The sequence below is a fragment of the Mixophyes fleayi genome, chromosome 4, assembly GCF_038048845.1.
Source record: "Mixophyes fleayi isolate aMixFle1 chromosome 4, aMixFle1.hap1, whole genome shotgun sequence".
NCBI classification, from domain to species: Eukaryota; Metazoa; Chordata; class Amphibia; order Anura; family Limnodynastidae; genus Mixophyes; species Mixophyes fleayi.
In genome coordinates, this window is record NC_134405.1 from 90,719,773 (window position 1) to 90,863,951 (window position 144,179).

General features: G+C 40.5%; 1 protein-coding gene across 3 annotated transcripts; it reads right to left on the minus strand.

Moving 5' to 3' along the window:
* Positions 1 to 3,189: 3,189 nt before the first annotated feature.
* On the minus strand, positions 3,190 to 108,701 carry SV2B (synaptic vesicle glycoprotein 2B). 3 transcript variants are annotated; one of them, XM_075207722.1, is made up of 13 exons: positions 108,616 to 108,701; positions 44,915 to 45,641; positions 28,709 to 28,889; positions 28,252 to 28,403; positions 27,569 to 27,702; positions 26,107 to 26,196; positions 24,518 to 24,628; positions 23,428 to 23,516; positions 23,162 to 23,326; positions 20,176 to 20,309; positions 10,836 to 11,033; positions 7,905 to 8,064; positions 3,190 to 5,866 (listed from the first exon to the last, which is right to left on the minus strand). In XM_075207722.1, the coding sequence occupies exons 2-13, from the start codon at positions 45,456 to 45,458 to the stop codon at positions 5,683 to 5,685; spliced, it is 2,142 nt and encodes a 713-aa protein (XP_075063823.1). In that variant the 5' UTR covers positions 45,459 to 45,641; positions 108,616 to 108,701; the 3' UTR covers positions 3,190 to 5,682. The 3 variants fall into 3 exon arrangements, with proteins under 3 accessions (XP_075063823.1, XP_075063824.1, XP_075063822.1); XM_075207723.1 differs by lacking the exon at positions 108,616 to 108,701 and adding an exon at positions 73,463 to 73,714 and having other exon boundaries at positions 44,915 to 45,638; XM_075207721.1 differs by lacking the exon at positions 108,616 to 108,701 and adding an exon at positions 73,463 to 73,714.
* Between the last annotated feature and the right edge of the window lie 35,478 nt (positions 108,702 to 144,179).

Consider the following 144,179-nt stretch of genomic DNA (forward strand, 5'->3'; position numbering starts at 1 on the left):
CAATGCAAGGGGTGTAAATTAGTTTATTATTTTGCATATAAGTTAAATACTGGCTGTTTTTTCATGTAGCTTACTTACTCAAACCTTACTCTTGCCTAAGTTCCTTAATAAAACAGGCCCAGTGTGTCTTGTGAAGTCTGCCTGTTTTACCTGACTTACTGCTTTTTCTGATATATGCAGCGGCGCACGCAGGGGGGGTTACTGGGTCTCCAGAAACCCCCCCTCCGCTAACTAAGTGTCCACCATAGCGGCACTGTACTATACAGCAGCCGCGGTGCTGTCAAAGAAGCGTCCGCGGCGATGCTGTATTGTATACAGCACCGCCGCGGACGCTTCTTTGACAGCGCCGCAGCTGCTGTATAGGAAAGTGCCGCTATGGTGGGCACTTAGTTAGCGGGCGGGCGCTTGCGCAGCAGCTCTCTCGCGTGTTTTGTTTTGTTGTTTTTTTTAGGGGCAGGGGGGGAAATCCCCCCCCTCCTGACAATCCTGCGTGCGCCCCTGATATGTGAATACCTTCTTGTACGAAGAAGTTCAGATTAAGCATGGATAATCTACAGCAGTTCTGTAGGAAGGGCCCTGATTATAATACATACAGTATATTCAATATACTTCCTCTTTGTCCTTCACGATTTCTGATGGGTCCTTCTCAGTCATATAATCCTGTGCAATGGCCGATAAATGGCTCAGGCAAGCGAACTGATGTCTCTGAGTGATGTACCTTCCTCTAGTGTCATTATTTCTCTTCATCTGCCGTAAATGTATCAGTAAGCACTTTCGTCAGTGTTCCATCACTTACATGGGAGTCCTGCAGTGCTAGATCAGGCACATTTCCAACCTATCCTGTCAGCCACTTGATCCATGTAAAATTCATTGCAACACAATTTACAAACAGACCTCATCAATCAAACTTTAATACCTGTAAATGTCTGTGAGCAGGACACTGTTCGACATGGTGACACAAAGGACACTTATCCCGTTCCTTACTTTCACTTTGCTAATATGCAATTTAGTATGAAGGTGCAGAGTGAGGGATCACACTGATATTTTTTTTACCATCGTGTACTCTTGTTAAATCAGTATACATTGCTCAGCCACTGTTAAATTAAATAAAATGAACTTACATAGAAAAAAAGTCATATTGTAAAATGTAGTCACCATAGCACCATTCTAATAATACACTGTTTTTCATTACATATTATTTTTATGATCACTAAAAATCTCTTCTTTTTTTTTTGGAAGATAAAACAATGTATTTTAATGCTGTGTAGTAGTGTAATGTTTAAGCTTCCATATCGCCACAGTTGCCGATCAATGAAGCTATGTTTTTACTGACAATTTTATGAAAGAAATTGCTGATGGTTAGCACCGTTTAACGGCACAATATTATGCTCATTGTCTAAAGAACTAAAAATAGATCTAACAATTACAACAAAAAGGGACTCGGGGATTGTAAATAAGGGGGTCACAATTTTCCATAAAGATACTTCTAAATTTCCACTGTGTGTGCATATATGTGTGTGTGTGTGTGTGTGTGTGTGTGTATATATGTGTGTGTATATATTTATATATAGATATAGATATACACACACACATATATACACACACATATATATATACACACACAGCGGGAATTTAGAAGTGTCTTTATGGGAAACTTAAGTGAAGGGAACTTGATAATTTTACAATCATACATTTGGACACTGGATTTCCTTGCTCATTTCCATTAAAAAAAGGGTGCTTCCACTCCTTTGGACCACTAACTATTATTTTTATATATATATATATATATATATATATATATTTTCTCACCATACTTGCTCTTGATATCATTTACAAGATAATCTTGTAGGGTAGAGTGCCCCACGGGGTATTGTGGGGCATGTTTATGAAAGGGTGAGAATCCCTGTAGCTGTCAAGAACTTAGTGACAGCAAAACAAAATGTTAAAAAATACTGGTATCCTTTAAATAAAGCTTACGTTTTAATGCATTACTGTTTAAAATGTTATATGACTTTGCCTGTATTATAACCATAAACCAGGAAACAATAGTCTGGCTAAAAATTATCTATAATCTAAAACTGTACATCTATTGGTACTAATATGCGAAACATAAAATTGCTAAAACTTGATAAGGGCAAACTCGCACTGCTACTTGATGTCATGCACACAAGCACTTAGCATTTTCTACCACTGACACTGGGGTGTTGATGACTAACGGCAGCAAAATCTAGCTACTCCTGATTGGCCGAATTCGCCTTGACCACTCCAGCTGACTGTACATACTTTCATCATTAGCATCTTAGATATATGATATGAATTCTCAGCTGTCTATTATATGAAGTTACTGCTACTTATTGACATTTCCATTTGGACCTCTGCAGGAATGAAGCTTCCCATTTGAGTAGTAAAGGGGAATAAACCAGGTGTTTATATTTAACTTAGTTTAATTTGCATTTTTTTATTTTTTTTATTTCATTACATTTTATATTTAAATGCAACTTTTGCATTAACAGCTGTCAAGACACTAGTATCTCTTTTATATATTCCACTTCCTTACATTATTGTAATGTGAACAAATGGGACTTTAGCATTTATTACTAACACTATCAAGCCACATCTCCACACTATCTCCATGCTATAGTGTGGCGTAAGTATACACACTTGTACATCTGACGTACGTCTTGCGCAAATGCTACTGTTTTAGAGATGGACACATCTTGAACATGTGCCAAACTCAACATACACACATATATATACTTTCTTTAAAAGTATTTTTTGTAGAGTTCAGGCATGATTCTCTACAATACATAAAACCTTCAGTCCCAAGCCAGATACTATTCCTATATATTAAAGCATTCACAGCTATTCAAAGTCCACCTGGATTAACATTTTTATATTAATAGGCCTAATAATATTGAAGTTCCACTTGGGGTACTTTGACAATGCTTCTAGAAGCATGGATGAATTTAAATATATTTGATGGTATGAAATATTTTAGCTACACTAGAATTATATATTCACCTGACACCTTTATCCAGCCAAATATTTGGGGCTCCCATTTTATTTCAACCCAGCTGTCCTCAGTTCAAACCTTGGCCATTACTAGGATACAGATTTGCAAATCTTGTGACACCTTGCTCGGTTTGAATTCTACATTTTGAATGGCGCATTAGTGAATCTAGAAGGTACTTGACCATGCAAACAATTTTTTATACAGTAGAATAAGAGTACGTACAGGTTGTAGCATAATTCATATTTGTCATTAGACTCACATGTGTTTTATAAGACACAAATCATTTATACTACATACATTGAGAGTTTATACATATCATTCCTTAAATGCTATAACAATTGAAAGCTATCAACAACAGTGTGGAATCAGAATGAGAACACCCATGAGCCATTCAATCAAATATGGCTGTATAATGCTGGTAAGTTAATGATTGGAATCTCAGGTACATGATGTGTTCATTCTTCTACTAATAATATATTAAATATATATAATATTTGTTAGATTCTTTCATATTTTAATCAGCAGTACTAGAGATTAAAAACAACCCTTACACCCTTGTCTGAGGGTAATATCTTTACAAGTATTGATCTAGGTAATGGTACTTTGAGTTTTAGAGCATTAGTTCACTTTTGAGGTAGCAAATAAAACAGGATAAAAATAGAAAACGGCAAATGCTTTGATTACATATTGCCCATTGTATCTGAAATTAAACCTACATATATATATATATATATATATATATATATATATATATATATATATATATATATATAGGAAAAGGAATGTATATAAGTGTAGAAGTCTAAAAATTAAACCTAAGAAATTGAAAAATTGAATTCACCTCTTCAGGTCAAAAACATTTTGTGTACTGTGTAAAGTTAAAAAGTAGGAAAACAATTAGCTTCCAGCCTCTTAGTCAAAACAAAGACAAGTTATTTGGCAGTGTTGGCAAATAGAAATATTGTGCTTAATTGCTTGTGCAGATATAAGAAAACTGGTTATTCTGGTATTGCCATATTAAGAGTGCAGAACCTTCTAAAAATTAGGTGTGTTTCTTTAACATATACCAGTCTGGTTACCTCTAAGAATACATATGTAGTTGTTATTTCCTAAGGGTTTTGATTCAAGCTGCTATTAATGATTTACTGTTTACTAAATGTCAAGAAATTACCATGGAAACCACAGTCACATGACACGATGTAGTGAGCAGAGAGTCTTTGGAATGTTTATATCGTAAAATGCACAAACACCCCTGGCCTTCTTTCCTCTGCCATCCCGTGACCACCAAACAGCTTCTTGACTGACTGAGTGGCTCAGACTAAGAGATCGGGTTATATTGCCCTGGGAACAAAAAAGAGAAAAACCTCTTTCCTTTTTATTTGCAGTGGTAGCCCTATAAACCTTTCCCACAAAGTGATTTTGCTAAGGAACACAAAGTTACAAGAGAACCTTTTGGAAAAACGTGGGCTTCATTTTAAAAAGGTATAAAACTTGCTGTTAAAAAAAAGTATATGGGGGATTGCACCTTTTAAACTAATTAATTTGTCTGTAGCAAAGAAGCCTTGTCGGAATTTATGTGACCTTAGTCCATGTGAAAATGCATTTTGCTATTTTGTCTAATACTCTACATAGGTATTTAAGGCTATATCTACTTAATAATGGCCAAAAGTGTATGAGGACTATTTGCAAGCATTACCCAAAGGTGCAAATCTGCACCTGATCAGCAATTGGTTTTTATATGTCTACTGCAACTAATTTACTAACATTGCAGTCAGGTGCAACATTTACACTGAACAATAACGACCAATCAGTAATTAGCATTTATCTGTTTAATGCAAGTTAAAGAATTAAAGAAAGTGTCTGATTGGTTGTTGTGATTCACTGCAATTTATGCACCTAAATGATATGTTAGTAAATGAGCCCTAATGAAAGCACATATGTCTGGTTACTACAGTTTTAATGCATATTTGTACAGTCCAGTAATGTTAAGTGTTCCATTTTGGTTGTATGAAATTTCATAAGTTATGGTAATGAAATCTTTGTTAATATATTATATATAATATTTTGCAGATAGTTAATGATTCTTAGAATAGCTAGTAGTATAGTTTTAAACCATGTTACCCTTCATAGCATACATGCCAACTTTTGTAACCTCTCATCCGGGAGTGGGGGAGGAGGCATTGTGTTGCCATCGTATCACTGTGGTTCCGCCTTTGGTTTGTGACGTTCCTATTCCCGGTGTGGTATTGTGGGGGGCGGAGCCTGATGACGTGAATCATTTCACTTTAAGGGTGCCTAGTCGTACAGGAGTCCGGGAGAACTCCGTAAAATTCAGGAGCAATACGGAAATTCCAGAAGAGTAGGCAAGAATGCTTAATAGGTTAATCACATTCTTTAGATTACTTTCAACTGAGGACAATATAAATATAAACAAAAAACTAAAATGCAACACCTACATAATATCAGTAAAAGGAAAATGAATCGGCTAGTTTTTTTTTGACTTTCAGACTTGCTTGAGCTGTAAAGACTGAGATAAAGTGGGGACTTGTTTGCCCTGTGAATCATTCGGCACAGGTCAGAAGTCTTACAGGTTCTGCGCCAACAGAACATCTTCAAATGCTCCGGTTCATTCATTAATATGTCTTATCAGTTCATGCCTGTGCAGGGAATCACATAAGGACAAGTTCTCGTGTCTCAGGTAGCCGAAGAGATATAAGCCCTCCACATACCAGGGCAGTGGATGCAAGAAGAATAGGAACCACCTTTGTTATGCCAACAAAAGAAGCAAAAATGGAGTTTCCAAAAATAGCAGCTAACTTGCATAGACCATTCAAGATCCCAAATGCTGTTGCCCTGTTAAAGAGGAATGTGAAAGCATAATTGTACAGATCAGCAAAATATCAAAATAAACAGTCAATGTGGAAAAAGCATTCATTGATTTCACTGATGTAATTAAACATTTAAGGGTATATTTACTAAACTGCGGGTTTGAAAAACTGGAGATGTTGCCTATAGCAACCAATCAGATTCCAGCTGTCATTTTGTAGAGTGTACTAAATAAATGCTAACTAGAATCTGATTGGTTGCTATAGGCAACATCTCCATTTTTTCAAATCCGCAGTTTAGTAAATATATCCATTAATGTAATAAACATTGTACAAATTAAACTGTGAATCTATCCTTCTTTATAAAGTGTCAAAGTGAATTATCATTGGCATTTTATGTAGAGATTGGCGGGCTCAGTTCCCCGAGATCCGAATCCGCCCGAACTTCCCCTATCCGAGTACGGAGCCGAGCAGGTTCAGTACTCTCCCGCCCATTCGGATTCGAAATCGAGGCAAAATGTCATTGTGACGTCGTCGGATCTCAAAGCTCGGTTCTTGCGATATTTGAAATGCATAAATACCCGCCTCCACAGCAATCCATCGCCATTTGACAGAGGGAGAGAGCAGGGTTAGGTCACAGACTGTATTAGAGCAGGGACAGAGCAATTATTGTATACCTTATTCTTTCAATTATTATTGAAATTCTGCTAGCAATTCTTCTAGCAATTGTTAGAGCAGGAAGAGAGGAGGATAGAGGAGGCATTTGTTTCAATATTTTGCACTACAAGTGCTTTGGGGTGTCCCATATTCCCCAGTGTGAAACAATAATTTTTCTGGCTGCAAAAATTCTTATCTAGCAGCACTATCTATAGAATATTTAGCACTACAAGTGCTTTGGGGTGTCCCATATTCCCCAGTGTGAAACAATAATTTTTCTGGCTGCAAAAAGTCTTATCTAGCAGCACTATATATAGAATATTTAGCACTACAAGTGCTTTGGGCTCATTAAAATGGATTCAATGCAATCTACCCCCAAATAGGAAAGGGACTTGGGGCATTTCTATATCACGTACAGTCTTGAAAGGCTGCTGTTTTGTCAATTTCACGATAAGGGTAGGGTGTCATACACAGACAGACACCAAACTGCCTTTGTCCATTTCTATCTATATTCTACAGTCTATGCAGGCCGTCTTTTTTTCTATTTAACTTCAAGTGGTGGGGGGGGGCCTTATACAGACAGAAACCAAACTGCCTTTGTCCATTTCTATTTTTATTGTACAGTCTATACTGGCTGTTTTTTTTCTATTTTACTACAAGTGGAGGGGGGATGGGGGCTGATGCAGACAGAAACCAAACTTCCTTTGGCCATTTCTTTTTATATTTAACTATAAGTGTAGGGTGTAATATACACCCAAAGATGATGGCTGCATTGCCAATAGGCTAAGATGGAGAGGAAGACAATCAGGTTTGTGTGCAGAATTAAAGACGGCCTACCAGGGATTAAACAGTTTTTTTCCTAATTTATTAGCTTTAGAATTACATTACTTATCCAAGAAACAGGTGGAGCACTAAATTAGGTTAATTTAGGCCCCAAAAAAAAGATTTTTAAACAAAATTGCAAAACAAAACCAAAACCAAAACACGCAAGGGCGGTTTTGCCAAAACCAAAACCCGAAGGTAATTCAGATCCAAAACCAAAACCAAAACACAGGGGTCAGTGACCATCTCTAATTTTATGTGTTTTTCTAAGATGCTTTATTTTCATACATTTATATCATTGTTAAATAATAAATTATGGGGTTTAAAGTATACCCTTTAGTTGCATACAGTGAAGGCAGCTATATTTTGGTGTGAATCTATATTCATTTTTGCAGCGTCTAATTTTGCCAAAGAACAGAATCTAGCAACTAACAGGGATCCCGGGAGGCAGAAAGCAACAATAGGTACTGGATTCATTTGTGTGACTTGCTTTCCATAAGGCAGATAATAATATATCAACTATATAAATCAAACACATGGAATCAGCCTACATACTACAAGTGGGGTTGGGAGATGTAAAGTATTACCTTTTATTTGTAGGGTATAGTTCCACTGTTATAACATCCAGGGCATTCCAGGCAGCTATACTGGTGCCACAGAACAGGCACTGCCATCCAATCATTGCAGATTCACTATTGCCAAAAAAGAGGAAGAAGCAGCAAACTGCTGAGATCAGCATAGACCCAGCTGCAAAAGGACACAAAGATGGCAAGTTATGAAATAGTAAGTGCTTCCCCGAAAGCAAACATATTTAAGTTATTTTTACTTAAAGAGCAGGGGGTATATTTACTAAACTGCGGGTTTGAAAAAATGAAGATGTTGCCTATAGCAACCAATAAGATTCTAGCTGTCATTTTGTTGGATGTACTAAATAAATGATAACTAAAATCTGATTGGTTGCTACAGGCAACATCTCCACTTTTTCAAACCCGCAGTTTAGTAAATATACCCCCAGGTTTTTGTACTTTCTTCAATTTACTGTGGCATGTGCAACTACCCTGCTATATTTTACCCATGTTCTATTCAAAACAATAATACACCTAGGTGGAAATGTACTAAGTGGAGCTCTCTCGCTATCTATGACTGGCTGTAAGAGACTTATCCTGAATTTTCTGCCCAGCTATTAACTCATCCTCAAGATCAGTCTGTGTAGTTAATGTGGTTTTTTACATTTCTCCTCAAGTTTCCCATTTGATTACATTGGAAGAAGAAGCAAAGAAGATGTTAGGTAAGCATTTATTATATGTCCGGGAGACTCACGGATTCTGGGGGATACTCCCGGACTCCAAGCTCAGCAGGCCACCCTCCCTAATCCCCAGGGCCGTAACTAGGGCTGTGCGACAGGGGAGACCGCCCAGGGCGCAGCACTGAAGGGGGGCGCCATTTAGGAATATTTTAGGTTAATTTGGTTAAAATTGAGGGCTAGGGGGGCGGCATTTGTCTTTCTCGCCCAGGGCACTAGAATTCTAAGTTACGGCTCTGCTAATCCCACTTCACTTCTTTCTGAAGCGGGCAGACTGGTGCCTTGATGATGTAATTCAAAACCGTACCATTTTGTTCCTAGACCCGTCATGCAACAAATCATATCATTGCGCAGTAGATGGCAGAGTCGGTATGACGCAAACCATGTGTTATCATGCCACTCAAACTTGCAAACTGGACTTCTGCTGTTTTAAACATTTCCATTTAAAATCCTGCATGTTGATGTGTCTTTTAGTAAATCACTAGGTTTACAAACCGCACATCAAAGCACAGGAAAACCTATAGTTTGATTAAATCCCATGTTACTAATTCCTCCACCCATATGTGTCACGAGCAGTGGCGGTAAGCCACATCCTGGCGTGATCTAACAGCCGGGCGCATGCGCTAGTTTCAATGCACTGTTATCCTCCAACACCAGGGGGAGCTCTCCTATGATTTAAATTGGTTAATTTATATATTTATACATGTTCCTGGTTTATGTTATTATCTATGCCAGTTCTAAGCTAGTAATTAATTAGCAGCCTCCTGAGGCTGATTGTCAGCCCTGTCCTCCTCTTTTCTGATTGGCACATCAAAGTATTTAAGGCAGGGAGGTCATAGCCTCACTGCCGGTTATAGCGTCCAGTTTCCTCTTAGCTAACCTGCTCCTGTGCTGTGTTTGGTGAAAGCCTTTTGGATTGATTTCTTTGTATGACCTCTGCCTGTTTCCTGGATTTTGATACTTGCTTTTTGCCCTGATCTTCTGCCTGTACCTTGACGCTGAACCATTGCCTGTGATCCTGACCTCCTGCCTGTACCCAGAGGCTGAACCAGTGCTTGTGACCCTGACCCTGCTTGGTTCTGACTTCTCCATCCGTGCTCTGTCCAATCCGCAGGCCCCCTGTCCTACTCTGTGCATTACCTCCTGTACCTGTGCGCCGCCGTGCAGGCATAGACTTGTACTACACTGATCATAAGTCCTGGGGGCATCCGAGTACCTGTGAGCATAACCAGTCTCTACGTCAAAGGCGGCTGCTAAAGGTGAAGACCTCTACCCCTTGTTCTACAAGTTTATGCCACACTGTTGACCATAACAATATGTTTCTTGTTTTTAAGAAATAATTTTAAAATTGCTGCATGATAGTAGCTATTAGAATATTGGCAAAATCAAAAACTGGATGTGTCAGTTTTTTTGCTTTTATTTTATAATATACACAACAACATTTGTTTGGTCATTATATACAGAGCATTTCAACATATGCAACCATATCATGTCCCTGAGGAAAGTTATACTTTGTAACTCAAATGTGGGAATCTCTCAATAGTCACCTATTGCTAGAAACACAGTGTAAGAAAATCCTTGAGTGCCACCTCAAATGGACTTTTAAATAGCACTCCACTGTATGAGTGCTGAGGAAGGCAGCTTGGTAAAATAGAAGGTATGCATAATTTGGAGCGACTGGATCCAGAATTTATTTTATAGACACAAGCCAGTTTTAGTAAACAGAAAAAACAAAGAAACCTTCAAAATAAACACCTTGCCTGTCCGGCACTAAATAAACACACAGAAACACCCTCTCATGTGAAGCTAATTGGTCACCATTTATAGAGTCTTTCAGGAGGCATCCAACTTCCTTCCCATCTCTGAGAGAGCCTGAGACTGATCTGCCATCCTTTCGAACACACCTTTCAGGTGCAACCATTAATCGGTCTGCTGTCAGACTGGGAGATCCGAATTGGGCCTTGTAAATGTAGCCCACCCCTTTCTTTTCATGTACACCCCAGAACCCACATATATATATATATATATATATATATATATATATATATATATATATTTATATATATGCAACAGTTTCATTTTGCACTTTAAAAGCAATAATAAAGTATATTTTTATACGGAGTGCTGATTTCCAGTCTTGTTTGGACAGGAATTTAAGTTTTTGGAGGTGACGTGTGGCTCTTATTGACCTATATATATATGTCTGCATATTTACCGATCATCCTTATTCTTCCAATTTTGTCCATTAAGAGCGCTGAGATAATGTTTCCGGGTAATACAGATAGGCTTCCAAGAAAACTGACCAAGTAAATCAGAAAATCGTTATCTTCATCAAAGTCCATGTGACATCCCTCTTGGTTATGGAATGTGGTGTTTATTATTGTGGAGTCAATGAATCTGTGCTCGTAGATATCTGCATAATAATAATAATATAAAAATTGGTAAGATTGAAAAAAATCCTATAATATGACCGCTACTGTACACTATAACATTGTTAGAAGCTAGGACAAGAATAATCACACATTACATTCTTACAAGAAGAAGTCTACCAATGCAAATCCCCAGCTGATAATATGATAAATTTACATAGTTGTTTATTTTTCTGCTATATTTTTTTGAATAACAACATTTAAAATAATTTTTGAGTGGAGTCAGCAAAGAAACTAACACATTCACTACTTTATTGTTCCCCATAATAGATTGCAAGTTCATTTGAGCAATGCCATCTTTACCTTTTGTTTTATGTCATTGCTTGTTTGTAGAAGGGAGTACGATACAAGAGCTGTGACTACTATCTTTTCAAGCATAATTATTACATGTTAGATGACATTTCCAGCAGCCAAGAGGATAAGGTTACAAACATATTTAATACACACTGAGACAAGAAAGGATATGCGAACCCTTTGGAATTACTTGGATTTCTGCATAAATTGGTCATAAAATGTAATCTGACCTTTATTTTAGTCACAAAAAAAGACTTACGTATTCTGCTTAAACTAATAACACACAAACAAATATACTTTTTGATATCTTTATTGGGCACACTGTGTAAACACTCACAGTGCAGGGTGGAAAAAGTAGACAAACCCTTGGATTTAATAACTGGTTGACCTTCCTTTGGCAGCAATAACCTCAAACAAATGATTCATGTAGCTGTGGATCAGATCTGCACAATGGTCAGAAAGAAAGTTTGACCATTCCTCATTACAAAACTGTTTCAGTTCAGCAATATTCCTTGGGATGTCTGGTGTGGGCTGTTTTCTTAAGGTCATGCCATAGCGTCTCAATCTGATTGAGGTCAGGACTCTGATTGGGCCATTCCATAAGGCTTATTTCCTTCTGTTGAAACCATTGGGTTGTCAATTTACTTACTGTGTTTTGGGTCATTATCCTGTTGCATTGCCCAACTTCTGTTGAGCTTCATTTAGCGGACAGCTAGCCTTACATTCTCCTGCACAATGTCTTCAGAAACTTTGAAATTATATTTTCCGTCAATGAGAGCAAACGGTCCAGGCTATGAGGCAGCAAAGCAGCCCCAAACCATGATGCTCCTTACACCATACTTTACAGTTGGGACGAGGTTCTGGTATGTGCCTTTTTTTCACCACACATAGTGTTGTGTGTTCCTTCCAAACAACTTAACTTTCATTTCATCTGTCCAGAGTACATTTTGTCAGTAGCACTGTGGAATATCCAGATTCTCTTCAGCAAACTTCAGACATGCAGCAAATTTTTTGGGGCAGCAGTGACATTTTCCATGGTGTCCGCCCATGGACACTATTCTTGTTCAATGTTTTGCTTATTGTAGACATATGAACAGATATGTTTGCAAGTTGCAGAGATTTCTGTAAGTCTTTAGCTGTCACTCAAGGATTATTATCAACCTCTTTGAGCATTCTGCGCTTTGGTCTTACAGTCATCTTTGCAGTACGGCCACTTGTACAGAGAGTGGCAACAGTGCAGAACTTTCTCCATTTATAGACAATGTGTCATACTGTGGACTGATAAACACAAAAGCTTTTAGAGATAGTTTTGTAACCTTTCCCAGCTTTATGCAAGTCAGCAATTCTTAATCTTAATAATTGTTCTAGGTATGATTCACATTAGGCAACGCATCCTGTGAATAGCAAACTCCAGATTTGTGAGTGTTTTTTATAGGACAGGGCTACTCTTACCAACACTTCCAATCGTTTCATTGATTGGACTCCATGGGATATATTTACTAAACTGCGGGTTTGAAAAAGTGTAGATGTTGCCTATAGCAACCAATACGATTCTAGTTAGCATTTATTTAGTACATTCTACAGTACGATAGCTAGAATGTGATTGGTTGCTATAGGCAACATCTCCACTTTTCAAACTCGCAGTTTAGTTAATATACCACCCAAGTTAGTTTACTCCTAAAACAATTAGCTATTTTTTAGAAGTCATTAGCCTTGGGGTTTACATAATTTTTTCAACCTATACTTTGAATGTTAAAAAGATGTATTCAATATGGACAAGCAACATATTGTGAGTTAGATGAAGGTCAGATCACATTTTATGAAAAATGTATGCAGAAATTCAAGTAATTGCAAAGGGTTCAAATACTTGTTCTTGCCACTGTATTCATGTTTCCATCAGACGACTGTAGAAAATGTACTGTAATTTTGCATATCATGTTATAATTAAAGAATCCAATCCTGTCACATGACTATTTAACAATTGTAATATTATTATATATCATTCTGGAAAAAAGCATAGCATGTACAGTGGTAGATGGCTCTCCGCAAACCAACTAGAAACTGCGAGCCTAGAGCTTGCATGTTCTTATTGGTCAGCATGGTTACAGTCCCTCCTCTTGCTTTGCGATCAATGATTCGAGTCAGGGGTCCCCAACAATAATTCAGCTTGGGCTGTAATGACGAAAACAATCAGCGTAGTCCACAGTTTGCTTTTATTGCTACAGATGTTTCAAAGGAAGTTATTCACAACCTGTGAGTAGAGCGAACATATATAAAGTAACCAACAGATGAGGGAAATAGCTGAACCAATGACCCTGAAGTTTGTTTTTTTCTAAACCACAATTTAAAAATCATCTTTTGGTGCAGTTTGAAATCTGATAATTTATGAATGTAAAAACTGCACATCGAGCGGCAGATCGCAAACAGCAATGTAGGTTTCATGACCTATAAACCATAGATATGGTGCATTGCATTGAGCGCCGGTCTACAAAACCACACGGAATATCTCACAAAACTACATAATAGAAAATATTGTTTTGAAATTGCAGCTAGGATTCATAAACTGATAATAGTTTTGGGAAGCTTAACAAAATAGTACATTTAATTAATAGCTACCTGGTTTACAACTATGACATCTAGAAAATAGTAAATCTTCTCTACTGCTAATGATATAAAACAATATAAAAGACATATGTATATGCTAATAAATAATAAAGATGTTCACTGGCCCCCGTGTTTTGGTATAGGTTTTGGTTTTGGATCTGGATTAAGTTCGTGTTTTGGTTTTGGCAAAACAGCCCTTGCATGTTTTGGTTTTGTATCTGTATTTTGTAGAAAAATAGCTAAAATATGCTAAAATCACATAATTTTATTCTTTTTTTGTTCCTACATTATTATTATTATTAACCTCAATAACACAAATTTCCTGTCATTTCCAGTCATATTTGACCACCTCACAGGTCACACTACTATTTTCATAAACTTTCTGACAAAGACTGCAGCAACCTGGCTGGATGCTAAGTGACAGAGCAACTACACAAACACACAGCAGTTCATAGCACATCTAGGAAACATTTCCACACAGCAGTGGCAGAAGTGTTTGGTTTGGTTGGGCCACCACAAAACAAGCTACCAATAGCTTAGCTGCCTTAAGCTCAACAGCGCTGTCAATGACCTCTACATTATTATACCATTTCTGCTCGTGCTGCATCTTTAATCTCCTTCTCCTCTGTGGATACCTCCCTCTCATCCCTGAAGAACTGCCAAACTTATATAGACACAGGAATGGATATTACAACTGGAGTGGCAATAGATCTGCTTCAGACAGACTGTGACATGGAACATGTTGGCAGCATGGAATGTGTCATGTTGGAATACGCTGCATTGCACAAAGATTTAAACTGATATATAGATGCAGTTGAGAAGACCGTCCTTAAGTTATAACGTGACCCACCGGATGAGATCCCGGATTTAAGAGAGCCTGTACACAAGACATACACTGTGCTTCAGAAGAATAGTACAGAGGAGGCCCTGAGGCAGGACGATAAATATGTCCAGTTTAAAGAACAGCTAAGAGACCTGAGAAAACAAAATGGGTGTGTCATTGGCCCCTGTAGACTAAGCTTTGGAAGATGAAGACGAGGCGATCGCAGTCACCTAGAGCACTCCTATAACACAGTTGGGGATGGTGAACCCAGTGAAAAATAAAGTGTGTGGTCACACGTATGAGAGAGAAGCTATTGAAAGGCTGATTGAAAACAAACTTCAGAAGGGTAAATACGCCAGGTGTCCAAAAATTGGCTGTGATCACTCTGATGTGAGTATATCGGATCTTGTTCCAGACAATGTACTAAAAAGAGCCATTGACATTCACATCAAGAAGCAAGGTCATCATTGAGCTTTGAATCAGCCCCAATTCCCAAAAAATACAATATCGTTAGGTACCTTTAACCTAAAGTGCAGATTACAAACACTTTGTGCAATACTGATGAAACAGCAGAAAAGTGGAAGTTTCAGTAATACATATACACGTCTATTTAGACATCCATGCTTACATTACTTTTGCAAACAACGCTCTTTGTTAATAAAACTGTTGTCTTTATACCGTTCAAAAATTTATATAATAATCCTCCACCATTCTTTGAATGTTGATAGTTGATAGTAGGATCAGGTGGAGTTACAGCAGAAGTGTCACTAATTTTGGTCAATTCTTTTACAGTAGACCAGATGTCAAAATGTTGTGCTGAGTCATTTGCATCATCAATGGGTGTCTTTGAGTTTTGCAAAGCAGACAACAGCATATAGCACATGTAGGTAACATTGGCACACAGCGGTAGCTGAAAGGAAAAGTAGTGCAAGATGGAATTGCCCTTGGGTCCTCCCACACACCCTTATGTTGGATATTAAAAAGGAAATCACGCTTTAACAAATCAAGCACTTCAGCGACAAGGGGTGCCACTTCTGTGGCTAAAGTGCTTGGTTTGTTTGGGCCCCCACAAAACACGCTAACAATGGGCTTATGGCACCTAAGGTAACAATGCTGTTAATAAGCTCTAATGTGGCAAAATGTTGTTGTCATCATCCTCACCCTCATCAGTATGTACATCATCCTCACACATTATTAATTCATCACCGCTGGAATCCACCATTACAGAAGTCTCTGTATTTTGATGTAATTGGCGAGAAAGGCCTTCCTTGTGGAAACTGTAGTTCATTTTTATGAACATCATCTTTTCCACATTTTGAGGAAGTAGCCTCCTATGCCGATCGCTGACAAGGTTCTGTGAAAACTCTTTCCGAATACACACTGATGGGTGAGCAGCTTAGGTAGTGCAAAGCGAGTTGGTACATGGGTCTCAAAATTTCCTTTTTTTCCCCTCCCATTATGTAAAGGGACTGTCTGTGTCTATTTCTATGCTGTCATTAAATTAATCCTCCACCATCCTTTGGATGTTGATAGTAGGATCAGGTGGAGTTACAGCAGAGATGTCAAGTTTTTTGGTCAATTCTGTCAGACCAGACCAGATGTCAAAATGTTGTGCTGAGTCATCTGCATCATGCATCATCCCTGGGTCTCTTGGGAAAGCTATGTTTTTTCATAGCAGCAGTTGGCTGAGAAACTGACAGAGGAGACGCCGTCCTGTCACGTAACACTTGAGCTGTCATCTTGCTCACCAGGAGCTCCTTGCATCTCTTGAGATTTGGGTCAGTTGGAAACAAAGAGAAGACATAGCTCTTAAACTTAGGATCAAGCACAGTCGCCAAAATATAGTGATCCGATTTCAAGATTTTGATAACTCTTGGATCCTGGTGAAGCGAATAAAGTACTTGATCTACAAGTCCTACATACTTAGCGTAATTGCTTTGTTTCATCTCCTCCTTCAGTTTTCCAGCTACTGTTCACAACACTGGGACCTCTCCTGTTTCTGTGTGAGCTATAACTCAGTAGAATGTCACTGCCTCTTTCTGCTTTAGATATGACGCTGCCCAACTGCACTAGAAACTGCAAAGAATCGTTCTAACCCTTCTGTGTCTCTCTGTGAAATGGCGCCGGAGCTCCGTGGAGGGCGGTACTTATAGAATCCAAAACTTGCGAGATCCGACGATGCAACAATGACGTTTTGCCTTGTTTTCACTTCAAGGGTGTGCGAAAGTACCAAGCCGGCTCGACTCGGTACTCGGATCTGCAAAGTTCTAATAAATAATATTATGGGTTATCTGCCACTGGTCCCATCATTAATGTATCAACTTGAATATAAAGTACCTTTGGTCATCAAAAGGTTAATAGGCTAAAGCGGCGGTTCCCAAAGTATGCGCTGCGGCTCCCAGGGGTGCCGTGGCGCTGTCACAGGGATGCCGCAGCTGGGGGAAGAGAAAAAAAGCAAACCCACAAACTTACCAATCCGGCGGCGAGGAAGAAGAAAAAAAAACAGCAAAAAAAACTTGCCAATCCGGCGGCGCCCGGGACCCAGCACCCTCCTCCCTCCTCCCTTCTCACTGAATGTTGGGCGTGATGTCATCACGCCCGACATTCAGTGACAAGCAGCAAGAGAGAGGAGGATGCAGGGTCCCGGGTGCCGCCGGATTGGTAAGATTTTGAGCTGCTTTTTTTTTTTTTCTTTTTCCTGGCCGCCGGGAAGCAGAGGTAGCACAGAGTCAGCGGAGATGGAGGGGGCACAGTCAGCGGAGATGCAGAGGGGACACAGAGTCAGCGGAGATGCAGAGAGGGCACAGTCAGCGGAGATGCAGAGGGGGCACAGAGTGAGGGGAGATGCAGAGGGGTCACAGTCAGCAGAGATGGAGGGGGTACAGTCAGCAGAGATGGAGGGGGTACAGTCAGCAGAGATGGAGGGGGCACAGTCAGCAGAGATGGAGGGGGCACAGTTAGCGCAGATGCAGAGGGGGGCACAGAGGGAGGGGAGACGCAGAGGGGGCACACTGAGGGGAGATGCAGAGGGGGCACAGGGTAAGTGTCACTCACCGGACTGTGAGTGCTATTTCTCGTGTGTTTAGGAACCTTTCCGTCCACCATCCTGAGGGTCTGCGCATGGGCAGCCCTTTCAACCCTTCAGTACATGTTCCTTTTAGTTAATTGGCTGATCAGGCAACACTCTCTATTTAAAGCACCTGTGGTCAATACCTCGTTGCCTGATCTTGGAGTTTCATTCCCTATGAGCCTCTGAAGGTGTTCCTGTGTTTCCTCGTGTATTCAGCTCCTGCTGATTCCTGTTGTTTGTTTGTGGTTTCCAAACCACTTCAACTCTCGTGTTTCATCGTGACTGCACCAGCTGATTCCTATCCACTGCCTCCGTGCTTCTACAGTCTCCAAACCACTTCAACTCTCCCGTGTTTCATCGTGACTGCACCAGCTGATTCCTATCCGCTGCCTCTGTGCTTCTACAGTCTCCAAACCCCTTCAACTCTCCCGTGTTTCATCGTGACTGCACCAGCTGATTCCTATCCGTTGCCTCCGTGCTTCTACAGTCTCCAAACCACTTCAACTCTTCCATGTTTCATCGTGACTGCACCAGCTGATTCCTATCCGCTGCCTCCGTGCTTCTACAGTATACTGCTCACTTCAACTCTCCCGTGTTTCATCGTGACTGCACCAGCTGATTCCTATCCGCTGCCTCCGTGCTTCTACAGTATACTGCTCACCTCAACTCTCCCGTGTTTCATCGTGACTACACCAGCTGATTCCTATCCGCTGCCTCCGTGTATCTGCAGTGTCCTGCTCATCGCAACCCTCCAGTACTCATCGTGTCTGCAGCCAGCCGATCCGCTGTCTTCGGGCTTCTACAGCGTTCCTGCTTGTGTCAACTCGCCTGTCTGCATCGGATCAACGCTCCGCTGCTTTCATCTCAGCTAGACCGCCTCAACTCTCCCGTGTTCTCCAGGTGTTCAGTTCTATATACTACTGCTTCCTGAGTATTGTGTACATCCTTGCTGGTCTACCTACCGTGCGCTGCACCTACTTGGTTACCGCTTCCACCCTCCTGGGACTTCGCATCCTGCCGGCCTCCAGCCTTTCAGGTATCCCTGCACCTCTCTCTGACAGCCTGCTCTCCTGAACCACGGTGTGCATACTTCTCATTGACTGTGCTGGTGTATTGCATATCTAGCTGGACTGAGTTGTTCTCCTCCGGAGTTTTCTATCCACTGAGACTATTGCTATCATTTGACTGTGTTACCGTTTAGCCTGGATAGTTCTCGTGACTTTGTATATTTGTGCAGTGCTGCTCAGTTATTATTATTGTGTGCATATCATCGTGGGATCAAGTTCAGTGTGCCCGTGTATACTCTGCATTGCATTTATCTCCCCGTGCTCCTCCTCACTTATATATTTCAGTGGTACAACTTGCTAGAGGCAGACCACTGTTCCCTGTTTTCTGAGTCACCAGTTTCCAGTATCCTTTCACATAGCAGTGGTACAACTTGCTATCGCAGACCACTGACTCCCTAGATACCTTCACCTGGATTCCATTCCTTCACCCAGACAGCGGTACAACTTGCTATACGCAGACCGCTGACTCTCATCACCTCCTCGTTACTCCTGGACATTCCTCCTCACTATAGCAGTGGTACAACTTGCTATACGCAGACCACTGACTACCCTCACGTTTCCTTGTCCATCCAGTTCCTCGTGTACAGTTATCTACCTATTACCAGTGCTGCTAGTCATAGACTTTCCTCGAGCATTCTCTTATCATCTGCTGTCTCCTGTTCCGTGATCACCCCGCTAGCAGAGTACCATATTACCACCTATACTGCTCTGGTAAGTCTATCATCTGGTGATACCTGGGTAAAGACTCCTAGTGCCCGTGACAGTAAGTGGAGATGCAGAGGGGGCATAGATTGAGGGGAGATGCAGAAGGGGCACAATGTGAGGGGAGATGCAGAGGGGGCACAATGTGAGGGGAGATGCAGAAGGGGCACTATGTGAGGGGAGATGCAGAGGGGGCACAATGTGAGGGGAGATGCAGAGGGGGCACAATATGAGGGGAGATGCAGAGGGGGCACAATGTGAGCGGAGATGCAGAGGGGGCACAATGTGAGTTAGCTGTAAATTATTCTTTGACAGAAATATAATTGAAAAAAATATATAAAAATATTCTTTTCCCTTGGATTTATTTGTATTATTTTTGCATACAACTAAATAAGTATTTCTGTCCTGAACTAAATACGTATTATGTTTTTTTGCCCCAACTGCTTATAAAACGGGACTGCTCGGTTATTATTTTGGAGGGGTGCCTTGAAAAAATTATGGAGACTCTAAGGGTGGCGTGAACTACAAAAGTTTGGGAACCACTGGGCTAAAGTCTTGATTCTTACCTGTGTTATAGAAGTATGAGTCTTTTATGGTGCAGTTTTTAAAGACTGTGCCAGGTGAAGTAACGTCTTCAAAGAAGCATTCATCAAAGAGACAGTTCTCAAATGTGACATATTTAAGTTTCATCTTGTAGAACCTGAGAAAATAAATGTTTTGGTTATTAAAAACACAATAACACCAATAGCCATGAATCAGGGTCACTTGGTGGTGCTAGAGTGACCCTTTGCAAAACCCAAGCTCATAACTACAGCCATAGCAGTCAACACAACTGCTATGGGGCCCTGTCCCAGAGGAAGACATGTACCTTAAAGTCTTACCTCCCAAAATTCTAATTTTTGTTATTCAGCATGAGCCTACAAAAGGGACATTGTCATATCACGCTGGGGTGGAAGGGGGGTGAGCAGGACATACTGTGGCATGGCACATCCCCGGAAGCGTGTCTAGGGCATTTGCAGTGCTAGATCATCCCTAACTGAATGAATGAATGTATAAAATGACTGTAAATATAAATCAGACTAATACATAACTACCAACATTGTTGCAGTGAAATCCGGCTGTGTGTAAGCAAAAAGGAGCATGTTTAAGCCACATTGGGGGCATAATGACATCACATGATGACAGTAGGGAGGTACGGACTAATGTGCCAGTTCACTAATGCAATTAGTACTCTCTCTTATTGGATACCAACTGGGGATGAAGCAGACATTGTGGTGGGTATATGACTTTATGATTGTGTGTAGAGGTTCCAATCTTGGCGTGGGGCCCACACATTACTACTTACGCCACTGGCAGAACCCCACAAAGCTGGCACTCAATGCACAAAGAGTAAATAGTCCTGATACAATATACAATATACAACAAAGCTGTTCTCCTACATTTTCAAAACAGCAATGTGAAAACATCACACTAGTCTATTTTTACTTCATTTTTATTCTAATTCTAGCATCCTAAATACCTCCTACCTACAGTATGTGAACACGCCACTGTACCATTTATTAAATACCATGTGTTCTATGATAGATAAAATAGTCTGAAGGCATTTGACTGCACTATTGCTCAGTACACATATTTTCATGAAGTTGCATGTATGCCCTAGTACCACTAGATGTCAGTGTAGTCTAAGCAATAAGTGTGGTTAGGCACATGTGCAGTGTTGTGTTAATGTGAAGTTGCCAGGGGTGTGCTTATAATGATGCAATCTGAGGCAGCTGGTTTAGGCAAAAGCTTTCGGAAGGCAGCAAGGTATTGATTTTTTAAAATGCCATTTTTTTTCTTGATGCAGAAGTGTACACCTTGAACCTGCGTCACCTTTAGATAACATACATACATGGCATAAATTCTGCCACACATTTTGTAGTAATCTATAAACAGTTCCAATGCATAGAGCACATCAAGATATCCTCTTTTAAGGGCATATTTTAAAGGAGAAAAATATTTTTTGTGGCAGATAATTTACTGGCATTTACTGGCATAAGGAGTTACTTTGTACTTTATAAAAGTACACATATAATGGGGTACTTGGCAAAGTTTAGTAGATATTAGAGGTACACGATGAGAAAAAAAAAAAGCTGTGAAACCCTCCTCTAAATACACAATATAGTATGTCAGTAGCATTTTAAGCCATGCGATATGCTGCACTTATTCTATCAAGCAATTGCATTTACCATGCAACCAATGTATGGTCCCAGTGAGATAGGCATTTGTCACCCTCTCAGATATGAACCTGCATATTAGACAGATATGATGCAACATATTAGCATGGGCGCCAGATATAGCTATACATATTAGACACTAGATATGGGTATGCAGGGTAAGCACTAGATATGGCTTTGCCAAATAGACTTGGCACCATATCATCATCATCATCATCATTTATTTATTTAGTGCCAGCAGATTCCGTAGCACTTTACAAATGTGGACAAACATAGTAACAGACAATACTGGGTAATACAGACAGACAGAGAGGAAGGAGGGCCCTGCTCACAAGCTATATAGATACACATACTAGACTGGGCTTCAGATATGAGTCTGCAATTCTGCGTATTGGAATTGGCACCAGATATGACTCAACTTTGCATACTTGCCATAAGAGGAAGTTGGTGTATTTTACACCAGCTATGGCTCAGCACATTATAGTAGGTACCAGATATTGTTTAGCTTTGAACACTGGTCACCATATATAGTTTAATGTATTGTACCCAGCAGCAGATGTTTCTTTGCATATTTCTGCTTTTAACTTTTAGAGCTATAGTTTGGACAAATATGTCTAAACCTGCTGATATTATAAGTGCAAGTGCCTCCGGATCCTGCACCGCCAGCTACTGACCTAGAGTTGAACCAGGATTCTAATGTGCAGGAACATATAGCAAGGCAGGTTCTGTGAAGCACTGAAGGAAACTTCCAGGCCTTGCAGTGTGCCACATACTTTATAATCATCATCATCTATTCAGCGCTACTAATTCCGCAGCGCTGTACAGAGAACTCACTCACATCAGTCCCTGCCCCATTGGATCTTACAGTCTATATTCCCTAACACACACACAGGCAGAGACAGACTAGGGTCAATTTGATAGCAGCCAATTAACCTACCAGTATGTTTTTGGAGTGTGGGAGGAAAGCCACGCAAATACGGGGAGAACATACAAACTCAATACCATACAGATAAGGTCATGGTTGGGAATCGAACTCATGACCCCAGTGCTGTGAGTTAGTTGTATCTGCCCAAGGACTCTCTCTCTACAAATTGTATTCATATTATGGGAGCTCTAGTGACTTTGTACCGTCAACCAAAGCAACAAATCATATAAGCTTAACAGAGACTCTATGCCTGTCTTTATACAAAACAAAGCAGTAATTACCCCAGCATCAACTGAGGACTGCAGTTAAACAAGGTATTCTTTAAACGTAACTGTGGAATGGTGGTGTGGTAAAATGTGCCACTTGTATAGTCGTATTGTACACATAGCCCATACCTTCACTATAACTTACTTATCATTGTAATAGGTTCCATCTGTGTGTATTTGGTTTTCAAGGGTGAAATTGAAAACAAAATTCCTAACATGCTCATCCTCAAATACTTTCACTTTGGTTGCATAGTCTTCCTCTTGTAGATAGCGGATTGTGTCAGGGAACCAGACTGTTAGACCATAGAAGCTGCAGGAGATTGAAAGAAAGTAAGTAGACATATTGAGAAACACCGACGTTGAAAGTGCAAAAGGGTTCAGTGATATAGAGAAGTAGAATAATGCAGTTACCTTAATGACATTGTAAACCAGACCACAGCCAGAAGTACAGTGTTCTTTCTGAACTGGCCAGCAAAGCAATACAACATGCTTTCCCACACCTAGGGCGAAGTGACAGAGTTAGTACTTAACATAAACCAGACTTTCATTGTATGATCTACATCATACTTGCCATCCTCTTAAAACTTCATTAAGGGAGATCCGGGCAAGAGGGCATGGCTGTAGGGCGGGAGGGGCGTGGCGTGGCGAATTGTGGCATTTTTGCGGGGCCAAAATGACGCGATTCACCACTAATCGCCTCATTTTGACAGCAAGTTGCCATTTGCCGAATACTTGCCTGCTCTCCCGGGAGTCCGGGAGACCTACACGAATTTCGGGAGTCTCCCAGACGTTCCGGGAGAGTTAGCAAGTATGATCTACATAGTGGCACATTTTACACCAGGCCTTCTTCTTTTTTCCAATCTTATCTAGAAACCTCTTCCTTCTCCTGTTGCAAAGTCAGCATCCCAGCTAATAGAGTAGAAAGATGTTTTCCACAATTCCCACATGTACTGTACATAAGCAGTGAAGCCCCTGAGTGTTACTTTTCTAGTTAATCCACATATGTGTAGTTTATAAGTGGATTTATAAACTACACATACTTCACAATCACGTTATCTCAGTTTGGCTAAACCCCAGGATTTGCTGAACCTTAAGTGTACCTGCTATGCTGTTTTGAAAAATCTAACGTTAATAGTAAAGGCTGAAAAAAAGTCTAATTACAATGTATAGTTTGTGAGACAGATACCATTCTTAAGAAAATCAGCTATAAACCAGCGCACAGCACAGCTTCACCTACGATAGGGGTAAGAATCTTCTCAGGTGGCAAAAAATAAATTAGGTAGCCTAATTTATTTTATGCATTTATGAAAGGTTGCTTTTGGCATCTAACATTCTATGTACTTCTGTGACGAGCCTTAACATGTTATATTCTCAGACATTTGTACCACACCTATATGGAATTATGGTAGCTCTATATTACTAAGAGAATTGTTTGTGTGTCAGCTTCAGCAAAAGTGAAACAAAACCAAAAACATGAAGGTTTGTTGGCATAGTAACATACCTGTTTCACAACAGTCATGACCCGGACAAACCAGCGCTGAATCCAAGTCCCAGTTGAACTCTGAATTTCAATAAATTCATCTAGTTGTTTTGGTGTCTTAATATGGGAAACCTAATAAACCGAGAGAGAGAATTAGAAATACCAGTATTTATTATTCATCATGTCTAGAATCAGGACTTTTACGTTTGCTATCTTTCTGCATTACCATACATCCCTCCAGTACTGTTTTTTAGGGGGGGGTTAGCATAAACTTTTGTAACCCACAAAACTATATTTATTAAATTAAATTCTCTGAAAAAAATGATGGAAAATAAGCTGTTCATGCCAACATTAAGTGAGTGAGTATAACTACTGAGAGTGAGTGGTCTGTCTCTCCGGTGGTAGCATCATACACTGACTGTAAGATCTTCAGACTGGTAATGCTTCTTTGTGTGTTCCGGTGTGCCTACTTGTCCACCAATAGCCTGTCAAGGTGCACGGTCATTACACAGTCTTTGGAAATTCAATCTGTGCCTAGATTAGTAGGTTGGCAAATGCTCCAGAACAATGAACAGGAAAAGTAAAAACATCACAGCAAGGTCCAACCTACCTGTCCCCCCTTCACTCATCATGAGAGTGAGGTAACATGTTTCACTTTTGTATTGTTGAAGATTTGTATTACATTGGTTGAAGTGCACCTACAAATGTGCTTTTCCATAGAAGTGCAACTGGGAGGTGCAAAGTTATATTTTATATATGGCATATAAGTATAGGCACGAGACCAGATCTCCAGAACTCTGATATTTTTGCCAGGAGAAAAAGGCTCTGCACATTCTTGCCAAACAGGAACGCTCCAAAAAATGCACCCTCTCTACCCATTTGGCGTATGGTGTCAAAGGAGTAAAGCAATAGTGAAAAATCTAATTTCTGTACTTCACTGCAAAACTAGGCGCACTAATAAGTCTAAGCCTCACATAGCACAAGGTATGCCGCTGATCCGTTCAACTACTCCCATTGTCTGGTGCAGACAATCCCATCTTCCCAAATCTATAAGCTTTCCAGGTAAAAAATAGGTGCAGTTTGGCATAAGTAGGTGTGTTAAAGCCCCAATGTACAGTTGTAAGTTTGGTTTTACAACTTTGGTGGCTTGTGAATGACTCTTGCTGCCTTCTATAGTTCAATCGTCTGATTGGACTGATCTTTAACCAAAAAATAACTAATGCATACCTAAAGAATAATGTTAACTTGACATATCTTTCAGCATTCACAGACCGAATTAGGCCTTATATACTAGGAACTCAGACCATATAGTGCCTGCTCTGTGCACTCACACGTGGCATTGCTTTTGCCCAGTGCAGTAAAGACACTGCAGGCTTTTTAAGGCTCCAGTTGTATGTAAACAGTTATAATATTATTTCCCAGCTTTTTCTGTTACTATGTGAGCATTAGGAGTCATAATTCTGAGAAAATAAACACTCCAAGTCACCCGTCTCAAAAATCAGAGAAATCAGGACACATAGAAGTCTTATGGTCATCATACATGGAGCGCCAAACAAATGGAAATGTTTTACTAGTAATTATTGTTCATAAAGATATAAATGAATTCTTACTGTAAACACTTTTTCTGGCTCCCCCTTTGCTCTCATGTTAGTGTCATGAATCTTCTTTAGTATCATCCAAGCTTCATCATGTTTACCTATCTGTGGAAGAACCCAAATCAAATCCATACATTTATCAACTAATGGCAAGTTCCAATGCAATGTTGATGATATCAGCCAACGCATTCTACTTAATCAAGCCCCTACTACATTAAAGGTACTCTAGCTACCTTTTTATTTTACACAGGTCAATGTGTATGAAAATGTGGCTGTTTGTTTCTTGATTTATTTTTTTGTTCTATGTCTAGTAAGGGGATGGAATTTTTACCGTACTAGCAGGCAAGATAGTTGATACCGCTAGGGGTGCCCTGGACTGCTTGTATAGTGGGAGGAGCCATCAATCTGTTGTGGCCACACCTCCTTTGGTAGCTATTTGCTAGAAATTGCTGTATGGGGGCCCGAAATTGCACTTGTAGGACTTGGATACAACATTTGATTTGTGTTATCTTGCTGTCTGAATGATGTCTATTGTTTATACTAATAAGTAGTTTAATAAATGGGGTGGAATTCAATTAGCCCCAAAGTGTATCACGGACAGAAATCTCTGCTCATTTTTCCTTGCACCCTATAGAGGTGTGAGGAAAAATGAGCGGAGATTTGTACCGTCATGTGCACGACGCGATGTCCGCATGCCACATCTTCAGCAATTAAATTCCCCCCCAAGGAATAGTTTGGTACCTTCCATGTATAAAAATTGGCACCGCGGTTTTAAACATTGTAGTTTAAAATAATGCATTTTTATGTGTAATGGGGCCTTGCACGGTTTAAAAAACACACATAAAAGCACATGAAAATCTGCTGGCAAACCGCAGGTTTATTTTTGTTTTAATATTACAACTCACAAGTGCAAACATTATTAATGATGAGGTGTATGCTAGTGCTATTAATTAATTACTAATTGTTTTATTATTTAATTATTCCATACTTCTAAAAATAAGATTTATCATTTACTGACTTCATTTGGGGGATATTAAATAAGTAAGAAATAAAACTAGTCCTATAATTATATCAACATATCAGATTGAAAAGAGGCATTGTAAAAGTGTGTATGACAGTTTGTATTAACCATCCATTCAAATGTTGCAAATAGGGAACTATTTCTAAAATGAGTTTATTGCAGTAGTTTGAAAATATAAATTATTTAAAAAAATCATTTATAAATGAGCAAAAGGTCATTTTCACAATATTAGTTTTTGGAATTGTATCACCATAACATTTTATCGTATTTGTTTTAATAATGGGGATTTCAAAGACTTTTTTTACACTATTTTCTCTCTACTCCTCTTTTATAAAATAAACATTCCTTTTTCGGGGAGTCAACTGATATTTAGATGATTATGTGTACAAACCAAACAGGTGAGAAACAGAAGTGATATATAACAGGCAGAAAAGGAATGAGATCACATTACTGTACCTCTAATAAGAAGCGAGGACTTTCCGGCATAAACTTTAGCGCGATGATAGAGGCAATGCAAGGCAGGACACAGATCACCACGTATACTCTCCAGCTGTGGAAATGGTAGTGTGTCCCCATGCTGAATCCCCATCCTGTAGAACATGTTTATATAGCTTATAGTAAAGATATTCTTATGCAGTATACAGGTTACATGTGTTCCAAATGTTAACAAATGATACAAGCTGGATTATAGACATTTTTTTACTGAAGGATTAATTGATCTAATTAAAAAAAGAAACAGACATATTGTTATATAATATTCAATGTGCTGCATAAATGCATTTATGAAGATACAAAAGTACATAGAAAGTATGCTGACAACAATATAGAAAAAGGTGGCTATAGGTGAATTTAAGAATAATTCTCAAACTGTGGTCCTGTACTTTATATTATGTTACATTGTTATCTGAGTTTATTGGTTCTGCTTGTTGTTTCCAGGATTCTGAGGAGTATGATCTATTTTATGATTAATATGAGCAAGTATGTCAAGTAAGTAACTATGTAGAGAAGTCATATTTACTCCCAATGATAAGTGTATGAGCATTACAGACTATAAAGTTCTGTAATTAGCAAAACCTGAATTAAAGGTAAGTGGATATTTTACCAACATGGACTATATTGGTGTAGCGAAAACCTCTCACCATAATGAGGAATGATGCTCCAAGCCATGGCTGATGCATAGATCGCCCCGATCATCCAAAACATGCAAAGCCAGCTCAAGTGCTCCCCTCTCTTCTCCCGAGCGAGGAATTCAGAAAAATAGGCAAACACGATGGGGAGAGACCCACCAATACTAAAAAAAAAAAACACAGAGAAGGAAAGAAGACACCAGTATAATTACAAATCAGAATAATTCTATAACAGTATACATCATAGCTATATAACTAAAAAAATAGATGAAACTGTAAACTCTTTCTGGACTGGGACTAACACAGTGCAGTACCTTCCACCAGTCACTAGTGGAGCTGTATGGCATTGCTGTCAATGTAGATTTCAACTGCTACAATAAATTAAAGCTTTTTTTTCTATCATATTTTCTATCATATTTTCCTTTATATAGAATTGAAGCATAAAAGTGTCTCATAAAATAGTACTTACCCAAATCCAGAAATAAGGCGGCAGAAAAGGAAGAACCCGTACCCCTGGACAAAGGATGACAGGGATGAAAAGGCAGCGTTGATGACCAGTGAGATGACGAGACATTTCTTCCTTCCCAGTTTATCTGCCAGTCCTCCCCACACAAATGCGCCAAGCATCATCCCAAGGTACACTATTAGTCCTGTCAGGGAGATGAGTTGGAATTCACAATGAGAGGACAATAAAACTTATCAGAAGGGAAATTATCAGCAATAAGTTAATATTATACACCATATATTCATACAGTGCCCCCTATACACAGAGGTATGTCTTTTGCGTCCTGTAGTAGTATTTAGTCCATTAATTCACAGTACCAGAAGACTAGTTATCAAAGTTAGTGGTATTTGTAATAAGAGTTTTCACTGCATTTTAAGCCCTTTGCAGCTATTCACTGATTTAAAAAATATGTTACAGTGTACAAACTTCTACCAGGCTGATCATTACTTTTTGTTTTCCCCAAATTACTGCATTGAAGTTCATTAATCAGATATGCTGCTCTCATTTTGAATTACTTTTAAAGCACTAAAGTGTCTTTAACGCCACTTTATAAATCACTTTTCTAAAAGGAATTTTCTTTTTGTATTGGAAAACTATCAGGGTATAATGTAAAAATCAATTTAGAGGGTTCTTTCTTGTTTATTTAGATTTTACTTTATGTTTAGTTATTTATTTCTGCATTTTTGTTGCACTACATGAGCTAGCATGCACTAACACCCATGTGCATGTTGGCGTTTGTACTCCTACAATTGCCATCATGCAAGAACAATCATGGTCTGTGAGTGAATGTTGGCCAAAAGTGCTTGCACTCTATTTTTCCAATTTTACCCTGGTACAGGGCGTGCCGCTACTTCAACTTCAGTTGCTGTTTTCAAACCTTCCGCTACTTGGCTGACCTGGTAATTTATTTACTGACTTGAGTCCGGTTGCGGACGGTTTGAAAAAAGCAGTTTGAAATGAAAAAGCAGAGCAGGGCTAAAGTGGCGTTAGAATAATTAACAAGTACCAAAACAAAAAGTTAAACTTCACTCTGTAGGCTGACAATGCCCCCACTAGTGGCTTTCCTTGCCACTTGTGGCTGGCAATGCTTCTTTAGCAGCAGTATACACATTTGCATTGGCCCCTACCATGGCATTTCCCCCAAATGGGCCCTTCATGCCCCAGTCCTTCACTGCACTCATCTCCTAAAATTCTATGTTTAGCTGTGATCCAATAATCTGGTTGGTTACAGGTTGTTCTATTGATATCCAATAAAAACAGGGGACACACAAACCTGCAAAAAATGAAGACTGCCAACAAACAGGTGTAAAGTAAATATCTGATTGGTTGCTATGGGCAAAACCAACATTTTCATTTGCACCAGTTTTAATAAGTGTCTCTCCCTCTTTCATCCACTAAATTTGGGTCAAAGTTGGAATGGTTACATTAATTAAGCTTTTACAGATATATTAGAATACATAGTAATCGTGTTTACCAGCCATCAGTAAACTGACAGTAAAAATATTTCAGCAGCAGCAAAATAAATGTTAATAAAAAACTAATGACTGTGTGCTATTCTGTAAAGCAAGATATCTCCTTTTCACACCTTCATTTCATCTTTAAAAGATTATCATTGTTCTTTGTTGTTTCTGCTCCTCCTCAACGGCTTCATTCATGCTCTGCAAACCAATGTCCTTACTAATCTAGATACATCTGCAAAAATCGAGGCATGTAGCACCACCAAAGAGAATTTTGTGCAGCATCTTGCCCGTTTTGCATGTCATAAATGAAGTTTAGTATCAATCACTTCAATGTAGTGAGTGCAATAGAGAAGGATGGTGACTGGTGTTATTCTGCACTTCCTCCTGAAATATTGCATCTGGTGACCACATCTCTGAAGGAAATGGTGGTGGAGCCAGCAGTACAATTACCACTATGGGCGACATAAGCGGACGGAACACCTTTGTCACTACTGAAAAGCGAAAACAAAAGCAAAAAAACTGAAAACATTGTTCGGTGGGGCCATGATTATTTGATTTGTGTTATTCCCCATCCTGCACACTTCACTATGAAGGGTGTTCTATAGGTAAGCATGTCCTGCATGTATAATGAACTGATGTTTTTGTAGCACAAAACACTCATCCAAAGATTCATCTTAAGACGAGTTTGTGTGAAAAAAGGTAACACAACAGTTGCATCCAGTTATTTAAATTACTTATAATAAAATTCAGCTCAGTAATGCCTATTTAGTTTCTAATGTTACATATTATTTTGAACTGTGTCCACTCTTCACATACTATCCAACTGTGCTTGATCTACTGTACTGTTTGTATTTGTGAGGTCAGGAATTTTAAACTTGACATATATAGAGCACACATGCTATAGTTGTCATAATAATACCATAATTGTCCAGTCTACCTGGGTCTCTGGGAGATGCAATTCTCTTGTAACGGTGCTTAGCTGCCTGTGAGGTGGGTGATTACATGCCGGAATGACGCTGAGTGGGCAAGAGCAAAATGCTGAGATTAGTGTGATCATACTCCTTTCCCTCCCCACCTCAGTGAAGGCACTGTCCTGTTGTCACAGCAGTAAGTGCTTTGTCCGGTCTGCCAGGACAGATGGGAGGTGAGTCCCACTCAATGCCGCAGGGGTTTTGTTAAAGGCGGAAATGGTGTCCACTCCACCGTTGGAGGAACACACAATATACATACCTGGGAGTGGTTTATATATCCACACAGCTTCTTACCTGCCTAAATTCAGCCGCCATTTCTCTCTGCTTCAGCCAGCTGTTATTGCCTCCCTCTTCTCTCTACAATGGGTCATATGTACACTTCACTATCAATGCCATGAAAGGTGCTCACCAAGGCCCGATTACCCTCCTCCTCCTTTTTCTTCTTCCTTCTCCTTCCTTCTTCTACCACTTTTTCATCCCTCTTCTACATCCTCCATCTCTTTCACATTCTTCCTCCTCCTTTATCGTCCTCCTCCTTACTATTTTACCTTCATCATCATCTTCTCCTTCCTTCTATCCCTTCATATTCATTCTCCTTCCTACTCTATCCTTCTTATTCATCCTCCTCCACATTCCAAATCACAGTGCAGTGACTATATTTGCTGAACTCCTCCATTTGGTTCTCAGAACACACTACTCTGATGCTCAGCCTCACGTGACAGAGGTTGAACCGTGGCACTTGCAGTACAAGGAAGTACACCCGATCAGGCTGACCCTGATTCCCCTTTGGGCCTATTTGTGATGGACAACCTTTGGCTGCAGTTCCTTCTGCCCATTGTCTGGCCCTCCTGCGTCTTTATATATATATATATATATATGAAACATTTTTCCTTTTTATCCACCTAAACCAATATTACAAGATGTTGGGGCAGACCTCTCAAACCAGGACGGTCCCCCCTAAATCAATATTGTAACTAATTGCACAGTGTTTAGATGCATATTTTCAGATGTATGTTAATGACATTCCACTATTAAAATACATGTACTGGAAAGAAAGGTTTAATCCTGAAGTACATTGGGGCATTGGAAAGTTTTCCATATTGATGGAAATCCACATACATGGAGCACTATGACAATCTGGGTCTAATTAAAAATAGCCTTGCGATACAAGTGTTGTGGATATTGAGAATATAAACAATGGTTAATAATGAAATTGGACAGGTTACAAAGAAAGATGTTTCCTCTTTTTGGTAAAAGTTTACACTTTCTTACAAATAGTTCTGATAATTCCTGCTTTGATTGGTCCGGCAGATACATGTGATGTAAACATCGGAGGCATGCATGGAAATAATGGAAGAAATGCTGATTGATTTATGATTTATGAATGTCACGTGACTTAATCATGTGACCTGCGATGATTGGCAAAGTATATTATGTATGTTAATGTTTTGTAATAAACGGAACTTTGGAAAACAAAATTGGAGTATGTTGATACATCTGTATTGGAGACCTTTATAGGTACATACAAGTATTTATCAAGCGCTTAATTAGATTGCATGTAGATACCAATAAAATGTTGGCAATTTAATTAAGAGGATATTTGAGATGAATACTCTATATCATTATTTGAGGATACTTGTTTATCAGTTTGAAGACATTAATAATGTGCATTTGTTATTGGTGCAATATGTAAAAGAATATTAGTGATTGTCATGTGCAAGCTAATGTTTAGGCATAAATCTGCAAATATATGTTTGTGTATTACTTCCTAGAAATAGTGTGACCTGGTGCTCTTAGAAGCTGTTAGATCAATGGGTTTTGTGGATGTTAAACCACCCAGGGGGGCTGGTAGATAAGGATAGCACCTTATACCATTTATGGCAGGATGGCAAATGTGAATGCCTTTGAGGAGATCTCTTGCAAGACAATGAAATCTCACACATGTTTGGGAGGCCCCAGACAGGCCGACTGCAGAGACTGGGTTGTATGTTAATGACAGATTCAAGCTGAATAAGGGCACAGGAAAAGATCATATCATTTTCTCAGTTTAATGCCAAATAAAAAAAGATAAGAAAAAAAAGAGAAGGGGAGGGAAAGAAACAATTGCTGTATGTCTTATAATGTTTTAAGCATTGAGTTCAGTCTCTGGTGAATTAGTCTGTATTTCCTCTCTCAGGGATCACACACCCTAATTCACTTAAGTTTTTAAAAAATTAAAAATATATCCCACCACTGCCACCAATTTGTCACGAACAGCACTCACCTGAGTCTGCGTGACGCATATGTGACACAGGGTCAACCACAAAGACAACCACCTGGTCTGTCTAAAATGATTAAATCCTTCCCTATCTATGCCACACACTAGCTTTGCGATACTAATTACCACCACCAAGGTTGTTTCGGATAAGAGCTGACACTCTTATTTAGGAAGCCTTCGGTTCTCCCTAGCATTAATCCAACACAATTTACTTTAATCAGAGTTCACTTAAACCACAAGGTTTGCACAGTTTCAATTAGGTAGCGTCTGGACCAAACTGTCGCGTGAATTCATAAGAACACAGAGACTAGAACTTATTAAGTGTAATTTAATATGGAAAATACATCCACAATGCTTAAGATAAAAAGATAATAAAATGACATACAAATGGAGTGCAATTGTTTCTTATAAAATAAAAAGGATAAAACACAGAATTGATACCTCACTTAGAATCAAGTTTGTGGTGCCGGGAGGAGCAGGAAAGAATGGAACCTCTTCAATTAAACTCCCTCAGAAGAAGAACCCAGGGTTACATTTTCAATACAGTTTTAAAGTCAAGCTACAGGGCCCCCCAGCCCCCTTCCCTGTGAGGTCAGAACCAACAGGAGGGGAGAATGCAAATTAGGGTCTTATGACTTTGCTGTTTGAATACCTCTAAGTCAAGTTTTCTTTACACCGTCCTAACTTTTCAACAGTATGGTTTACGAACATGATTTTACCTTCACACAACAGGTCCTAAGTTTCCCTTCATCTGCATACCACACATGCCTCTGGTATGTATGATATTGGAGAAAATGATATGATCTTTTCCTGTGCCCTTATTCAGCTTGAATCTGTCATTAACATACAACCCAGTCTCTGCAGTCGGCCTGTCTGGGGCCTCCCAAACATGTGTGAGATTTCATTGTCTTGCAAGAGATCTCCTCAAAGGCATTCACATTTGCCATCCTGCCATAAATGGTATAAGGTGCTATCCTTATCTACCAGCCCCCCTGGGTGGTTTAACATCCACAAAACCCATTGATCTAACAGCTTCTAAGAGCACCAGGTCACACTATTTCTAGGAAGTAATACACAAACATATATTTGCAGATTTATGCCTAAACATTAGCTTGCACATGACAGTGATATTGTCACATGAGATTGTTAATTCAAGACTGTGTGTATTAGGTTCACACACGTGAGGTTTAAGTATTTAAAAGAGCTTGGAGACGTGATGTTCACCTCTGATGAAACCGCCCCCAAAGAGGTGGAGAAGCGCATCAGATGGTTCTAATTACCATGAGTAAGATTCTTGTCCATCACTTTTGGTTCAACATTCTAACAATTGTTTGGAAACAATGTTTTCTTGGAGTTCCAGTCTCTACTATATAGCAAGAATAACCATCTGGATCTTAAGGTATAGCTAATATGTATTAAGATGTAAGACTTTCCTGATGGCCTCCATTGTTGCCTAATAGACAAATGAATTGAGGTTCCCTTGTGAGTCCATGAAGGCTATAAAAGATTGAATTGAGAGACATCTGCATTTTTTGCTAATTACTGTGGAAGATTCAAAATTATATCAATTTATAATTTCTTATCTTCTCAAGAGGCATAATTGGGAACTTTATAACATCTATATCTGTATTTTACGGGTGGATCATTATTTTTTACAAGGACAAATACATGCAAAAAATTAGATTTTTTTTTTCAATATTATCACAAAATACATAATGTGGTTATTTGATATCTAGGCATTTACCAGCAAAGTCTATTATATTGAAATATATTTTTAATTTTCTAACAATGTTTTCATATGAAATATAGAGTTTTAATAAATATTAATTATATTGGTGACCAAAACCAGTGGCCATCTATGTTTTTTTGTTTGTTGTTTCAGTATATAACAGGGTACAGTACCTGTTTAAGATTGAGCAACTGTTTTTGGCCAAGCACCCTGATATAATCATTAGTGCCTAATTTGGTTTTTGTTTTCTAAATGACACAACAGGTTTACTTAAAGAAAATCTAGGAATTGATAGACATATCGTCAGAACCCTGGTTAGTCACAATGGATGTGGCTTCGTTATACACTATTGTAATACATGAAGCTGGTGTTGAAACAGTAAGAAAGATAATGACTGGACAACTAACCCTCCCACCAATTTTTTATTAAATCTCTTGAAAATATTATGGGGATATAATTATTTAAAATATCAATATACTTATTATACAACTAGCAGGTACTGCCATGGGGTCTAACCTAACAGCAGCATATGCCAACTTGTATATGTCAGAATTTCAAAAAATCATATTTACCCTAACTATAGTTCAAAAATGCTATATTACAAGAGATATAGATGATGCTTTGACTGGATATAAAAAAGGGAGTTTATTAGATGTATAATTGATATCAATATGGTAGATACACCAGTAACATTTGCATACCATGTCGACAAAGACAGAATAGATTTTTTGAACATCACAAATTTTTAAAAAATTACTGGCTTGGGCACAACTCTTTATCAAAAACCATCTGATCGAAACACAATTCTACATGCTACCAGCCATCACCTTAAAGCACTGAAGGAGAGTCTACCTATTTCACAGTTCATACGTATACTAAGATATAACACAGAGGTTAATATGCCAAAAGAACAACTTCAAGAAATTAGACTATGCTTTCTCAAAAGAGTATATAGTAAGGAAACAATAGAGAGGTGCCTCACCATAGCAAAAAAACAACACCATTTGGGAGAAAAAATACATAATAAAAATAAAGATCTCTTTAGATTGGATAGTCTTTTCAGCAGTCTTTAACACACAATCCTATAGGATTAAAAAGACCATGAAACAATATTGGTCAATTGTTTCCACAGATCTTTTATTGAAAGGAAAATGTAAATAAAAACATTAGTATCCTAACGCAAGGGCTCCAACCTCAAACAAGTATTGATGATATCAGAAATTCAATCTACTGTAAAGAAACTCCAAACTGTTTGAGAGTTGGAAAGCCAGGATGTCACAGATGTATAAGTTGCATGATGTGTAGAGATATGCATACTGGAACAACATTCCCACATCCACAAAGTGGAAGAAAAATTAGATGTAAATACAGATTAACTTGTACAATGGATCATTTAATCTACCTTTTAACATGTCCATGCAGTTTAACCTATGTGGGAATGACCACTAGCACATTCCATGAACGTATGGCCAATCACAGATCTTCAATGAGACAAGCACTGGCCACAGACCAAACAGACAAACTAGTCGCAAAACATTTCTTCCAAAAGGAACATCAACTACCAACATTGATATGTATGTTAATAGATTGGGTGCCACCACCATCCAGAAGAGCTGCTAGAGAACTAATAAAGAAAGAGGCTAGATGGATCCATCAATTATACACTATAATGCCAAAAGGGTTTAATAAAAATAACCCTATAAACATATTTTTGAGGAATTAAGAAGTTTAAATCCAGATATTCTATATTGTTTTCTAACAATAAAATCTTGGTTATATATGGTTATTAGATCTTTCTATATAGTCCTAATTCATAAAAAAAAATTCTGTTGGTTTTCATCAAACACATATTTTATATGTAATAATTCCCTTATGAAAGATTGAACTCTAATGTAAGAGTATTGATGATAGATATAGAATGGATACCAGAGAATGTGGTGTTATCTGCCGATAGTTATACTGCTTGGCGTTGTGTAATACAATATAGCAAATTTTGAACCATAGAACCATAGATATTAGAAACTATAATATTTGGGGCTTTTCAATGTTTAATAATAAAGTGTAGGAATTATAAAGGTACTATATTATATATTGGTGAAGAAATATGATTATGCTATATATATTGTCAAATGCCACAAATTTAACTATGGTCAGCTATTGGTGCTGGAAGTGCATTGTGATGCCCCCTACGGTGCGGTCCAGGATGGAACGCATAGCAATGATGTATATCTTGCTGAAAGAGGGCACTGCCATCAGGGAATACCATGAAGGGGTGTACCTGGTCTGCAACAATGATTAGGTAGGTGGTATGTGTCAATGTAACATCCACAAAATGCCAGGACACCAATGACCCTTTTGCAGTTTCCCAGCAGAACATTGCCCAGAGCATCACACTGCTTCTGCTGGCTTGCCCTCTTCGCATAGTGCATCCCGATTGTCCACATGATGTATTAGAAAACATGTTTCATCAGACCAGGTCACCTTCTTCCATTGCTCATTGGTCCAGTTCTGGTGCTCACATTGCCCATTGTAGGCACTGTTGGTGGCCGACAGGGGTCAGCGTCAGCACTCTGACCGGTCTGCAGCTATACAGCCTCATATGCAGCAAGCTGTGAAGCACTGTGTGTTCTGACACCTTTCTATCATAGCCAGCATTAACATTTCCAGCAATTTTTGATACAGTAGCTCTTCTGTAGTATTGGAACAGACAGGCTAGCCTTCGCTCCCCACGCGCATCAATGAGTCTTGGGCACCGATGACCCTGTCGCCGGTTCATGGTTCTCCTTTCTTGGACCACTTGTGGTAGATATTAACCACTGCATACTGGGAACACCCCACAAGACCTGAGGATTTCGAGATGCTCAGACCCAGTGGACTAGTCCTCACAATTTAACCCTTGTCAAAGTTGTTCACATCCTTACGCTTGTCCATTTTTCCTGCTTCTAACACATCATCTTAAAGAACTGACTTTTCACTTGCTGCCTATTATATTCCACCCCTTGGTGCCATTGTAATAAGATAATCACTGTTATTAATTTCCTTCGTCAGTGATTTTAATGTTGTGGCTGATCGGTGTATATATTTCTTGCATTGCAGTAACACCAATGACCCTTTTGCAGTTGGTAGTATGAACAAGACTTCACTCCCACTTGTGAAATACAGGCAGGTGATTTATTTTTCAATGTCTTGATGGAACACAGCCTACATTTTCCAAGGATCACTGAACCAGTGAAGAATTACAAATTTTAACCCTACATCTGCAATGCCAGTCCCTGCTCATTGACATAAACAGGGCCATCGAGCTGGCAGGTAACGTCTAACAGCAGGGCTGATGCTACCATTAGGTGAGCTAATGCGGTTGCCTATAACAAACAGTTTTTGGGCACTTACTGTGTGGCTCATGTTAAGTTAAGAGCAAATTGCATTCTGGGTGTATAATAAGCTTTTAATTTTCATCTGAGTATGATGATAAACTTCTGTCACTCCTTTAGGGGCATATTTATCAAAGTTTTTCCCCTGTTAAATCCCTGATAAAAACAGTTTTCAGGGATTAACCACTAAAAAGCCATGTATCATTGTAGCATCGCAGCACATATCTCAGATATCTGCTGCTTTGCATCTTTTATCGTTTTTCTGAGCACTCCCCATAACAGTGTATGTAATGCTATGTACCAATGACCGAAATTAAGTTTTAAATCATGTTAATGTACGACAGCTCAAGGTGGCGTACATTAACATATCTGAAAACCTTCACTAAAAACAGCTCTGCTCCAAAGAGCAGAACTGCACAGCACATGTGTGGAGTGATCATGTGATCCTGTCACATGACTCACCTTCTTTCAGTCCAGGATCTCTCTGCGCATGCCAGAGGTTTTCGGTCGGCGCATGCGCACTAACATAAAACCGAGGAGTACATCAACGCAGCTTTCTTCGGCTGAGAAGAGGCTGCGATAAGGAGGTGAGTCACTTCTCAGGGACAGCAGGTTATCGGCAATACTGTCCCATAAGCTTTTCTTGATAAATAGCTGGAAACTTTCAATCCTTATCAAGGAGATAAGGATTGAAAAGTTTCAATAAAAAAAATGATCCTTGATAAATAGGCCCCGTAATGCTTCTATCCCACACTGAGTGCTCTTCGCCCTTAGGATTTGAATTAAACAAGCCCCCTTTCCTCATTATCTGACAATGGAGAAGAGAGGGTGTATAATAATTTAAATTAACTTGAGTGCACCCTTCACTATTCCTACCTTCCATAGCGATGTTGTCAACTGCTACTCCTTGTGTCAGTGATAGTCTGGGAATGTGTCGCAGCACCACACTCCCACCCTGTTACTAACACAGACGAGCAGCAGCCCTAAAACTGATATCCTACTACTCTACCTGCTGCAGCATCTGAGGTTGGCCCTGATAAACACTCCTGTTTCCGTGGGATAGTCCCAGTTGATGGCTCAAGGTGACCTGGTATGCTGGTATGCCCAAAGTATATGGACTTGTCTCAGATGATTGTGGTTTGTACTGACCTGTCATAGTTAGGGCAGGTCAGAGCTGTGGTCTACTTTGTCCTAAATTTGTGAGTGTATATGTTTGTGTGTGTGTGTGCGTGTGTATGCCAGGGCCGGATTTACCGCTAGGCAACCTAGGCACCTGCCTAGGGCCTAGCGGCTCTCTGGGGGCCCAGATGGGGGGACAAGGGAGGAGATAAAAATAAAAAAAATCGGCCCGTCCCCCGATTCGCGGCACCTCCCCCCCCCCCCCCCGCGCGACTCACGGGGGGACAGGGGGAACAGGGTTGCTGGGCAGCGCAGCCTGGACTCATCGGAGGTGGCCGCAGTCAAGCGTTCACACACTACAGCTGTGTAGACGAATCACAGCAGCCACAGTAAGACTCTGACACGGCGATGGGACCAATCATTTGGAGCTTGCAGATTTGTAGCGGCCAATGAGATCAGTCTATATTGTGAACTCGATCTTATTGGCCGGTGCATATGTGCAGGAAATAATGATTGGCTTCCTGTCCTGGAGCTGCTGTGATTGGCCTGTGTCGCCCTTGTCACTTTCTTAGGGATCAAAGAAGAAAGGGGAGAATTAGCTGGGGGAAGAAGAGAAAGAGTACAATAGGGGGAAAAGAGGGAGAGCTGGGAGAGAATAAAGAGCTGGAGAAGGGGAACTACACAGAGAGAGAGAGAGAGAGAGAGAGAGAGATCTAAATGATGAATGTAAGAGCACAAGGGACAATGGATAGAGCTGGGGAGAAAAATGAGGACAGTAATTGGTGTTTGGTTGGGGGAGGGGGGCTGGAGTAGAGACCATTGATGGAGAAAAGTGTTTCCATTAGAGGTGACAGATCAGGTGTGCTGGTGGAGAGATTATGGTGGGAGCGGAGATGCAGACCAAGCGCAGCGCTGGAAGACGAGCAACCAACAGCCTTGAGGTTAGTATGTGTTTGAATGTGTAAAGCACCATAATGTAAATTGTTCTTTAAAAATAAAATATACTGTTAGTTTAAATTTTTTTATTACATCTTACGCTATGTGAATAAGCCCACTTTTTGACTCTACCGTACTTGTAATTTACAGTAAAATATTTTTACTTCAAAATAGTGTCCGTTTCTGGCCTATTGCGGCTTTGCCCCAGAATCCAGTATTTTGAAACCCTTCTCTAGGAATCTTTTGCTTGCCCATGCCAGCAGAATGCATTCAAAGACAGGCAGTCTGGCAGTAAATCAGAATATGACAGCTGTATTCTGATTTGCTGTTCCGTTGTCTCTCATTGCATTGCATGAGCTGTGGAGCTCTTAGTCTCGTGAGATGTGATAAAAATATAATGCTATGGATTGTTTCAGGGAGGTGGGGGGGCGGGCGTGAAGGGCTGGGGGGGGGGCGTAGGGAGGGCTGGGGGGGCCCCAAACCAATATCTTGCCTAGGGCACCATGAGGTGTAAATCCGGCTCTGGTGTATGCGTATGTCTGTTATGACACCACAGGAATACAGAGCAATCTCTGCCATTCGTTATAGTGTATGCAACACTCTGCATACCTCCACAGCCACTAATAACAAGGCCATTAAAATCATCCAAACAAGCTAGAGTTACATCATGAAGGGCACTCTGAGTGCAAACTGCAGGTGATGTATTGAAAACTGCTGACTGTGTATACAAGACACCAAGCAGCTATGCTCTGGAAGTCCGTTAAATTGTGGGCCAAGGCTAAATTTAGCAATCTCCATGAAAATGTTACCCTGTTAAGCAAACAAGCAGGCAGAGGTGGTCTGAAAGCGCATTAGAGAAAGTCTCTGGAGAGCTCTGACTCAGCCTGCACAGTGTCTGACTGTGGAACAATCTTAGCTCTGACACATTGTTAGCAGAATGCTGCCAGCGTGCAATTTACATTACAGCAATGCGTTATGACAGGGTCTACCTGACTGCACAGAATCTTTCACGATTGCCATCTGGAAAATGATATATTTTTCCCTACCAGACGGATTTTCTGAGGTGGAGTAGGATTAACTGATAGAAAATTAATTTATTCTTGCACTAAGAAATTGAAACTGCTCTACGAGCCACTGGATACATTGCTACTTTAGTCAACGGGGACGTTGGAGGTCATTTAGCAAATGCAGTGCACACGGACATTACAGTCTAACTGTGCTCACATGCACTTTGGTGCTTCATTACATTGCAATATGACACCAGCTCCAAGAAAGGGCTAATGGATGGGAGTTCCTGGGGGATCTGTTACCAGGAGAGGGCTGAAAAATTTTAGCCCGGGGAGCAAAACTAGACTCAAAAGCCTATTAGGAACATTTTAAAAGAAAAAAATGCAGGTAGTCCAGGGACCCAGCCCAAGGTAGCCCACTACTACTATGGTACCGGCGCCAGGGGCCAGATGCCCCCCCTCCTGCTCCCAAGCCCAGCCTGCCCCTGACTGTTACCATACAGCATTTGTGTCACCATTCACAAAAGAAGTGTTATGGCTCAGAAAAACAGTTTATGTTCCTTTACTGTACATGGATATAAACAGTGCATCCATTAAGGTTATAATGAGGTTGGTTAAGAAAGGAGCCAAATAATCCTCCACAATAAATTATGCAGTAAGAGCCTTCTTAGAACAGAACGCATTTACATTCACATAACCAGGGATGTTTATAGACCTACTGGATCGTGTACTAAATGGCTGCAGTCACACAAAGGGGCAGAGCAAGGGTGCACATTCTCAACATAGAAGTCAACTGACATTTCATTTTGCTAATCAAGATATTTAAAATGAGATAAAGCAGCGGAGAAGGCACGTTTCTAGGGGCGTTCCTTGCTGTGCCAAAATGTGCACAGTTTTCTTCCTTCTGAAAAAAGCTTTTGCACCAATTCTGAGCTGGAGGATATTGGGTCTCATTCTATATTTTTAATAAAACACATATTATGTATACATACACATAAATTATTTATACTGTATATACATACTATATAATTATTTTTTTTTAATTATTTATAGTGCATTAGTCTAAAGTCTCCAGTACTTTTCTCAAAGTCAGGTTTCTCTAACTCAGCACCAAGAGAATAGCAGAGGGAATATTTTATTTCTAAGTTCAAAGCAAGGCCAGAACTGACAGACTGAAGAATGTGTATCAGCTATAAAAGTATTATGCAATAGTGTATCATGCTGCTTCTTTTAGACCTGTAGTGAGGAAAAGAGATGTGGAAGGTTGTGGGAAAATTTAGAGCAAATTGAATTTTGCAGAGGTGTGTGTTTCCAGCGATACAGTCATGGTATACCCATTTTGTGTCACCATTCCCTAGAATGGAATTTTGACTGTATTTGTAAATTCTGCATTTCTCAAATGTACAGTCCAGAAATAGAGAAGAGATGATGACATTGTCGATTTATTCTACTCTGTGATGTGGTTGGAATACAATAAGGGAAAAGACCTGGCAAAAAAAAACCATTACAGGTGAATCCTATGGTGAACAAAATAAAAGGGGCAATTCCTTGTAGAACACAGAAGAAAAAATTCTTAACAAGAAATGTGCAAAATTCCGCAGTCAAATTACGTAGATATGTTGTGAAACAGTTTCGAAAATTTTGCTCAACTGATGTGAGGACACCAAGCATATTCCATAGCTGGATATGTTTTCCTGAGTCCAAACTTGTTTAGTCACTGGGAGTAGGATTAAAGAAGGCAGGTAGGAAAATGTTGATTTAATTTTGTGCTCTTCAATATAAAACAACATGTCACTGTTTGCAAAATGAGTCATTACAGTATAGCAGAAATGTTTACAAATCACAAATTCCAATAATGCCAACATTGTGATTAATCTGGTTATTTACGAACAAAATGCAAAATATGAAAAAAATGTCCTAGACATTTGATTCAATTGTCTAACTTGCACTAGATTGATCTAAATTTTTCTAAAGTGAAATGAGGTAATGCAGTGGCTAGTATTAAAAAACAATGCAAAGCGATATAAACCAAATTTATATAAAAGCTCATTGTAAATACAACAATTATAAACAAAGATGTAAAACACTCCATTAAGATATTCAGGGTGGAAACAATTATTGAATAGTTACTTTTTGGGGTGAGGGGGACCTAGAGGAGTCAGAAAGTTTCATATATGACTCTTTTTAACCTTAACAATAATGGTTGCCTTGTATGGATTTCTACACTGCAGTAGCAAATGTTGCATATCTTGCACTCATGAGCTCTAATAAGATCAAAACAGCTACTTATAGTTTTAAAATGTTCTCTTATCTTATCAGGTTGAGACACCACTCCTGATTAGCTGCCCGGCTATGAACTACCCTGGCTCGCCAAATTTTTATTCATGTCATGTCGGGTGCTCCCGGAAGCAGTGTGTCTGGTACATCTGTTTTCCCCCCATCCATTATGGTTATGTCGAACTAAGGCAGGATGAAGATTTCCAGTAAGTATATATTATGGGTGCACCTTTTCTTTTTTAATGGTACCAAACAGATTTTTTTGTTTATGGAAACATTATTATTTCACACATCATGGGGCCACTATTATTTTCATTAATATGAATGGGGGCACAACTATTTTATTAATGTTACCATAGTACCACGGGCCAAGAGTACCAGAAGATAACCAGAGCTACTCAGCATTTGGTTGGTCAGCTCTAGATCTAAGTCCGTTTTTTTCCTAAGCCTGTTTTTTTCACTGTATTTATTTATTTATAAGTTTCAACATGCAAGATAGCTCAACCAGCATGACATGCTATCTAGCGTGTCAGAACCATGTCTAAAATAACAACCATTTTTCTGGCTGGTTTTTGTGTTTTTCCATAAATCGCACAGTTCCAATACCTGCCAAAAATCGTAATAGTGGATTTAAATTGCGTGGACTATTTTATGTGCGGTGTGGCCTTAAGTAAAGTGACGGTTTCCAAACTGCACATAAAATAACCAAACACATGCAGTTTTGCAAAACTGCATTTTAGCAATATATATAAGCATATACCCTTATGCTTGAATTTGGAACCAATGAATATAGAACATATTTGTTATATGAAGTGCATTTCATTGTGACATGTGTTCTGAAATATAACACCTTAAAAGACATATTGAAAATGAGTGATGACATGCAAGTCAGTGGGGCGTGAGTTGGCGCCTCTTGAATAAGCTAAAATCAATGTGTATTTCAGAAGTCACAGCAAAGGAAATTATAACCTACTGGAAATAGATTGAAATACGGTGAGTCACCTGTATTGTTCCACTGAATGTATATCTGTAAGGATTCTTACCCAGCATTCCTTTGTTTGAGCGGGATAAACACATGTCTTTCTCAGCACTGGGGAGCACAAATCCTACAACAAATACTTCTACCCCATCAGCCATCAAGGCAAGCCCCAAAACGAAGAAAAGGGTCCACTGGAAACGCCCATGGCCACATTCCTGAATGATGTTCTCATATTGATAAGCCAGCTGCTCCTCATCCTCCATTCGTTCTGCCATAAGGTCAGCATGGTCTTTAAATTCATCTTTAATGGCTGTATCCTTATGCTGGACCCTTATATCATCAGGATGTGGTATACCCTGATATTCTCCTTCATATATCTCATCATCTTCATCATGACCCTCTGTGGCATCACTTTGAGCATCTTCATCCTGATTGGCATGATGTCCACTATTATAATAGTCATCATTGGTTGGATATTGACCGTATGTATTATCTTGGTATCTAGAGTAATCATCCATTGCTTGGTTGCTTGTCTGTCTCTTCACTTCCCTAGCTATATCGCGTGCTCCCTGGTAAAAGTTGGAGTTGTTTCTGTAGCCATCTTCCATTTTCTGTTGGATTGCTGTACTAAATATGCCAGTGTTTTTTTATTTAAAATGGAATAATTGCTCTAAATCCAATGTGTGTTTTGTAATGAGTTTGGTATAGCGATACAAAAATATCAAATTGTGTGTTGAACATCAATAGGCCATACTTCTCTTCTGATTCATTTTGTTTATGATGATCCTCTGCTGAGAATACACAGAAAAACATATTTAGATTAGTGGACAAAAGGCACAAAGCAACGTTAACATAAAAAGATACATATAATATTCACTCTAGAACTAAATCACATGCCATAATGATTTACCACAAATTAAGGCTTATTGATCAAGGCTCATTATTTTTCATATGCATATAAATTATAGATTTTAGATATAAGGAAATGTACAGTAATACTTGTACAGTAGTCTAAATTATATGTTTTACAATGTGATGAAAATATTAATAGCATTTTGAAATGAAGGTTAAAGTGCACTGAAAATGAAGACACCTGGGGCAGGATATATTAAAGTGCTTTTTTCTTCTTTTTTGAGGTTTCCAAACTGGCACACTTCGAATGCTGTTTTCAGATATAAACCACAGAATTTATCATCCTGCAGTTTGGAGGGTGACATCTCAAAATCATACTTGCCAACTCTCCCGGAATGTCCGGGAGACTCCCGAAATCAAGGTAAGTCTCCCAGACTCCCGGGAGAGCAGGCAAACAGGGCCATCTTTTCCATTGGGCACGATGGGCAGCTGCCCGGGGGCCCCACAGGCAAGGGGGCCCCATAGGCACGGCTCTTAATGAGAATAAATAATCCTGCAAAAGAAAAAAACCTGCAAAAAAAAGCAAGTACATCTATCTATCTCTATCTCTCTATATATCTATATCTGTAGCTGTATACATCTATATATCTAGGGGCCATGGTGCACTGCTTTTCCCGGGGGGCAATAATGTTGTTAAGATGGCCCTGCAGGCAAGTATCCCGCATACTGCAATTTACTCGCCAAAATGACGACTCGCTGTGAATCGCTCCATTTTGGGCCCGCCCCGAGACAAAATACCGTTTTTGTCACGGGGGTGGGACCAATATGATGTGATTGACCGTGCCCCGCCCCCTCCCTCCTCAAACCACGCCCCCTGCCCGGGATCTTCCGGAATTCAATATTCAAAGGTTGTCAAGTATGCTCAAAATCCGTCCAAAGGGTAGTGTGTTGCAAACCTATAAACAGCATGCAATGTAAGCTAAACCTCACAGTAATGTAAAATTGGTTAAGTTTCTTTAATATAACCTTACACCTGTATAGGAGATAGCAAACCCCCCATAATGACCGAAGCTGTGGGTTTCAGCTTTTTCTGCAGCACAGAGATAGATAGATAGATAGATAGATAGATAGATAGATAGATAGATAGATAGATAGATAGATAGATAAATTAATTTTATGTTTTCCCCTCCCTCACTAATTTGAGTATTTTTATTGTAATATATATGTTAGTAAACAGTGTTATATTATATTCCTCTTCTCCAAATCTCTCAAGTGCCTAAGCTTTTGTAGACAAATGAGAATTCTACTGGAGCTGGCTGGATAAACTGTAGCAGATGGCAGCACAGCAGTGGAGAAAAGCATTACAGACCTCCTCTACAAATTCCAGCATTCAGTCTCTGAATCAAAGTACCATAACTGATTTTGATGCATTATCTTACTTTGAGAGATATCCACACCACAAGTTTTCATTTTTTTTAGCATTTATATTGGATCAATATTGAACTGGATCACAATGGAAAATCTTTTACAGAACACCCCAATTCTATTGTGTGTATCCAGGTAGCTAAGCATGGGTTTGAATGGTCATTACGAAGTGAAACACTAATATAGGAAGCATGCACATGTGGCAGGGGACAGATTTCTTAGTATAGATACCAGACTTCCATCTAAGAATTTCTAATGGGCTGTGAGTAATTTGTTATTTAGCACTTCACCCTCATTGCTGGTATTGTCACTAATATGTATGGTTTGGATAACTGTGGATACATTGTGAATGTGCAATTATAGGAAAAGAGAAAAAGAAAAGGCTCAATGGATCTACATAATATTTTGACAAAATATGTAATATTTACCAGAGCACTCCAATAATATAACCGCAGCCCAAATTTCATCAACAGGACAACCATCTTCTTAAATAATAACAATAATACAAAGGATGAAATAATAGGGCTAGATATGAGTCATATAAATAACAAGTTAACCTGTGCATGATACTCATGCATTCTAGTCAAATCAAGCTACTTAAGGTGTTAAAAAGGTTCTTGTCATGCATTTGGGCCTAGCCCAGGCCTCCTCAGGGGAAGAGTGTTACTTCCCGACGCAAGCGCCCTTTTTTAACGTGGTTTTGTCCACATGTCACCACCTCATCATTTTTCTCCATCACCTCATCCTTCATCTTCATCGCCACATCCTTCATCAAGCTACTTAAGGTGTTAAAAACTCCCCACTGTCACCCCCGACAACCACCAAGCACTCCCAACTGTCACTTCTCCTTCAAGAAATATAAAGGTCAGTGTATAACTCTGCCCGGCAGGTGGCGCTGCAGCTTGTTTTTTTTTTCCCACACACGCCACTAGGCATTTATATAGTAGATAGACTCAAATAGACTTCATAGGTCCATAAATAAATATTTCCTTCTGACTCCTCTTCTCCTCTCTTTTTCACCTTTTCATCCTCATCAAGTTTGAATACCGATAGGGAGAGAAGAAAACGTAATGATAGTGAAGTACGTCTCAGAATGAAATATTTATTTATGGACCTTTGAAGTCTATTTGAGACTATTATATATATGACTCATATCTAGCACCTATTGTTTCATCCTTTGTATCATTGCTACAAAATATTTTATCTGTTGTCTTGCTTATATATTTTATACAATATATTTTTAAAGAACTATGAGTTCTGTTTAACAAGCAGTGAAGAACCAAAATGACGACGTAAATGCCGGCAAACATTTCTTTCCCCAGTTTTTCTTATTTAACAGTTTTCTCATAGATGGGCACAGTGTGATAAGGGGGCAGAGTGTGATGAAGGAGGGCAGTGTCTAAAGGGGGAGCAGTGTGAAAAGTGGGCCCAGTGTCATGATGGGACAGACATATCTGTTATTTGTTGCTTTTATTGTTGTGATTTTATAGCTATATAGTGTTTCCCTTAAAATAAAGAAAATAACAAACCTGACCGACAGATACTGTTGTAGGACACAGAGCCTACAGGAGTCAGATTGGAGAGCGGGAGGAGTTGGGATTAATCAATAAACCGTGTTTCCTTTCCATTAAAAGATAAATCTAGATCTGCCCCTGGGTAGACCGGACAGGTCCTCCTCTCCCTTCAATTTTACCATTAACTGTTTCTTTTCTAGGGGCTAATGACAGTCCCTGTTGCCTTTTCATTTATTACCCCCACTGGCCCACTTATTTCTGTCTAAAGTTCTGTCTATTTTTCTTAATTAATGCTCGGCCAGAATTTTTTTTTAGTGCGAAAACATTTCACCAATGATTGCCTGTGGACAACACAAGAGTTTTTTGGTTATGTAAAGTAGTGAAATAGTGAGTGTGACTTTGGGGTGTGAACTGGACAGCATAACATAGCACATCATACCTAACAATGTCTACCATTCTCTTACTAAATAATTGCAATTCTCCAACCCAACATTTACTCCAGGAATGAGTGAATTTTCAGGGGTATCCACTAATCACCAATCTTGAGGAGAGAACATGGTCCATGTGGCTAGTATGGGATTATGATGGGCATCAGACGGACAAACAGGGCACATGGTGCCCACATTACCAGTCAACCATACTAATTGTTATTAGTGCTCTCAGTCCATTTACCTTTCTTTTTTTCTGTGTAAAAGCTGTTAAGATATTTGATATGACAAATTTCCAGATTTGCTGATGGGATCATTACATTTTATGAGGAGGGACTTGTCTCAAGATAGGACAGGTTAGGCAAGTGTGAAAAGGTGAGTTTTGAGGGAGTGTTTGAAAGATTCGAGGTAAGGGGTGAGTCTGATTGGGTGATGCAGTGAGTTCCAAATGTGGGGGGCAATTCGGGAAAAGTCCTGAAGGCGAGAGTGTGAGATGGTGACAGGTGATGAGGAGAGGTGAAGATCATTGACAGAAAGAAGTGGGTGAGTAGAGGAATATTTCTTGACAAGGTTGGAGATGTAGAAGGGGAACGCGTTAAAGAGTGTATTCTGGAGGGAATGGGGAGCCAGTGGAGGACCTTGCGGAGTGACACAGTGAAATTAAAGGCAGAATTAATGATGACCCCCAGACAGTGTGCATTGGTAACAGTTGAGAGGACAACACCATCAACCTTAATGGATATAGGAGGACACTAGGCACTGGAAGATGATAAGCTCAGTTTTGGATATGTTGATTTTGAAGTAGCATCCAGCCATCCAGGTAGAGATGGCAGAGAGGCAGTCAAACACATGGGTGAATTGAGAGAGAACTGTGACATCTGCATACATGCAACCAGCTTACTGACAAATCTGGTTCATAGGAAAAATGCTTCCTCGTCTATGATGAAAATCATATCTTATTTTTTTATCAGTTCTGATGAGCTCCCAAAGCAATAATATAAATGGTTTGAGTAGTTGCTTTATAAAAGGCAATCTGCATTGTGTGCTTTGTAGTCCTTTAAAACTGTGCTGTGAGCTTTCTGAGAGCACTGAATATTTTAAGCAGGATTTTCTGTATTAATAGAAACACAACTGCATACTTAAACATCTCAAATGCAAGTCTTAAAATGGAAAGACAAAGATAGTATAGCGATGACATTATGCAAAGTAATCATCCATCATTCATTTTATATGATTGCAAATCATGCCTAAAGATAAATGGTTGAATTTTAGAAACAAAGAGAGACAAATAATTTAAAGTAGCAGTGTTCAAGCATTGATTTTACGTTACCTCTGATCAATACGACATACACATAGCAATTGTCTTGTATTGTCTATATGGTACTGTACTTAAAGTTTAATGATTTATATTTACTTGCACTAGTAATTGTATCACTAGTGTGTGGACAATGGTTCACCTTATTAAAAATAAACAAAATGATGGGTATTGAGGTAATAGTGGTCTGCATTTTAATATGTGCAGGTGATGTAGGATTAAGACCAAAAAGGACCTACACAAGGCAACAATTTTTGCCCCACCTCCTCAGATCTTCTAAGTGCTTCTTCATATGAATTTTTCTGCATTGCTCTTGCATATGACTCCATCGTCATCATCTATTTATTTATATAGCGCCACTACTTCCGCAGCACTGTACAGAGAACTCATTTACATCAGTTCCTGCCCCATTGGAACTTACAATCGAAATCCCCTAACATATAACAGCCAATTAACCTACCAGTATGTTTTGGGTTTTTTTGGAGTGTGGGAGGAAACCGGAGCACACATTTTAGACCACATTGCCAGCCATATTGCACAGACCACATTATCAGATACATTGCACATATAGCATTGCCAACCACATAGCACATAGATCCCAGATTGCACATTACTTTGCAAGGAACCCTAAACTGAATAAATAATCCAACTGCACAAAGAGTCACGCTGCAAGAACAGGCACCTTTCAATGAGATTCCCATAGCATAAAGACCCACATCATAGAGTCACTTGCAATAGGGCCAGATAGTTACGCAAGTTAAGTCTCATTGCACAGATGCTCCCATTGCTAGTCAACTGAAAAGAAGCTCTCCTGCTAACCACATTGCATAGGTTAACATATAGCACAGTCATCAACATTAATAGCCACATTGTAAAATGACCATTACACATGGACCCCACTAAGGTGACCTCACATGAACCCCATTGCTAGCTACATTGCATAGCCAAAACGTAAAGCAGTTTTGAGTCTGTATTCATAACCAATCCGCTCCCCAGACTGTGGCCGTAATTATTTCGAAAATAATGGACCAAATTATCCTGATCTGATATTAGTAAAGATATTATTAGTATACAAGTAATTAATCTTGTCTTCACTATTAATTTATTGTATTTCTGTTGAAGCAATAAATGTTTTCCTGTTCATTTCATAAAACAAAACACTTAAAGGTATACAAACAAAGAATAATAGCCTCATTGTAAAGACAGCTCTACTGCTTGCTGCACTGCACAAGAACCTCCAATGTTAGCCTCCCTGCAAAAAGTAAACTACTATTAACAAAAATTACCTGCTTTAAAGCTGGGACCAGGAATAGTGTCCAATTCTATGGCCCATATATACATTGTTTGTTCCCTATTCCCACTTTTACTGTGATCCATCTCCACTCCTCATTACTGTATAGCTTAATGACCCTAATCTCCACCTCATTGTATACATAATTTATATCAAACAAAAACATTTTATTCTACTAATCATATTTTTTTGTTAATATGACAAATGTAATACAACAAATGATAGGTTGCTACCTCTGCAATTCTGCAAAAGCAGTAAAATGCAGTGCCCTGCATCGTCTTTGACATTTTCCTCTTTCCTAAAGTTCTGCCTTCCTTGGCCCGGACCCATGTATTTTCTCCACATCCAGACCAGGGGGTATATTTACTAAACTGAAGGATTGAAAAAGTGGAGATGTTTACTATAGCAACCAGTCAGATATAGCTATCATTTTGTAAAATGTACTAAATAAATGACAGCTAGAATCTGATTAGTTGCTATAGGCAACATCTCCACTTTTTCAAACCTGCAGTTTACTAAATATACCCCCTGGAACTTGATGCAACATTGCCTAGGCACTATCTGCTTGGCCCTTTCCCAGCTTGACAGCAGATTAAGTCAGGAAATTGGCATAGATTTCCAGTGACGCAGTAGGTGACATACAGAGGTGAAGGCACGTGCACCTGTCACCTCCACATGTCACATAACCAATTTTAAGGGGGTGCCTAAGACTAGAGGAAGGCTGATTAAACAACTGCCTTAGGCACAAGAAACTTTGCTGTTCAGGTCCAGCCCTGAATAATCTCAGTTTTGACCCTGCTGCAGCATGAGGACTGTCTGCCGATCTCTGGCGCTGTCCTGAATTTGGGGATAAGTACAGTGCATAGCATTAATCATAATATTTAGGCATATGTCTGATGTCCTTTTTACTAGACCACTCATGAGATACATTGGTTTCAAAATAATTTTAAATAATTTACATTTGAAACTGTCACAATTTTGGAAAACTCTATCAGAAGTTATGATTTATTAATTACATGAAGGCAACAGCTTCAATAAAAGAATTTACTTGTAATATTATTTTACATCTAAAGGAAATATTACCAAAGGTTTTACACATGATTTATTCATATTCTTTCACACCTTTTCATTTACAGATCTTATTATCCTTACAGGTACCCTCTAGAAACACTCTAACAAGCAGTGTAGTATATAAAGAAGAAGTATATAGCATTCTGGGTGCTTCAGAGTTCTCATTACAGTGATCTATGGCTCCTAAGGCTAGGCACTAACTCACAGATTGCCCAGGCTGCATCTAAGTTGAAAGGAAACATAAATAAAAAAAATCCTATTGGATGCAATGATGAGAACAGGCAGCAGACTCAGACTTTATGCCCAGGTACTTAATGCCAGTTGGGAATTCTCTAAACAAATTTGAATTCTTGCATGATTACAACATACGTGCTTGGAATAAGATTACTCTTTTTCACCTATTTAAGCTGTTGATATTCAGCTCCAGAGAATATAAAACAGGAATGTAGTACATAGCAGAGTAGCGTTACAATGTGCTCATTATCACAGAATTTATCAACAACAGGAATAAAAGAGTACATCAGAACTTTATGGCCAGGGGAGATTGCCAACTGCACAAAACAGTCTCACGGTGAAACTGTACACTTTGGAGTGACACATTTTACATCTAGTTTGCGTGGAATATGATCCCATTCGTACTTTCAGATATAGCAGTTTTGCATGGTTAAATGATAATCTGTAAATATACCTTATCAATCAACTGACATTTAATTTATTTTTTAAGTTTGCATTACTTTATTTTTCTTACATTTTTTTTTTATTTAAAACAATAATTCTTATTAAATTAAATGATCCAATACAGTGGAATCTCTAACGCTAGCTTTACCTGGCATACCAAATAGTTGTACTTATTTGAGTATTGGTAGGCAAAGTAATGTGAGCCGTAATAAAAATTGTGCGCGTGTGCGCACATTTGTCAGGGTCAAACCACTTATTGTATTTATTCTCTGTCTCCTGCACATCTGTGTGTGACCATTTTTAATGTCAGTTGTTCTAATCATCAGAATGTTCACAGAACCACAGAGTATTTCAGGAGATAAGTGTGGTAGGCAGTGACCTATCCATTTATGTGACTGTATGAGCACAGGATGTGACAGAGGCCTTGCCAAGAAGTGGGTGGCAATAGCAGAACAAAGTCTTTTGATACCCAAGATTGCATTCCAACTGGCATTTGGATGCAAACATCTGCTCTTCTTCTGCACGAAGCAAGGTGAGAGTCTCGTCTCAGGTGGCAGAATTGTAGGAGCACAAATGTAGTACCCTGCAAATCACAGGTATATTACTGTATGCACTCATTCAGAAAACTACAGTTCCCCAGAGTGCCTCTGGAAAGTTAAATGCAAATTGCATCAGACATTTTTTTAAGAAGTAGGAAAAGACTTAGCTTGCCAGTGCCTATCAGATGTAAGCAGGACTCATATGAAGACAGATAAGTTTTTGATGTATTTCCTTTTGCTATGTTCAAGTTATTGAAACAAAAGAGACAACTGTGTGACTAAAACCTCTGACATATACTGTAATATTGCTATTGAGAGGTTATACTGTTGTCTGAAGTGAGAGGTTCTTCCAGCCAAATCTGCTGTATTTAAAGTTACTTGCTAGCTGACGCAGTATGCAAGGGACATAGAGAGAGAAATAATTTGTCACAAGAGTTTGTATATATTGCCTTAAAAGTTTGAATCTATTGTGAAACTGCCTAAAATGGTTGCTGCAGAGAGAATTGCAAGTTGTGTATCCTTACAGTTGCTGGAAGAGAGCTGCCTGTTCCATTAGTCGGATTGCTAGGTGGACACTAAGTCCTTTACACTGGAAATCATTTATTGTGCCGAATTACTGTTGTTTATGGAGCTCAGGAGTCACGCATGTATCAAGGTGACTACCGATTTCACCTTGTACAAATAAATAAGCTTCATGTGTCAGCTGAAACTTCGCTTTAACCTGTGGATTAATGTTTACCCCCGTGGGTTTTGAATATCATAAAGTGACCTTAGTCTACTGTCATTTCTTCTAAAGCATCTGACCTGATCCAGCTGGATTACTTCCGGTTGCATCTCTACTGATTTTTGTGTGAGAAATATGATCTGTATAATTGCACTAAATGTATTGTGATTGATTGGTCTATATTATCTGCTGTCGCAGCATTTAGTGAAATGGTCTAATTAACTCGTAGCAACCGTTTGTCTCCTAAAGTAATCCATTTCACTGAAGCATAGAGCCTAAACTTATAATGTGATATATTTATTCAGTGACCTATGTGTTGTGCTGATTTATGTTTGCATATTGTTGAATAAAAATTCCTAGGGACAGAATCAATTGACCACTTTACTCTCGAGAGTAACGCAACCTGTGCACTATTACCGCTAATACGGTCATTTTAACCAGGATTTCTGCTTCCAGCTCCCTGAGCAAGAATAAGCATTGAAAATACCACACTAACAGTAATAATGCACACTATTACTATACTAAGGTTAATAGTGCGCGGGCTGCGTTACTCTTTAGAGTAACATGGTCAATTGAATCTGCCACATAAAATGTTATTTATTGTATGACATGTTGAGTGACATTGCATGCTGATGGTATTGTGGCATTACTTCCCTACACTATGGCTACTTGTCTGCTGCTGTGGTAAAGCCTTATGCCACAAGCAAAGAAAATAAACCCACAAGTTTATCCAGTTTAAGCCCTGTGTTCCTTGTTTTATTCCAACACTACTGGGGAGACCTTCGCCTATTTACCATACCACTGGGCCTGTAGAATCCTTACTTACTCTACTTCTGGGGAGCCAACCATCTGCCCTGTTATACAAAGACAAGGAACTCACCTCCCCCTAGGCTGCAGAATCTCTCCCTTCCTTCTCCTGTGCCTCAGCTCTTGCACCTTATGGAGGAGAGAACATTTTGATAAACTAATCACCACGCATATCTTCCTACATTGACCAGCGTATTCTTTATACAGTGGCTAAAGGAGGTAGCACATGTATACTTTCTCCTCAGTGACAGCGAAGTGCAGGTTGAAGTCAGGGAGGTTCATGGTGTGTCAGAAGAGGGTAGCTCAGTTGACTGAGACATGTGGTGCCCCCATAATCCTCCTCTGAATGTTAAACATAGCCACAGAAGAATTCGTAATATTATTGTAAACCGGGTCACTTTTCTGTACACTCCTAACATAAAAACAAACAGACAGACACATTCAATACTACATCTGAACACAAGACATTTTACATTGTAAAGCGCAAACACCATTTGATCCCACAATCTTACACAGTTGATTTGATTAGGAACTTGAAAAACACTCTGGTCCTGATTTAGAGTTACATGCAAAATGCTCTGTGGTAGAAAATGTTCACGCTGCGCATGCGCACATCTTGCGTCCTTTAAAGTTGCACTTTTCATGCATTTGTGGCCTCTGGTACTCATAGAGGTGTATCACTGCAGATCACACTGTTCAAATGCAAGTGTAGTACAATAACAGCATGCATAGGCATCTTATTTTGAGATATTCGGGTCTTGAAATACATTAGCTATGAGAGGTAAGTTTTGCACTTACATAAACCCGGTGTAAGAAGTGATAATGATGATTAATGCAGCTTTGCTAAGGTCACATCTATACGTTATATTTAAGGTTGAATAAATGTAACTTAAGATGCATGCAATTCAAAATAGTCCATGAAGACATGAATCCATAAAAACGTACAAGAACAAAGGAAAAATGGACCTGTATATTTGAATTGAAAAGCGGGTCTACAATACCATGGAACATATTCTTTCAAGTAATGATTTTGTATGACTGTTCTTTAACAGTCCACACCCTGCGTTTCTGATACATTTGCCAGAAGTATTAATGATCTTATTGACGTCTACATTCGTGATGCATCCTTTGGTCAGAGAATATACCCAATGTAACGTATATCTACAATAATTTTTATGGGCTCGCTGGCAGCAATCTAGTAAAAAAAAAAAAATGTATACATAGTCTTTCTGCTTCTACCATCTCAATGCAAATGACTAGAAAGAAAATGTCAGTGTGGATGTAGCCAAAATATATCACATACAAATCTCATGAAAACAGATTTGTGAAGCAGCCCTTAGAATTTGCTACAGATATAGGGCCTGGGTCATTAAGGAGAGAAAAGCATAAAAAGGAGTAACATTTGCACCTGGGCAAAACCATGTTACATTGGAGGGGGAGGTAAATTTAAAATGTGGGGACAGATTTATAGTTGGGGTAAGACATGTCCTAGATCAACTTTAAATTTCAGTGTAATAATAAAGCTATTAAGTATTTGTGTGTTAGATGAAAAAACAGCCAATATTTAACTTATGTGCAAAATAATAAACTAATTTGCACCAATTTCAATGTAACATGGTTTCTCCCAGAAAACATTTACTCCTTTTTTGCCTTAATGACTCAGGCCCATACACTGTAAAATGATTTATAGTGTATTCTAGTACATATTTTACTTTCGGAATTCTGAGGTATTCAGCTACTTCTCCAATCAACTTGTACAATGTACAATTGTTGACCTAACATTGCTTTTCTCTATCCTATCATTAGAGATAAGAGAAACAAATCAACAAAGCCTGCTATTGGCTGTTTTAAAGCAACATACAAAACCAAGAATTTGGCTCTTTGAGGAATTTAATGGGCTTGACTCATTAAGGCACGCAAAACAAAAGTAAATTGCGTTTGTTCGAAACGCACATAAATCGGGCATAAACACGTACGACATACTTGCCTACTTTTCAAACTTCTCCTCCCCGAGATCTCGGAAGAGATGTCATGTGACAGAGGGTAGGAGGGGTCATGCTAGGAAATGACAAAATTCATGGCATTTCATAGCAGGGGGCGTGGCTTAATGAAGCAAAATGTCATCATTAAACCCCACCTCCATCGCATCCAGGATGTAGCCTACTCTTCTGGGAGGACTCCCCGAAATTCATGAGCCTCCCGAAAATTCCGAAAGAGTAGGCAAATATGACGTACATATTCAACTAGGAGTGGATCTGAAGATATATTGAATACAGGTCTAGGTGCGCTCTGCTCTATCAGACAATATACTACAGGGTCCATCCAATACATATAGTATGTGGAATATAAAGTCCCAAAATAATGCACAGAAAAGAAAATATTCAATTAATGTCACCATAAAATAAATACATTTATTAGGATGTTATGAAGTCTACATAAAATGCATTTTTACAGTTGCTCCTGATTGCAAACACATGTTCTAGCGTGCAAACGCTACCATCACCACTAGTAATCGGATCCGTAGCTGGTGCAAGTATTACGACAGAAAGACACGTACCTTTAAGATGCCCAAAGCTTGACTCAGACATTGCTGTGTGCGATCGAGATTGGCAGCCCTTACTGTACACTGACTACGTGCATACACCCAGTCCCTTCCCTGTTCTACCCCAAAAATCACGAATCAACGGTAATGTTGGTCATAGCCACTGAGCATTATTGTCCTGTATCATGGCATTTTTTGCAAGCTAATTATCAGCTGCGGCACATTGTTGTGTTAGTAAAGCAATGACACAAAGCATACATCACTGAAAGGTAATTAACCAGCTAGTTTTTTGGATTTAGTTTTTGTTAAAATGATGAACTATGATTTTATTTTTTTGCTCAGCTATTTTTGAAATGTATTAATGAACTGAAAGAAGAAACTCTGAGGATGCATTTCAAGGAATTACAGACATACGCAAGTATGGAAATAATCAATGTGAAACTACACCAGCTTGTTTGTGATAATTATGCTCAGTCTTCGAGAATGCTCTTAGCGAGCATTTCATTTTAATTAGTGCTACATCATGTTCCTAAAGACCAATCTTCCAGTCTGGAACTGGCATTGTCAGCTAATTAGAGCAGCTGTTCTTTGATCTCAATAATAATAATCTGCAAATATATATGGTTGAGACCATTTGATGAAAGCTAATTGAAGTGTACGACCTTAGATCCAGCAATGATCTGGTTAAGTACTGAGAATTCTGTAACAGTTGCCAGGTTGTTGGCAGCAGAAGCTAATTAGTCTGTTCTTGTACCCTTTCTGACGGAGCAAATGTGCCTCCTTCATAAATTTAATGGATTATTTACAAATGTTAACAAGTTTTAAAAAAAAATCTCATATGATTAAAATTTACCAGAGCAATACACTAAATTTTTTTAATACATTTTTTAAAAATGCAACATAATAAACATTCTCAATCTATTTGGAATACCAATAAAATATTTATTGATTCACAATTATGAGAAATAATATATCCTAGCTGACTCAATGAAAATCCCATATGAAAACAGCATAGTAATGAGTAACCTACCAGCAGTTTAAGATCTATTATACCGATGCCTGCGTTTTTCTTGCTTTCTGTTCCATACAGAACACGGCATGAAAATATTAATGACTGTTTAGTAAGCAGTTGCTCACTTGGTGTTCTGGATGGTGTAAGCAAACCTCTCTGAACATTGTGCAGGCTTCGGTCTTTCAATATTCATTTCTCTGGATCCACCTCTTCTCCGCTTCCCTTATCAGTTGAAGTACCACAAGGCTCAGTGTTAGGTTCTCTGCTGTTCTCTATCTACACCACTTCTCTTGGAAAACTAATAAGCTCCTTTGGATTTCACTATCATCTCTTTGTGGATGATACACAGATTTCTATATCTTCGCATTATCTCTCACCATCTGTGCTGGCCGCGCTACTGACTATCTTACTGCCATTTCATCTTGGATGTCCTCTCACCAACTTAACTCAATCTTTCAAACAATGAGTTAATAATATTCCGAACCACCAACAGAAGTTACCTACCTGACATTTCTATTTCTGTTGACAACATGACCATAAATCCCACCCACAAGCTTGCTGCCTAGGTGTGATCCTTCACTTCGAACTATCCTTTGTTCCCCACATCGACTACATCTAAATCATGTTACATATTCAACACCTCCGTTCTGCACAAGATCTGCACCTCTCCACCCCCCTCATTACCTGCTCCTATTTCCGGTTACAGGACTGTTTTTGGGCTGTCCCCACTTTGTGGAATTCCCTCCTTCGCACAATAAGACTTTCCTCTAGTCTTCACATCTTCAAGTGTTCTCTGAAAACCCACCTCTTCAGACAAGCTTATCAAATTACTCAACCACCTTCTTAACCTTCCTAGGGTACCCTATTTTCACTCTTTACACATTTCACACAAGACAACAGCTTCTCTGATCCCATGACCGGCAATGTTGTGTGACTGGATCATACAGCCCACTAGGCACTTTTTACCTTTGCAATCTGGCTGGACCAATATGCAATAGGTAGAACTTACCCTCATGCATTAAACTCCCATTGCCCCATATATTGTAAACTTGCAAGCAGGGCCCTCTGACCTCTTTGTTTGTCTGTATTACCCAGTATTGTTTTATTACTGTGTTTCTTCCCAATAGTAAATTAAAATGGAATTTGCTGGCGCTATATAAATAGATGATGATGATGATGATGATAACATTGATTTTGGGGCCTAGATGCCCTGCTGTTCAGATAAACAGTGTAGGAGAATATGGGTACACATGAAAAGCTGGAATATCAAGTATGCACAAAATTTCGGCATTCAGGACTGACAAATGGGTTAGTCTGAACAGTAAGTGTGTGCAGGCCCCAGAATCAATGATTACTGCACTGATTAAAACAACAAAATATATGTAAATTGCAAAAAAAAATATTGAGTAATATTCAGGTGAAGTATTCGAACTTCATACATAAGCTACTCTAAGACCTTGACCCAGAAACTCATATCCTTAGTGCTTCACCAGTGTACTTTTTCTTAGCCTACATCCCAGAGTGAATGGGGCCAGAGTCCCATCTACCACCACCATGATCATCACCACTACAGCAGAGGGGATAACAGAGGGGGCTGGTCCACACCCCCTTCTCAGCAACACTTTATGTAGCCAATTAGATTATCAGAAAGCTCAGAGCAGCATTAATATTCCAGGAGAGGAGTGAGATGATCATTTAGGAGGCAGTGTCCACTCATGTGATGTTTAATGAGGACTGTGCTACACTGTGCAGTGTCACTATACGAGGAGGGGAGGAGGTATTTAAGTAGCCAAACTGAGTGACAGTGGAAGGAGCAAGGTGCCCATGCAGAGCAAAGAGGTGTTCAACATAGCTCTACATGAAATTATGTTCATATATCCAACTTGATTAAACTACAGAAATGCCAACTCAGTTTGTTTCTCGTCTCTCCTTTATTAGATTTGATAATTATCTCTTTTGATAATAGGACAACTTTTCCTGTTTATGTTTAAAGAATGTGGTTTACAACATTTTATAGCTGTTTTGTTTTCTGTGAAAGTAATCTGACAATGACACTCTGGCATCACAAGTTATTAACACGGCCGCTGAGAAAAAAAACTTTGTGTTTTGCAATTAAGCAATTCAAATTCGCACCATATGCAACCAAGCACACAGATATCACACTCTGTGCTCTTTAATAAACCAATGTGACTCACCAAGATGTGCGTGCATGAGTCATATAGGAGCCGTTCCAGTGTGCAATACAAATAGTCCAACTCAAGCAAAGGATAATCAAGATCAGGTTTCTAATAAAGTGCAGGGTTTTGCAATAAAAGCCTCTGGCTTGTTCACATGTATTTGTTTGTTATGATATATAAAGCCACAGGCAAAGCACATTTAAACCTGACAAAAATATAGCAGTAATAGGGACCACTGATCGCTATGGCAATGCCTTGCAAGCAATATCTGAACATCTAAAATACAAGTTGATCCTATTCTATTGTTTTTGCACAAATGCAGGCACGAATTTGTAGAAAGGCCACATAGACTGCAATGTTTGTTGCGGAGACTAGTAATAAAGATTAATATTGTTGTCTTGTGACAAATCTTTCATTAGATTAGTTTAACTATGAATAGATTCTGATATTCAGTTTAATTGCAAAAAAGCATTTTGTGGTTGCCATTCAGAACAATAAACTCAAATCCATCTGTAGGACTAAGTGGCAGGAATGTAGTGATGGTACTGTGACTTGCTTGCACATCATTTATTATTATGTATATTGATAACTCATCATTTATTTATTACAAACATTTAAACATGGGCTGAAGAGGGCTAAATGATTGACACTTTTTTTATTTTACAGGCAGATGGCAGAGGTGGTTGAGACCATGAAGAACTACAGTCATGACAAGTGGCTGGAATAGAGCAAACCATAAATAGGTGCGTGTGTGTGAGGGGGGTGTCAGTTAGATTCCTCTTGCATAAGGCACCTTGTAATTTCGGTTTACTGGCCCTTTAATACTGGTGCAGTGTTATTATAGAATGAGGAAAAACGAGCGTAGCTACTGTAGCATTGATGTCTTAATAATCTAAAGCTTCTTTGCAAATGCAATTTGCAGCATTCTTTATTGCCCACCAGCCATATGTGATGACCTCAACATTTGCATCAGGCAACTTAATAAAAACTATTTTGCAATCACTGCTTTAATTTTGTAATGCGATAAAAAGATGCAATTTGTCTGTGTAACATTTTCATTTTTGTGAGGTATTTGTCATTTCTTCTTTGCAAAAAGGAGAAGAGATTCATAAATAAGTCACCTTGTTCTGCATATTGTGATGAATAAAGATTCAGCAGGGGAAAAAAAATATTCTTTAAATATTAATGAGGAGAGCACGGGGCTGGCGCCAGAAGCTTTGTATCGCCAAGCTGAATGCCTGTCCTATTTACAATGAACCTTCCCTCAAATTGATGAGTTGCTTTTTTTTTATTATTTTGATGAAACCCTGCAGTATACAATGTGAAAGAACTACATAGTGCTGGCATGTTGTACATATTTTAAATATCATCTAGTTTGTAACCAAGACTTTCTCTTTGGCTCTGAGCTACAAAAGCTTGTGAAGGGAACACCTTTCATCTCGACTGATCAGAGGATTGCTCACTGCAACTTTGCAATCACAGACCAAGGCTACGAGTCTATGCCACTAACACCAAAAAGTTAAACTTGAAGGAAAATTGTAATAATGCCAGTAGTAATTATATAATAACATGTTTGGCATTTTTCCGTCCTAAAGTACGAGAACAGTAGTTTTTTGTTAGATAAAATTGTTTTACAAGTATTTATTATAATGCACGAGTGATGTTAATAATCCCTGACATTGTCTGATGTCATCATTTTTTTATTTATAGGGACAAAATGTGTATAATGAGGACTAATGAACCCCTACTGTAAATTAGTATGGGTATTACAAGTCACCTTGGATTTCTGTTATGTGTAAAAAGACCCTTTCTTTTATATGTTCACAGAACTCTTTGACTTCTAAAATCATTAAATTTACCGTGGACACTCCAATGGCCTGGGAAAATGATAATATGCTTCTAATTTATTGTGTTCTAAATATTCCACTAAATTGAATTGCAGGAGAAACTTTATATTACTAGGCAGTTAGCCTAACAATACTGTGAAATCCATATGGGCAAAACGATTATTATTTTTTTAATTTAGTTTAAGTTGTGCTGAATTGATCAAAGCAGATAACTGAATGCAGTCCTGTCTGATTGCTATAAGTTACAGCACATTTCTCCATGTGTTCTGGTGCCTAAATATTGTCTGATGTTCCCTTGGACAATACAACTCTTGTTACTTCTAAATTAGAAATTGTGTCTCCCCAGGATGACATTTATTTTGTAAGTGGCTAAAAGAACACAGATACACAAAGTGTACACACACCAAGGGCTAGATTTACTAAGCTGCGGGTTTGTAAAAGTGGGGCTGTTGCCTATAGCAATCAATCAGATTCTAGCTGTCATTTTGTAGAAAGTACTAAATAAATGAAAGCTAGAATCTGATTGGTTGCTATAGGCAACATCCCCACTTTTTCAAACCCGCAGTTTAGTAATTCTAGCCCCAAGAGTAAGTGGCTTTGCTGCATCTGTTACTTTCCTTTGCTAAGTGGACGTACAAGTGGGCCTCACAGTGATGCAGTGGTTGACAACACTGGGGTCATGGGTTCGATTACAGCCAAGGCAGTATTTGTGTGGAGCTTGTATGCTCTTCCTGTGTTTGCTCCAGTTTCCACCCACACCAAAACAATATACAGGTAGTTTAATTGGCTCATGATGAATGGACTGATTTCATACTCACTGAAAGCACTATGTGATATGATGGAGGTATATAAAGAAAGGTTAATAACAAGTGCTCAAACCTCACAAATCCAGCTGACGTAAAGGTTAGATGACATAGTTTTTCCTTAGATTGCAAACTGCACCCAATCAGTCGTGCCGGTCCATTGTGCCACTTGATAGTACTAGTTACAGTGATGTTATACTAGTTTGTAAACTAAGAATGGTGGAATTATTAAAATGTTCAAGGTACATTGTATATCACCTCTGTATGCAAGAGAAACATTATCAACTGGAAAATAATTATCCAGGAGATAAATGAAGGAAAATAACATTACATCATACAGCTTGTTGTTCTTTCTATTTTAAACATAGTTAATAAGACTCTAAAGAGTCAATCCTCATTACTACAGATCAACCACCACCAACCAAAGTTAGAATTAGGTCCTCTACAATGGATTGTTATACTGTGTAATAGCAGAGGGTGCTCCTAGTGAGTGCCATCAATTTTCCAATAAAAAATAATAACACAATAGCCACAATCCCTTTAACTCTCTAACACTTTCCCCAGCCTTCCCATTGAACATCTCATTTACACTTGTCCTCTGCAGATAAAAAGTCCAATATGACAGAGCATCAATCCTTTCCATGTCAATCACCCCCTTTGATGAGGAAATATATGTTCTACAATGTGTTCTTCAGCCTACATTCATGGCTCTCTTAGAAATCTGCAATCGACTGCACAAAGCCATTGTATGCTTTACCTGCTGTGATGGGTCATGATCTGTACATAAAGAGGAATACAGTTTTTATTATCTCACATAGCCTGTCTGTGCAGCCAGTTGTCAGCAGAGATATGTGATTCTGCGATTGTAACCAGACTAGTAATGTGAACCTGCAGGAGTTTGAGTAATTGTGATTATTGAATCTGTGATGAAAATGTTGTCTTTATTGCCAAATTGGACAATCAGTGCAAAGACTGAACACCAAGGACAGGTTTACTAATGTAACTATTACAAGTGATGCAGCAGCTAGCTGTCATGTTGTAGACTTTGGTGTCTCATGTCTACCAACATGCAGATCCCTGGTAGCGGTACAAGGGGTGGGGTTATGTCACAATGGCTGCCTAGTGCTGTAAAGTGCTAGGCTGCCGATTAGCTATCTCGCTTCCCCCAACATTCCCACCAACAGGACAAAGATGTTCCCAGGCAGGACAGTGGGACAGAGCCATAAATTCGGGTCTGTACCGCTGAAATTGGGACAGTTGGGAGATATGGAGCCTGAGTCATTAAGGAGAGCAAAGCATTAAAAAGGAGTAACTTTGCACCTGGGCAAAACCATGTTGCATTGGAGGGGGAGGTAAATTTAAACTATGGGGACAGATTTATAATTGGGGCAGGGCATGTCCTAGATTAACTTTAAATGTCATTGTAAAAATAAAGCTATCAAGTATTTGTGTGTTAGATGAAAAAACATCCGATATTTAACTTATGTGCAAAAAAATAAACTAATTTGCACCCCTTGTATTGTAACATGGTTTGTCCCGGAGAAGATTTACTCCTTTTTTTGGCTTACGTTCCTTAATGACTCAGGCCCATGGTGTCTATGTATTAAGGCGAACATAAAGGATAGTACAGCACATTTTTGCTTTTTGCTCCATATTTTCTTGTGGATGACAGCTTGACATGACCTGAAATTTACATGAAATTAATAATTATGAGAATTCTTCTGTCTAGTGCTGGTGCTGCTTATAGATTTGAAAGGGTGCTATTTTCTTCATTTATTTATTTACAAGCAAAGCTTCTACCATTTATTTCAATAGCCAATTCATTTCAATGGGATTTCTACAGAACCTGGAAATCCCACTAAAATGGATGGCAAAAGCTCCTTGCAGTTTGAGCCTGGATACATTTGTGAACACATGTGAATGCATCCAGCACTTATCAATCATAAGTATGCCACATGTGAACTGCATATGAAATGCATAGCGTTTAGGTGTTTTCACAAGCAGTTTGCACTTGCATTTTTGACACTAATGCAACGCCAGTGCCTAACGCATAGTGCTAGCATACCTATGCAGTTTATAGCTGCCATTGTATCATACCGAGAATTATTATCCAGGACCCCAGTGCTTTCAGTACAAGGCTGTTGTTTCACAGAGGGAGGGGGCTTCCCAATTCCCTTAGATAATTCAGCCCTGTGCTGAAAAGGATGGGGCTGTGTCACAATATTAAAAGTGGATCCCACACTGCAGGCTTTCTGGTTAGTGTGACCTGTCAAAGGCATTGTTTTGCCTTTAAAGCCATTGTTGCTTTAAATTTCCACTGCAAACTCGCTGAATAGCGGCGGGTTGAAAAAATCGAAAGTTAATACATTTATTCCCTGGTATTGACCCCTGTCTGGCTGACTACTCATTTTTACTTTCAACCTTTACTGGCTGCCCTCTCTGAACTACTGACTCTGGCGTATATGACAATATTATTGTTACTACTCTTTTCTTTGGTTACTATATCTGTCTTGCTGTGTTCATGATTCACAATTCCATACTGCATAATCCTCTAACCTATCTACCTGTCCTCCTATGTTAGTTCCTGTCCTTGGATTCCATTCTTCCTTAGTAATTAAACAAGTGACCCCTGCTGATCAATTACACCACATATTAAGTTTGGGGTACAGTGTAGGGCATCTCACTATAAGAAGGACATAGGATAATTCAAGGGTTCAGGTGGACAACCTCATTAATAAAGGGATAGTTCTTTTTACTTTGAAAAAGCCTTAGAGCTGATTTAACTAATACATATAATAGATTTGTCTAATCAACATTTACCAAGGGTCAATACAGGTAAAAAAAGGTAATCAGCTGAGTATAGAAGACGTACATTTAACCAGCAGCATAAGAAAGGGTTCTTTACTGTAAGAGTGGTTATGCTATGAAATTCCTTTCACAACTAGATGATGGAAAATTCACTAACAGAATTTAACACATTTTTTTTTTTTCAATTCTTATAAGAAATATTATCAGCGGTTCTAATTAGTAGAATGCATAATGAGAGCGATTGCAATCTCATTGCTCTATTTAGGGTCAATAAAGAGACACATCTATGAAGCCATATTGACAACTGCAATACTGGGGGTTTTGTTTTGCTGTCTTCTGGATCAACACAAATAGAATTTAAAGGGATGAACATGGTTGAATTTCCAAAAAATAATAATTATGTGGGAATCCTCTGAATGCATGCTTACAGAGTAGACCATCCTGTATCCTTTTCTTTTTCTTACACTCTATCCTTTCCTGGTTTTCCTGATAGTTAAGACCATAAGATACAAGTATCTGGAACCTCCTGACCACTACAAAGTAAGATTTATCTTTATCTTGACTTCAACTATCTACTATCTTTTCATTTCTCTTTCTCATATACCATCATAACTATGGCCTGGCTTCCAACTGTGACAGTGAGTCCCAAACAATATGAATTTAATATAATAGCACTTAGCATTTGTAAAATATGGCAAAATAGTACAAAAATGGGCAACATGACTGATACAATGCTTTATGATAAGCTTTAGCAATTAAGGTGCAATCATTTTTTATTTAATAGTAATGATGTATTTCCTTTGAGCTGAAGATGATAAACTCATTTGTCTTGTAAGATCAGAGACATTTGAGTAATGGAATGCTACATGTGGTCCTAGCAAAGGAAACAAATGAGGTATTTTATCATTTTATTAGTAATAATGAGTCTAATATCAGGAAATTGGACTCATTTTTCCATTCCACTTATCCCTGTACAATTTAGCTTACAACTCTTCTCTTTGATAACTGTGTTCTCATCTATTCCACTGGATCAGTAGTCTGACATATAACAGAAAGTTTAGGTGATTTCACAAATGTTTCTCAGGCACTGTTGTCTGCAGTATTAGAGGCTCCATAAAAAGAAAACTATTATAGTTGAATGGGTGAGAAGAGACATAATAAATTTCAGCTGTCATTTGCACCAACATTATGACAAAATAATATTTGCCAAATGTGTCAATGGTGAGACATTTTGGGCCTGATTCATCAGGATGGAAATTGCACTCACGTATGGCAGTATTCAAGTACAAGCGGATTGTTTTGAATAAAGGTAAGTACGTATGCAGACAGGCAGAACAGACTGCAGGATATGCACAATTGATATGGGCAATGTAAAGTCCCATTAGAACGCACCTAAAAAATATTAAATACATTAACACCTGTTAATAAAATAATCATTAATGAAAATACACTATATGGTCAAAAGTATTTGGACGCTTGACCATTGCACCAACAGGGACTGTAATGACATGGTATTCAAATACATATACTTTAACTTTGGGTTGGTCCCCATTTTGCAGCGATAACAGCTTCCACTCTTCTTGGAAGTTCTTTCCATAAGGTGTTTCTGTGGGAATTTGTGCTCATTCATTCTGTAGAGTATTTATGAGGTCAGGCACTGATGTTGGATGAGAAGACCTGGCTCACAATCTCCCTTTCAGTTCATCCCAAAGGTGTTCTATGGGGTTAAGATCAGGACCCTGTGCGGGCCAGTCAGATACTTCCACACCAAACTCACCAAAACATGTCTTTGTAGTCCTTGCTTTGTACACTGGGGCACAATCATGTTGGAATAGAAAAGGGCCTTCCCCAAACTGTTGCCACCAACCTATCTACCTGTCCTTCTATGTTAGTTCCTGGCCTTGGATTCCGTTCTTCCACAGTTATTGATCAGTGACCCCCTGCTGATTGTTACCCACCTGATGCAAACATAATATTAATTGCACCACATATTACATTTAGGGTACAGTTTAGGGCATCCCACTTAAAAGAAGGACATAGGATAATTCAAGAGTTTAGAGATGGGCAACCTCATTAATAAAGGGATAGTTTTTTTTTTTACTTTGGAGATGCCTTAGAGCTGATCTAACTAACACATATAAATAGATCCAAGGAAAATATAAAGATTTGTCTAATTACCTTTTGTCCTCTGCATGGCCATTGGTTAAAGTTAATCAGCTGAGTATGGAAGAAGAACATTTTTGCAGCAATATATGAAAGGGTTCTTTACTGTAAGGATGGTTCACCACTTGATTGTTTCTGCAAATCCAACCTATTTGACTTCCTGAACTATGTCTGAAAGACCATCACTGTAAACCACTTTATCATGTTAATGTACACCATGTTAGAGTTTACCCAAAATAAATACAAGCACTCCCAAAACTTTTGACAAACTGAGTTTTAACATTGCACATAATGTATTGTATACCTGAAACACTAGGGAAAGGAGAGCAGGACTGCTTCATAATCACCAAAACAACTAGACATTAGTTTCTCCTTAACCTATCCAATCACCTGTCACAGTAGTAAAGCAAACAAACTTATTTTCTATCCCTGTCAGGAACCATTTCACTAAGCATTGCAATGCTTCAATGTACTATCTCAGTCTCCTATGCACTGGAACAAACCATATTTCTGCCTAGATTGTAACTGCATAGTCATGTCAGTGATTAATGGGCTGTAGAGTTGAGTGGTTTTCCTGATCACTCCTTAGAAAACAAGAAAACATTTTTCTTATTAAGAAAAAACACATTTTTCTGTAAAAGTATAAAGAGAAAGATAACTGATATCTGAAATAACTCTGTAGAGACCCCTGCTATGTGTATGCTCTACATATAGGACCTAATGGCCCCTGTTCTATCACAAGAGGAAAAAGAACCACTTTGGTTTATGAGTGATGAATAATTCAAGGTAAAAGAGCTGAACGATTATGTCAATCTTTAGGACAGAATTGATTGCTCTAGGGCAAATGCAAAGAACGATTATACATTTGTGAATAAAATGGTGTCTTTTATTTACAAGTGTTTTTTACTGTCAAGTGTTACTAAAGCATTTCCCACAAGCAGTGTAGCCATAGTGTTTCTTATGTCTACGGCCACTCCCCACGCTGCTTCAGAAACATGATTTCTTAGGGTTTGAATTGAGTAGCGAAAATCCCTTTTGAGCCCACTCTGTTTAAATCCAACAATGCACAGGGTTCTGGCAGTAGACTGAGAACTCAGAAAGAGCTTCATTTGCATTTGAGACACCTGCAAAATCATCTATTTATTATTGTTGATTTGTATAGCACTACCATATTACACAGCGCTGTACAAAAAATATTTAATCATTCACATCAGTCCCTTCTCCATTGAATCTTACAGTCTAAACTCTCTACCACACACTCATTAACCTGCCAGTATATTTTTAGACTGTGGAAGAAAACTGGAGCACCCAGAAAATATCCACATGGTGGAAAACAAACAAACTCCACACAATAAGTGCCCTGCTCAAAACCTAACTTACAAACTCAGCACTGTGAGTTTTCCAAAGTGTGAACGTTGTAATTCTGACTACCGACATTATTTTTTGACTCTGGCCATAAAATATGTCAATAGAATGTTATATTCTAGTTGTCACTGGTTGTCCAGCAGCTAAATGGCTCTTTTAGTGAGAGAACTGGGGGTAAATTTATCAAGCTGCCGGTTTGAAAAAGTGGAGATGTTGCCTATAGCAACCAATCAGATTCTAGCTGTCATTTTGTATAATGTACTAAATACATGATAACTAGAATCTGATTGGTTGCTATAGGCAACATCTCCACTTTTTCAAACCCGCAGCTTGATAAATTTGCCCCCAGTTCTCTCACTTCTAAAAGAGTCATTTAGTTGATGGACAACTAGTGCCAACTAGAATATAATATTCTACTATCATATGTTATAGCCAGAGTGATGAAGTCACATTCTGTGAAAAAGCCAGTGGTCCTCAACAACATCCATGACATAATTGTTAATTAAATCTGCCATGTGAAAATGCATTTATAACTTAATTTATAACTAAATTAAGAATTCATCTTGTAACTAATTATGAGTTGTTGTACTTGTAGCAATATGTCATAAGTTGTGCTTTATGTTGATATGTATCCAAGCCTGTCAATGTGCATGTGTTGATTTAAGATTGAAAGTGCATGTTTTTTACCCTTTGAAATGTTGGGATGTAAAGTATGTGGTCTTCCCGTGAAAACCATGGACAGGTGCCCTTAAGATTTGAATCCTGAAACTTTATTCCTACTCTTCAAAACAAACATGAAAATGACGATAATACCCAACTCTACAGTATAATAAAGATGGGGGTGTATGTACTTAAAGCAAATATGGAGGAAAGAGAGGTACATTTTCACTCTTTTTTCCTTATATCTCACCCTCTATTGACTGCTATGTGGGATGGGCAGAGCTAGGGCATGCTCGCATGGAAATTAGATGAGTTTAGTCATTACCATGCAAGGTGTACACTGCAGCCTACTGTGGGGCCTGCTCCTAGTTCTGTTTCCTGTCCTATTTCCCCCCATCACCCCCTCATCCAAAGTCTTGTCCACCCTCGCAATCGAGTAACCCCAACAACCTTCACCACGCGTCTCCTCTTCCCTCTCTCCCTCTAGCCTGGGCTCTGTATGTAACAAACTGGCCCCCATCCATGATGTCTTTATCTCCCGCTCCTTCAACCTGCTTGTTGTCATTGAAACCTAGCTATCCTCTGATAATATAACCGTTGCTGCTGCTCTCTCTTTCCGGGACTTGTCTTTTTTTCACACACACCCAGACCTGGGTACTGGCAAGGTGGCGACATTAGAATCCTTCTTTCCCTCTACTGTTCTTTCTGGAATATTTCCCTTAAACCCTTTATCTCTCTTTAAAAGGACAATGGTCAGCTCAGACGAGAGGCAAATAGGCTTTGAAGGCGGTGAGGTGGTAGTGCATTGGTTAGGAATAAGGGGTATGAACTCGGATGATATGCTGCCAATATGTAGAAGGCTTGCAGAGGTTTATCATATGACTGATGTGCTAGTAACATGTGTAGTGGGAAATTATGTGGGAGTAGTGATAATGAAGGTGTTAATGAAGGAGGATTTATTGTCATTACAGTCCCATTTTCCTAATGTTGCTTTTATGAAATAAGAAAGAACCATGCAGCTAATTCTCACAGAGGAAGAAGGGAGACCACATAGAGCTGACTGAATTTTCCTCCTCCTCTGATCTCACAGGTATTGCATGACCTCCCAGCACTGTATACAAAGGAGGTCACATGGTATGGAGAAGGTCACATGATACAGAAGTTGTCTGCTCTGGACAAAGAATAAGATCGAGTTCAGTATTATTCTCTGTTTTATGACCTACCGAACCTCACTTGTGGCCCCAGCTGAATCTTATTGGGGCATAAGGCAGAGAACAAATGCAGGGGCCAATGGGACATAAAGTAGAGGAAATAACTGATGGGGCATAAAGCAGGAAGGAACTGGGAGTTGCAAGTGAAAGCACAATGGGCCACTTGCAGCCCTCAGGTCTCCTGGTACCAATACCCTGTTGTAAGTTCTCAGGAGCACGACCCTCTCTCGGAAGCATGGTCCTCTTCTTTTCCTGTCTGTTTCAGCGGGTCTCACCTCATCCACTTGTGCTTCCTTGTATTCTGCGTCTTGCACGTTCTGTACTAAGCTTTCTGTCTTTTCTGTGCCTCGCCTATTACATATTTTGCATTATACTTAATAATTTGGTATTAGTGCATTTGTTCTACTTGAATGTTCTGCATTTTGCCTTTGGTTGTTTTGTATGTTGCTTGTTGGATCTCTATGTTTTATGTACTATGCTCTATTTCCCTCCAGTGTATGGCTATACAGTATTTGTAATAGATGTATAAATGTAGGATATGAATATTTTTATGGAAAGCAAAGCTGAACTTTTCCCTGAATTTACAGTGTTTATAGCAATATAACATCTACAGTGTAGTTAAGAACAGTTGGTGCATTGTGTGTATTGATTAATATAGTTATCTGGTACAGAATGAGGGGAGTATTAATCAACATCAGGGAGGAGTGAAAAAGATTACTGAATACAACTGACTATATAACCTTGTGCCTTTAATGTGTGATCAAAATGTTATTTCTGGAAGGTGTTAAACGAACAAAATTCTGTTTTTCTTTTTAAACTTAAATTAGCAGCATTTTTAATTAGTGTATTTCAACACCCAGTCTTCAGCTACTGACAAATGAATCCTGAATCTCTCTTTCTCCTAGAACCTAGTTCAACCATCCCACGCATTGAAACGGAAAAAACGTTATTAATATTTGATACTACTGACCTAATTTAAAAAAGAGAATATGCTAATATGATCACATTGTTAGCTACATTTGGTAGTTCTCTCTATATACTGGTGTCAACTTTAATTATAAATTGACTCTGCCCTGTTATGGTAAATGTTACATACATATCCTGCTGCTTTTCATCTAAATAAAACCCTAAGGTTAAAGAAATATTTAAAACATTACTCTCAGTACTACATACACCATACAAGATACTTCTTTCAAAACACTAGTCTCAGTAGCAGAGTATAGTATATTCTTCACTCATATAACTGTGATAAACAAATCACTCCAAACACACTTGGCATAAGGCTCTGTGCTTATCGAGGTAACCGGAGCATATGTTGTACCATTACCAGAGTGAAATGATACAGAGGGTATAATAAGATAGAGCTTTTGTGATTCTTACCAGATCAAAGGAATGATGAATTCCACAATTCTGCAAAATCCACCTTTTTATTCTGCAGGTGCCATTGAGAGAGGTCCTTCAGAGGCTGCTGTGCCCAGGGCAAATCACAAGCATACGATTAAGTATACAAGCTCTTGAGAACCAAGCCGATCATCCCAGTGTAATAGTATATCCAGGCATCACTGTGATACGAGGAATGGAAGAGTCCATCAGGCTGCATAACACACACACACACATAAAACAAGCACTGAGGCTCAGGGGAAGCAGGGACTGGAGGAGCAGATGGAGGGGAGGGGGAGGAGGATTGCTAACATGACAGATGTGATGACTTTTAAGTTAAAGAGAAAACTGATGATGCACAACATACAGAACAGAAAGCTAATGTAAAAATGAAGAATTGTGATAATTTGCACCACTTCAACTACACTGACTTTATGAAATGTTATTTATAGTCTGGCAATGGTATTGAGCACTTAAAGTCCTGTGATGGAGAAAAAGCTGGTCTTATGTTCAGCCAATTGCTGCACTGTAAAGTGGCTATACATGCATAGATGATGTTGGTCAACTGTGACCAAATTAGGCCGCCATTGTTGCATGTACATGTACTGCCAAATCGTACAAGCATCTGGTATGATCAAAATCCAATCCTGTTGGATTAGAAGTGAATGGCCACTGTGGAGATCCAGCAGGCCGATTGCTTTATGCAACAAGGCAGTTCCAGGTCATGCCTTGTCAGGGGCTGGCTGGGCTGGGGGGCAAAGGGGCATCTTCCCCCCCGGGTCGGTCCCATAGTGGGCTACCTTGGGCTGGGTCACTGGGCCACCTGCTTTTTTTTCCTTTAAATTAGGCTGCTGAGTCAAGTCTTGCCCCCCAGGGCTGAAATTTGCCAGCCCTCCCCTGTATCTTGTATTTGATCAATGAAACACAAGAGGTGTGGGTGACTTTGTCAAATATGGCACATATCTGGTCATTTAATGATCGACTCAAATGACCATGTATGGGCCGTGTTTAGACAGTTTTAGTAATGGCCCCAGGTAAATCATCCCATTATTCAGTGACTCTTTCTAGAATGTTCTTTTTTCAGCTAAGGACTTAACATTACTGGCTTATGCACCTGACAGGTGGTCTTTTATCGCAGCAATCATAATTGAAATCATCCATCTTACTAGTGTCTCAATTAGTGTAGCTAGCTTTGGTTGTAAAAAGAAATAATGATTACGTAAAATGAGTAAATTGACCTGTGACCACCTAATGCAATTTGTGAAGCCAGTAGAATTTTTGTTTTTATACAGGAAGAAGTATTAATAGGAGGAAGATCGATAAAAGCAGCATATAAAAGGCTTCTATAGTATCAAAGCATTATGTGTGCACATCATATAGTGTGGTCAACTTATTTTGTTTCTTCATTCAAATTTTCAATTATTATTATCAGTATTACTATGTCATTATTAAAGGAGTACTGTCAAGGGTAAGCAGTACATAGTGCACATTATAACAATAACAAAACTTGAACACACAAAAAGAATGAGAGCCTGGGGTATAACACAAGCTACTGACCCAGGCTCTATGCTTGCCTGCCTCTTCTCTCCCCCATTCCGCCTCTATAACCGCAAGATGTCACTAAATTTACATAAGGTCATATATACGGATGCATTGTTTGTGCCCATGAGCCAAACAAAAATGAGTATTTTACACAACAAAAATTTGATTTACATCCAATTCTACCCAATCCCCACAGGGAGCATTCTAGTGACCACTATGCAATACAAACAGCATTCTTGTGGCCGCTATACAATACAGAGAACATTGTAGTGACCTCTATGCAATAAAATGAGCCTTTTTATGACGCTTATACAACACAGAGAACATTTTGCAGGTCCAAACAGAAATGAGTATTTTACACAATAAAAATCTGATTTACATCCAATTCTAAAATGAGCCTCACAGGGAGCATTCTAGTGACTAGTATGCAATACAAACAGCATCCATGTGGCCGCAATACAATACAGAGAACATACTAGTAACCTCTATGCAATAGATTGAGCCTCTTTATGACCCTTATACAACACAGAGAGCATTCTGCAGGTGCATACAGGGGAAGGGAAGAGTCACTGACACAAGATGTAGGAAGGAAGAGTTGTTCCAGCTTAACAACTATAATGTATAATTAATGTATAATATAACTATAATGTATAATAATATTATACATTAATAAAGAAAATATTTTAACATTTATTTAATCCAAATCTAAAATACAAGAAATTCTGTTGAACTTTCAGATTTTAGAACCAATTTGGGAATCTGAACCAATTGGGCAAGAGTTCCTATGGATGCATCCATAGGGAGAGAGTAGGTAAAAGTGTTTGGGAGTGTTTATTTCAATAAAATTATTATATAAGTTTTTTTTATTATTACTTACTATTGTGGAACTACATGTTCCAGTGAGCCCTGGCTGCCATGTTATGCTGGTATTGTGGCAGCCATTGGCAGCAATGGACATGTTGATGCTTTTAGGTCAATACCCCCAACAGGGCGTAACATTTTGTGTGCCCAATTTGTCCTGATTACCTCCAGGACAATGTCGGAATACAGTAACTACAGGCAAAAAATGTCTCTTGTATGTACTACACCAATATTTCAATATTGTACATTTCCAGGGTCAAAAATAAAACTTTGAAACCTGTGACTGTCCCTGAAAATTAGTGATAGTTGCCAACTATATATATATATATATATATATATATATATATATATATATATATATTACAAAAGGAAGGCAATCAGACAAATTGAGTGGCAGGGAAGAGTAAAAGAGATTGGCACCCAAAGAACGCTAGATGTTAGACTGACCAGTTTCTCTGTTTTCTGAAGTTTGATGTTTACATGGCAGAAGACTGTTGGCATATAAGAGAGCCTATGCTCATTAAGGGGCTTATTTATGGAGCATATAGCACAAGTAAGAAAATATGTGCACAAAAAAAAGCATACTGGCATCCCATACATATTGTGATGTGAACAACTAAAAAAGAGTACTACTTACGGCAGGTGCACCATTGTGTATATGTACACTTGATGGAACCGCAAGAAAAATAGACGCACATCCAACTCTAAGGGCTAGATTTACTAAGCTGCAGGTTTGAAAAAGTGGGGATGTTGCCTATAGCAACCAATCAGATTCTAGCTGTCATTTTGTGGAAAGTACTAAATAAATGAAAGCTAGAATCTGATTGGTTGCTATAGGCAACATCCCCACCTTTTCAAACCCGCAGCTTAGTAAATCTAGCTCTAAATGTGTACCTATAGGAGAATTACTGAGTGCCCTATAATTATTTATAACTATGGATTTTTAACAAGACATCCTGGGGCAGCCTGAGGGAAGTACTGACAACCATAGAGTGAGTCCTAGGAAATATTAGAATTATATGTTGTAGAGCTAAGGGAATACACACACTCTGCTTTGTTCTGTAAAGTGTATCAACCTTGAAAAATAATATCACAACTGACAATGTTTCCTTCCTACATGCAACAATTGCTAGCACATATTCCATTATCTGATCACTTACACTTACTGAATAAATGGATTTTGTCAAACCCAGTGGTCATTTTACAGTAACAGGAAGCAGTTCTTCAGACTAGAGAAGTGTGGCCATCAGCCTGAACGCAGTTAAAATCACGTGGGTGAGTGATTAGGTGTTTAGCCTATGGGCTTGTATATATTTGAACCAATAGGTAGAGAGAGGGGGGTGGTTTTGTTTTATATAGGTGTTGGTTGTCATCCATTTTCCCCTCTCTGTTTCCGGATTCCTCCCTCCCTCCCGGCTGTTTTTTAAATGGTTTTGTTTCTTCGGTGGGAGAGCAGTGCAGTTGGTAAGTTTGCATATGGTGCTTCGTTTATATGTCATAGGTCACTATCCCCCCTTTCGTATGGTGTTGTCATCACGTGTGTTGGGTCCAGTGAATGGGACTCCGGGCCAGTATGTTGATTATCTCTGGCGGTTTATATAGGGGGGTGTAGTCTTGCCGTTGGACATATATTTCGCACCGGCCAATAGATAAGGTAAATCCTGGGTTGGTGGTTCAAGGGCCTTACCTTTCCACCGTTATTGGTTTTGTGTTTGCCTTCTGCCCTGCTCTCGTCCGCCTTCAGCCCCTTTAGTTTAATATATCCATTTAATAAATATTAATAAATATATTTTAATTCCAACGTTATTCTGGTGTCCGTGTCGTTATTGGTTATAGGTATTATGGTAAACACTATGAGCTTCCTCACTGTGCATTTTATGCATTTTACCTGCAGATATTTGTTTACATGAGAGAAGATCACTAAAACAAAATAAGGGATATGTATTTCTGCTAAAAATATGTTTTTATATACAGTGAAGTTGAAGACTTAATACATAAGTCGCTCTGAGCAAATGGTGACTAAAACTGAAGTATATTTTCTTAAAATGAATCACAGTGGTGGGCTATTAGAATAAGCTTAGTATTTATCACTGTTCCTTGGCTTGTTTCTTCAAACTGCTTGAAATGATTTATATTTCTGCACAATTTCCATGGTGTCATGTGACTACCATGGCAACCACAGACACGGGACACATGTTGTAGTGAGGCGAGGTGCTCTGTCCTCACCCTTCTTTTCCCCCCTCTAGCTTCACATAACATTCTTAAAGTTTGTGTCTTTTTGACTGGAAGCTATACTTGTCTGCTACACAGAGATATTGTAAAAGGAGATAATGATTTGTAGAAGGACAATAAAAATCACTGTCAGATGCATGCTTAAAACATATTTAACTTGATATTTATATACTTAAAGGAGAGAGAAAAAATTCTATGTGGGATTGCTGCTTTAAAGGAAGATTTTAGGCAGTAATGTTTCTCTTCCTCTTGCAATAACATCTATGAGGTCCATGTCTCAGGACCCTAACAATGTATGGGATACAGACACCACCTGCACTCCTGAATCTCCTTGAGATTATTTAATTCATGTAGGTCTGCAGTCAGATTGTTGAGGAAGCTAATTGGCTGAGCCATCCACACTTATCCAATCAGTTTCCCAAACATACCCTCAGCAGAGCAGGAAATGGCACTCTCCCTTCACCTCTTCTTTTTTCTATCCTTATATTTAATATTGGTCAGTTGAAAAACATACTTATATTTTTTTTCTAGTCTGTGGCCTCACAGCTGCCTTTAAATTTCTCATATGCTTTTATTAATATTATTTCTTGATTTGTTCAGATATATTGCACATTTTATTATCTGTCTGTTACGTAGTGAAATTTAATAAAAACAAGATTTATAAAAACAAAACGCATGTAAACAGCATAAGTAGGTATGCACACTTAGAGGGTAGTACTAACCTAATACACAGGTCTATGTCTGCAAACTTTTACTGTAAATTCTTTGCTTTTGATATTCAAATTAGAGGTAAGACTCTTATTGTTATTATTATTATTATTATTATTATTATTATCATCATTGTTTTTGCCTGTGGAATTTTTCTCTTGTTCATTCGGCAATGATATGCTCCCACCCTCACAAGCATCAGCCTATAAATGGATAGGAGCTGCACATATTAGTTTTATCAACAAGGTATGATGAAGACAATAGAACATTATTGCTTCCTTTTTACAGTGGTAATTTTACAAATAGAAGAAATAACCGAGGGCATTAACTGAGCCTCAAAAGCTTTTTCCTTTTTTCTCCCACTAATATTTGAACAGCTGGTTGATTTGAGTACTGTACATCTTCCTGCTATGGGAGGAGTAAAACAATGTAATCTGTAGGATAGATAATTCAGTGAAAGAGGATTAGTCCCTGGAACACAGTCATCGCCTAAATATAGACTACTTCTTATTTGTGTTTATCCAGATCTCTCTGATCATCACCCGTCAGGCAGGTTTCCTCGCTGCAGCTAGATAGATCAGACAGCCATTCACTAGGTGTTCCACATTATAGTGTTGTGGCAGGTACTAGATTAGACCTGGCTTAATGCAAGATAAAAGCACATGTGTCAAGAATTTCACTTGTACTTTGAGCACATACTAGATCTCTGAGCTCTTCATTTAAAACCAATTTTTATTAAACTGTTGATATGAAATATGAATACTATATTACCCTGACCAATTACTTTAAAACAAAAAATAGCTGAATCCATCCATAATCTTTAATTGTATTTGCCTAAAGCTGGGTACACACTACATGTTTTTCTTCCAATAATGGCCTTAACCAGCCGGCATATGACCACTTGTTCGAAAGTCGGGTCAGTGTGTGTAGTAACACAATGGTCAAAAGTCTTCCCAAATGGTCGATTGTCGCCTCACTTAGTTGGTCGTACTGTTCAATATTTTCGTTCCAATCACCTTTCCATCGTGTGGTGTGTATAAATTTCCGATCGATCCACGATAATCCTCCCATACTTTCTCGAGCTGGGGCTCCGTTGGGGACGTGTGTATGGAAATTTCAGATGCCTGTACCTGTTCCACGTGGTGCGGTGTCCGCACATCACTGACTTGTTAATTAGATGATTGTAACGGAATAGCAATAGCAGTAGTCTACTGCCTTGATGCATCTAGCATATGACAGCCAGTTTAATAAATTGTAGTATTATACCAAAACAACGTTTTTATGTGTATTTCGTATGTCTGCCTTCTTAATTAGGTCCCTGTACCACCTTGTTGGTCACGCAATACACATTTTTTTGTAAAGCAAAATATGTGTATGTCAGTGTGGCTAAATCTATTACAGTGTCCATGTACTGTACTAGATTACACACGTTTTTGTGTTTTGTATACAAGTGTATTGTACCTGTCTGGTTGCAGACCATTACACTTGTGTAAAGCACATGTGTCATGTAACCCTTTAAATCTATAAATGGCAACCTATTCATATTTATCCTTTATAAACTTACTCCTGTCTAAACCAATAAACGTATACACTTTATAAACTAATATTAACCAATATTAGCCTTTATTAACTAATAATTGTAACATACCCAGAATAAACCACACAGTGTTAATGCAACAGTTTTATTGCAGAATAATTTATAAAAATATTTAATGCAGAATAATAAAAGTTATAAAAATAGTACTACACTTTAAAGGTGCTAGTGGGTTGTTGCACACCGTTCCAAACAGCATAGACATTTCAACAAAATTCTTCTCAAGCTTCTTAATTTTTTTCTTGATGTCACTTATAATTGGTGTTATTCCTTTAAAATAATCGTTGAGCTTTACAATGTTTTTTTTTCTCCCTCAGAACTTTCATTGGATATGACGATGGTATCTAGGAAACAAGGAAATAAAAAATGCTTAGCATTTAAACTCTATATCTGTACTAAAGTTAACAAAAGGCTTTATATAACACCAGAAATAGTCCCATTTGCTCACCTTGCACAATGCTCGAGGGTTCATTCATGCACAGGAAATCCCTAAAGTCATCTGGGATGTTGGCCCGTATCTCCTGTAGTAGGGGCATATGAAAGAAGGTGTCTCTCCTCTTGAACCATGGCTGTAAAAGTCGCTACCGGGACAGTCGTTCTTCCACTTATCGTCTAAACGAGGCTAGTCTGTATGCAGGCTATAGACCGAGCGATCGGACCATTGATCGGATGTAAAATTGATCCGCATAAAAAGTTGGTGGAAAATTAGACAGTGTGTACCCAGCTTAAGAAAACATTTATCAGCGTTATTATTATTTTTATTTATAAGGTGGCACATGACTTCCGCAGTCTCATACATAGGGGTTAGAACATCAACAAAATTATAAAATTATATAAGTGCACACAGTTAAGAACAATGGGTACAGATAAATAGAATAATAAATGTATTGATGCAATTAACAGAACAAATTGTATGGCATACAAAACAATTCAGCATAAGACATAGATACAGACAAGAGACATAGGGTAGAGGACCCTGTTCATGAGAGTGTGAGAAGGTGTCCCCCAGAGCCCGCAAAGAGGGCGAAGAAAGGAAGAGAGAAGAAAAGCAGACTCACCTGCCCTGGGATCCAGTGATGGTAAGATCTCCTTTTCCTTCCAAAATGATTTCCCATGAGCCAATTGGCGGCCAGAGAGGTGAGTCAATCAAGGCTCGCCTCCAACTGTTTGAATTTTTGGTGCCCTGGCAAGCCAACTGGGACTTGCTGCATCACCGCGAAGCTCTGGCGAGATGACTAATATATATCCGTCATGGCCGGCGCCAAGCCCAGTTCATCGGTGGAGCCAAGGGAGAGAGGACGCTGCTGGAGATTCTGCATGCTGAGATGAAGACAACGATGGAGGAAGATCTGGATGGCGAGAGCAATGGTTCCAGTGGCAGCTGAAGGCAGCCAGGGAACCAGAAACAGAGACAGTGTGGACCTCCACAGAGATGGCCGGAACAAGGCAAGGCTTTTGTGGGCATACCTCTTCCAGGCTTGCATCTGCACTCTATTTTTCCCCACCTCCCTTTAGGCATAAGGCCCTGGGAAAAATCCGGCACTAGTCCTAAGCTGCAATAGTAGGCATAAAGCCCTGGAGAACCAGGATTGATTAAGGAACATTTAAATTCAGGCATAGTCTGTGGGATAATTAAATTCAAGCCATAGGCCTGTGACAACAGTAATAATATTCAGGATTAGCCTGTGGCCCCATTCAACTCAGGCACTAGGCCTCTGAGCTTGGAGGTACCCTTCCAATTATATTGTGTTAACTTATGTTGCATTTGTGTAAAAAGTAACCTGGCCTGCGTATTATTACCGGTATTAAAGTAATAGTGTGCATTATTACAGTTAATACGGTAATTTTAACACCGGCTTTTTGCTCACGGCTCCCTGAGCTGCAAGCAGAAATCTGTGTTAAAATTACCATACTAACGGTAATAGGTTTACCGTGATGTAATTCTGGGGCGGGGGCGGTCCAAATGCTTGATTCCAAAACAAAGCAAAGAAGGTGGTTCTGGGCACCATGAAGTATAACATAGATTATATATTGGCTACCAACACTAAATAAGACTTGAGTGTAAAAGTGCCCTCTATATACTGTCAATTATCCATGTACCAGTTTCACAATGTTGGTAACATTTTTGTGTTTTGTTATGAACTTTTTCACTATAGCTATAAAGTATTTCCATGACTACAGACATGACCCATTTTAAACAGCACTTAACATTCTGCTTCCTTTCATACTTGTTGTCTCAGTTTCGTGAACTTGTGTTCTTTTTACTTGTAATGTATATCATCCAGTTGATAATACCATGACGTATTAACATTGTTATTCATTTTTTTGCTCATTTATGGCTGAAAAGTAAAATTGAAAATGATCAGGGGCCTGATTCATTAAGGATCTTAAATGAAGAGGATCCTTATTTCAGTCTCCTGGACAAAACCATGTTACAATGGAAGGGATGCAAATGAGTGTTTTGTTTTGCACATAAGTTAAATACTGACTGTTTTTTCATGTAACACACAAATATCAGCTTTAAATGCCAGTGTACAAATAAGCTATCAAGTATTTGTGTGTTACATGAAAAAACAGTCACTATTTAACTTATGTGCAAAACAGAACACTCATTTGCACCCCTTCCATTGTAACATGGTTTTGTCCAGGAGACTGAAATAAGGATCCTCTTCATTTAAGATCCTTAATGAATCAGGCCTCAGGTCTCTACAGTTTGGGGTTTTATCTTTATTATTATTATTGTTGTTATTATTCATTTTTATTTATAGGGCACCACAAAGTGTCTGTACTGCCGTACAGAGACAAACAATAAGACAGTAAAAGGTAAAACAGCACGGTACAGTTAACAATAAGCACTATAACTCAGGAAGCTCAATGCACAGCTAAAGAGACAGGGTGTGGAATATTTAGCACAAGCTGGAAACCTGTGCCCAGAAGGGTGGGTGCGGCTGACAGGTTAAGAGCCACTGAGAGGTGCAGAGAAAAGCGAGAGGAGACAGAGAGCAGAAGGTCCAAGAAGGAGGTGGGCTGAGTAGCTGGAGAGCAAAGTTAAAAGTGGTGGAAACAGAAGGAGACTGGGTCCTGCTCAAAGAAGCTGAAGACGCAAGGGTGATACAGAGATACAGTCACACGGAACGAGAGAGGAAGAAGGGATGAGAGGGAAAGGTAGCCAACTAGGTGGGTATTTAAGCGGAAGACTGAAGGGATTTAAGAAAAGGTGGGTTTTCAATGCCCATTTGAAACTGCACAGATTAGGGGATGTTCTGATGGAGCAAGGGAGAGTGTTCCAATGGAGGGGGGCAGTGTGGGAAAAGTCTTGCAGGCGTGCATGAGAAGAGGTATCAGAGGGGAATACGGGCGACGATCATTGACCAAACTCAGTGGGCAGGATGGTGTGTGAATGGAGATGAAGTTGGAAATGTAGGGAGCAGTGGAGTTGGCAAGGGCCTTGTATGTAAGAGTGGGGATCTTGAAAAGGATTTTGTAGGGAAAGGGGAGCCAGTGCAGGGCTTAGAGGGGAAGAGACTGATGTGGAGCGGCCAGAAAGAAAGATAAGTCCAGCAGCTGCGTTGAGTACAAATTGATGAGGAGCAAGATGAGAATGGGCCAATGTTTTATTAGCATATAGGTAGTACTAGAGGCGGAAGGCTCTGATAGGGAGGAGGTGTACAAAGAAACCAGGGCCCAGGATGGACCCTTGGAGACCTTGATGGGTAGAAGAAGAGGAGAAGAGGAGGAGTCAAAGGAAGAGACAGAAAAGTAGTGGTTGGGGAGGAATGAGTAATACCAGGAGAGGACAGTGTCACAGAGGCCAATGGAGGGGAGGGTGTGTAAGTGGAGAGGGTGGTCCATGGTGTCGAAAGATGCAGGGAGGTCCAAAGCGATGGGTAAGGAGAAGTGGCCCTTATATTTGACATATAGAAGATTATTAGTAACTTTGGTAAGGGCAGTGTTAGCAAAATGGAGGGACAAAAGCTTGATTGTAGTGGGTCAAGGAGGAGAAGAAGGAGGAGAAATAGGAGAGGCGATTATAGGCAAGATGCTCAAAAAGTTTGTAGGTAAAGGGGAGGAGAAAGATTGGAGAGTTTGGCAAGGTTGATGGACTGTATATTTAAATAAAACATGTACATTTTAAAGGATTGTAGACCCCGTAAGTACTATGTGATAAATGAAACTCAACGTTAAAGCTATATAACATATGATTGCAACAATTTTTCAGCAGAGTGTTAACAGCGACTGACAGATAAGCGTTGTCATTCCAGACAGATCCTCTAATACTCAAACACACTGTACAATTCAACTAGACAAGCATTGTCAGTGACAACAGAGATGTTATAAAATAACAATTTAATCCTTTATGGAAACTCTCCTATGATTTCAGTCGGGAATAATTTGGTTTTCAAATAAAGAACCTGAGAGATAAAAGAACAACAAGCAGCACTCAGACTAATGACATAATTCACCATAAAATCCACTTTGTGTCACCATAAATAAAAAAAAATACATACGCAAAGAAAATGTGATTATCCATCTCTTCTGTTGTCTGTCATAGCAGAGAGACTCAGACAATGTCTGTGGATAAATAGTGAGTGTGTGCGCCAGGTCTGACTAAGGCCTCAGGTGCATCACACTGCAGCTGATCACACATGCAGACAAAACGTATCCAGAGACCAACAATTTGCTCATGACAGGGTGCTAAAAATAAAAAATTGACATCTATTTCTAAAGAACAAGCTGTGATGATGACAGTGATTAAGTGTTAAAAATTAAGGAACAAAACTATTGCTACAGCTTTGTACTTTTGCAGCAAGATTCTGAGTCACTTTTAATATTCACTGACCTGTTCCTTCCCCCTAACAGAGCCCAGGGAACAGTTAGGTGAAACAGTATTTCCTGGGATCCCCTGTATCTGTAGTATAGCACCAGAAAAAGTTTGCCATTCTAAATTGTAACTTAAACAGGTTGCTGTTTATTAAAGATAACACAGATGTAGATACTCACAATAGTTGGTAACTTGTTGTACAGCAGTATTCAACTGTCGTAACAGTTTGAATACAGTTGAACTTATACACTTCTATATACTATATACAGTATACGGATGCAGGCAGGTTGGTAATGCACTTGGTGGTTTTATATCTGGACATATATATATATATATATATATATATATAAATATATATATATTAATATATATATATATATATATATATATATATATAAATATACAGAGCGCAACTAACAGTACGGCGCCTGTTATTTTTACTGGTCAAACAGGAAGTGCTCCCCACTTCCTGTTTCCTCACTAGACGACAGGGGGCCGTTCTCCGGTTGCCATAGCAACGCAGCAGGGGCAACAGAGCAAAAGCGCTCCTATATACTAAAATATAGCACTTGCTCCATTCACCGGCAGCTCTAGGCTGTCACTGTTTTAATAATTAGACCCCCAAAGGCATAGATATATGAAACCTTCTAAAAAAACAAGTGATGTTGTTGCACATAAGGACCCAATCAGATTCTATCTTTCATTTATATAGTACATTCGAGAAAATGATAGTTATTATCTGTTTGATTGCTATGGGCAACATCTCCACTTTTAAGAAGATTATATATCTAGATCTACCCCTAAGATCATCCAAAAAAAGAGACTTCAGGAAGGTAGTGCCAGAGCTAAGCAGCACAGATATCATTGTGGAGGGCAGGTTAGCCTACTGGGTAATAGTTTGGGGGCCCAATTTCTGTTTTATCATTTAAAAAATGTGTTCCTAGTATCTGTTCCCTGCTAATTCCCAAATGGTTATCAGCCCATTCATCATATGTTGATCTGCTTTGATTGCTGTCTTACTGTGTTGACTCTGACTAGCTGCACAGTTCAGTGCAAAACAGGAAACAACTTCTCTTACACGGTTGTTTTGTATGCTTGGAACCAGATATCACTCAGTATATTTTATTTGGCACCAGATATTGCTTAGCATAGTGTTCCTGATTGCAGTTATTGCTCACCTTTGTGTACTTGGATTTAGATATGGCTCAATTTTGTGTACTTGATATCAGATATTGCTCAGTGCACCGAACTATTCACCAGATATGGGCAAGGTCATATTAAGGGTTCAGGCCGCCTTAGACTAATACGCCTGTAGTGCCCCCTTGCCTTTCATGCCAGACTCATACATGTAGGTAAAAATTAACTTGTTCTTAATTTCAGACCCAGCTTCTTTTACACTCATACCCCTGCCCACCTACTTGTGTTTATGTTTCTATGTTTTCAAAACTCAGCTCCACTTGGATTTTTAAAATGGTAACAACAGTCTTTATCACTCATTTAGTTTTCATTAAAATCAGAACTGTATAGCAGAACAGAGGCATGAACGATCGCTACTGGAGGTGAAGATGAGAAGGTGGCAGGGCATGTCGTGCACGCACCTGTCGCCATCCTTGTTTCTCCTACTCACTTATCCTCAATCGCCCACTCAAGGATGACCCATTGTCGTCAGCCTTTACTATGGGAAAATGTCAAGATTAAAACATTACTATATTTTTCTTTAATGTTTTATTTTTACTTTGAAGAACAACTTTTAAATGTGAAAAATTTATTTCAGTTTATACCCCCCCCCCCCCGAAGCCTTCCACATTAGGCTGCAGCCTAGTTGGCCTATTGGATAATCAGGCCCTGGATATGGTTAAGCTTTGTGTACTTGATAGAAGAGATGGCTGAAAATATTTGTTGCTTACTTCACACCATGTATGCCTCAGCATTTGCCAACTCCTAATTTCTAGAAATGGACATTTTCCTCTAGAGTTTGCTCTTCTAGCTGTTTACAAAACCCCGAAGCTGTGGAGCAGATATATACAGTCAACTTCAATTCAGTGAAAATAAGGTAAGTTAAATGAGACCTTGAGGGAAACTTAGATGCAGCAGGAGTTGCTGATCTTTTTTTTCATGCAGCAATGTACATCCTCTTTAACTGCAGTGCAGGAGGAGATTTACTTTATATATATATATATATATATATATATATATATATATATATATATATATATATATATAAATATATATATATATATATATATATATATATATATATACAGTACAGTCATGGACAAAGTTTTGAGAATGACACAAATATTATATTTTACAAAGTCTGCTTCCTCAGTTTTAACGATGGTAATTTGCATATACTCCAGAATGTCATGAAGAGTAATAAGATGAATTGCAATTAATTTCAAAGTCCCTCTTTGCAATCACAATGAACTTTATCCCAAAACAACATTTCTCTGCATCTCATCCCTGCCACAAAAGGACCAGCTGACATCAGGTCAGTGATTCTCTCATTAACACAGGTGGGAACTTTAAAAGGAGGGTGGTGCTTTAAATCATTCTTCTTCCTCTGTTAACCATGGTTATCTGCAAGGAAACATGTGCAGTCATCATTGCTTTGCACAAAAAGGGCTTTACAGTGAAGGATTTTGCTGCTTGTAAGATTGCACCCTCCCTGACAATCCTGCGTGCGCCCCTGGGATTGGGGCACCACCAGTGCAGAGCTTGCTCAGAAATGGCATCAGGCAGGTGAGAGTGCATCTGCACGCACAGTGAGGAGAAGACTTTTGGAATATGGCCTGGTGTCAAGAAGGCCAGCAAAGAAACCACTTCTCTTCAGGAAAAACATCAGGGACAGATAGATATTCTGCAAAAGGTACATGGATTGGACTGCTGAGGACTGGGGTAAAGTCATTTTCTCCGATGAATCCCCTTTTAGATTGTTTGGGACATCTGGAAAAACGATTGTCCGGAGAAGGAAAGGTGAGCGCTACCATCAGTCCTGTGTCATGCAAAGCATCCTGAGACCATTCCTGTATGGGTTCGCTTCTCAGCCAAGGGAGTGGGCTCACTCACAATTTTGCCTAATAACACAGCCATGAATAAAAAATGGTACCAAATCATCCTCCAAGAGCAGCTTCTTCCAACCATCCAAAAACAGTTTGGTGATAAACAATGCCGTTTCCAGCATAATGGAGCACCTTCTCATAAGGCAAAAGTGATAACTAAATGGCTTGGGAATCAAAACATCAAAATTTTGGGTCCATGACCAGGAAACTTCCCAGACCTTAATCCCATTGAGAACTTGTGGTCAATCCTTAAGGGGCAGGTGGACAAACAAAAAAACACTGTTAGGAACTTACCTTGTTCCCGTTCCCCTGCGCTGTCAGCAGGAGCTGACAGCGGTGTCCGATCTGTTCAGCGCTTCTTCTGTTAGCGCTGCCGCACTTCCGGGTTCTCTCTGCTGCCGATCATGTGACTCCTGGGCGGGGAATTCAAACTCCTATATCTCCCCTGCTCTGACACGCAGCCTGTGTCAGAGCAATGTGTTTCCTGTTCCTGGCTACAGTTCCTGTGTCCTGACTCCTGTGAACCTGCTCTCTGTGAACTCCTCTATTCCTCCTACTCCTGTGTACCTACCTGGCTGTGACCTGACTATTCTTTGGCTTATCCCTGGCACTACGCAACTGGACTATCTTCTGTGTACCGACTCGGCTGTGTTACCAACTATTCTCTGGATCTCCCTCTGGCACCGTATACCTGATACCTTCTGTGTACCGACTCGGCTGTGTTACCAACTATTCTCTGGATCTCCCTCTGGCACCGTATACCTGATACCTTCTGTGTACCGACTCGGCTGTGTTACCAACTATTCTCTGGATCTCCCTCTGGCACCGTATACCTGATACCTTCTGTGTACCGACCCGGCTGTGTTACCAACTATTCTCTGGATCTCCCTCTGGCACCGTATACCTGATACCTTCTGTGTACCGACTCGGCTGTGTTACCAACTATTCTCTGGACTCAAATCCTGCCACGCACCCATTGCCTCTGTGCATCTACCGGTTACTGTTCCAGACCTACAACGCCTAGAATTAACGGTTAGTGCCTGTACTTGCACCGCATTGTCTATTTTCTTGTCTGCCTGCCATCACTTAGAACTTTCTCCCTTACGTCAGTAGGCTAATCTGGGGGCCGCGACCTGCGGTTCTTCGGCAGCTAAGTCCACACTACCTTGCGGTGGTTCTTGGTGAAGACCGGAAGGCCGTTAGACTCCGCGCCCTAGGTAAGCCTGTGCTAATACTGACTAAGGCATCAAAATCGTAACAGTTTGCTCTGACCCCCCTTATCTAACTAATGGAAGCGACAGGGAATCCCACTGCGAGAGTACTACTGGATAACTTAGCGGCTCAGGTTGAGGAACAGGGGAAAAATCAAGAACAGTTTTTACAGATTCTGCAGACTCTGTCTAACAGGTTGGATACGCTCCAAGCAGTTCAGGTGGCAGCTCCTAATCCTCCACCTGCTCTGGCCCCACAACCTGCCCCCGCTCCAAGCAGTTCAGCTGTATCTGCTCCCACAACCTCTCAACTCCGCATACCTAACCCACCCAAGTTCAATGGGGATCCCAAGGAATGCCGAGGCTTCTTGAACCAGTGTGCTATTCAATTTGAACTTTTGCCTGGAAACTTTCCTACACAGAAAACTAAAGTCGCTTATATTATTTCCTTATTGTCTGGTCAAGCGCTTGCCTGGGCTTCTCCTCTCTGGGAAGATGATGACCCCATCCTCCATAATTGTGCCACTTTCCTGGAAACCTTCAGACGCATCTTTGATGAACCCGGACGAGTCTCCAGTGCAGCTTCTGGACTCCTCCGTCTGCGCCAGGGTACCCTTACTCTGGGCCAGTACGCCCTTCAATTTCGCACTATGGCGGCCGAACTTTGTTGGAACAATGAAGCTTTAGTGGCCACATTTTGGCAAGGCTTGTCCGATCGTATTAAGGACGAGCTAGCAGCCCGAGAGTTACCCAATACCCTGGATGCTTTGATCTCTCTCTGTAACCAGAGTGATATACGTTTACGTGAACGCACTCAGGAGAGAGAGAGTTCCCGTCGATCTACTTTCCGTTTGGCTCCTCGCTTCCAAAGTCCTATTACACCGGAGGAAGAGCCTATGCAGTTGGGAAGAGCACGTTTATCCCAGGAGGAAAGAGAGAGGCGGTTCAAGAATCGTTTATGCCTTTATTGCGGGGAACCCAGTCATGTCCTGAGTCAATGTGGGAAGCGCCCAGGAAACGATCGGACCTAACTGATGACGGAGAGACTAAGTTAGGTATGAACATTCTCTCTCCTATGGATTCTAGTTTTTCTATCCAAGTTCTTCTGCAATATACTGATAAACAATTGTCTCTTCCAGCGCTTCGGTGCAGCGGGGAAATTTTTACGAGCTGACATTGTAGAGCGGTTATCATTGCCTAGGCAACCCTTAGATCCACCTATTGCCATTACAGCTATAGATGGCAGTCGTATCATTGGAGGATCCATTAAGAACAGAACTGTCAACATGTCTCTACGCATTGGAGCCCTACACACTGAGGAAATCTCCTTCTTAGTCATTCCAAAGGCTATCAACCCGTTGATCTTAGGCTTACCTTGGCTCAGACTTCACTCCCCCACTTTAGATTGGCAGAAACCGGAAGTTCTTGCATGGGGTTCAGAGTGTCATTCCCGATGTCTTCCCAGGATTCATAGACCCGCTATGGGCTGTCTTCCAACACCCTCCGGTATTCCTCCTCAATATCATTCGTTTTCTGACGTCTTTTGTGAAAAGGAGGCTTCCAAGTTACCCCCTCATAGACCTTGGGATTGCTCCATTGAATTGTTGCCGGATAAGATACCACCTAGAGGACGGGTATTTCCATTATCTCTACCCGAATCAGAGGCCATGTCCCTATATATTAAGGAGAATTTAAACAGGGGTTTTATCCGGAAATCCTCGTCACCAGCAGAAGCAGGTTTCTTTTTCGTAAAAAAGAAGGACGGCGGATTGCGTCCTTGCATAGACTACCGTGGCCTCAACGCCATAACGAAAAAGAATAGGTACCCCTTACCATTGATCTCTGAACTCTTTGATAGGATCAAGGGAGCTTCAATTTTTTCTAAACTGGATTTGAAAGGGGCCTACAACCTTATCCGTATTAAACAAGGGGATGAATGGAAGACGGCGTTCAATACGCACGATGGGCATTTTGAGTATCTTGTCATGCCATTTGGACTTTGTAACGCTCCTGCAGTTTTTCAAAATTTCATTAACGAAGTTTTTCAGGATTTCCTGTATCAATTTGTTGTCATCTACCTAGACGATATTCTTATTTTTTCACCTGATATTATTACTCATCGCCATCATGTCTCCTTGATTCTTCAACGCCTTCGGTCGCATCATCTGTACTGTAATGTGGACAAGTGTGTCTTTGAAAAAATGCATCTTCCTTTTCTTGGTCACGTGGTTTCTGGCTCCGGATTACGTATGGACCCTGAGAAATTAAAGGCGATTTCTGATTGGCCCCAACCGGTTGGACTTAAGGCCACCCAGCGTTTTATTGGGTTTTCTAATTATTACCGCCACTTTATCAAAGGGTTTTCGTCTGTTATTGCACCCATCACTTCCCTGACCAAGAAATCTGCCAACGCTAAGACCTGGCCACCAGAGGCGGTAGAGGCCTTCAAGTATCTTAAAGAAGCCTTCATATCGGCACCTATTCTTCAACAGCCAGATTCTTCCTTCCCCTTTTTTCTCGAAGTTGACGCATCCTCCACTGGAGTGGGAGCTATTTTGTCTCAGAAGAATTCTACTGGAAAGTTTTCTCCCTGTGGCTTCTTTTCTCGTAAATTCTCACCCACCGAAAAAAACTACGGCATTGGAGACAGAGAACTACTTGCTATCAAATTGGCCTTGGAGGCTTGGAGACATCATTTGGAGGGAGCCAGATTTCCTGTTACTATTTTTACGGATCACAAGAACCTGCTTTATTTACAAACTGCATCCTGCCTCAATCCCCGTCAGGCCAGATGGTCTTTATTTTTTTCACGATTCAATATGATCATTACCTTCAGACCAGGGTCCAAGAACAAGAAGGCTGATGCTCTCTCTCGTTCCTTTGATTCTATGGATACCGAAGAAGAGAGTGTTAGGTCTATTCTAGATCCAGAATGTATTTTGGCTACTACTCCTACTCGGTTGATCATTCCTCACGGGAAGACTTTGGTTCCTCCACATCTACAAATTAAACTCCTTAAATGGGCTCATGCCTCCCGTTTTTCTGGTCATGCCGGTATAAAGAAGACCTTGGAATTTATCTCCCGTAGTTATTGGTGGCCGGCTATCCGTTCGGACGTTCGACAGTTTGTGACGGCGTGTTCCACTTGTGCTCAAAATAAAGTTCCTCGTCAAGCTCCATACGGTCTGCTGCAGCCTCTGCCAATTCCGGATCGACCTTGGAGTCATCTCTCCATGGATTTTATCACAGATTTACCCTCCTCCAGAGGGTTCTCAGTAGTGTGGGTGGTCACTGATCGCCTTTCCCGAGCCGCTCATTTTGTGGCATTAAAAGGTCTCCCTTCTGCTTCTATTCTGGCTCAACTCTTCATTAAAGAAATTTTCCGACTACATGGCTGTCCAGATATTATCATTTCTGATCGAGGAACTCAGTTCGTGGCAAGATTTTGGAGGGCCTTTTCTCGTCTTTGTGGAATTAAGTTAAATTTCTCTTCTGCATATCATCCGCAAAGTAATGGTCTCACTGAAAGGACGAATCAAGAATTAGAGAAATTCCTCAGATGTTTCATTTCAGCTAAACATGATGATTGGGTTGATTTATTACCTTGGGCAGAATTCGCCCACAATAATAATTCACACGACTCTACCTCCACTTCTCCCTTTTTTGCTCTTCAGGGATTTCATCCTAAAGTTCCACCCTTCAAAGAGTTAACCGCTTCTGGGGTTCCTGCAGTGGATTCCCTTCTATCGGACTTCTCGTCTAGGTGGGATCTTATCAAACGCAAATTATTTCACACCTCTGCCATCAGTAAAAGAGCATTTGACAAGAGAAGAAGACAGTCTCCACTACTTACTCCTGGTGACAAAGTGTGGTTGTTTACGAAGAATCTTTGCTTGTTGGTTCCTTCTTGGAAATTCGCTCCCCGATTTATCGGTCCCTTCAAGATCATTGAGGTCATTAATCCGGTGGCCTTTAGATTAAAATTACCCCCTACCTTGAGGATTCCCAATGTCTTCCACATTTCCCTTCTCAAACCACTTGTTGTTAACAAATTCGTCTCTTCAAGAAGACCTCCTGCTGCTGTTTCTGCACCAGATCAGGAATTTGAGGTGAAGGAGATTCTAGATTCTCGGATTTCCAGAGGTTCCTTGCAGTTCCTGGTTGACTGCAAAGGTTACGGTCCTGAAGAGCGTTCTTGGATTCCTGCACGAGACCTTCATGCTCCGAGTTTGTTGAAGAAATTCCATACCAAGTTCCCTCTAAAGCCTTATAGGTTGTCCGGAGGCCACCCCTGAAGGGGGGGGTACTGTTAGGAACTTACCTTGTTCCCGTTCCGCTGCGCTGTCAGCAGGAGCTGACAGCGGTGTCCGATCTGTTCAGCGCTTCTTCTGTTAGCGCTGCCGCACTTCCGGGTTCTCTCTGCTGCTGATCATGTGACTCCTGGGCGGGGAATTCAAACTCCTATATCTCCCCTGCTCTGACACGCTGCCTGTGTCAGAGCAATGTGTTTCCTGTTCCGGGCTACAGTTCCTGTGTCCTGACTCCTGTGAACCTGATCCCTGTGAACCCCTCTATTCCTCCTACTCCTGTGTACCTACCTGGCTGTGACCTGACTATTCTTTGGCTTATCCCTGGCACTACGCAACTGGACTATCTTCTGTGTACCGACTCGGCTGTGTTACCAACTATTCTCTGGATCTCCCTCTGGCACCGTATACCTGATACCTTCTGTGTACCGACCCGACTGTGTTACCAACTATTCTCTGGATCTCCCTCTGGCACCGTATACCTGATACCTTCTGTGTACCGACTCGGCTGTGTTACCAACTATTCTCTGGACTCAAATCCTGCCACGCACCCATTGCCTCCGTGCATCTATCGGTTACTGTTCCAGACCTACAACGCCTAGAATTAACGGTTAGTGCCTGTACTTGCACCGCATTGTCTATTTTCTTGTCTGCCTGCCATCACTTAGAACTTTCTCCCTTACGTCAGTAGGCTAATCTGGGGGCCGCGACCTGCGGTTCTTCGGCAGCTAAGTCCACACTACCTTGCGGTGGTTCTTGGTGAAGACCGGAAGGCCGTTAGACTCCGCTCCCTAGGTAAGCCTGTGCTAATACTGACTAAGGCATCAAAATCGTAACAACCACAAATTCTGACAAACTCCAAACATTGATTAGGCAAACATGGGCAGTCGTCAGTCAGTATGTGGTCCAGATGTTGATTGACAGCATGCCAGGGCGAATTGCAGAGGTCTTCAAAAAGAAGGGTCAATACTGTAAATATGGACTCTTTGCATGAACTTAAAGTAATTGTCAATAAGCCTTTGACACGTATGAAATGCTTGTAATTTTACTTCAGTATACCATAGCAACATCTGATAAAAAGGTCCAAAAACAATGAAAAAGCAAACTTTGTGAAAACCAATACTTGTGTCATTCTCAAAACTTTTGGCCATGACTGTATATAGTTTAATAATTGGACGAAGGTGATAATCAATAATTTCTGTACACTACAATCAGTTGCGATGTGATTGAAGCACAACGTAATTATTATCATAGCAACATTTAAATATGTTTAAAATATTTTCTATCTTTTAATATAAAAATATAAAATGGTAAAGAGGCTAATTAATGTTCCCAACATTTAAATAACATCGAGTTTGATATAATTTTGTTTGCAATTGTATGAGCGCTAGTTATAAATAGTTTCACTTTTCTTACACCAAATAGCAAGTCCAGAGATGTCATAAAAAAACCAATTTATACAGGTTTAGAGGCGGGAGCCTGAGAAAGGACACCTGGCCACTTCATGGAACAATGACCAGAGGAATTAACCAATGGCACAACGAGTTCTTGGAAGGTCATGACCCATCGACCTATGAATGTCAACCTTAAGATTGAAACTGTGTATCTTTGTGATGTCACTGCTTTTTACAATTGTACAGTGTATAAATTGTTCACCTCTGGCTTTAGAAACCAGAGTGTTCTGATAGCAACTTGTGCTAGTGCTAACAGCAGAAGCATATGCATGCCAAACTTTGCCCTGTAATCTATTTTGTGAAATAATACCTTTGTGCTTTGGAACCATAGCTATCGCATTGAAGAGACTTTATTGCATATGATATACACGGACGTAACAATACATAAACAAATCAATGGCATATTGGGACAACTGGATCGCCGCTCAAACACAAAGGTTTGTGGTAATTCCACATATTAGTCACGCAATGTAGGGGTATGCCCACTTCTGAAGTTCTAAGCCATCCTGTAGGGAACAGGAAGGAATTACAGTTATAAGGATTAGCAAACAACATAATTGTGGGGAATAACGTGTAATCATTACTGCATTGTAAATAGTGTATATCCAATGAATCCATTCATAATTTAAGTTTCTCTGTAAGCTAATGTGTAATATGTGAGGCCAGTACTTATGTTTATTCTGTGGCTCTGCCCACCCCTTTGTTACAAGATAACAGTGTAATCTTTAGGGGAAGCTGTGTAGCTTCAAAGCCCCCCTGGAGTGAGCTTCATCCTGACAAAGGAGGGACATTAAGGAGCCACTCCTAGCAGGAGACCATATGGTGGCTTGCTATATTTTATAGAGATAAATATAATTCAGCTACATCATTATATAATTACATAGTTACATAATTCAAATGTAACTCAAAATTAATATAGTTAGTGGTCAACCACATATTCATAAATAGAATGATGGAGGACAGCCCATAGGTCAAATAAAGTTGTCTATCATGCAGGGAAAGTGAGGAAATGAGTTTCAGCTCAACAGATTCCCTGGACCTATCTGTGTTTGGTATCTATAAATTGGTAAATTTGTATTGGATTTATTGATAATAAAATTGGGTCTGTGTGACACTCCCTAGGAAGATATGGTACCTTTTAGCATTGGGTATTAAACAGGGAATGTAACTGTGGTTGTACAATGTGTCACAGGCCTCCACTGGAGACCACAACCACTGGAGGAGGGGAAAGGTGACAAAGTATCTTTAAAAAGATGAAACCACTTGCAAGAAAGTGTTCTAATTTTGGGAAATCAATCAACATTGATAAGCTGTCCATCTTCCGAGCCAATTTCCGTTGGTGCAGATTATACAACTTGTATGTAAGTTTATACTCTGAAACTCTGTCCTTGTTATTTTATCTTTCTTGCTGTATATTTTGTTATCTTTCATTAACTGTTTTTATAATCTGTAAGCATTGCACTTTTTGTGTATTGAAACTAAAAGTGCTGTCGTTATAGCTCTAAACTAATTCACTGCCCGTTTAGAAGAGGTTTAGTACTTGGCTGTGTTAACCCTTTAATACCAGTGTGGGAAGTGTTAACTCTTTTAGCTACCAGAGCACAGAGAGTGCGCAATTGGGTAATTAAATCATAGGTTTGCTGCGGGCCTTATACGTAGCTGGTGGCAGTTGTGGAGAGGTGTGAAAGTGTGTGCCTGTGTTGGAAAAGGGACCAGCAAAATCTGAGATTGGGATTGTAATCCTGTGTGTTCCCTAATGGTAAACTTCCAAGTCACGAGGGCGCAGAGCGAGGTTTGTGACAAGTTAAGGTGGTCAGGAGCAGTTTCCTGACAAAATAGAGGTGATATATTGTGTGACTGTTTGAATATATGATAAGATATTATATCAGGGAGCTGGCAGAGGCGGCCAACTCTGTCATGGCCTACTACTACTCCCCTTAACTAGTGTGCACTGCATTTCACTGTGGAAAGCAGAGACATTTTTCCCAACTTCCAGGCAGTTGGGACAAAGTTGCTGACAGTTGGGACAGTCACTTAAAATCGGGACTGTCCTGTAAAAATCAGAACAGTTGGGAGGTATTTGTAGTGGGTCAGGGTTAAGCAATATAACAATATTAAATATTAAATGACAATATAACATGCTACACGACTGGTAGCAATTGCACCATTTGTGTAAAATTAAAGTGCCCCATTTATAAAGATTATAAACTACATTACCAAAATCCAGAATGCATTTCTTCATAGAAAATTGTCAGATTAGTTTGACATGCTATCAGTTTATTTTAAATAATATATATTTGCCTTTTCCACTCCTCCACTACTTCTTGCTCTCCTGCCCCTCGTCTCCTTTCTGCTGACAAATTCCCCTCTTATTTCTGCTTCTCGTCCAATTCCAACCCTCTCTTCCTGTCATTCCCCTCGCTCCATATCATACTCACCCTTGCAGACGAGCAACCCCAACAATCTCATCCACATCTCTCCTCTTCCCTCTCTTCCACTATCCTGTGGTCTTTGGAATGCCAGATCAGTCTGTAGCAAATTGACCTCTATCCATTATCTCTTTATCTCTAGATCCTTCAACCTGCTTACCATCACTGAAACATGGCTATCCACTGAGGATACTACCTCTCCAGCTGCTCTCTCTTTCAGGGGCTTGTCCTTCTCCCACACACCCAGACCTGGGGAATGGCAAGGTGGTAGCATTGGCATACTTCTCTCCTCCTGCTGTTCTTTTCGGGTTCTTCCCCCTGAACCCTCCCTCTCCTTTTCCTCCTTTGAGGTACACTCTATCCACCTATTCCACCCAGTCCACCTCCGTGTTGCGGTTATCTACCGTCCTCCTGGTCCTGTCTCCCAATTTCTTGATCACTTTGCCACCTGGCTCCCTCACTTTCTCTCCTCTGACCTTCCCTCCCTCATCTTGGGGGACTTTAATATCCCTATAGACAATCCCTCAGACCCTGCTGCCTCCAAACTTCTCTCCCTCACCTCCTCCCTTGGTCTCTCTCAATGGACCTCCTCTCCCTCCCACCGCAGTGGGCACTCCCTAGATCTGTTTTTTTCACACCTCGGTACTGTCTCTGGCCTCATTAATTCACCTTTTCCTCTCTCGGACCACCATCTCCTCTCTTTTAGCACATCTCTCCACCCCTCTCATCGTCCCCGTCCCCCAAGGTTACTCTCACCAGGCGTAATCTTGACACAGTTGGTCCTACCAGTTTCTCCTCCTCCCTGGCCACGCTCCTCTCCCCCATCAACACTCTTTCTTGCCCCGATAAGGCTGTCTCCTTTTACAATGGCACTCTTACCGCTGCACTTGACTCTGTCGCCCCGGCTGTCACCGTCAAGCTTCGTCGGTCCCCGCCGCAACCGTGGAACACTAAACTTACCCGCTATCTTCAAAAATGCACCTGCAGTGCAGAACGGCTCTGGAGAAAGTCACGCACTCATGCTGCCTTCCTCCACTTCAAGTTCATACTTGCCTCTTACAGTTCGGCCCTATCGCTCTCTAAACAATCTTTCTTTAAAACTCTCATTTCTTCCCAATCCTCCAACCCCCGTAGGCTTTTTACCACCTTCAACTCCCTCCTCTCCACTCCCCCTCTCCCACTCCCCCCCATGCTCTATGCTGTCGACTTTGTTAGCCAATTCACCTCCAAGATTGAGTCTATACGTCATGATATCTCCCAGCAGTCCCTTCTTACCCCACCCTCCCCCCCCACCATGTCCACTGTGTCCCTCTTCTCTTCCTCCTTAGCTTCCGCTATCTCCTTTCTCCCCTCCCCTCCTACTAGCTCACCCTCCTTCTCTTCCTTCACTCTGGTATCTGCAGATGAAGTCCATACCCTTCTCTCTTCCTCTCCCCTCTCCACTTGCACACAGGACCCAATCCCCTCCCACCTCCTCCGCTACCTCTCTCTTGAAGCCTGCTCCCACCTTGCACACCTCCTCAACCTATCCCTCTCCTCTGGAATCTTACCCTCCTCTTTTAAACATGCTCTTGTCTCCCCCATACTCAAGAAACCGTCTCTTGATCTCGCCTCTCTCTCTAATTACCGCCCTACTTTGCTTCTTCCTTTTGCCTCCAAACTTCTTGAACGGGTTGTCTACAACCGTCTCACCTCCTTTCTCTCCTCTCACTCACTCCTTGACCTGCTCCAATCTGGTTTTCACCCCCTCCACTCCACTGAAACTGTCCTCACTAAGGTCACTAATGACCTTCTCCTCGCTAAATTCAATAGACACTACTTCCTTCTTATCCTTCTTGATCTCTCTGCTGCCTTCGATACTGTTGACCACGCACTCCTTTTGCAAACTCTCAAATCTATAGGCCTATGTAACACTGTCCTCTCCTGGTTTTCCTCTTACCTTACCAACCGCTCTTTCTCAGTCTCTACTCATGATTCTACATCACCCCCTCTTCCCCTACCTGTTGGCGTTCCTCAAGGCCCCCTCTACACCTCCTCCCTTGGTGTCCTCATCTGCTCCTTTGGCCTCCAGTACCACCTCTATGCTGATGATACCCAAATGTATCTTTCATCCCCTGACCTCTCCCCTTCCCTTCTGTCTCCTGTCTCCTCCTGTCTCTCGCCATCTCATCTTGGATGTCCCAACGCTTCCTTAAACTCAATATTTCCAAGACCAAGCTTATAGTCTTCCCCCCTTCCAGGAATCTCCAACCTCCCCCCTCTCTATTTCTGTTAATAACACTACCCTTGTTTCTGTCCCCCAAGTCCGATGCCTTGGGGTCATCCTTGATTCCTCCATCTCATTCAAGCCTCACATTCTGTCCCTCTCAAAATCCTGCAACTTCCACCTTTGGAATATATCCAACATACGTCCCTTTCTCACCACGGAAGCTATGAAAACCCTTGTTCACTCGCTTGTTATCTCTCGCCTTGACTACTGTAACCTCCTTTTCTCTGGCCTACCTGATTCTCGCCTTGACCCTCTTAAGTCTATCCTCAATGCTGCTGCCTGCCTCATTTTTCTCTCCCCCCGCTTTGTCTCTGCAGTCTCCCTCCAACAGTCACTACATTGGCTCCCCATACCCTACAGAATTAAATTTAAACTCCTAACCTTCACCTTAAAGTTCTTAGTCAATCTTCCCCTCCCTACATCTCCAATCTCATCTCTACCTATACTCCTACCCGCCCCCTCCATTCTGCCTGTGACCGGCGTCTCGCTACTTCACTGATCACATCCTCTCACTCTCTTCTTCAGGACTTTACCCGGGCTGCTCCCCTGCTGTGGAACGATCTTCCACATTCCAGGTTAGCATCTACTCTCAAAGGCTTCATGCGTGCCCTTAAGACTCTTTTCTTTATTCAAGTCTATCAGTCCTCCTCCTAACTTCCTTGTCCTGGCTTTCTCCCCCAGTTAGTACCACCCTATTTGTGTCTCCCCCTTCACTTTAGGATGTAAGCTCTCATGAGCAGGGCCCTCTTTCCTTGTGTGCTCCTCCTACTATTCCATCACTCGCTGTACCTCTTGGCCTGCTTCGCTAGCCCTGTTTTCCCTGTTTTCTTAAGCTTCGGCCTTCTTCTCGCTGATTTCTACCATCCCTTTCACTATCTGTCCCAGAAATAATCTGATTTGCGTTACCCTGTTACCTGTGTTTGTATATATTTTTGTATCATGTTGTGTCTTGGTTCTCTGCTTTCTGTATATGTAATGTATGGCACTGCGGACCCTTTGTGGTGCCTTATAAGTCAAAGATAATAATAATCCCTTGGAAACCTTTCAAATATTTGACCCACCTGTGAGGCTCACTGGTCTATAATTACCTGAGTTTGATTTGGCTTCCTTTTCAAATATTGGGAACACATTTAAATCCACCACATTTTTGGTACTGCGCAATGTATGAACAAGCGCTAAGGATAATTTCAAATGGTGTAAAATATGCACCTCCCACAGCCATTCTCGTCTATTTTTATGCAAATTATCTGGTTTTACAGGGAAGCCACTTGGTGCAGGCCAAGACATCAGTGCCTGGAAGATGCAAAACTTGGCATTTTCTGATGGCTAATCGTGGTGTTGCTCAGCGAGTAAGGTGCACAAATGATCTTACTTATTCATGTTTATTTAGAGGCCCTAGAGCATTTTTTTCCCCAAGAAAATGAGTTTTATGAGTTTTATGTGTCCTCAGAGGTGGTGGGAAGCACTAAAGCCTCTACTTTCAATGCTTTTATATAGGGAAATGAATTTCTAGGAACATTTTTATACACAAAAAAGTAACACATAATAAAAACAGTGAACTCTTTATTTAATCTAAATGAGGTCAAGCAGCATATTAGAGGAGAGAATGAAAAGAAAGTTATAAGGGGGTGGAATCTCCATCATGTCAGACCTGGTACAAAAGTAGGTACATATAACATATTGTACTAATGCACTACACGGATGAAGAAGCAGATTTGCACAATTAGAAAAGCTTTGCACTCTGGCATGTTTTGCATTTTTATAAATACTACTCTCTAAGCTGGGCAATGTGTTGTAGAGACAGTTTAATGCAATAAATGTAGTACTTTTTATGACCATCTTGTGTACTTTCATTTACTTTGATAATTTGTTGTATTTAACTACAATAATACAAGCCTATTACAATGTATTTAAGTCCATTTGTTTTATATAGTCAAGCTGTTTTTGATTTGTAAATGTGAGCTAGTATATCGCCAAATATATTTATAGACTACAATTTTTTCATCATTTAAATATATGCAGTTATTTGTTTGAAATCTATATTTGATCCAGTTCCAACAGCAATTAATAATTTTAACACAATGCCACCTTTTTGCTTGAAGAATAAGCAGAACTCTGTAAAGTTACGATTATTAAGTAATTATTGTCATATTTGGAGACAGGGAGATGGATATTTCTGAAGAATAGTGAGCACTTACTTCACACAGTATAATGTAATGGGTGCATGGTCTTGACAAGGTTGTAATAAATCCAAACCTTACTACCACATTAGTGGCAAGTGTACTGAAAGGTGGTTTTTGGTGTGGTTTGCAAATCACCACATATTGGATGCTGTTTTCAGTCACAAATATCAGTATTTACTATTCTGTGGTTTGGAGGCTGAGAAATTAGGTGGGGTACGGCATATCGATGCCGAGAACCCCGACACTACTTACCCCGATCTGAGGACTTCGAAGGGCTGCTTCCCGACCTTCACCGATGACGACTCCTCTTCACACCGACTTCAGCCAATGACAAAGAAGAAGGTGGCTGCACTTGATGACATCATTGATAATGCCGACATGATTATCGCAGTTGTTAAGGGAGTAATGTAAATACTCACCCATGTACAATGTAGTTTACAAAGGCTTCTACATTGTACATGGGTGCATACTTACATTACCCCCTTAACAACAGCGATAATCTCGTCAGCATGGTCTATGACATCATCAAGTGCAGTTGCCTTCTTACTTCATCATCATTGGCTGAAGTCGGTGTGAAGAGGAGTCTTCATCGGTGAAGGTCGGGAAGCAGTCCTTCAGAGTCCTCAGGTCGGGGTAAGTCTTGTCGGGGTAGTCAGCATCGATATGCTGACTACCACCGGACAAATCAAACTGCATTTGATGTGTTGCGGTTTGAAAACCCCTAAACTGCATGCGGTTCAGGCCAAACCACATGGTGAAACTGGATGAGAAACATTCGGTTTTACTCCTTACATTGTGCAAGAGCCCAGTGCAACTCAACAACAGGCCCTTGCACCTAGAGATGACCGGCCTAATGCTGAATAGCAATGAGGCTCTCCTGGTTAGCCTGGCCTGTGGGTACCAGGCTAATACAGTTAAAATATAGTGTACGCTATTGTTGCACTAAATGTACAATCTAAGGGATGTGTGGCCCTTCTCATGTCCTACAGTCTCTGTTTGCTGTGGGTGCTCTATGTGTCTTTGCCTGACTCTGCACTGCAGCACTTTTTCTCAATGTACTCACTCTCACAGTGATCTCAACTGTTCCTCTTTTGGTAGGCTCAGTGGTAATGCCTGAACTGGTCTCTGTTGCTCATAGGCTCTTATGGATATGGTGAGGGTTCCAGCAATGGTTGCACCTAACTCTATAGACACACTCTCCTGTGCTTCTTCGTCTTCTCTCTCTTGGCACCAAGTTCATTGGCGAATTGTGACGACATTTACTGACTCCTTGGACACACAGGGATGTGTAGTGTTCAGTCCCTGAAGCAGTGTTAGGTAGTCTCCAGGGCTTACATACAATAAGCAGTTTGACTTCAAATATTTGTCGCTTACAAGTTTCATTTGCTTTGTTCTGAAATCAAGCATTTGGAACCCCCCTCTAAAAGTCCTACATTTCAGTATAAACATCTGCCCCATGTGTCATTACATTTTGCACTCTTGGGGCCAAGCTTGCTTTCGACCACACAGCGCTTGGCCAGGTCTGACAATCAATAAGCAGGCTGAGGATGGCCCCTGGCATTTGGATTGTGTTTAAAACACAGCTGAAGCTGCCGAGGCGCATCCTCCGTCTGCTTATTGGCCGCCAAGTTAGTGAGGTAAGGAAATCTGTAACTGTCAGTCAGAGACTAAAAGGAACATATGTCAGATGATTTAGGCTATACATTATACATGTATATTTTGGATAATATGTTTTGATTGCAATTAGACTTTATGCAAGTTAGATACATGGAATTTCCTTCCCTGTAACATTCCTGATTTAGCTAACTCTTTAGGGCAATTCTATTAAAACTGTATTGTGCTAAAACGTCATCATCTTCATACAATATTTAAATTGTTAGAAAGTGTCTATTAGTGTCTATGGTGACATATTTAATAGTATAGCCCACAATGTAAGTTTCAGTGATTTTTATCAGAATAAAGCAATCAAATGTGTTAAAACCCTGCTATGCCATATGTGACGAAACAAGTTTAATAACACTTTAACCAGCCTGTCCCTCGTTTCTCACATAATGTGGATTATAGCAAGTACTTTTTATAGTCCTTGCTTTTGCTCCCTAGCACAACAGAGTACAACTGCAGTGTCTAATCACATGTGGATAAGGGGACATTGTAGCTCATTGTAAATATGTATACTGGTTATTGTACATTGTTGATGCAGTGAGGTTGTTATTCATTGTCGTTAAAGTGAATCCAGGATGGTAATGGTAAGAGATCAGGTTGCAAGACACTGGTGAGGGGAAAAGGCTAATTATTATCCATTGTTCTCACAAGACTACTGCAGACGTTTGGTCTACAATCTGGCAGGGGAGGTTCTGTAGAAGTACAGATCATCTCAACTCCCCTCTCCAACCCCCCTAGTCCAGGACTCACCAATGTTGAACAAGGACAGGCCCAGGGGTTTGCAAAGGTAGGGGAAAGCACTGTGGAAATTTGACCCTAGATATAAGGAGTCACTCCAGGGGGAGGTGATATTCATTCTGGGATTTGATTCATGGAAGGTGCAGTGTAGCTGGTTTTGAGTTTTTTATTTTCTACCAATGGACTACAGCTGCAACTAAGAGAAGAACTCCATGGGACTTTAAGTCAGGATATCCAGGTGACTGTAGCTCCTTAAGCTAGTGGGAAAAGGGACAAATGATGTGGTAAACCTGCCTGTCATTTATTTACTGTGTGTACATAATAATCTAGTGATTGTTTTCATTACAATAAATGTACTGCTTTACTTTCTAACTGTATTTGCCTGAGTGACTAATAAGAACCTTAGAAGGTACTGGGTATGCTTCCCTGGCCTAGGAAAGTACCCGTGGGTGACCAGCCAGAGTGACGTAGGTAGAATTGGGCCAGAAAACCTGGTATCTTCACACCATAGTATCACTGACAAACATTATACTATATAAACTATTGTAGCTCTGTATACTGAGAGTACATTCATTATATGACTGGACTCCAAAAGTGCAGCCCAGCCATTAATATGATGTTTTATCTCCCATTTTTATAATAAAACTTAATTACATTCGTAGTAAAATAAATGTATGGTGCAAAAATAGTCATGATATGTGAAAAGATTTGGTACATATCTAAAATATATTAATGTCTGCACTGCTGACATAAAATATATCACAACAGAAAGCAGATAGAATGTATCATAAGCAGCGGAAGCAAATAAAGAAAAGTAAATTACCAGTTAATGTCATTCATTGTAATGATATGTGCATGATATAATACTGAAATAAATATTTTTTCTTTGTAATAAATCTTAAATGGGCAAAGACCTAAAAAGGAGCTTTTAGAAAAACATAAGTTGAGACCGAATGGTAGCCTGTATTAAAAGATATATTTTTTTATTATTATTTATGGGCCAGCTTTATTAAAACTAGTGACCTGACCAGTGTCAGACAGGAGACTGACATTAGCATTAATTATCAACATAAATGTGATGCTTTCTGATACAGAAACAGTAAGGTGCTATGGCAAAGACACTGTGAAAATAAACTAGGAATAAACAGTGACACCAACAAGGACTTTGTAAATCTGATTGCATGCAAAGATCTAACAGTAATTGGGTTTTTTGCATCAGTTTGTATTGCTTCAAGCAGTGATATAAACAGGTGAGACCTATATAATTCTATATTGACTCAACTAGGCTCTCCTGGATGAAGTAAGTATAAAAAATAGTGAAAAAAATCAAACAATAAATGTCAAAAGGGAAATCATACTCCTGTGTCTGCCCTTATAACTCCCTTAGATTTTTAATAAAGTATGCCTATTTGCTGTACAAATACATTTCAGGAAGGCACAAGAGTGCCCTCTGTGTTGTATAGAGGTCATTACAATGTTCTGTGTTCTGTAAAAAGGTCCCTATAATGTTCTCTGTTTTGTACAGAGATCCCTAGAATGTTCTCTGTATTTTGTAGAGGTCTCTAGAATGATCTGTTTGTTGTATAGACGTCCATAGAATGCTCTGTATATTGTGTAGAGGCCATCAGAATGCTCTGGATATTGTATAGTGTTCACAAGAATTCTGTCAGTATATAGGTCCTATAGTGCTCTCTGTCATGTACATAGGTCACTTGAGTGTTCTCTGTATTGTATTTAAGTCACAAAAAAAAGAATAGTAGTCAGAATTCTTTGACGTAACAATATTTCATATTACTCATTGGCTATATAAAACCACCTCTATTTTTCTGTTGTGGCATGCTGGTAGTAAAGTCTGGGCTACTTGCTTGTGTTTGCTCCTCAAGCCAAAAGCCATTCCATTTTTTTCTGCTGAGTGAATGAAGGATAGCTGGGGGTCAAGAAGTAACATAGAAGGCCAGAATGTGACCAGAGTGCTATCTGTGTGGTGTTTGATATGTACACATGAATTTCTCCTAGTTTCCTCCTATGACACAAAAACCTATTGGTAGTTCAAATGGCTTTTAACTAAATTCAGACTGGTGGTGGCGGTGTGTGTGCATGCACATGTGCTAAAGAAAGTTAGATTATGAGCTGGTAAAGGACTGAATGGATGGATAAACTGTATAATACATTGGTGCTATATAATGATTATTATAATTATAATAAACATAAAGTTAAACCATGTCCACCCTAGAGCAATCACCTAATGTACACTAAATAAGGAACCGCTTAAAGCTCACTAATACACGTACAACAGCCAAAAAACAAATTTAATGGTCTCCCTTTTCAAAGTTATATGCCCCCATCCTTTAATTTATTGTGACTCCTTTAAGTGAAGGCAGTAAGCTCTTAAAGGTGATCCACCTAAACTACGGTCACATTCACCAATGCCATGGCCATTTTGGACAAGGACACTCCCATGGTCTGTTAGGGTACTCCCATTTTAGATGCCGAAATTCTGGGTTGAAAATCTAGAAAAGCAGCGGAGTTGATAGGTATGCAGATCAAAAGTGTTCCAGCTATTCTGTTTCTTGAAGCGGGTACTGAAATGGTGTTTTTCTCATTCCTCACACTAACTACAATTCTTCTTTATATCAATGTAGTATACACTAGTATTGAGCACTGAAGCTTTGTTAGAGCTTCCATCAAGTCAGAATCCAGTAATTGACTCTAACGCAAAAAATGTACCTTATATACTAATTTATAAAATGTTTGCCATCCAAATGTTGCTGCCTGAAACAGTTGAGTTACTTTAGGGCCTTCCTACAATTCAGATCTGTCCAGATCAAACTGCAAGCAGTCAAATTATGTAAGGGGTGGGTGGTGGGTTGGCTTTTGATTGCTAAAAGAGCTAAAGAAATTATTTACTTAAAACAAGCACAATATCTACATGAATTATATTTGAATCATAATATGGTTCATTTTTAAACCATTGTTTTGCTAAACATTGCATGACAGTTAGCTTGTGGTACATTTTGTTAGTCTCATTTTAAATATTTTTCCTTCTTTTTGTCTAGGAGGGTTAATAGTATTGGATTTGGTAAATGGTTTGCATTGCTTCCAATGTATCTTCTTTAGGTTTCAAAAAAATACGGCCCTGAATAAACAAAAAATCGTGAACCAGAACCTCTCTGACAACTTGTCTATACTGTCACAATATATTTTTTGTAGATTATTCGCCGCAAATTAATGAGATCACAAATGAGATGAGATCACAAATACTTGATAGGTTATTTGTACACTGAAATTGAAAGTTGATATTTGTGTGCTACATGAAAAAACAGTCAGAATTTAACTTATGTGCAAAACAGAATACTAATTTGCAGCCCTTGCATTGAAACATGGTTTTGTCCAGGAGACTGAAATAAGAAGTTTCTCAAGTTAAGATCCTTAATGAATCAGGCCCACAGTTATTAAATATTGTATGTGTTGTATGTGAATCTCTCTTCTTTAAATACTTGGATAGCACGGACATAAGTGATCTCCATGGTGTGTCTATACATAAATAAATATATATATATGTATACATATATATATAAATATACATATATATATATATATATATATATATATAGGTAAGCAGAGCATGCAAGTCAGCACCAGCACAGCTACATCTAGGCATATGCTACATGACATGTATGACGAAAATTATTTTTATTACTTGTCACATTTACGTTGATCAAATTATCAAGTAATGAGAAAAGTTATGGATTGATCAGTATATACACAAAACCCCTGTTGTAATGACAAGGTCACCTTTAACAAAATTCTACACACAAGCAAAATATTGCCGATATCATTGCTTTTGGTTCAGACTCTGCTCATCAATAACATGTGGAAATCTAATGTTCTTGACATCACCTTCAGTTATACAATATCTGATGTGTCTCTAATTGCACACAAACAGGCATGGATAACGAGCAGGCACTAAATTCATCACATATTAACATGATGAGCGAGTAATCAACACCTCCCATACAGTGCCAGCAAGAGCTGTCTGCCTTAATGATAAGGTCAGACATGCAATAAATGGGTTTTACCTGTGAGCTGCTGAAGTAGTTGTAGTGTGCTCAGTTCAGGCAATGTTGTGTGCTGAATCAGGATCTCCTTTTTTCCAGTGATGCAGACCTGCCTAGTAGAGCATGCTAATGATGCACCAGAGGGAAACCCAGTGGAAGCAGAACAGGACCATATGTCAGCCTATAGCATCACCGCCTCCACACTGACAGAAAGGGAGCTCGACAGATGATAGGAAGCACTGAGGGAGAGGAAACAAGCTGAGGAAAATATATATATAGCAAGATGTGTTGTTACCGAAGCAAAATAACAAAGGTTTGGTTTTTTTTTAATCTTCTTGCAGGGAATGAGAGGAAAAGTTATATTGAAATATGGATTGTGCATCTCTCTTCCCTCCTCACATCTACCTTGGTAAATGGTGACTGTTAGTTTCTGTATCTTGTTCATGACACTATGGCTCATCAACGCTTAAAATTATCAAAAAAGTGTCATCAGCCTCACACTTTCACTGCTCAAGTGATACAGATTAATTAAATTGACTCTATACCATTTAAATGGGGATGTCAATGACGTTTATAAAAACTGGAGAAGAAGAAATAGTGTAATAGAAGGTGTTGTAGCCTATAGCACCCAGACATTTGCGTTCATTAAAATAAATTAGGAAATATATAGTAGTAATCTGATGGAATGTATCTGCTTGCCTTATATCACTTTTTTTTTGCTTGGAAAGCAAATATCAGATATTAGTGAATAAATGTTTATATTCTCTGAATAATAACATATTCTTGTATTACAGCAGCTTTCCAGCCAAAAATCTGTGCAACGTTTAAATCATAACATTGTAAATTTATTTGTTCAAAAACCGATAGCAGATCTTTAGAGTATACATGTTTCTACAGTAAATAGGTCTGGGCAGATGGATCAAAGAGAAATTTGTTTTGTGTTCTGATATTTTATTTTCTGTACTTTATATAGAGATTAGAGAAATGTTCAGAATATTCGAATATGCTTTGTGAAATTTCATGCTTTTTGGCGGTTGAATTTGGCCTTAAAAGGTCCAGTCGTACCACAACCACATCACATAGCAGAAAAAATTGACTGTTTTGTTTCAGCTCAGCCAAATGCAAAGTTACAAATATAGTGCGAAGCGATAGTCCATGGCAAGTCAAAAGAGGAAGTTAAATCCTGTATCGCTGCTTCTTCAAACCTACGTGAACCAGCCTCTTCTACAGTAACACTCGATTTGTTTGACAGTTTGCAACAATTTCAAAATAATTTTAAATGAAAGAAAATTATCTAGTTCAGTAAAGCATTTTTTTCTCTATCAGCACTGCAATCACAATGGTAAATAGGGAGAAGCCCTAGCTTTGGTGAAAACTTCCATTTTCACTGGATTCAGCGCTCTTTTCCATACTTGCTCATCCTCCCGGAATGTCTCCCGAATTGTGGCATCGCACAGCAGAAGGTGGGTTCATCATCACCAGGCTCCCCCACGTGCCCCTTGACCTCTAATCAGGTTTCTCCCAGGGGAGGTTTCAAATATTGACAAGTGTTTTAACCATGTACAAAAACTTACCATTGCTGCATAATATATTTTGTCATTTATCAGGGAGTACGGTAAGTGCGGAGGGAAATGTGTGCAACATTATATCTTTAGACAGGCCCCTATTATTGCTTTTATTATTATTATTATTATCATTATCATGGTTTATTGATATAGTGCCACCATATGATGTAATCATTGTAATATGTAATCAATCAGTCCCAAATGGAGCATACAGTCTAAATTATCTACCACATAAACAGACACACACGCACACTCTAGTGTCCATGTTATCAGAAGTCAACTTACCAGTAAGTTTCCTACTAGTGAAATGCATGCTGGACTTCATAGTCTTGCTGCTAGCAGTTACATTGTTATAAAGACATTCTCAAGACAGTACCCAGCAAGCTAAACTGAAATAGGACAGAGGAAGACTTATTACAAAATCAAAAATGGGAAAAACAAGTGGTTTGAAAATAGTCATTCCCATAAAAAGGACATTTATCAATTAAGCATGTTTTTATGTATTTATGTTTGTGTAGACATGCTGTTTAGGCTAAAACACAAAAACTGTGCAAATCTGCAATTGTACGTAGTTGTTCATGTAACCCATCTTAGGTTTTCTCTTAATACATAATTCAGAGATCATTTATTGTGAGTGTCTAAATGATATTTTGCATGTTAAAAGCATAGTGTCAAATGCAAGTCATTCATTTTTTATGCTTTTAGGGCCTGATTCATTAAGGATCTCAAATGAAGAGGATACTCATTTCAGTCTCCTGGACAAAACCATGTTACAATGGAAGGGGTGCAAATAAGTGTTCTGTTTTACACATAAGTTAAATACTGCCTGTTATTTCATGTAACACACAAATATTTGATAGCTTATTTGTACACTGAAATTTAAAGTTGATATTTGTGTGTTACATGAAAAAACAGTCAGTAGTTAACTTATGTGTAAAACAGAACACTTATTTGCACCCCTTCCATTGTAACATGGTTTTGTCCAGGAGACTGAAATGAGAATCCTCTTCATTTAAGAACCTTAATGAATCAGGCCCTTAGTTATGATTGACTGTAATTATTCAACCATGAGGGCAGCAGGACTTCAAGCTCACACTGAAATGCTTGCAGTGCTGCTATATAATGTTATATACAGTACACAGTTTCCTACACATACTTATAAAGCATTAAAAGAAGAGCAAGTACTTTTGCTATTGCTGATAGTGTATTGTCAGAAAGTAGTAAAACCACTTCCATTGTTTTCAGAAATGTAAGCCTTTACTCCTTTACTGAGCCCTGGGGAGAATGTGGGTCCACTTAATAAAATATGTCTATCTAAGGAGATATAACAACATTTAGGACAATTTCAGGACAGTGACAAGAGAAGGTTCTGTATTCTTTTTACTTTGTAGCAAACATTCTCACAGATTAGGACTGGTGTCATACCTGTCATACTATAGAAGTGGAGCAGTCAAAAAAATGTATTATACTTATCTGCTCACATGTTAGGCAACATAAGACTTGGCCAGCCCTGAGGTTCTTGTCCCACCATCAACGTTGCTGGACGAGACCCCCAAAGGTAGCTGTGGATCTGTTCCTTACCCTCACCTCCCCAGGGCCCTTCCTTTCCTTCACCCCCCCCCCTTCCTTATTTTATTCATTTGACCTCCACCCCTCTACTTTGCTCTGTATAATGCTTAGCAGTGTGTTCACGATAGGTAAGTGTGTGGTGGGGGGCGGGGGGTGTATTAATGTTACCTGTGGGCGGTATTTTAATGTTATCTGGGGGTGTATTAATGTTATTAATATTATTTGGTCTAGGTAACATTAACATACCCTCCCTCCTGATAACATTAATACACCCCCCAGATCCCCAGATATGTATATATGTTAAGGCATTTTCAATAATTAAGTAGAATCCAAAATGGTGGCACAGCTAGAAAAGCAAAGCTAAACTGCATCACCATGCCCTCTCTGCGCTCTACTTGTACGTGAATGTGTGAGTGTCCCTAATGATCCATTGCTGGACCTACCATTGATGCACAAGGTGCCTGGTCCGTGGAGATAATAGGGTCCACTGCATGGCAGATTCAGAGGGCCAGGGGCCCCGGTTCCCTCCTCTCCGTCTCCCAGCACCCACAGCTCACTAGTTCTGCCTCTGGCATTGCCGCTATGTGGTCCAATAGCTTACTTTTTTGATACTAAATAACTATGTAACTATTTGGCAGCTTTACCTTGAGAGCTACGAAAGTTATTTGACAACAAAGAAACAAACAAACTTCTTTTGTATATATAGATTGATGTAACTTCCCAATAAAATGAATAGTTTCAGACAACAAAAAATGTTTTATTCTTTCTTCCATTATTGTTTTGTATGGATGTCTGCTCTGACCTATCCTGCTGATATAGCTACACAATACTGAGATCTTTTATATATTCTAATAATGATACCAAATTAACAGAAGGGCTGTTGATTCTATATTCACTGTGAAAGATCCAGTGAGTATGGGGTAATCCAGTTCTCAAATATTACATGTTTAATCTACTCAGTACATTGTACATTTGGTTCAGATTTATATGCATGACCAAGTACTCGATACCATAATTACTGACAGTGAGATAATACTTCCCCTTGTGGAAATCTTAGGCATTGCAAAAGTAATTAAGTAATTTTGATGAAAGAAGATGCCATAAATATGATGTTATAATAATAAGTATTCAAATCAGACTAAATATCATCATGTACTGTAATGACTATGTATTTTTATGTATTTTAGATGTTCCTCGACTGCTTTTCCACATCTGCTTTTTCACAGAGTGTTATTCTTTATAAATATGTATATTCATTTATTAAATAGGGTTATTGCTACAGAGACTTTACAAGTCACTACAAAGCTACAAGAATGTGGATACAAAGCACATTAATTCCTTGTACAATGAACCAATTTGAAAGCTGTGTGCTTACATATGTGTATTCCAAATTTCCTCTATTGGTAGGTGCCCCAGTGCAAATGCTTTAAGTGAGACATGGGTGAGATTCTGCTCTGAGATGAGAATACGTGAACAAGGACATGTATAAATGTCATTATAAAGCTTTGCCTGCCAAGTCTTGTAAACCATCCCTTTAATTATTGACATAATTACATCTTTCTCTCAAAATAATGCTTGTTCAAACTTCATTGATGTCTGTCTTAAGCTACAAAAGTAGGGGGACATTGGGACTGCCTTTATTTCATATGTCAAATTTATTACACTGCCATCTTTGTGCCTAAAAATGCACTTTCCCATAAAAAAATGCGTCTTGATTCTGCAAAATGCACCTTATCTTGAGCAATTTCTAACCTCTGGCCCGGGGCGGGCTGGGCCGGGGAGGCAGGGGGGCATCGCCCCCCACGGGCCGCTCAGAATTACAGCTGTTAGGGCCGCCCCCCAGAAGCAATATAATGCCCAAAAATGTACAACAAGCAGAGATTTTACACTCTTCTGAAGCAGCTCCCCAAAATGCGTAACTGAAGTGGCTTTTGACAGCGCTGCCATGTTGCCGGGAACCAGGAGACAGCCGAGCACCGAGCGATGGATCAGAGACTAGAGGCGCTTGGCTGAGGCTCGCACTAGGCTGCCTCTGTGATACATGTGTGATGTGGCCGCATCACATGACACGTGATGCGGCCGCCTGTGCGGTGTGTGGCCCCCGGGCTGACATCTGCCAGCCCGCGCCTGCCTCTGGCGTCTCTGAGGTTATGTGAACATTAAGTTGTTTTGCAGGGTTAGAAAGGTTCTGTGGCTGCCTGCTCAACTGGAAATGCTACCTAAATGCACACCCCCAACCTTTCAAGTACATGAAACTGCGCAAGGTCTCCACCTTTTCTGCCCTAATTTTATCTGCACCAAATACCATTTTTACAAGCCGGGTGGTGGCCATATTTTGATGCAAGACAAGCCACATTACTACTAGAGATGCTCGAGCTTGGTTTTCCGAAAACCGAGCCCACCCGAACACCGGACATCCGAGTACCGAGCCGAGCCAGCTCTGTACTTTCGTGTGCCCTTGGAATTGAAAACAAGGCAAAACGTCATTGTTGCCAGATCTCACGAGTTTTGGATTCTATAAGTACAACCCTCCACGGAGGGCGCCATTTCACAGAGAGACACAGAAGGGGTAGCAGAGTTCTGGCAGTCTCCAGTTCAGTTGGGCAGCATCATTAATGAAAGAGAAAGAGGAGGGGTGGCAAAGTTCTTAAAAGTGACATGGTACTGTGCCATAGCTCACACACGAACAGGAGAGGGTGGCAGTGTTCAGTGCTGAAACAGAAATAATAGGGTAGGCAGTGTTTTTAAAAACCTCCAGTGACATTGTACTATGCCATAGCTCACACAGAAACAGGAGAGTTGGCAGTCTCCAGTGCTGAAACAGAAATAATAGGGGAGTCAGCGTTCCTAAAAGTCTACAGTGACATTGTACTATGCCATAGCTCACACAGAAACAGGAGAGGTGGGAGTTTACAGAACTGAAGCAGAAACAATAGGGGAGGCAGTGTTCTTAAAAGTCTCCAGTGACATTGTTCCGTGCCATAGCTCATACAGAAACACGAGAGGTGGCAGTGTTCTTGCCAGTCTACAGTGTACGTGCCATTGCTCATTGTCAGTGCTGAAACAGAAATAATAGGGATGGCAGTGTTCTTAAAAGTCTCCAGTCACATTGTTCTGTGTCATCAATGTGGATTCACATCAGTCCACAGAAGACCAGGAGCAGCAAACAGCTGCTGGCACCAGTCATGATGATAGTAATCCCTCTGCGTCATCTGCTAAAGCCTATGTTAAAGTGCATATGGGTTTTAAGTCAGGGAAACAAAAAATTTAAAAAACACCAGCTTTTACCTTGGTAAAGATGAAAACACCAGTAATCCAGGCAAAGTTAACTGCAGAAAATAATAAAATTACCAACATGCCATTCTACACACGCAGTGGTGATTAAAGAATCAGGCCTTCTTCTTTCTGTATGAGTGCTAGTTCTGCAACTGTCGTTGAGGCATCTTCTTGTAAGGTCAGTCATGATGATGCGAGATCTTGTCATTTTGACTCAAAAAGTGGCGCCCAAATAAATTCAAGTGTAAAAGCCGATCTGTAAGAAAACAGTAGGCATTAGAAGAAACTGTATGTTCATATTCAGAAATGACACAAATCCCTGAGGAGAGACTATCCACAAGTGCTATGTGTAAGCCTGATCTTTCTGATACTCTACTCATAAAAAAGCATCCTTTCAGCATTTTTGCAGATGTGTGGATGAGCAGCCCAAGTGTAGATGTTGATTCACAAATTGAGGATGCCACTTTGGAATTGCAACAGGATGAATGGGATATTTGTGTAGCTGATGGCGCTAATGAGGATTTTGATGACGATGATGTTGTTTGTGTAAGTTCTGCACCAGTGGAAGCATTTCTTGCCAGTGATAAGAAGAAGACCATTGTCATGCCTGTGCATAAGACCAAAAAATCCAACTGTTATGTGTGAAATTATTTTACCCAAATCCTGACAACAGTTATCTAGCCATTTGTAGTGTTTGTAAAGCCACAGTCAGCATAGATAGGGACCTTAACCATCTAGAAACCTCATCCATGTTACGCCATTTGAAGAGAGTTCATGGGAATCTTTTGAGAAAATCTGAAACTTATGCTAAAAAAATAACAACAAGCAATCCATCTTTAGCTAGGTCCCTTCTCTCACCTAGATCCTAGCTCCTGCAATCTACACCCACAACATCGTCCTCATCAATATCCTCATTAGCGATCAGAGTTACTCCTGCAACCAAGTTGCTAAGGCTAGATGACTCCTCCACTATCCAGGATTCCTCAGAAGTTAGTGCCCATGCTGCTGCTGCTGGGGGTGGATCTTCAACCCCTTTATTTTTGGAAAAGCAGCTTGAGAAACTGAAGGAGGAGACGAAACAAAGCAATTATGCTTTAAGTATGTCGGACTTGTAGATTAAGTACTTTATTCGCTTTGCCAGGAGTTATCAAAATCTTGAAATCGGATCACTACATTTTGGCGACTGTGCTTGATCCTAGGTTTAAGAGCTATGTCTTCTCTTTGCATCCAACTGACCTAGATCTCAAGCGATGCAAGTAGCAAGTTGATAGCTCAAGCGGCACGTGGCACGACGGCATCTCCTCCTTCAGTTTCTCAGTCAACTACTGCTAGGACAAAGCTTAGCTTTCCAAAGAGACCTAGTGATGATGCAGATGACTCAGCGCAACATTTTGACATCTGATCTGGTCTAAATTAATTGACCAGAAACCGTGACACCTCTCTGCTGCAACTTCACCTGATCCTACTATTGACATCCAAAGGATGGTGGAGGATTATTTTAGTGACAGCATACAAATAGACATATCAGACAGTCCCTTTACATACTGGGAGGAAAAAAAGGCAATTTGAAGACCCATGTACAAACTCGCTTTGCAATACCTAAGCTGCCCACCCTTCAGTATGCACTTAGAAAAAGTTTTCAGCACAGCAGGGAACCTTGTTAACGTTGGCATAGGAGGCTACTTCCTAAAAATGTGTAAAAGGGGATGTTCATCAAAATTAACCACAAATTCCACGAGGAGCGCCTTTACTGGCAATTACATCAATGTACATAGACTTATGTAATGGTGCATTCCACCGGCGATAATTTAATATTGTGTGAGGATGATGTACACACTGATGAGGATGAGGACAACAAAATCTTGCCACTGTAGAGTTTATTGACAGCACTGTTGGCTTAAAGCAGCTAAGCTATTGATAGCTTATTTTGTGGGGGCCCAAACAAACCAAGCACTTCAGCCACAAAAGTGGCACTTCTTGTCGCTGGAGTGTACATGTCCTTTTCAATATCTTACATAAACGTGGGTGGGAGGGCCCAAGTACAATTCCATGTTGCACAGGACCCAAGAACAATTTCATCTTGCACCACTTTTCTTTTCTGTCACTGTTGTGTAGCAATGTTTCCTAGATGTACTATGAACTGCCATTTGTTTGTGTCATAGCTCTGTCGTTTAGCAGAGCAGTCTTTGTCCGAAAGTGTATGAAAATAATATTGTGACCTGTGAGATGGTCTAAATTGACTGGAAAATGACTGGAAATTAGTGTTATTGAGGCTAATAATAATGTAGGAACAACAAAGAGCAAAACTATGTAAGAAAAAAAGAGCAAAAATTATATTAGCATATAACACAATGTGGACATTTGGACAAAGAAATGTTTGGGCTTGCAAATAGTAACCTATTTTGTATGGGACCTGTTTTGTCCTTAATTTATGGGATACATTTATTCAAATTGAATAAATACTGCTGTTTCCGTTTTTGTGGTAATGTCCACTCTTTATAAAATCATGAAAAAGGTGCAGGAACTATTTTTGTTCTCAATAAACATATCACAAATCTTTCATTTTAGATGTGTTTTTTTTTAAGGTATCTAAACCACACTGAAGATATAATTAATCCCCAAAACTTTCTCACTGGAAATTGATTTAAAAGCCATAAAAATGTATTTTTCTATTTATTTTGTTCCAAAAATATTTTCAATTAAAACATCTGGATCATATCAAAGCTACCATCTTTAAAATCATATTTTAAAATAACAATTTGAAAACTCAATGGAAATAAAAAATAAAAAAAAATCAAAGGATAAAAACACTTCTCCCAACTTAACTACAACTTGTTTCTAGAGATGCTCAGGCTCACACCCGAACTTAGCAGATCCGACTACCAAGCCGAGCCGGCTCGGTACTTTCGTGCACCCTTTGGAATTGAAAACGAGGCAAAACGTCATTGTTGCGTCCTCAGTTTTTGATTCTATAAGTACCGCCCTCCACTGCAATCCAGCGCCATTTCACAGAGGGACACTGAAGTGGTAGCACAGTTCTTGCCAGTCTCTAGTGCAGTTGGGTAGCGTCATAGGTAGAAAAGAAAGAAGAGGGGTAGCAGTATTCTTCAAAGTCTCCAGTGACATTCAGGAGAGCTCCATTGCTCCATTGCTTATTGTCATTGCTGAAAAAGAATTAATAGGGTTGGCAATCTTGGTCTAGATCTGCAGTCAAATTGTACTGTGTTATATAGCTAACATGCAAACAGGAGAGCTTCATTGCTAATTGTCATTGCTGAAATAGAAATAATAGGGCTGGTAGTCTTGGTCTAAATCTGCAGTCACATTGTGCAGTGTTATATAGCTCACACACCAACAGGACAGCTCCGTTGCTAATTGTTATTGCTAAAATAAAATAATAGGGTTGGCAGTGTTCTTCAAAATTTGCAGGTACATTGTACTGTGCCATAGCCTCCCAGAAATAGGAGAGGTGGCAGTGTTTAGTGCTGAAACAGAAATTCAAATAATAGGGCTGGTAGTGTTAATAAAAATCTCCAGTCACATTTTACTGTGCCATAGCACATACAGAAACAGGAGGGGTGGCAGTGTCTTTGTCACGTTCCAGTCTTCAGTCACATTGTTCTTCTCACTCTCCAGTCTCAGTCATGATGATACTAATCCTTCTATCTCATGTGCTAAAACCTATATTCAAGTGCATAGTGGTTTTAAGTCAGTAAAACAAAAATGTAAATAAAAAGCCTGTACCTTTTTAAAGAAAAAAACACCTCTCTAATAAAGGTGAAAGTTTACTGTAGAAAAACATAAAATTGCCAAGATGCCATTCTTCCCAAAATATCCTTTCTACCCAAAATATCAACTAACGCCCTTTTCTCAGCTAGATCTCAGCACCTGAAATCTACACTGTCATCATATTCACCCTCATCAGTGTGTACATCATGCTCAAACACTACTAACTCATCCGTGCGGGAATCCACCATCACAGAAGTCTGTGTACTTTGATGTATTTGCTGGTAATAGCCTTCCTCATGGAATTTGTAATTCATTTTATGGAAGAGCTGCCACGATTTTTGGGCAATTCTTTTGGACCAGACCAAATGTAAAAATGTTGTGCAGACTCATCTGTATCACCACTGGGTGTGTTGGGAAAGCTAAGTTTTTTCCTAGCAGCAATTTCCAGAGAAACTGAAGGAGGAGATGTCATTGTGTCATGTACCACTTGAGCTGTCAGCTTGCTGACCAGGAGCTCATTGCATCTCTTGAGATCTGGGTCAGTTGGAAAGAAAGAGAAGACATAGCTCTTAAGCCTAGGATCAAGCACAGTCGCCAAAATGTAGTGATCCGATTTCAAGATGTTGATAACTCTTTGACCCTGGCGAAGCAAATAAAGTACTTACTCTACAAGTCCAACATAATTAGTGGAATTGCTTTGTTTCATTTCATCCTTCAATTTCTCTTGCTGCTTTTACAAAAAGTCTTACTAGGGGAATCACTTGACTCAAGCTAACAGTGCCTGCACTCTCTTCACAAGAGACTACTTTGAGTGGTTTCAGCACCTTGCACAACATGGAAAGTATTCTCCACTGTGCTGGACTAAAATACATTCCCCCTAAATTCTATTATTCTTGCAGCTGCTGCATTCTTCTACATGCTGTTGCAGAATCCCGAAAATGACCCTAAATATTTTGGGTCACAGACAGCGTCTCCTGCACATCATTGTCATTTTTTAAAAAGTTCTGTACCACCAAGTTGATTGTGTGAGCAAAACAGGAAATGTGATGGAGTTCCCCCCACTGTAATGCTCTTACAATATTGGTGGCATTATCAGAAATCACATATCCTCAGGAAAGTCCAAGCGGGATAAGCCATGTTGCAATGAAATCCCTTAGTTTTTCAAACAGGTTGTCAGTGGTATTACCTCTGACCTGCGCCTTGTCTCGTCTCTAATAACCACCCCTCACTCCCGCCTTCAAGACATCCCCTGTGCTGCTCCCCACTTATTGAACTCCCTACCACGCTCAATCAGACTTTCCCACAGCCTTCAAATCTTTAGATGCTCTATGAAAACATCTCATTTTTAGAGGTTACCTTATCTTCGATAACACTATTCACACTAATGATCCCTCACAACTATCCCAATCTCCACTTTGAGCCATGCTCACTCCTCTTCTTTCAGCTGATCCCTCTTCCCTTTAGAATGTGAGCTCTCTAATGAGCAGGGTCCTCCATACCCTTTGTTTTCATGTCTCCATTAATTTTGTCTGCCTTGTCTGTTCTTGTTTTGCGTATGTCTTGTTTTATGTATGTCCTTGTCTTCCCTACTGTACAGAGCTGTTGAGCACTGTGGTGCCTTACAGATCTACGATAATAATAATAATGTGCCTCTTAATGAAGCAGATGATACACAGAGTAGCCTGCCTCTGAAAAATGTTACGTTCTTGGGTACATGCTGCTGCTGTCCCTGCTGGTGAGGGCGAATCACCAACTCAGTGGGCTGTCACATTCATATAATCTTTAGTTTGCCCAGTTCCGCTTTTCCACATATGTGTGCTTAAGAGTGCAGTGAGTAGAATTTTGCAGCCCAATAATTTCATTTTTACGAACCTTCTGGTAGAGGTAAGGAATAGCTTTTCTAGTGAAATGGTGTCATGATGGAATTTGGTAATGAGGGCAGAAGACCTTAAGTAACTGTCCAATAGTGGATATTGGACGCAGATCTAATAATAGCATAGTCGCCATGGTGTCTGTAATCCGCTTTGCGACTGGGTGACAGCTTTCATACTTGCTTCCTCTTGCAAAGCATTGTTTAACAGTCAATTGTTGTAAACTACTTGTAGTCTTCTTCTTGGTCTACTTCTGGGTTGAAGATCCACCCCCCGTAGCAGGAGCAGCAGCAGTGGGCCTAACGCTCAAGGATTCTTCTAAGGAGTCATGAATAGGGGAGGAGTCATCTTGCCTTAGAAACTTGGATGTAGGAGTAACTCCGATCACTTGTGAAGATATTGATGATGAAGGTGTAGATTGTAGGTGCTGGAATCTAGCAGAGAGAAGGGAGGTAGCTGGTGCTGGACTGCTTGTTGTTATTTTTTAGCATAAGTTTCTGATTTTCACAAAAGCTTTCAAAGAACTTGCTTCAAATGGCATAACATGGATGAGGTTCCTAGATGGTTAAAATCCCTACATCTACTGACTTTGGCTTTACAATGCTACAAATAGCTAGAAACTGTTTTCAGGATTTGTGTAAAAATAATTCCACATATAAGGGGTGGATTTTTTCGTCTTATGCCCAGGCATGACAATGGCCTTCTTCTTATCACTGGCAAGAACTGCTTCCACTGGTGCATGACTTGCCACAGTAGCGTTCATTAACAACACTGTTTGCTTAAGTGCTTTAAGTCCATTGTTAGCTTCTATTGTGGTGGCCCAAACAAACCAAGCACTTCAGCCACAAAAGTGGCATTGCTTGTCGCTGGAGTGCTTGCTTTGTTAAACTGTACATGTCCTTTTCAATATATTACATAAGGGTGGGTGGGAGGGCCAAGGACAATTCCATCTTGCACCACTTTTCTTTTCTGCCACTACTGTGTGGCAATGTTTCCTAGATGTGCTATGAACTGCCGTGTGTCTGTGTCATTGCTCTGTTGCTTAGCATCCAGCCAGGTCACTGCAGTCTTTGTTTGAAAGTGTATAAAAAAAATATTGTGAGCTGGGAGATGGTCAAAATTGACTGCAAATGACTTGCAATTATTGTCATTGAGGTTAATAATAATGTAGGGGGAAAAAGCAAAAGTATGTGATTTCAGCAAAATAAATAGGGATTTTAGAAAAAAACCAAAACCAAATCCAAAACCAAAAACAAAACATGCAAGGGCGTTTGTGCCGAAATCAAAACCAAAACCAAAACACGAAGTTAATCCAGAGCCAAAACCAAAACCAGAACACGGGGGTCAGTGAAAATCTCTACGCGCTTCCCAGATCTCTGCTTCCTCAGGTAAGTGTTACATTACTGTACTGCTCCTAGCCTGCATTCAGCAAGGACTGATCTTCCCTATCTCCTCCTGACAGAAGCAAATGTCATAGTCACCCCTCCCTCAGTGGCCAGCTCTTTGACCTGCTTATCCATAAATTTTCCCAATTAGGTGCAGTCTGGCAAAAACAAACATGATATCAAAAATTGGTGTTTGCACCTCGGGTCTGTGTTTTTACAATTTTTCGAAAATAACTTTTTATTTCATAAGGAATACAGCTGTTGGAAATAGCAGGAAGCTAGTGTTGAAATTGTGTTACAGAAACAGACACAGTGGAGGGTAATCATCACACTATACAAGGCTGGGTTCTGTAACAACATAAAACTTTAGCTTGAAATTAGATGAACAATGTCATTGTGTTTAGCAATAAAACAAAATTTAGAACATTGCTTTGCAAACACGGAGATGGTGAAGGAGGGGTCATAGATACAGGTCCCTTGAGTGCATGGTAATTTGTCATTCAATTTACAATCCATAAGCAGCCTTTGGAACAGATGGAGAACTGGTTAATCCATTTGTTACATCACAAGTACCTTGGGGGGAGGGGGGGGGGCACCTGTCTCTTAATTTTTGTCTGAAGCAGATTTCCCAGCTCTCATTGCTGTATTTTTTACTATAAAAGGCAAAATATATAACACCTGCTTGACAGTGTAAATGGGAGTGTTGCTTGGAACATGGCTCCTCCATACTAATTTACAAGACTTTAATCTTTAATCTTCTAAAGAGAATTTATTTTTATATGCGTTAACTGTGTCTTCTTTGTTTTCATTTCCTAATGAAATGTCTGCCAAGTAGATACTTAATTTCATTGTATGTTCAATCTTTTCCTGGTGATTTGCTTAGCTTGTATTTGATTTAGCTTCTGTCAGATATTTTGCATATACTGTTAAAAACCAGGGGCTGGCTGGGATGGGGGAGGGGGGGTAGGGTGGCATCTGCCCCCCTTGCCAGTCCTATAATGGACTACTTTGGCCTGCATCACTGGGCCACCTTTATATTTTTCCTTTAAAATGTTCCTAATAGGCTGCTAAAATTTGCCATCCATCCCCTGTTAAAGGCTATAATTATGAAAACCCATCTCTTTTTAGAGCTTGATGATACTACTCACACTAATACACGCTCACAGCTGCCCGAATCTCCACTCTGAGCCATATTTGCTCCACTTGTTTCAGCTGTGCCTTCTTCCACTTAGAATGTAAACTCTCTAATGAGCAGGGCTCTCCCTACCCTTTGTTTTCATGTCTGCATTTATTTTGTCTACTTTGTATGTCCTTGTTTTATGTATGCCCTGTTTTCCCTACAGTACGTCGGTGCGGACCATTGTAGTGCCTTACAAATCTACAATAATAATAATAATAATAATAATAATAATAATACTATAATAAAGGAAAACATTCTCCTATCTGTATGGTCTATTTTCATTTTACCTTTTCTTTAACAAAAACAAAAGGAAAGGACAGCCACAAAGAAGGACAACATATATGCGGCTCCTCCTATTAAAGGAATTGTCCATGTTGTATCTTGTAGAGCAGTTTCCTAATCCTAGTCCTCAAGAACCCCTAACAGTGCAGGTTTTCCAGGTGACCAGTGATATAATTATACCACCTGTTGATCTTTCAAAATGTGTCAGTCAGTAATGATTACACCTGTGGCCCAGCCAAGAGATATGGAAAACATGCACTGTTGGGGGTACTTGAGGACTAGGATTGGGAAACACTGTTGTAGAGGATGGGGAAATTCACTTTCATGTCACAATAATTTTGACAGTTTGTCAGTTTCTGAGGCGTAACTGAGGGTTAATGGGCCTCAATGCACAATGTGAGCTGGATACAAATAAAATCACACCCACTCCTCATGTGCAACCCACGGTATCGATAGCTATCTGAAATACTTGTTTATCCTGGACCTTTCCTGTAAACATCAAAAATTAGCCATTCTTGTACTTCATCTGTAACAGCCCCTTTTCCCATAGAGCTGAATTTAGTACAGAGATTTAGGTGTTTACCCGTTAAAGTCAAAGTGCAGACAAATGGCGGAAGGAGTAGGACACAAATTCAGAAGATTTTGGTATATATGCAGATTAGCAATGTTAGTCTGTACATTCAGGCTTGGAAGGGTCAGATACTTCCAAGACTGGTATTGGCACAGATTTGAGAATATCTTGGCAAAATAGATACCAGAGGCAGATGGCAGATGGCAGTACTTAGAATAAGAGCAGAAGGTCATGACTTGCAGAATTCAATTATGGTGAAAGATTCAGGCTTAGCCAATGGAAAATAGCAAGTGAAGCACCCAAGTTACAGAAATTTTAACCTATACGGGCAGTGGTTGCAAGAACGAGTGTCTATTACAGAGGTGCAAGACACCAATTAGGAGGCTCAAAGCAATCATATGACAGAACACCCGTAGACCCCACCCAACCACTTCCCTGGAAATAAAGCAGCTGGCAGGGTGCATAAGTAATAGTCTCAGTAATAGACGCATGTACCTGCTAGGTTCAGATCCTGACAGGATCCATTTAAATGAGAAATTTCTTGAGGCATTCTGCATTTACTTATTTGGTTGGGACCCAAGATCTTTCTTCAGGACTATATGCCTTCTAATGCACCAAGTACTGAAGACTTAGCTGGGACCCCATCAACTCTAGAATTGTTTCAATCTCATACACAGGTTTACCTTTTACAATAATGAGCAAGGGAAGCGAATGGTCTAGAGGAAATAACTGCGTAACTGCTGTTATAATTGGTTGAGTTGTGTGGAAATGTTTGTCTGGAAATAGCACTTTGATTATACTTTTCCCCAGTTTTGTTTCAGATTTGAATCTATACACCTCTAGCACTTTAAGGAATGAAATAATGTGAAGGAAAAAGATATAGGATGAATGCCATAATGTAATGAATAATTTGGGTGCATGAATGCCTATCAATCAAGACTTACACTCTCTGCAAGCCGTTCAGTCTCCAGGGATGCACACAAGTAAATGGGTGAATACTTTAAACTAAATTGCAGTCACATGGCCAATTTGAGATCCCTGATTAGTGTATGGAGCCTATGTAATAGGAGGTTATATCTGCAGGCTTTGCCCATCGCAGGTATAACAATCATTGTAGTTTGTGTGTTCTGCAATCGTTTTTTTATGTACCAACTCCTGCCTGTTTCCTTGATCACATTTGCACTCTATGTGCCCTGACCTACTACTTGTTTCTGTCCACCATTGCCTGCAGTCTGCCCTGATCTTCTGTCAGTTTCTTGACTACTGTTTCTGTTGCCAGCACTGATCTAATGCTTTTTTGGTATTGAATACCTGGAGAATTGCTTTGTGACCATGGAAAATAATTTGGAGACCCTTTGATCAGACATATAACAGCAACAACAGCTACTCTTCTATGGATGAAACAAAAAGAAAATCATAAATCAATACCTAAGATCTGACAAAAGGGTCTCCGGAATTGAAAATACATTGCATTTCTCTGTTGTGAATGATGTTAACAGTTCTTTATTTACTTTATTTATTTACTTTCTTTATTTACTGTTACATTTGCTGCCATTTATTGCCTCCTTAATTTACTTTACTTACTGTTATTTTACTTAGTAACTTATTACTTATTTACTTAATTTTATTTACCTATTATTTTTCTTTATTTACTGTTATTTACGGTTATTTACTGTCCTCTGTTTTTGCTCATGCCCTTGCCTTATACTTACTCTCACCTCTCTCCCATGTTCTTTGCATACTCATATATCTCTTTGTCGCATTTGCCCTCAGTCACTCCCCTCAGCTCATACTACACGGCCTGCCATACTCCTATGCCTCATCCTCTCTCACCTCCATCTTAGGCCTATCTTACCGTCCTTATCTCACTCTCTTTTCACTCCCTTGCTCACGTCTTTTGCCTCCCCTGTTCCCTGCGGCTGTCTCTCTCTCTCTCTCTAATCGTCATTCTACTTTATCTCACATTTCACGGCCTTCCATGCCCTTACGCCACCTCCTCTCTCACCTTCTTACTTGGCCTCTCTAACTGACTTCTTCCCTTTCTTCCTAGGTCACCCACCCTCCACCCTCTATTCTGCCCTCCCTCCTTCTCTCTCTCCTTACCATACCTCCCCGCTCTCGCCCCATACCCTTACTCTACCCCAGCCCCACCTCCCCCTCTCCTCCCCGCATTCCCCCTCGCACTGCTCATCTTGGTAACCTCATTTCCATCTCCCCCCTCTCCTCTCCCCCTTTCTCCTGTGCCCTTTGGAATGCTAGATCCGTCCGTAACAAACTGACTGCTATCCATGACCTCTTTTAATTCAACTCCCTCAACCTTCTGACCATTACCGAAACCTGGCTCTCCGATTCAGACACTGCCTCCCCTGCTGCCCTCTCCTATGGTGGCTTCTCCTTCACCCACTCCGCCAGACCCGGGGCCCGCCCTGGCGGTGGAGTGGGCTTCCTCCTTTCCTCCGCCTGTACTTTTCGTGTCATCCCTCCTGAACCCTCCCTCTCCTTCTCCTCCTTTGAAGGCCACTCTATCCGCCTCTTCTACCCCATCCATCTCCGCGTCACTGTCATCTACCGCCCCCCTGGCCCCACCTCCCTTTTCCTTGACCACTTTGCTGCCTGGCTTCCCCACCACCTATCCTCTGACCTCCCCTCCATCATCCTCGGCGACTTTAACTTCCCCATCGACAACCCCACCGACCCCGCCTCCTGCAAACTGCTCACCCTTTCTTCCTCTCTTGGTCTCACTCAGTGGACCTCTTCCTCTACCCACTGCCTTGGTCACTCCCTTGATCTTGTCTTCTCCTACCTTTGTAGTCTCTCTGACTTCTCCATTTCTCCCTTTCCTCTGTCTGACCACCATCTCCTCTCATTCTCACTCTCCTCTTCACCTGCTCCCCGCCCCCAGCCCAAACCTACTCTGTCCATTCGCAACCTTGACGCTCTTGATCCAGCCACTCTGTCCTCCTCTCTCGATACTCTCCTTTCTCCCCTTTCCTCCCAGGCCTGCCCCAACCAGGTGGTCTCCCTCTACAATCACACCCTCACCTCTGCTCTCGATGTGATTGCCCCCGCCCACTCCGTCCACCCTCGCTGCTCTAAACCCCAACCCTGGCACTCCAAATTTACCCGCTTCCTACAAAAATGCACCCGTACCGCTCAAAGCCTCTGGAGAAAATCCCGCTCCCTGGCTGACTTCCTCCACTTTAAGTTCATCCTCTCCTCTTACAGCTCTGCCCTCTCGCTCGCCAAGCAATCTTTCTTTAAATCCCTCATCTCTTCCCAGTCCTCTAACCCCCGCCACCTCTTCGCCACCTTCAGCTCTCTCCTGGCCCCTTCTCCCCCCCCTCCCCCTCCTCCCTTACTGCCACCGACTTCGCCTCCTTTTTCTCCTCTAAAATCGAGTCCATCCGACTTGACATCTCCTCCTCCACTCTCTCGTCCACCCCCCCTACTCTTCCGTCCTCTCCCCCTAGCCACGTTTCCCTTCACTCTTTCCGCCCCACCACGGGTGAAGAAGTCCACTCCCTCATCTCTTCCTCCCCCCCTTCTACCTGTCCCCTGGATCCTATCCCCTCCCACCTTCTTTGCTCCCTTTCCCCCACCACCTGCTCCCACCTCGCTCACCTCTTTAATCTTTCCCTCTCCACCGGCATCTTTCCCTCTTCCTTTAAACATGCTCTCGTATCTCCCATTCTTAAGAAACCTAATCTCGACCCCACTTCTCTCTCTAACTATCGCCCCATATCTCTTCTCCCCTTTGCCTCCAAATTACTCGAAAGGCTCGTCTGCAGCCGTCTCACCTCCTACCTTTCTGTTCACTCCCTCCTTGATCCTCTCCAGTCTGGTTTCCGCCCCCTTCACTCCACCGAAACTGCCCTGGCTAAAGTTACCAATGACCTCCTCTCTGCTAAAGCCAGGGGCCACTTCTCCCTTCTTATCCTCCTTGATCTTTCTGCTGCTTTCGACATCGTCGACCACCCCCTCCTGCTCCACACCCTCCAGTCCTTTGGTCTCTTCGGCCCTGTCCTGTCCTGGTTCACCTCTTACCTGGCTGACCGTTCTTTCTCTGTCACCACCTCTGGGTCTCTCTCCCCCCTTCCACCCTTTCAGTCGGGGTCCCTCAGGGCTCTGTTCTAGGACCCTTACTCTTCTCTCTATACACCTCTTCCCTGGGTGAACTCATCAGCTCCTACGGCCTCAAGTACCACCTTTATGCTGATGACACTCAACTCTATCTCTCCTCTCCTGATCTCTCTCCCTCCCTCCTCTCTAGGGTGTCCGCCTGCCTCTCTGCCATCTCCTCCTAGATGTCCTCTAGATTCCTTAAACTCAACCTCGCCAAAACCAAACTCATTGTCTTTCCTCCCCCTCATATTTCCTCCCCCTCTGACCTCTCAATCACTGTCTGCTCCTCCTCTATCTCCCCTGTCCCCCAACTTCGCTGCCTCGGTGTCATCCTCAACTCCTCTCTCTCCTTTGCCCTTCACATTCTCTCTCTTGCTAAATCCTGCCGCTTCCAGCTGCGTAACATCGCACGCATTCGGCCCTTGTTCTCCCAAGATGCCACCAAATGTCTTATCCACTCTCTGATCATCTCCCGCTTGGACTACTGCAACCTTCTCCTCACTGGCCTCCCCCACTCTCATCTCGCTCCCCTTCGTTCTGTTCTTAATGCAGCCGCTAGGCTTATCTTCCTTTCTCGCCGCTCCTCTTCTGTCTCCCCCCTCTACCTAGCCCTTCACTGGCTCCCCTTCCCCTACAGAATCCTGTTCAAGCTCCTCACTCTCACATACAAAGCCCTCGCCAACTCCACTGCTCCCTACATCTCCAACCTCATCTCTATTCACGCTCCATCCCGCCCTCTCCGATCTGCCAATGACCGTCGCCTCTCCTCCCCTCTGATCACCTCCTCCCATGCGCGTGTCCAAGACTTCTCCCGCGCTGCCCCCCTCCACTGGAACAAGCTCCCTCCCTCCATCAGAACATCCCCTAATCTGTCCAGTTTCAAACGGGCTCTAAAAACCCACCTCTTTCTCAAAGCCTTCCAGTCTCCCACTTAACTTCCTACTTTTTTCTGCCTCTCCCCCCTCCTCCCCCTCCCCTGACTCTGCCCCCGTTCCCCCTTCTCTCCCTCTCATCCCTGTGTCTCTCTGTCTGTCTACCCCTCCCCTTAGAATAGTACGCTTCCTTGAGCAGGGCCATCTCTCCTCCTGTTTCCTTCACTTCTAACTCTGCTCTCCAGCTACCTTTCCCCCCACCCCTCTGGGGGTCTCCCCATCATCCGTGCCCTTCCTCTTGGGCTCCAGCGCTTGCTGGTCTTCCCTCCCCCTCTCTCTAGCTGTGCTTTGAGCTTACTGAGTTACTGTGCTTATTGTTTACTGTACCGTGCTGTCCCACCTTGTATTGTACTTGTTTGTCCCTGTACAGCGCTACGGACACTTAGTGGCGCCCTATAAATAAAAATTAATAATAATAATAATAATAATCTATGGTAAATATATGTTCAATGAAAAAAGGTGCTAAAACTTTGTCAGAAGGTAAATGGGTCAATGGTACAAAGTGACTCATCTTGCTATGATTTACCACTTCCTAAATCACTATGTATTCTTTTGAAGGGGATAATTCTACGATGAAATCCATAGATAAATGGGCTATAGTTATGTGAGTGTTAGGCGCTGTCCCCACACTCCCCCAGCTGTGCAGGGACAGTTGCCTTCTTTCCCAGACACTAGGCGACAGGACGTGACTTCCGCCAGCAGTCCCAGGAACTTCTGTGCATACACATCCTATTGCCAGGCAACGGGACGAGATTCTTCTGTCCTCAGCGGCAGTCAGTGACATCACTGACCACCAGATCTCTACTTGGGATCCCTATATAAAGAGGACTCTAGCACCATTAGGGTGCTAGAGTTTTAAGTCCACCCTAGCTCCAGCGCTTCTACCAGTTCCAGTCTCCATGTCCTGCTACACCTCTCCTGTTTCAATGGGCTCGACAATCTGTAGGCTCTATGATTGCAATTGGGACTACCTATTCACTGTATACTACCTTCATTCACCGTATACTACTTTAATTCATTGTATACTACCTTAATTTACCATATACTAGCTTTATTCTTAACCAGTACTTTCGCAATCACACAATTCACAATCCACATACACCTTTGTTTTCTGTACAGAAACAATTTTTCCCAAATGGTAGTAATAATTTCTCAGAGGCTTTACCAATTCATTTCACTATAAAATATTGACTATCTATCAATACAACATTTTAAACATGTGGCAATACAGGGAATCATATGCGTACACTAAACAAACAAACCACATTTAAATCGCAAAATGACATGAAAAAAAACAGTTTTTCTTTCTTTCTTGTCCCTAGGTTTTAACTAGCACTCCTTGGATTACACAAAGCGGATATTCGGTTTTGCAACACTGGATGATAAACAGGCCTAGAACTATTGGCATTCTTACCCAATTATGACGCATCTTCCACCATTTGTTTAAAAACCGAAATCCATATGTTTTCCGAATGTTCCGGTAGCGTGATTTCCGCCCAGAATCCCCAAATTGTAATGTTCATTTTATCGCTACCAATAAACATTGTCTAATGCGATAATTGTGGTTCCAACGCACTACTTACTCCAACTGTTGCCTACATGTTATCCCACCGAATAACCAGTTCAAACTGACACATAAACAAACTACTTTTAAGTATTGATCTCATATTGCTCATAACTTTTTATTTATGCTGGTGAAATAAGCTTTAATATGAGACCAAATTCTTTACCTTTTAGAGGACCTGAACCATAAATACCTTAATATTATCTATGATTAATTAATGTCTAATACATTTTACTAATAAATAAATGTGGATTGGAACCTTAATAAATGCGTGTTATTTACAAATGTAAGTGTGAATGTAAATGTGTGTGTTGTTAATCCGTACTATTGCATCATTACACGTTGCGTACTAATCGCAATCGCACGGTAAAACAATATTAATCAATTTAGTTTACTTCATCCAATTATTTGATTTCCACACTTTTCCCTTGGATCCTGATTTTGTCTGTGTTTCCTGACCAACTCTGATCTTTAAGTTCCCTGACCACTCTCTACATTCTGTTTCGGGACTGCATACCAGCCCGACTTGACTTTGGATTGTCTGACCATTATTCTTTCTCCCACCTATTTCTCTAGTGACTGACTTAAAATACCACGACCTGCACATAGCGAACCCCATTTCTCTTTGTGGAGGTCCATAGCAAAGACCATCTGTGTGTGAGGCTCTGCGCCTCTTCGTTCAGTGGAACTAACCACTGGTAAAAAAACTCCATCCACTATTTCCTCTTGGTTTTGTGACACCATCAATGTTACACTGTTCTTTTTTTCCAGCATTCATTGTTTTTTATCTTTATTTTTTGTATTTTTTTATTTTTGTATTATATTTTCTAAATTTTGGATGAGCGAACTCACCGATGCTGGGTTCACCTCCCCTGTTCTGATGTGTTCTTGAGCTTATAAAAACAAGGAAATAAGAAAAATTAGCATGCTTACATTATTTATCATACATAAATTACTTCTTGGGGTGAAGTTTGACATAATCAGCGGAGTTGTAAAGTGTGACGTAAATTTAAAATATCCGCAAGAGTTAATGGGATGCTAAACACATTAGTAGTCGGAGGATTAATAGTTTTTGTTGTCATATATATATATATATATATATATATATATATATATGTATATATATATATACACACACATATATATATATATATATATATTATAAGGGCACAGTTGCACTGGGTTGCATCTAGTGAACGACATTCCGTCATATTAAATCTGTGAAAGAGGGGGCATGGTGTTTGAGGGGCTACATTTCAAGAAGTATTAAAGCTATTATAAACTGAAATTTGGCATGCGAATGAAGAACCGTCCATAGGTGCCGCATGCCAAATTTCAGAAAAAAAGAATAAAAAATGACGGAATAATCTAAAGTTCAAAATCTCGCCGATTTTTTCCACTTCCTGTTTTGCAAAAGTCACAGTTTTTCAGGTTTTTTTGGCAAAGCGTAACTCAGTGTACAGGAGGTTTAAAGACTTGGGGTTTGTTTTGTAAGAAAGCTATTATAACTGAGGAGTACCTTTGAGGGTTTAAAATTTTGAGAAAGTTAAAGTTTTTTTACAATTTGGTAAAATATGCCTCATTTTAAAGATAGAGGATTTCATAACGTTGCGCATGTCAGTTAGAGGTGTGTGCTGGGTGTACTCAGACTGGCTTCACTTGAGAGCACAAACATGGCTGAGTCTCTCGCTAAGAGATTTTCATCTCTGAGCTGAAGAAGTTACCCACATTTTCTAGCCACAGGGGGTCTGGTTAGTGTTTTGGGGATATGGGAGGGGCACCCTGTAGTACTATTAGTCCAGGCACTGCTCTCAATTGAGAGTTTAATCTCTCCCTGCAGTGCCAGAGACAGTTAATTTATTCACTGCACTGAGCAGGTGTAGCAAAATTCAAAAGTGCTTTGTGGTACTTGTACTGATCACACTTAGTGGTGATCACAATGGGGAGTAGATGTGAGGTATCTGGACATTAGCATCTGATATTTCCCTCTTTACAAGTGACAATGTACTGGAGAGAAGCTGCAGATAATCTAAACACACCCACTTCTCATTGCCTGCTGTGGGCTGTGTTTTACTCATTGGTTCGTCAACAGAATGTAGTGTTTTCACACACGACGCTCCTTCCCAGTGTTGTGCTGTACTGCTGTGTGAGAACTCTGTTGCTGAAACAATGGAGGGTTAACTCACAGCTAATCTAACAGTCTGTTTCATCACTACGATAAAGCTAAACTAAGAAAATGTACTATTACTGTTTGTGTGTATTCCAGTGAACACACAAATCAGTGAATTAGCAGCTCCACCATTTTGTGAGTGACAGCAATCTCACTCCATGATAGTGCTGAATCTGCAGCTAACCACTGGATGTGATGGCATACCATGTCTATAATGCGCAAGGAACAAGTCCATTAAGGTTTGTGCCTTAATCGTCGTAATTTCATTGCTTTTTGCAGTTTGAGTTGAAGAGTTTCAATCGTTCTCTTACATTGTAGATTGTGTATAATGAACCTTAATCGGACATGTTAAACTGTAAGGTTTTCTGTCTCTGGAATATATATATATATATATATATATATATATATATATATATATATATATATATCTATAATATAAATGTCTAGTGGCGTGTATTAGTCTGTCTGTGTGTGTGTGTGTAAAAAAATAAAACCAAGCTGCAGCGCCACCTGCTGGGCGGAGTTATACACTGACCTACTAAATTCTTATTGTGTGTGGGGGAAAAAATTCAGAAAGGGCTGAAGTTTGGTATACTAAGATGTTTTTAATTTGTTAATTTAATTTGTTAATTGTTAAAAGTGTTTATAAAGATTTAAAAAAAATATATATATATTTCTTAAAGGAGAAGTGACAGTTGGGAGTGGTTGGTTGTTGCCGGGGGTGACAGTGGGGAGTGGTTGGTGGTTGAGGCCTGGGCTATGGCCCAAATGCATGACAAGAACCTTTTTAACACCTTAAGTAGCTTGATTTGACTAGAATGCATGAGTATCATGCACGGGTTAACTTGTGTATATATATAAATATATATATATATATATATATATATATATATATAGTGCTTTATGATGACCACAACAGGCCTACCCACAACAACCAACATATTAGTTTGTTAAAAATACTTACATTCCACAACAGCCTCTGCATAGGCCTCCTCTTCCTGCGCCACCTCCACCTCAGGCTCCTCCCTGTGCGCCTCCTCCACCCCCTCCTCAGATGCCTCCTCCTCGTCCTCAGGCTCCTCCCTGAGTGCCTCCTCCACCTCCTCCTCAGGCTCCTCTCTGTGCGCCTCCTCCACCTCCAACTCCTCCTCCGCTTCCTCCCTGCCCTCATGTTGTTCACGTCTCTGACGGTCTGTTGGAATAAGTATAACATATTCGTTTCTTTATAATGTTCTCCCTGTTTCACAGTTACCTACATTTAGCCATATAATAATGTCAGCTGACATTGTGAAACATGCATTTAGCGACACACATACTAGACATACAATAAAAAAATTCAAATGTAGAGACACTCAACACTTTCAGATGGCCTGTAACAAATCTTGGATTTGCTGAACTGACATTTTTTGCTTCTAAAAATAAGTACTACATTAATATTGTAGTTTTCCAGAATAATATTTATATAATCTAAATAGTGACAGATTCAGGAGACATATTACAGGAGGTATTTGGGTAAGGCATGCAATATTGACAAATGAGGTTGGCACTAATTTGAGCGTTACCCACCTACCAGTGTTATTTTAAAAACTGTATTGGAGTTAATGTCAGCATGTTGTCTTAGTGGTTAGCACTTCTGCCTCAGAGCAGTGGGGTCATGAGTTTGAATCCCAAAAAGGCCATTTAAAAATAACTTGTCACATGAGCAGAAGTATGTTGCATAGGAGGGGTACTTACATAGGGCATGTCTTTGAAAGTATTAAAAAAAAAAAAAAAGTAATTGGATTACAGTATTTTAGGCGATTAATAGAGAACTCACGTCTTAAAATCTCCTCCCTTAACTACTCCAAAAACTGTGGCTGGCGCTGGATAAGGCTCCTGGAGCTGCACAATGCTGCGCCGGCTGTTAAAATGCCGCCATATAAAGTGGCGCACCTTAGTGTATTCCTGCAGCTTCATCTCATTTGAGATATAATGGCTTGCGGGCATACTGTCCATATCTCTGCCAGGACCCGCAGCTCACGCCTTACAATGATGCTGGCTCTCATTTTGGAAATGCTATTGTCACTCACCGGACTGTGAGTGCTTCTTCCCGGACTATTAGGAACCGTGGACGTCCTCTATCCTGAGGGACTGCGCATGCGCAGCCCTTTCCAAACCTTCAGTGTATGTTCCTTTAACTTAATTGGCAGATCAGGCAACCTCCCTATATTAAGCACCTGTGGTCAACACCACGTTGCCTGATCTTGGAGTCTCATTCCCCATGAGTCTCTGAAGGTGTTCCTGTGTTTCCTTGTTTATTCAGCCCAGCTGATTCCTGTGGTTTCCAAACCACTTCTACCTCTGTGGTTTCCAAACCACTTCTACTACTGTGGTTCCCATACCACTTCTACCATCTACTGTATCATCGTGACTGTGAGCTGATTCCTATCCGCTGCCTCCGTGCACTACAGTCTTCTAACCACTTCAACTCTACCATGTATCATTGGGACTGTTAGCTGATGCTATCCGCTGCCTCCGTGCACTACAGTCCTTCATCCACATCCACTCACCTGTTCATGATTGTGACTGCCAGCTGATTCCTATCCGCTGCCTCCGTGCACTACAGGCTTCAACCTGCAACTCGTCTGTGTTTCAACATCGTGACTGTTTGGCTGATTCCTATCCGCTGCCTCCGTGCACTACAGTCTTCAACCTGCAACTCGTCTGTGTTTCATCATCGTGACTGCTAGCTGATTCCTATCCGCTGCCTCTGTGCGCTTCAGTCTTCAGTCCTTGTCAACTCTACCGTGTTTCCTTGAGTCTGCTGCCACTATTGCTACCCGCTACTCTCCGTGATCAACTGTTCCAGTTCAACTCTGCTCCGGTGTCCCATCGTTACTGCACCTGCTGGTTGCTATTGGTTACCTCCGTGTTCCCGCAGAGACCCGCTGCTGTTATTTCTCAGCGCTACTCATCCATCTACTGCTGATCCGCTCTCCACGCCTTCCTGTGTTCCCTGCTGGTCTACCTACCTGTGCGCTGCACCTGCTAGACCCCCGCTTCACCCATCCAGGGACTTGTATCCTGCTGGCCTCCTGCCCTTCAGGTATCTCTGCACTCCTGTCTGACTGCCTTCTCCTGAACCACGGTATGCATACTTCCCATTGACTGTGCTGTGTATTGCATACCTTGCTGGACTGTGTTGGTTCTCCTCTGGAGTGTACTATCCGCTGAGTCTATTGCCATCATTGACTGTGTTGGTTCTCCTCTGGAGTGTACTATCTGCTGACTCTACTGCCATCATTGACTGTGTTATCTCATGCCGGATTACTTCAAGAGACTTTCTATATTGGCAGTGTTGTTCAGTCATTTATACATTTATATTGTGCATATTACTGTGGATCAAAGTCAAGGTGCCCGTGTATATATTGTGTTGCAGTCTCTCCCCGTGCACCTCCTCACATATATATTCAGTGGTACAACTTGCTAGTGGCAGACCACTGACTCCTGTTTACAGTTTCACCTGTTCCAGTATCCTCTCACATAGCAGTGGTACAACTTGCTAACGCAGACCACTGACTCCCCGGATACCTCCACTTGTATTCCATTCCTTCACTCTGACAGCGGTACAACTTGCTATCCGCAGACCGCTGACACTCATCACCTCCTCGTTTCTGTTGGACATTCCTCCTCACTATAGCAGTGGTACAACTTGCTACCGCAGACCACTGACTACCTTCACGTGTCCTTTGTCCATACAGTTCCTCGTGTATTATTACCTCCATATGGCCAGTGCTGCTAGTCATAGACTTTCCTGAGCATCTCATCATCTGCTATTTCCTGTTCCGTGATCACCCTGCTACCAGAGTACCATATTACCACCTATACTGCTCTGGTAAGCCTATCACCTGGTGATCCCTGGGTAAAGACTCCTAGTGCCCGTGACAGTAAGATCAGGCCATGACAGACCCAGATACGGAACCTACCGCTAAGGAGATGCTGCAGCATCTGGTCAGCCGTGTGGAGCAACAGGATGCTCGCCAACAGCTGTTACTTCAATGTTACCAATCATTAACCTCCCAAGGAACATCTGGACAGACTGTTACAGCTAATATTGAAGCTCCTGTGCTTTCCTCCGTTTCCCCAGTGCCATCCCAGGTGTCTACAGCTCCTACGCTTCACCTGCCTACTCCGTCAAAATATGACGGGGACCCCAAAACTTGTAGAGGTTTCCTTAACCAATGTTCAGTCCATTTTGAACTCCAACCTCAAAATTTTTCTACCCATCGTTCCAGAGTGGCCTATCTTATCTCATTGTTTTCTGGACAAGCCCTGGCTTGGGCCTCCCCTCTGTGGGAGAGAAACGATCCAATTCTACAAGATAGTGCCAAATTCATTTCCACGTTCCGAAGTGTGTTCGATGAACCAGGTCGTGTGACCTCCGCTGCTTCCAGCATTCTTCGTTTGCGACAAGGCTCCCATACAGTAGGACAGTATGTCATTCAATTTAGGATCTTAGCCTCTGAACTTCAGTGGAACACTGAAGCATTAGTTGCCGCCTTCTGGCAGGGGCTCTCCGATAAAATTAAAGATGCACTGACTACCCAAGAGCTTCCTTCGTCACTAGAAGATTTGATCTCTCTTTGCCATCGTGTAGATATGAGATTTCGTGAAAGAGAGTCTGAGAAAACAACGGCTGTCAAAGCACCTCTTCGTTCAAACCCTCAATTTCGTCCAGCTCCATCCTCTGTGATTCCCATGGAGATAGGACGTTCCAAATTATCTTCAGAGGAGAGGAAACGAAGAGTAAAGAATAGACTCTGTATCTATTGTGCTGATTCCACGCATATGCTCAGCTCTTGCCCTAAGAGATCGGGAAATGCCAGGCCCTAACTAGTTCTGGAGAGGTGAAGTTAGGGTCCCTGGAGTCCTCTCCATTGTCTATGAAATCTAAAGTCTGCGCTTTCGATGTTACGATTTCCTTTGCTACCAAATCCTTTGAGTCACAGGCATTGATTGATTCCGGAGCAGCAGGAAATTTCATTTCTAAATCACTAGTGAATCAATGGTCTCTACCAGTGATCACTTTAAAAACACCCATTACTGTGACGGCTATAGATGGATCACGTCTCATCAATGGTCTCATCACCCAGAGTACGTCTCCAGTAACCCTTCAGATTGGTGTACTACACCATGAAGAAATTTCGTTTTTAATTCTTCCAGTTACGACAAGTCCGATTGTCTTAGGCCTTCCATGGCTTCAATGTCACTCTCCCCAGATTGACTGGCGCACCCCTCAAGTTACGTCTTGGGGGTCTGAATGTCACCATCGTTGTCTCTCTCAAGTTATTCCTCTTAAAGTACAGCAATCTTCCATCTCATCTTCCTCCCCGGGACTCCCTCCTCAGTATGCTTCATTTGCCGATGTGTTTGATAAAGCTCAGTCTGAACGTCTTCCTCCTCATCGTTCTTGGGATTGTCCGATCGACCTTCTACCTGGCAAGACTCCTCCCAGGGGTCGGGTCTATCCTCTCTCGTTACCTGAAACTCAAGCCACATCTGAGTACATACAGGAGAATCTCCAGCGTGGGTTCATTCGACCTTCCACCTCTCCCGCTGGAGCCGGGTTCTTCTTCGTCAAAAAGAAGGATGGATCATTACGCCCTTGTATAGATTTTCGTGGACTCAACGCCATTACTATCAAGAATCGGTATCCCATTCCGCTGATCACTGAGCTATTTGATCGCATCAAGGGAGCTCGGATATTTACTAAGTTGGATCTTCGTGGTGCCTACAATTTAATTAGAATCCGTTCCGGTGACGAATGGAAGACCGCGTTTAACACCAGAGATGGGCATTACGAATATTTAGTAATGCCCTTCGGGCTGTGTAATGCCCCCGCGGTTTTCCAGGGTTTCATCAATGAGATCTTTCGGGACTTATTATATGTATGTGTCGTTGTCTACCTGGACGACATATTGATCTTCTCACAGGACCTGCCTTCTCATCACCAACATGTGGCAGAAGTCCTCTCCAGACTACGGAAAAACTCGTTGTTCTGTAAATTGGAAAAATGTTCATTCGAGTTACCCCAGATTCCATTCTTGGGGTATATAGTTTCCGGAGTTGGCCTGAAGATGGATCCAGACAAAGTAAATGCTGTACTACATTGGCCTCAGCCAACTACTCTTCGTGCCATCCAGCGTTTTTTAGGTTTTGCCAATTACTATAGACGCTTCATTCAAGACTTTTCATCCATTGCATCTCCCATTGTGGCCCTAACTCGGAAAGGGGCTAATACTAAGCAATGGTCATCTGAGGCTCTCCAAGCCTTTCAAATCCTCAAAGAGTCCTTCTCGTCTGCTCCCATTCTGCGACAACCTGATGTGACACTCCCCTTCTTCCTAGAAGTAGATGCCTCTAATGTGGGCTTAGGAGCTATTCTCTCCCAACGCTCGGAGCAACAAAAATTACATCCTTGTGCCTTCTACTCTCGGGGTCTTCTGCCCGCAGAGAAAAACTATACTATCGGGGACAAGGAGTTGCTGGCCATCAAAGCTGCATTAGAGGAATGGAGATACTTGTTGGAAGGAGCTCGCCATCCGGTGACGATCTTCACGGATCATAAGAACTTGTCATATTTGCAATCTGCTCAATGCTTGAACCCTCGTCAAGCAAGATGGTCTCTTTTCTTTTCCCGTTTTGAATTAATTATAACCTTCAAACCAGCTGCTAAGAACAAGAAAGCTGACGCTCTATCTCGAGCTTTTGTGACGTCCTCTGATGTAGAAGAGGTTCCCAACCATGCTATTCTAGACCCCAAATGTATTTCTCTGGCTGCTTCATCCACCAAAATGCTACCATTTGGGAAGACCCTTGTGCCTCCTACTCTGAGGAGGAAAATCCTTTCGTGGTTCCATGCCTCTCGTTTTTCTGGACACGCCGGTGAACACAAGACCTTTGAGATTCTCTCTCGTAGTTACTGGTGGCCTTCAATGAGGAGAGACGTCAAAGAGTTTGTTGCTTCCTGTGATTTATGTTCTCAGTTCAAATCCTCCCGCAGAACTCCAGCAGGGTTGCTGCGACCACTACCCATTCCGTCCAAGCCTTGGACCCATATTAGTATGGATTTCGTTACTGATTTGCCACCAAGTAAGAATCACAATACTATTTGGGTAGTGGTAGACAGATTTTCGAAGATGGCCCATTTCGTCCCTCTGTCCGGTTTACCTTCCTCGTCTACTCTGGCTGAACATTTCATTAAAGAAATCTTCCGTATCCATGGATGTCCGTCTGAGATTGTGTCGGATAGAGGAGTACAATTCGTTTCCAGATTCTGGCGGGCCCTTTGTAAAACCTTGGGCATACGATTAGCACTCTCATCTTCTTACCATCCGCAATCTAACGGACAAACGGAACGAGTCAATCAAGATCTTGAGACCTTTATTAGGATGTTCTCTTCAGCCAACCAAGACAACTGGGTAGAATTGCTTCCTTGGGCTGAATTCGCCCATAACAACATGTACCATGAGTCATCATCCAAAACTCCATTCTTTGTGGTCTACGGTCACCATCCGTCTTTTCCGGAATTTCCTGCCCTCCCGCCCACCCAAGTTCCTGCTGTGGAGACTGCTTGTCAGACCTTCAAAAATATCTGGTCTCAGGTCAAAACCTGTTTAAAGAAGACATCTAACAAATATAAGTCTTTCGCAGATAAGAAGAGGCGGGCTATTCCACCACTAAAAATTGGAGATCGTGTCTGGTTATCCACCAAAAATATTCGTTTGAAGGTTCCATCTATGAAATTCGCCCCTCGTTTTATTGGTCCATATAGGATCATTCAAGTTATCAATCCAGTATGTGTTAAACTTCTTCTTCCTAAGAATCTTCGGATTTCCAATGCCTTCCATGTGTCCTTACTCAAACCTCTTATTATCAATCGTTTCTCGACTCCTCCCTCAGCACCGCAGCCAGTTCAAGTTCATCAGGAGGAGGATTTCGAGATTACTGAGGTATTGGATGCAAAAATTTCGCGAGGAGTCCTCCGTTTCCTCGTTCATTGGAAGGGCTTTGGTCCTGAAGAGCGTTCATGGATCAAAGCTGAAGATCTTAATGCTCCTGCCCTTCTGAAGAAGTTTTATTCCAAAAATCCGGACAAGCCCGGTTCCAGGCGTTCTGTGCCCACCTTTAAAAGGGGGGGTACTGTCACTCACCGGACTGTGAGTGCTTCTTCCCGGACTATTAGGAACCGTGGACGTCCTCTATCCTGAGGGACTGCGCATGCGCAGCCCTTTCCAAACCTTCAGTGTATGTTCCTTTAACTTAATTGGCAGATCAGGCAACCTCCCTATATTAAGCACCTGTGGTCAACACCACGTTGCCTGATCTTGGAGTCTCATTCCCCATGAGTCTCTGAAGGTGTTCCTGTGTTTCCTTGTTTATTCAGCCCAGCTGATTCCTGTGGTTTCCAAACCACTTCTACCTCTGTGGTTTCCAAACCACTTCTACTACTGTGGTTCCCATACCACTTCTACCATCTACTGTATCATCGTGACTGTGAGCTGATTCCTATCCGCTGCCTCCGTGCACTACAGTCTTCTAACCACTTCAACTCTACCATGTATCATTGGGACTGTTAGCTGATGCTATCCGCTGCCTCCGTGCACTACAGTCCTTCATCCACATCCACTCACCTGTTCATGATTGTGACTGCCAGCTGATTCCTATCCGCTGCCTCCGTGCACTACAGGCTTCAACCTGCAACTCGTCTGTGTTTCAACATCGTGACTGTTTGGCTGATTCCTATCCGCTGCCTCCGTGCACTACAGTCTTCAACCTGCAACTCGTCTGTGTTTCATCATCGTGACTGCTAGCTGATTCCTATCCGCTGCCTCTGTGCGCTTCAGTCTTCAGTCCTTGTCAACTCTACCGTGTTTCCTTGAGTCTGCTGCCACTATTGCTACCCGCTACTCTCCGTGATCAACTGTTCCAGTTCAACTCTGCTCCGGTGTCCCATCGTTACTGCACCTGCTGGTTGCTATTGGTTACCTCCGTGTTCCCGCAGAGACCCGCTGCTGTTATTTCTCAGCGCTACTCATCCATCTACTGCTGATCCGCTCTCCACGCCTTCCTGTGTTCCCTGCTGGTCTACCTACCTGTGCGCTGCACCTGCTAGACCCCCGCTTCACCCATCCAGGGACTTGTATCCTGCTGGCCTCCTGCCCTTCAGGTATCTCTGCACTCCTGTCTGACTGCCTTCTCCTGAACCACGGTATGCATACTTCCCATTGACTGTGCTGTGTATTGCATACCTTGCTGGACTGTGTTGGTTCTCCTCTGGAGTGTACTATCCGCTGAGTCTATTGCCATCATTGACTGTGTTGGTTCTCCTCTGGAGTGTACTATCTGCTGACTCTACTGCCATCATTGACTGTGTTATCTCATGCCGGATTACTTCAAGAGACTTTCTATATTGGCAGTGTTGTTCAGTCATTTATACATTTATATTGTGCATATTACTGTGGATCAAAGTCAAGGTGCCCGTGTATATATTGTGTTGCAGTCTCTCCCCGTGCACCTCCTCACATATATATTCAGTGGTACAACTTGCTAGTGGCAGACCACTGACTCCTGTTTACAGTTTCACCTGTTCCAGTATCCTCTCACATAGCAGTGGTACAACTTGCTAACGCAGACCACTGACTCCCCGGATACCTCCACTTGTATTCCATTCCTTCACTCTGACAGCGGTACAACTTGCTATCCGCAGACCGCTGACACTCATCACCTCCTCGTTTCTGTTGGACATTCCTCCTCACTATAGCAGTGGTACAACTTGCTACCGCAGACCACTGACTACCTTCACGTGTCCTTTGTCCATACAGTTCCTCGTGTATTATTACCTCCATATGGCCAGTGCTGCTAGTCATAGACTTTCCTGAGCATCTCATCATCTGCTATTTCCTGTTCCGTGATCACCCTGCTACCAGAGTACCATATTACCACCTATACTGCTCTGGTAAGCCTATCACCTGGTGATCCCTGGGTAAAGACTCCTAGTGCCCGTGACAGCTATACTTTCCAATAATCTGCTCTATGATTGATTCTCAAAGCACGTGTGGGTGAGCTCACGTCGTTCACGGATCTTTTCCATACTTGTCTGCAAAATCTCGACTTGTCATTCATTCCTCGGGTCCTAGCAACAGGGGCGTGATGGAGCTATGCGAAGTGTATACCACAGTTCGCAATTACAGGCACTTGCTAACAGAAATCTGGCCCTCTAGGTCCCATCATGGTCATGCAGACATTGACTATTCTTGCCCTTGCTACTAATGCTACTTTCGCTAAACCTGCCTATACTGGGACTTAGAGTCGTCCAGTTAACTTTTACTTACACAGAATATTGTTATCGTACACACACACTGCTTAATTAAGGTATGTATTATTTTTATATCATGGGTGGATTCCCCTATGTGGGAGGGGGGGGCGCAGCTAGTGGCACATCACCCTAGGGAATGCAGGCCAGTGCACACTAATCAGGGCTTGTTTGCCATTATGGCAGGGGGACACTTTGCTTTGGAGGCAAAGCAAATTGCTGATTATTAGTAAAATTGTCTCCTCTAAATTTGGTACACTGTTTGGAATCTTCTTTACAGTTGTTTAGGCTCTAGCGGATATAATATTTAAACTTTGTGGGACCTTTGTCTGTACAATTTTTTTTATTATTTATGTTAGTCTTCATTAATGGATTCCCGCTATCCTCATCACAAACTTACTGAGGATTTAAATTTTAAGCAACACAGAGGGTATAGTGGTGTTAGTGACAGTGAGTGAGATTGGAGGCCAGTTGGTGACTCTGGCATGAGGGACAATAATAGCTCAGTTTAGAATCTGTTGAGCTTTAGGTATCGTTGTGACAGCCATGGAAGAATGCAGAAAGACAGTGGTTTACAACAGATAGTACAGAAATAAATAGGTCAGGGAAAACAATGTACATTTGGGTGTCTTCAGCATAGAGGTGGTATTGGAGGCCAAATGACCAAAATAGTACTCCAAGACAGGAGATGTACAATATTAAAGTACAACATTTATAACAAAAAAAAAAATAGAAGCCTTGTGAGAACTCAACACAGAGTGAAAGTAGAAGGGAGAATGTGCCAGAGGTGGGTACACTACAGGAGCGGTTAGAGAGGTAGGAAGTGACCCTTCAGAGAACTGTGTCTGGATGGACAATGGAGTGAAGGATGGGTGTTAAACAGCGTCCAAAGCAGCAGAGAGTTACAGGAGAATGAGTATTGCAAAGATAAAAAAAATAATATTTATTTATAAACAATTGTAGTAATCAAATGAAACACAAAATAAAAACAAACTGTAGATACAAACTCCATTGT

Coding starts and splice junctions, on each gene's coding strand:
- SV2B (XM_075207722.1), bottom strand. CDS start 45,458: ATGGAAGATGGCTACAGAAACAACTCCAACTTTTACCAGGGAGCACGC. Junction 27,703..28,251: donor GAGCATCATTCCTCATTATG/GTGAGAGGTTTT, acceptor CATGTTCTACAG/GATGGGGATTCAGCATGGGG. Junction 8,065..10,835: donor TGGAAGAATAAGGATGATCG/GTAAATATGCAG, acceptor GTCCTTTTGCAG/CTGGGTCTATGCTGATCTCA.